At 34.8% G+C, this 144,179-nt stretch overlaps 1 protein-coding gene across 4 annotated transcripts; it reads left to right on the top strand.

The window, feature by feature from the left end:
* Nucleotides 1-26,975: 26,975 nt before the first annotated feature.
* On the top strand, nt 26,976-104,596 carry PTBP2 (polypyrimidine tract binding protein 2). Of its 4 annotated transcripts, none has more exons than XM_041747835.1 (14): nt 26,976-27,105; nt 28,885-28,915; nt 53,499-53,574; nt 65,669-65,841; nt 66,981-67,124; nt 72,104-72,268; nt 72,359-72,469; nt 78,200-78,395; nt 94,158-94,297; nt 95,767-95,800; nt 96,218-96,310; nt 102,278-102,494; nt 102,592-102,669; nt 102,838-104,596. In XM_041747835.1, exons 1-14 carry the CDS (start codon nt 27,098-27,100, stop codon nt 102,965-102,967), a joined length of 1,596 nt encoding a protein of 531 aa, XP_041603769.1. In that variant the 5' UTR covers nt 26,976-27,097; the 3' UTR covers nt 102,968-104,596. The 4 variants fall into 4 exon arrangements, with proteins under 4 accessions (XP_041603769.1, XP_041603768.1, XP_041603767.1 ...); XM_041747834.1 differs by having other exon boundaries at nt 102,835-104,596; XM_041747833.1 differs by having other exon boundaries at nt 94,143-94,297.
* Nucleotides 104,597-144,179: the final 39,583 nt, after the last annotated feature.

The following is a 144,179-nucleotide window of genomic DNA, read 5'->3' as shown; positions in this document are numbered from 1 at the left end:
AACTGGCCTAAGGAAAGAGTCAACACATAGAGGAAGACAAAGCTGTGAAAATTAGATGTCTAATCTTTAATCAATTTAGTCTATCTCTGGACTTTTTAGTTCATGAACCAGTATGTTCTATTTATTGTTGAAGCCAGTTGAATTTAGTTCTCTGCTATTTCAGTTTGAAAGCATTCTGTTAAAATGTCTTAATTAAACCACCAGTCAACTGACAAGAAATTTCACTGCAAAGTGCCTTATTTTGCTAAAATACCTCTTTTGAGGAGCCAAAAGTAACACATGTGAAAGCACCTACCAAAGATTGTGGCACATAGGAGTACAAGAAATGTTGATTGAATTGGTAAGTATTATTTTTAATAATAATAGCAATCAATTTAGTTATACCATGCAATGCTAAGGATTTGACATGCACTTCTTCGTTTAATCCTCACATCAAATTAGAATAATTGTAATGATAGGTTCAGGGATGGACATATGACCCAAGCCATCTAGAGTGATTCTCAAAACTTTCGTAGGAGCTATAGAAAAAGAGACTTACTTTTCCCCATTGGATATGAAGTTGGAAGAGTACAGGCCAGAATCATCTTCACACACCTGGTGAAGATCCTCTTTAAAAAAAAAAAAATACTGATTTATTTGAGAGAGAGTGTACAAGAGAGGGAAGGAGCAGAGAAAGAAGGAGAAGCAGACTCCCCTCTGAGCTGGGAGCCTGAGGAGGGAGCCTGAGACAGGGCTCCATCCCAGGACCCTAGTACCATGACCTGACCCAAATGCAGACACTTAACTGACTCAGACACCCAGGTACCCTAATGAATGTCCTCTCTAAGAATGGGACCGACAGAGAAGAAACAGACCTAAGAGTTAAAGAAAAAGCTGATCTTACTGTAATTGTTTAAAATTCTATGCTCAGTTTTCACATATTCTGTATCACTTATCTGGTGCTATGTAAAACAAAACAAACTCCAAAACTCAGAGACTTAAAACAATAAGTATGTATATTTGTTCATGAGTCTATGTGTCAGCTGAGTAGTTATGTTAATCTGGTCAGGCTGGTTCATTTTGATTAGGCTTACTTATATGTATGTGGTCATCTGGGAACTGACTGGTGTATGACGGCTTCATTTACATACCTGATGGTGAGTTGTCTATAGGCTGGGGCTAAATAGAACTACAACTGATCTTTCATCATCTGACAGGCTAGTCCATGTTGGCTCACATGGAAATGACAGTCTTTCAAGAGAGGGAGCAGAATATACAAGGACTGTTTACTCTTGTATAAGAACTATCATTTCTGCAAAATGTCACTGGCCAAAATAAGTCATAAAAGAAGCCCAGATTCAAGTGGGAGGGAATTGATGTCTTGATAGAAGTCCCATTAGAATGTGGATACAGGGAGGCATGAAGAGTTAGAGACAGTTTTTAAATCAATCTACCACATGAGCCTAAATTGAGTTCTCCTTTTAGATGTCTCAGTTATATGAAGCAATAAATTCATTTTTAAATCAAGCTTATTTAAGTGTAATTTCCTATCTCTTGTGTTTATCAGAGTTTTAACTGATAACAATGATTATTTTCCCTTTGTAGCCATATTTTTGGCTCCTATAGGGTGAGAGTCATATATGTTTATGTCCCTCAAAGTTACTCTTATTAGGTGCTTGAAAATTTTACTATTTTAGGCTACTGTAGTGGAGGATTATTATACCAGGACTGTCCAATAGTAGCCACTAGTTATATTTGGTTATTGAGCACTGAAATGTGGCTAATTTGTACAACAAACTGAATTTTTAAAAATATTTTTTTATTTATATTTAAATAGCTGCATGTGGCTAATGATTAGTCTAACAGCACAGGTGTAGACTGGTAATCTCACCTATGCCCCCAGGCCAGCTGAATGACTATGGATCAGTCGTATAAGCCTTCTAGTCTTAGTCCCTTACCTATTTGATGAAGTGATCCGACAAAATGTTTTCAAAAAAACTTTTAACTTTAATATTCTATGATCTTAAGTAACTCGTAATTTTTGCCAGAAGGATAAAAAATTCTGTAGGAAGTTTGATATTTTGTGAGGTAGTATGAAATGAAACGGTATGAAAGATTTTTCTTCTTTTTTAAAATAGTATTTATAGCACTTTTCCCTGCATGAAGAGTAGTGTGTAAGTGCTAGGCAAACTGGCCATAAAGGAAAGAGGAGGGCAGCCCAGGTGGCTCAGCGGTTTAGCACCATCTTCAGCCCAGGGTGTGATCCTGGAGACCCTGGGATCGAGTCCCACGTCGGGTTCCAGCATGGAACTTGCTTCTCTGCCTCTCTCTCTCTCTCTCTCTCTTTCTCTCTCTGTGCCTCTCATGAATAAATAAATAAAATCTTTAAAAAGAGGAAAATAAAAGTCGACCATAACTGGGATAATTTACTGTCCAAACAGAGACACTTTTGAGAGAGAAAAAGACACTAATGACAATTACAGTGGGACAAGTGGAACCCAGAACTGTCCCAGACAAACTAGGCTATATGGCCACTCTATGTATAATTCACAATATTATTTAATATAAACTAACATAACATGAGGCTAACAATGTGTCCAGGTATATATGTTTTCTGATGTCTGTCATACTACAGGAATAGATTTTATAGTATATAAAGAAAGAAATGGATGACAGGGACACCTGGGTGGCTCAGTGGTTGAGTGTCTGCCTTTGGCCCAGGGCATGATCCCGGGGTCCCAGGATCAAGTCCCTGCGTCGGGCTCTCTGCATGGAGCCTGCTTCTCCCTCTGCCTGTGTCTCTGCCTCTCTCTCTCTCTCTCTCTCTCTCTCTCTCTCTCGGTGTGTCTGTCATGGATAAATAGATAAAAATTAAAGAAAAAAAAAAGAAAGAACTGGATGACATGGCTTTCAGTCAATTCTTCAAAAATAATTATTTCCTCTGGCTAGAGCTTCAAAAAGTACTGAACAACAATGCATTAAAGATCAGGATTTTAGGAGAGAACCTCTATAAAATCTTGCAGACTAAAACCAGATCCATGTCTTTTAACAGCCAGTCAAACCCAGCGTAGAATTTGCCTCATCAAATACTTATAATTAATAGTTTCTTGAAGAATATACTTACTATTGCTTTAATTCTAGGAAAATAGAAAAAAAATAATTTCTCAACCTAACTGTATCTTTACATTTAAAATGTTTCTGTATCCCTTCAAATGAGTATTTATGTATTCTTTGGATAAATACCTAGTAGAGCAATTGCTGGATCATAGGGTCGTTCCATTTTTCTAAGATTTTACTTACGAGAGAGAGAGAGAGAGAGAGAGAGAGAGAGAGAATGAATGAATGAGGCTGAGTAGAGGAACAGACAGAGGGAGAAGCAAACTCCTTGCTGAGCAGGGAGCCCAACACAGGGCTCAATCCCAAGACCCATAAGATCATGACCTGAGCCAAAGGTAGACACTTAATCAACTGATCCACCCAGATGCCCTAGGGTAGTTCTATTTTTAACTTTTTGAGGAACCTCCATACTATTTTCTGAAGTATCTGCACCATTTTGCATTCCCACCACACTGCAAAGGGGTTTCCTTTCCTCCACACCCTTGCCAACATCTGTTGTTTCTTGAATTGGTGAATTTAGCCATTCTGATAGATGTGAGGTGATATCTTATTGTAGTTTTGATTTGTATTTCCCTGATGATGAGTGATGTTGAGCATCTTTTCATGTCTGCTGGCCATCTGTATGTCTTCTTTGGAAAAATGTCTATTCATGTCTTCGGCCCATTTTAAAAAATTGGATTACTTATTTTGGGGGATGTTGAGCTTTACAAGGTCTTTGTACAATTTGGATAGTATATCTTTATCAGATATGTCATTTATAAATGTCTTCTTCCTTTCCATACGTTGTCTTTTAGTTTTCTTGCCTTCTGGATTGAGTATTTTTATGACACCATTTCATCTTTTCTATTGACCTTTTGGTTAAAATTCTTTGTTATATCTGTATAGTAGTGGCTGTAGGTTTTAAAATATGCATCTTTGATCAACAATGTCCCTTTAAATATCATACCACTTCATGCATAATATAAAAAGCTCACATTATTCTTCCATTCCTCCCCTTCCATTCCATATGTTATTGTTGTGATACATTTACTTCTACATATGATATTTTTTCATTACAACATTGAAAACAATTTTACTTTGAAAATAAAATACATGAAAAGACCAAATTTAATCATTTTATACAATATTTCAACCAATATTAATAACTTTCTTTTCTTTTAACTCACAGTAAGTTGCTATTAATTTCTGCTTTAAGTGGTTAATTATCTTTAGAAGAAATTCTAAAAATAGAAAAATTTAAATATACCCATGTATTTACCTTTTCCAAAACGTTTTATTCCTTTATTGAAACTCAATTTCCATCTAGTACAATTTCCTTTTATTTGAGAAACATTTATTCTTGTTGTGCAGATTGGCTGATAAATTTTTTCAACCTTGCCTAAAAAAGAGTTTCGTTTTCTTTAATTTTTGAAAGATGTTTTCTCTGGATGTTGAATTCTAGTTTGACAGCAATTTTTTTTCAACCCTTTAAAGATGTCATCGCATTTCTGAATTGCAATTTTTTTTTTCCAGTGAGAAGTCTGCAGTCATTATTTCCCTGGCTGCTTTTAAGATTTTGTCTTTATCATTAATTTTTAGCAACTTGTTTATGATGTATCTTTATGTTGGTTTTTGTGTGTTTATCTTGCTTGTGTTTGTTGAGTTCTTAGACTTGTGTAGACTTGTGGTTTTACAGTTTCTATAAAATTTGGAAAAACTTTTAGTCATTAAGATTGCCATCTTCCTCTCCAAGTTGAAATTTCAATTACACATGATTCAAATAATTTATTATTGTACCATGAGTCCCTGAAGCTCTTCATTTTTTCAGTCTTTTCTTCCTTTTTGTGTATCAGTTTGGATAGTTTCTATTGATTTCTATGTCTTCAAGTTCATTGATCTTTTCTTCTGCAATCTCTAAAAACTTCATTAAGCCCATCTACCAGTTTTTTTTCATTTTATTTTTATTTTATTTTTTATTTTTCATTTTAAATATTGCCTTTTTCAGGGCTAAAAGTTCCATGTGATTTTTTTATTTCTTGGTTATATATGTTATATAATGATAATAATCTTATACATAATAATTTTTATACTTTTATTTCTGTCATTACATTTATATTTTTTCTTTAAACTCTTGACTTTATTTATAATAGTTATAAAATATGTGCTAAAACTCCTCATTGCTACAGTTTCTGGGCATATTCCTATTGATTGATATCTCTTTTGATAGAACTACCATTTTTCTGCTGGTTTAGCATGTTTTCTAAGTTTGTATTGAGTTCTAGACAGCAAATTTTATGTTGCTGTGTGTCTGTGTTCTGTTGTCTTTAAAGAGTGTTGAATTCAGTTTGGTAGGCATTTAAGTTATTTTTGGATCAATGTGAGAGACTCTTTCATGATTTTCTTTTTGTAACTTGGTCAGGGATGGTCAGGAGCATTCTTAACACCAGTGCTAGTTAGCCTTACTGTTAAGGTATTACCTTTCTAGGGTTTCTGTTGAATGTCCGAGGAGTTCAACAAGGGCCCTGTACTATGGCTTATTAGAACCCAAATGTCTCCCACTCCTGTGTATCTCCTGGCCCTGTGTGAATAAAGGACATTGCTCAGCTTATAGCATCTCAGTCTTCTTTTTTTAAGATTTTATTTATTCATGAGAGACACAGAGAAAAAGAGAGAGAGAGAGAGAGAGAGAGAGACAGGCAGAGGGAGAAGCAGGATCCATGCAAGGATCCCAAAGTGGGACTCCATCCTGGGACTCCAGGATCACACCCTGGGCCGAAAGCAGGCTCTAAACCACTGAGCCATCCAGGGATCCCTCCTCAATCATTTTTGACCAGCCTTATGGAATTTCACCCTATGCATATGTAGCTCAGTATTTACCAGTAGACTCATAAATGACTCTTGGAGATTTTTGGAGCTCTTTCTCTGTTTTTTTTTTTTTTTTTCTTTCCTTTCCAGTTCTCATCAGTTCAAATTTCAAGTGTTTAGCCTCTCTTAAGTCTCACATCTGTCACCTCAACTAATTGAGAGTGTCATATTCTACTTTGCTTACCTCTCTCCTTACCATATTCCAGGAAGTGTCTTCAGGCACAAAGCTGAAGAGATCATAAGGTTCACCTCATTTATTTTCTTTTTCCTCAGTTATGCACTGCCTGTTGTCCAATGATGACAACAGTTGTTTCTTTATTTTTTTTTCAAGTTTTGTTCTTTTTAATGGTAAGAGGGTAAATCAGGTCCCAGTTACTCTTTAATGGCTAAGGATGCAAATAGGCCTAGTCCATATTCTTATCTGTGGTTGACATGTCTTGACATGTCTTGTTTGGGAAGTTTCTGTTTTCCCCTGTATGCTGCCATATTAACTGAGAACCTTGATTTTAACATATAGAAGTATGTTTGATTTGATTTACTACTGAGAGCTGGAGTTTTAGAAAAAAAGGAAACGGAGTGGCCTACTCCCTGTGGCCATTATTTCTGCTGTTGCTTAAGGATCTTATCCCCAGTACAGCTAAGTCAGATGCCCAGACTGGTGAACTTTGTTGCTACCAAGGACTCACTCAAGATTTTGGCCATTATTTTTTAACCCAGATGGTATTAATTTCATTAACATTCTCTAAACTGTTTATGAACATTTGTATACAGTATGTATGAAATATTTCACAATACAAATTAAGTATTTTGCTTATAGTACAGCTAAAATTTTGGAATTATGAAGTTTATGTTTTGTATTTGAACCATTATGAGAGAAACATTCTTGTGGGCACAGTGCTACCATAAAACAAAAAGCAAGCAAAGAAACAAACCAAGAAATAATAACTTACTTGTCAATGGACCATGAACTCTAAAGGTATCCAGAGACAACTTTTAATTGTCATGATGAATTTGATTAAATATATTTCATACTGCACTATGGTAGAAAGAATTGGTGGGTCAAGGTGAAAAAATAGTTTCTACCCTTAAGAACCTACAAGGAATGGTGTGGTGGTGTGGTGGTAGAGCTGGGGAGCCCCAAGCATAAGGAAATAATTGGAAAATCATTGATAAGTATGGGTGATGGAGAACCACAGAATATTATTATAGCACAAAAGGTAAGAGTTCATGTTGAAGTGACAAATTAAATCATGCTGATAAAAGAAGCAGATATTAATTATGGAAAAGGCATATGTAAGGCATATGTGGTGTGATGTGGTGTGGTGTGGTATGGTAAGTTGGAAAGTTGGAAAGGTCATAAAGAGACATAAATAAGGGCACTGAGGCAAGAATGGCATGGTAGGTGCAGGATATTGGTATTCTATGTGTCTAGAGCATAAAGTGGAAGATTGACAATGCCTAGAAATGAGGCTCAACATTATGAAGAGTTTGTATACCATGTTAACAAGATTGGATTTCACCTACAGTGAAAAGAAGCCATTAGAAGATTTTAAGAAAGTTGGTTCCATATACAGATTTATTTTTGCATAGATGTCATGGAGTATAGCATTCATATGATAAGAACAGAGGTTAGAGAAGTCAAATGGTTTTTACAGTACTTGAGTTAAAAAACATCTGCCCCCCCAAAAAAAAATTAATGATAAAGAGGGGGAGTAATTGACAGATCAAGGACCCAGATGATATATCATCAAGGAGCTTCATCCTCAAAAGCAGAGGAAAGAAATACATGTGAGGGGACGCCTGGGTGGCTCAGCGGTTGAGCATCTGCCTTCGGCTCAGATCATGATCCCAGATCCTGGGATCGAGTCCCACTTCAGGCTCCCAGCATGGAGCCTGCTTCTCCCTCTGCCTGTGTCTCTGCCTCTCTCTCTGTGTCTCTTATGAATAAATAAATAAAATCTTAAAAAGATTTAAAAAAAAAGAGAAATACATGTGAGTGGTTTATGTAAATTATTTCATAGGTGAGAGATCAACAAATTCAGAGAGATTATGCATTATGACCTCAGTTTTGTCAATGAAAGTGGCCTGAAAGTGAGTGGAGAATGGATGAGATTTGTGCAGATTTGGCTTAGTAGTTGAGGGAAAGGAAGATAAATACAGCTCAAAGGATTAGTAGGAGAAGCTGAAGATCCAGCTGCAGTATGAAATTATGATTTTATGGAGGCAGGATCTATAAGACTGGGAGATTTTTCACCTAGTGACACTCAACTGCTCAGGTGTAGGAAAGAGAAGATGATAGATTAAAGCTCTGATTCAGTTTCTGTTGCATTGAGTTGAGGGGGTAGGGTTTCAAGTTTTTCCGAGTAGCAATTTAAAGCTTTCTTTAGATAATCAAAACCTATCTTTTAAAACTTCTCTCTCAGGGCGGCCCGACGGCTCAGTGGTTTAGCAGCACCTTCAGCCCAGGGCCTGATCCTGGAGACTCAGGATCGAGTCCCACATCGGGCTCCATGCATGGAGCCTGCTTCTTTCTCCGTCGGTGTCTCTGCCTCTCTCTCTGTAAGTTTCTCATTAATAAATAAATAAAATCTTTAAAAAAAATAAATAAAACTTCTCTCTCATCTCCTATGAGAAGGGAAGAAAACTATATTCATTAGGGTTTCTCTTGGGAAGAACAAAGTATAGTATTGTTTGGAAGAATTATTTCTCAGAGTTGTAAGTGAGACCCCCAATTGCATATTGAAGCAATAAATGATGCTCACTAAAATAATATGCATGAGGGGGCAGCCCGAGTGGCTCAGCGGTTTAGTGCCGCCTTCAGCCAGGGCGTTATCCTAGATTCCCGGGATCGAGTGCCACATCAGGCTCCCTACATGGAGCCTGCTTCTGTCTCTGCCTCTCTCTTTCTTTCTCTCTCTCATAAATAAATAAAATCTTTTAAAAAAGTAAAAATTAAAAAATAAAATGATATGCATGAGAGAGGGAGAAAATTTTGGTTTGCTACAACAGAGAGGAGAGAGAGTACAAAAATAAGAAGAAAGAAGGAAGGAAGAGAGAGAGGGGCTGCAGATATCTAACCCAGCACAATATAACTCCTATTGTCACCTCTAAATATTCAGGGACAATCTCACAAATAATTAGGAGAAACTAATTTATCATGCCAATTAGACAAGGGACTGAATTTCATGTACAGGTTAATACAAAATGTACAAATGCAGGAAACACAAATACAGGAACTAGAGGCAGAGTGGATCATAAGAATTCAAGCTCCCAAGAGTAGACATTGATGATCCATGACAAGTTTACCTTCTGTGTCAGGAAAGCCTCTACTACAGCTTCCGAAGGACAGGATTCAAACTGATCCCTCTGTATCTCCTGACTGCCTAGCATTGCCTTACACATAGGAAACATTCAATAGATAAACTCTATTCTGAGTCATCCTTCTCAAGGATGAATGCTACCTTTTACATGAGGAACAGAAGGAAAAAGAGTGACTGGATCTCTGACCTTTCACTGCCTTCAAATAAACAACTCAAAGCACAGCTCAGCACTGTCATTTTTAAATAACAAGGGCACGACATTTTCAAACATTGGAATACTGTGATAGCACATGTAAATCTTCTAAGAAAGACTGTATAACCAGAAATGTATGTGCATTCAGTAACTCTTATAAATTCCTGTGGTTAGGCTACAAGTAAAGCCACACTTGGAAAAACCCTGTACCAAAAAGGCTGTAGGCATCTGTTCTTGAAGGTAAGTGCTAACTCTCAGTTCTCTGGTCCAGGTCATTGTCTTGAAAAAATTTGTCAGGTTGGTCAGAACAGTGGCTAGTCCTGGATTAACCAATTATCAGGTTAAGTTTGTGCTTAGGCCAGCAAAGCTAGGGCACCATATATTTTTTTTCAATGAAAGGCTTCCATGTATAGTATAGGAACATTTATTGGGCAAGATTTAGTTTTTCTTTGTTTGTTTTTGCTTTTTAGGTTATACTGGGAGCTAGTGAGATGTATAGAGGAGGAAAAATTTTCCTCAACCTTCCTAGGATCCCTGGCTGGGTCTGAAAATTAAACTGGTAAAGCCAGATTTACAGAAGAAAAGCACACACATTTAATTGACTTTTTACATGGACATGGTAGCCTTCACAAGAGAATGAAAAACTGAAGAAATGACCAGAGTAAGAAACCGTTATTCCTTTAAGAAAAAGAAACAATACATTTGTGAAGAATTGACAAAACAGGGGGGTTTGAATAAGGGGTAGCAAGTGGTTAAGAAGTAACTGAGAAGGTAATGAGTTTAACAAAGTTTGTACAGATCTTTCAACCTCAAATGCCCCATCTCTGATGATAAGAATGTCATCCTTCTTTCTTGTACAGGGAGATATCTTTTCCATGGGAATGTCATGATCTGTTTCAGGGAAGAAGGGTGGGAAGATGGTGGGAGGCCAAAGTCATCTTCCTGCTTCTGCCCTTTACTCAAAATCCTCCAGCTTAAGATATCCAATATTTCAAGTTCCCAAATTTTGGGGTAGCACGTTTTGAAAGCCATAAGATGGAAACCATACTTTCGTTAGTTTTGTTAATAATTATGTCTTCAACAATTACACTGTAGGTGGATATTTTCAGCAGACATAATAGTGTTGCATCCTAAAAGAAGAGGTACCAAACAAGTTGGGATAGTCACCGAGGAAAAAGAAAATATCCAAGTTCATTTGACAAAGATAAAGGACAAATATGTGACAGAATTTTGCCTTACTCATTCAGCTATCAAGTCTTGAGCAACTCAAGCTTACAGCTAACAATATGTGGACTAATAAAAATCCTTGAGGGACTGATTTAATGAAGAGATAAGAATTATTCACATATTAATTATAATTAGCATATCAACTGTATGTAAATTAAGTACTTCTGAAGTATTTGAGGGTATTAAAGGTACTTAGAAACAGTTGATAGTCTGTTATCTTAAACATTCTGTTTACACTTTTATAATTAAATTTTACTGTTTGTAAGCAAGGAATTATTTTGACAAAGATGAACTTTATTCAAATTTAACTCAAGTTCAGAAGTTTTAAATTACACAAAATCTGAATATTGTGGAGTATTTTGAAAGGTTTTATTATAGCTTTTAAATTTTCTTCCCCGCCTCCCTTTTTAGTGATATCTGGAAGGAGTTCCAGAAGATGAGTATAAGAATTTCCAAAGCTATATTTTGTAAATTACTAAAACCTTATCTTAAAATATACCCTAATTGGTCACATTACATTCCACACCATGTATAACATCTGAGTGGCCAGATTGGTATCTTCTTTTTAACTATATCCTTGCCTGATGGGATACAGAGAAAAAAGAAAAAAAAAGATCTCTTCCTCTGCCTACCTGCAGTTCTCCAACTAGAACTCTGTAAATTAGACTGACAAAAGACAGATTAATAAGAGAAAAATAAAAGTTTACTATTATGTATATTTCACATACACATGAGAGAAACTCAGGGATTAGTAACTCAAAGGGGTGGCTAGACCTTGGGCTTTTATAGCATTATAACAAAGGAAGAATAATTTTTTCGAGAAGTAGCAGAACAAAGGAAAAGTACCTCAAGATTCTAGGGCTCAAATCGTGGGAAGGCAATTATCTGGGAAACTAATGGTAGATAAAGGCTTAATTAGTAAAGTTTGTTATATAGGGCCTAAAGTTGTCTCCAGTAATTCACTTTTGTTGTTTGGAGTGGAAGGGAGGAAGGACATCTTTACAAATTTATGTCTTACTTTTAGACAAATAGGAGGAGAGCTGACTACTTTTTATATATTTGCTTCTTCCCAATTGCCTTCAGCTCAAAATCATCCTTATGCCACAGTGGTATATCTTGAGTGGCAAATTCTTCTATGCTTCAGTGACAAGCTTTTGCTTATTTCTTTTTTTTAAAATAAGATTTTATTTATTTATTCATGAGAAACACAGAGAGAGAGAGGCAGAGAGATAGGCAGAGGAAGAAGCAGGCTCCTTCCAGGGAGCCAGATGCTGTACTCTATCCAAGGACCCCGGGATCATGACTTGAGCCAAAGGCAGACACTCAACCACTGAATCATCCAATGCCCTCAGATTTTGCTTAACTTAACAAACCTCTCTGTATTTGTAGAAAATGTAAGAAAGGAATAGCTTTTGATAAGATATAAATAACTGTTTTTCTCATTAATATCAAAAGAAAGTCCATTAGTCCATTGCATTCACCAAGGTGAAATCAAGGCAATATTACCATATTATTAGCAAAAATACCAGTGGGAAAATATCCTATTGGTGTATTATAGAAGCTTCAAATTAAAGATAGTTTCCAAGCTATATTCAGTGTTCTTGAAAAAGCAACTAACATAAATATCTTGTTTAAATATTCTTTATGTATTTCAATGTTGAGAAACTATAAATTCATTATATTGGCTTTTTTCCCTTCTGAGATATCAAAAGTATTAAATAGGTAACACTCTTTTTTTTTAGATTTATTTATTTATTTATTTTACAGAGAAAGAAAGAGAAAGAGAGAGAGAGTGCACAAGCAGGTAGAGTGGCAGGCAGAGGGAGAGGGAGAAGCAGGGAGCCCCAATTAGAACTCGATCCCAGGGATCCCTGGGTGGCGCAGCGGTTTGGCGCCTGCCTTTGGCCCAGGGCGCGATCCTGGAGACCCAGGATCGAATCCCACATCGGGCTCCCGCTGCATGGAGCCTGCCTCCCTCTGCCTGTGTCTCTGCCTCTCTCTCTCTCTCTCTCTGTGTGTGTGACTATCATAAAAAAAAAAAAAAAAAAAAAAGAACTCGATCCCAGGGTCCTGGGATCATGACTTGAACACAAAGGAAATGCTTAGCCAACTGAGCCACCCAGGCACCCGAATAGGTAATAACCTTATGAAATAGCCTTATGACTTTAAAAAAGTTAAAATTAAAAAAAAAAGTTAAAATTTTAATGTCTACCCTAAATCTCTACCCAAATATTTTATAAAGACCTCTCATGTCCTTTCCTGCTTAAAACCTTCCAACAACTTCCTATTCCATTGTTTTTAAGGTAAGATTCAAACTCATCAGCATGGTATACACAGACATTTCAGGATCGGGTTTCCTCTTCAATTCTCCATTCCTTACACCAAAATTTTCAACACCATTAATACTTCTCTGTGTACAGTTTCTGAGCATTTGATACTCTGCCCTGACTTCCTGATTTGCAAACATGGTTTTGTGTATCAGAGATGCCTTCCCTCCCTCATCTACTGGCAACCTGACAGTTAAAATTTCAAACATCCAAAACCCTAATCATGTATCCTCAAACTTCTTCAGCTTACATTCAAAAAATAATTGAGCAGGAGACCTCTTTTGTGCTTTTCCTGGTTGTGCTGGTGTGCTATACTGAATTTTTTTTTTTTGCACTGAATTTTAATAATTGATTTTCTCATCTCTTCTCTCTCTACCAGAAGTCAAATTACTTGAGATTGAGGACAGTTGGGGTTTTTTGTTTGTTTGTTTGTTGTTTTAAGTACCTTGCACAGACACTGAAATATGATAGTCTTTCAATAAATAAATATTAGATAACTTAATTTTCAAAAATTTTGAACAGCCACAGTCAATATATTTCTATATCTTTACAGCCTAGATTATCATACCTGCAGTCTCATTCTCTTCTCTTTATCTTCTTTCACGTCTCTGCTTAAATGTCACGTTATCGGGATGGCCTTTCCTAATCTCCCTATTGAAAACTATCACTCATTTCTCACCTATTACCCTCTTTCTACCTTGCCTTGCTATTTTTTGATATAGCAGTTATCATCTCCTGACATACACACATACATAAATTTTTTTTGTCTCTCCCACTGGAATGTAAGTTTCTTGAAAGCAGTCTTTGGATCACTATATCTTTAGTCCCTAAAATTGTGTCAGAAACATAGAAAGTATAAATTTCATTCATTTGACAAATATTTATTGAGTGCCAGGTACTATTTTAAGTGTTTGGGGTACATTGGTGAACAAAGTAAGTTCTTTCCCTCAAGAGTAGCCAGGGGAAGGAAGTGGTAAGGGAGGGGAAAAAAATTAAAAATTAACATAATAAATAAGGAAAATATTTACTATATTGGAAGATGTTATGGAAAATGAATGTAAGTGAAGAGGATCAGGTGTGCTAAGGGGACAATTTGCACTATTAAATAGGGTGGCCAAATAAATATTTATAAATAAATGTTTATTGAATTATGGATATTTGTTCAATGAATGAATGAATGAATGAATGAATACCTTCTATTCCATACAGTCAGATATTTTATATATACTTAAATTTGGATTAGTTAAATAATTTCATCTCACCAAAACCACAACATGAATGGAAACCTTTTGAATAGAAAATTATTTTGTTTGAATGGGATATTTCGCCTAATGTAAGAAAAAACGTTAAATGATTCATCCTACTCAGTTTCGGCATCTAGAGGTAGAGCAAACTCTCATAAATTGCGAGTCCATGGTTCTATTCATTATATCAGACTGGTTCAAATCCAAGCTTTTGTTTCTGAGTTGACCTACTAGCCTTAAAGAAATACAGCACATTTTATGTATATAGGTAAAGTCAACTTATTTTTCTGTATTTCAGTCTTCCAAGCTCTGAAACAAGATAAGGAAGAAAAGATTTGCCATCTGGTATGCAGGCATATCACTAGAAATATAATGTTCCTAAATGAACTTTCTTCTAACTTCCCACTCTAGCTCATTTGTCTTATATATCTATGTAATTACTTATTCATATATTCAAACATTTTTATTGAGTGCCAATTCTGATCCAGGGACTGTGCTAAGCACTTAGGATGTAGAGATGATTACCACTTTATTTAACAAAGTCTATTCATTAATTCATTCCATAATTATTTATTGACTATTTACTTTGTGTCAGGCATTGTTCTAGGTGTTCAGAGGACAGCAAAGAACAAAAAAAAAAAAAAATGCAAATTCACTGTTCTCATGTAGGTTGCATTTTGGCAGGCTGGAGACAAATAATAATCAACTAAACATATAGATACATAATGCAATGTTAGGCTGTTAATTCCTAAGAAGAGAAATAAAGTAAGGAAGGAAATAGAGTGATAGGATAGAGCTGCTATTTTAAATAGAACTCTCCAAGGAGGCCTATCTGAGAGGGTCACTTCAGAGCAAGACTTGAAGTAAAGGAGAAAACCCTATAAAGTACTGCCTGAGGCTGACTTTCTTTGACAGCGAATCCCAGACACAAGGTAGCTTCTATCAGTGGTGTGCTAGAGCTGGCCTCTACATGCCCTCAAGAGCCAACTATGCTCACTTCTTCCCAAATCCATGTTTATTCATATTTGTAGCTCAAAATCAACTATGGTGGAAGTACTTATGTCATGCAAATGAACAAACATAACAAATCAGAGTTTTTTCTCCCAGAGAGCCAGTTGGTAAACATTTGCTAGTGTGTCACGGACTCTGTTCCCATGTACTTAGGGAGGGGAGAGTGGTAGAGGTGAAATAATTTACTTAGGGGCTACATCTGACTTCTATGAAACTAGTGCTTTTGGTGAAGACCTAGCCAAAAAGTTCTGGTTGTTTTTTCATGTATCACTTCTTGGACCCTAACCTTTGAGACTGGGGAGTAAACTTAGTAGTTGCTGCTCCTAGTAATTGGTAAGTGGCATCAATGAAAAAGTCCTTCCTCCCCACCTCCCCATTTATATGCCACTCCCATTTTTAAAAAATGTTTATTCCATAACACCTGTTTTATCATGTTCTCAGTCCCACCACCAACTAAACCTGAAGAATAAAAAAGCTAAGCGGAGGACTAGAACAGAAAATACTACCACCCCTTGCTCCCAACAAAAGTGAGCAGGATATAATAACGGTGTTTTTATCCATTTTATATAAATGATAGATCTAGTTTATTAACCTAGATCCTATACAGATAAACAATAGTTAAAAGCAAAATAAAGTGTTATTGATTGTAACTCTTTGGTTGCAAGTAATAGAAACAATTTGGCAGACTTCTAGAAAAGAAAGAGCCAGTAAGTCAAAGAGTTAGCCTCTCAAGGGAGAATACCACTGGATCTTAGAAACTGGAAACTAGGAACTAGGAACTAGAAAGCCTGATAGGCAGTATAGTCTCTGTTACTTAGTGTTGCTTTCTCTTTGTATCATCAGCTTCAATCCTTTATTCCTTCTGCACACCTGTTATCTCCACTCCTTAGCTTACATGGTAGAATGTGGTCCATTCGGAGTTGAGATGTTACCTATATAATCACTTAAGAACACCGATTTAGAGTTTTACCTCCTGTAACTAAGTTTCTAGGTGGCACAGTTCCATTGACATACTTTGCTAAGCTGCCCATTCTTGGTCTAATCAGCTATGGCCAAAGGACCTGTGCTCTCACATTACAAATATGGCTGCTAAAAGCCCATCATGGAAAGAGAGTCAAGGAATTGAGAGAATTCAGAGAAAGAACATGCATTTACGGGCTAAGCAAATATAACTACAAGTGCCCACAGCAAAATACTTCATACCAAGTTGAAAAGTAGAAAGGGACTCAAAAAATCACCTATTTCAATCCACTGCCCTGTGCAGTGATCATTTCCATCCTGTCTTTGATGGATGCATTCAGCCTCTGCTCCAACATATAATAACAGAGAGCTGACTAAAGCATGAGGCCACTCATTCCAACAGGAGGCACTTTTATTGTTAGAAGTTTCATTCTTGCCTGAGCTGCAATTTGCCTCTCTATAACTTTAATCCATTCTACTTTGTGGAACAATAAACAACATGCTTAATTCCTCTTTTTACATGACCACCCTTTATTTATTTAAGGATGACTAATATGTTCTTCACTGGTTTCCCCAGGGTAAAAATCTCCAGCTCCTTCAAACACTCTTTCTCTGATATGAATCCCTCATTCCTCACTATTTTTTTTTTTTTTTTTTTAAATTTTTTATTTTTTTTTTTTTTATTTTTTTTTTTTTTAATTTTTTTTTTTATTTTTTTTTTTTTAACTTTTATTGGTGTTTAATTTACCAACATACAGAAAAACACCCAGTGCTCATCCCGTCAAGTGTCCACCTCAGTGCCCGTCACCCATTCCCCTCCAACACCCGCCCTCCTCCCCTTCCACCACCCCTAGTTCGGTTCCCCGAGTTAGGAGTCTTTATGTTCTGTCTCCCTTCCTGATATTTCCCAACATTTCTTTTCCCTTCCTTTATATTCCCTTTCACTATTATTCATATTCCCCAAATGAATGAGAACATACACTGTTTGTCCTTCTCCGATTGACTTATTTCACTCAGCATAATACCCTCCAGTTCCATCCACGTTGAAGCAAATGGTGGGTATTTGTCGTTTCTAATTGCTGAGTAATATTCCATTGTATACATAAACCACATCTTCTTTATCCATTCATCTTTCGATGGACACCGAGGCTCCTTCCACAGTTTGGCTATTGTGGCCATTGCTGATAGAAACATCGGGGTGCAGGTGTCCCGACGTTTCATTGCATCTGAATCTTTGGGGTAAATCCCCAACAGTGCAATTGCTGGGTCGTAGGGCAGGTCTATTTTTAACTCTTTGAGGAACCTCCACACAGTTTTCCAGAGTGGCTGCACCAGTTCACATTCCCACCAACAGTGTAAGAGGGTTCCCTTTTCTCCGCATCCTCTCCAACATTTGTTGTTTCCTGCCTTGTTAATTTTCCCCATTCTCACTGGTGTGAGGTGGTATCTCATTGTGGTTTTGATTTGTATTTCCCTGATGGCAAGTGATGCAGAGCATTTTCTCATGTGCATGTTGGCCATGTCCATGTCTTCCTCTGTGAGATTTCTCTTCATGTCTTTTGCCCATTTCATGATTGGATTGTTTGTTTCTTTGGTGTTGAGTTTAATAAGTTCTTTATAGATTTTAGAAACTAGCCCTTTATCTGATATGTCATTTGCAAATATCTTCTCCCATTCTGTAGGTTGTCTTTTAGTTTTGTTGACTGTATCCTTTGCTGTGCAAAAGCTTCTTATCTTGATGAAGTCCCAATAGTTCATTTTTGCTTTTGTTTCTTTTGCCTTCGTGGATGTATCTTGCAAGAAGTTACTGTGGCCAAGTTCAAAAAGGGTGTTGCCTGTGTTCTCCTCTAGGATTTTGATGGAATCTTGTCTCACATTTAGATCTCTCATCCATTTTGAGTTTATCTTTGTGTATGGTGAAAGAGAGTGGTCCAGTTTCATTCTTCTGCATGTGGATGTCCAATTTTCCCAGCACCATTTATTGAAGAGACTGTCTTTCTTCCAATGGATAGTCTTTCCTCCTTTATCGAATATTAGATGGCCGTACATTTCAGGGTCCACTTCTGGGTTCTCTATTCTGTTCCATTGATCTATGTGTCTGTTTTTGTGCCAGTACCACACTGTCTTGATGACCACAGCTTTGTAATACAACCTGAAATCTGGCATTGTGATGCCCCCAGCTAAGGTTTTCTTTTTTAAAATTCCCCTGGCTATTCGGGGTCTTTTCTGATTCCACACAAATCTTAAAATAATTTGTTCTAACTCTCTGAAGAAAGTCCATGGTATTTTGATAGGGATTGCATTAAACGTATAAATTGCCCTGGGTAACATTGACATTTTTACAATATTAATTCTGCCAATCCATGAGCATGGAATATTTTTCCATCTCTTTGTGTCTTCCTCAATTTCTTTCAGAAGTGTTCTATAGTTTTTAGGGTATAGATCTTTTACCTCTTTGGTTAGGTTTATTCCTAGGTATCTTATGCTTTTGGGTGCAATTGTAAATGGGATTGACTCCTTAATTTCTCTTTCTTCAGTCTCATTGTTAGTGTATAGAAATGCCATTGATTTCTGGGCATTGATTTTGTATCCTGCCACGCTACCAAATTGCTGTATGAGTTCTAGCAATCTGGGGGTGGAGGCTTTTGGGTTTTCTATGTAGAGTATCATGTCATCGGCGAAGAGGGAGAGTTTGACTTCTTCTTTGCCAATTTGAATGCCTTTAATGTCTTTTTGTTGTCTGATTGCTGAGGCGTCATTCCTCACTATTTTAATAGCTAATTTGCTTTCGGTTGTCTAGAAAAGATATTCCTACCCCAAATGTATAAAGTGGTAAAGCAATCTCCCTGGCTCACATCACCAACAAGTCTACTAGAGTCAGTCTTCAGAAAGTAGGTGATCCAGCAGCTCAGATACTCATTCATCCTTCAGCAAATGCTTGGGGAACATTTACTCTGTGCGAGGCATTTGTACTAGGTACTTGAGATACATCAAGGCCAAAGCAAACTGTTGATTCTAGAGCTTATATTGCAACAGAGGGAAACAGATGGTAAGCAACAAATGTAAGAAAAAAATAAACTAATTATATAGTACATTAGAATGTAGTGAGTGCCTTTAATAAAAAGAGTAGAGCAAGGAAAGGGAGACTTAGATGATAGGAGCAGGGTGGCAGGTGGCTGTATATAGTAGTGTTATCAAGGTGCATCTCATTCAGATTTGAATAAAGACTTAAAGACGAGAGAGGGTTGGTGGCGGGGGTGGGGGGTGTGCATGTGAAATAGGCAAAAGTATGTGCAGGAAGAGCAGAGCAGAAAAACAGCATAAGTGAAGGCCCTAAACTGAGACACGGGCATGTTCTAGGAACAGCAAAAAAGGCCAGTAGGTGGTAAAGAATGAGTGAAGGGGAGTCATCGGGATTGAAGACAGAAATAGGGACCAGATCAGGTAGGGTTATAAGCTTTTTACTCAACATGAAATCATGTTCCATTTCAGGGTTCTGAGTACAGGAGTGACATTTTAAATGAATCTCCCTGGCACCTATTCAAAATAGATTGTTGGGAGGTAAGAGTTTCTGTCTTTCTGTGGTCTTTACATTTAGGCAAGCTTCTCTTGTGATTATAGTGTGTGGTTGCCTGCAATGATCAGAGAGACATGCTTCCCCATTTGTGTCCATCAAGATGGAAATGATGATTATTACCATCATCAAATTTCATACTGATTGACCCACCCCTGAACCAATCCCTGGGTTCAAAGGAATGCCATATTCTGATTGGCCTTACTTCTGAATTACCTGAAACTATCACTATGGAAAGGGAATGATTACTTTGATTGGCTTATCTGTGAAGCTAGGAATGAAGGTTAAACTACTCCACAGTGGAAGATAGAATGAACATTGAGCTGCCAATATAACGCCCTCTATAGTTATCCGGGTCTAACATTTTCTTTCTTTCTTTTTTTTTTTTTTTTTTAAGATTTTATTTATTTATTCATGAGAGACACAGAGAAAGAGAGAGAGAGAGAGAGGCAGAGACATAGGCAGAGGGAAAATCAGGCTCCCTTCAGGGACCCCGACATGGGACTCCATCCCGGGACTCCAGGATCACACCCTGGGCCAAAGGCAGATGTTTTAACCACTGAGCCACCCAGGCATCCCAGATCTAACATTTTCCTAACACTTACTCTAATTAAACATAGTCTGTGGGCAAACTTTGAGTACAATACTTTCATTTTTAACAAATCCTAGGATTGTAATTGTTTTGGTTCAATACTTTATGATTTCTTTGTATGGTCTGTCATCAAACCATGTATCCCCTAATGTGTATTTTGCAGCTCTTTATTTTAACCTACATAGGAGACCTTACATCTATATTCCTGTTGCATTCCTTTCAATATCATCTTGAATGCTGATTCTATCTTCCTAATATAGGTTCTCTGTGATTTGCAAATTTGGTAAACATGCTTAATTGTAAAAATTAAATAAGGACAAAATCATATTCTTCTTTTCTTAAAAAGATAATTTGTTTCCCTGATAGAAAATGGATGTAGGGGGCCGGGGAATCATAGAAGGAAGTGACAATGCTCCAAAAGAGACATCTATTGCAAAATAATTATGAGACTTAACCAAATCTGAACTATCTTCAGCTGTCACTTCTCAGTTTTTCATTGCCAGTGTTAAGAAACAAATTATTCAAACTACTTCAAAAACTTCCAAAATCTTGAAAGATTTTGAAAAGGCTGATGGTTTCCATTTGTTATTTGGTTCCTTTCTTTGTGAAGTTATCAAAGAAGAATTCAGCTGGGAAGAGTTACTCATTCCAGGAATGAGCTTAAAACCTGTATTTTTATTTGTAGATCGCTTGTGAGTTATCATTTATGTGGCTATCTACATAAAGCGACATAAATTATAATGTGGATTTTATAATATATTTATAACATTTCATAATTTATAATATTTTAAAGCAAAATGATGTTGTTTCCTCTCCATGCAGGATTTTCTTTCATCTCTCACTTTTCTGTGTATTTTTCTTTACTTTTCTCATTCTCTCCCCTAGTTTAGTTCTTTATGCATGATCATTCCAAAAACTGCTGATCCACTCAAACTATTGTGTTCTCTTCCAAGAATAATCTCTATTATATGCACAGTATAGGAAGGACAGCCAGCTATGCTGAGCTTTTTTCAGTGAGCATGTAGATAAGCAGTCACTTTTGCTGAATACAAAAGAGGCAATGTTTATGCTAAGACAGTCCTTTGCTCGCCGCCATCTAATCCTTTCGTTTTTTAATGTAAAATGTATTTTTATCAAAGTAACACATGCACAAAGCTTAACAAGTAAATAGTTCTGGAAGATTTATCATGAAATAAACAAAGCCAAAACTATACTCTTCTGTCTCACCCTTTTCTTATCCCCAAGTACCATGCCCCAGAAGCAACCACTTTGAACTCTTTTCCCTGATTCTTCTGGTATTTACCTCTATGCTTCTGAATGATATGTTCACTTGCTATTTTCTCACCTATCAATTCTAGACATATTCTATTGACTTCCTACTTTGGAATATGAGAATTTATATTCCTGCCACACACACACATGCATATATCCATACTTTTCTTCTATCCTCCCATGAGATTGTTTGATAATCTTAATTTTATTAATATTCAGTGCTTACATTATGAAAATGTAACTATTTTTACAATTGATCCATACAGTGCATTGTGATTTATTTCTTTACAACTTTTTATTTATCTTAGAGTTAACTTTATTTTTTCTTAGCTTGCCAACAGCACTACAAAACTCTGCTCAATATAGTCAGACATTTTTGGTCTAGATAAGTTCCATGTTTTCTCTTGGAGACATCTCCTGGGGCCCTCTGGTCATATATTGTATTGGAACCCAAGGACTGCTGTACTGTTGTATAGCTGTTGGCCAAGGTCTTCTTTGATCAATATCTAATTTACTTCTACTCTCTTATATGTTGGATCTCTGGCTTCCTGGATACCATATGTTCTTTACTGATGCATACTTTCATTGGGCAATACATCTTCCAGAAGATTTCAAAGAAGAAGTGTATAGGGAACAAACTTTTTGACACACAAATGTAGTGTATTTATTTATTTATTTATTCATTCATTCAAATGTAGTGTATTTAGAAGTATGTTTTTTTTCTATTTTTATACAAATCAATAGTCTGGGAAGGAATCCTTGTTCTCAGTTCTTAGGAAGCTTTGTGTTATGTCTGCTGAGGAGGGAGACAGGTGAGCATTGATAGGTGAAAAAGTGAATTTTAGTAGAATTTTCTCTTGAATTGCTCATATTAGAAGTGAGGTTGAGCATTTTTGTTTTACTTTTTCTGTACTATTTATCCATATTCAATTTTTATGCTTTACTTATTTTTCTATTTGGTTGTTGACTTTTTTATTTGCAGGAACTCCTTATATATTAAAGAAATTAGCTTCTCTCTTTACAATAGGAATGTTAATGTTTTCTCACAAGGGCTCAAGGACCCAGAAGACAATTTGACAGCATTTTTAAAAATTAAAAATGCCTTCTACCTAGGAATTTAATTTGTGGTATTTTTCCAGCAGAAATATTCACACATGTGGAAAATGACTTAGACACAAGAATATTGATTGCAGAATGGTTTGTAAATAGTAAGATTGGAGGCAACCTAAATGTTCATCAACTAGATCCAGTGAAATAAATTATGATTTACTCATTTGGTGGAATATTATGCAGCTACATATAAAGAATGAGGCAGTTATAAATGTATTGATAAGGAAAGATCTCTATATTTTTTAAGTAAAACGTAAGTTGCAGAAAAGTGTATACTGTAGTTATTATTTTAAAATAAAAACTGAAACTATATGTTATCAATTTATGCATTAAAACGTTATGCAATAAACTGGTAAGATGGGTTGCTTCTGGAATATAGTAGCTGGGGAGCAGGAGTGGAAGGTATATGCTTTTTCTTTTTGTGCCTCCTTTATTGATATATAATGTACATACTGTGAAATTCACCAATATTAACTGTATAATTCAATGAATTTTAGTATATTTAGTACATTGTACAACTATCACTACAACCTAGTTTTAGAACATTTCCATCAGTCTAAAAAGAAGCCTGTGTCCATTTATAGTTAGTCCCCATTTTCACTCCCAGCCCTAAGCAACCACTGATCTATTTTCTGCCTCTCTATATTTGCCCTTTCTGGGCAATTTATATGTGCTTTTGTATCTTTTGAATTTACTTTTCCCATTTGAATTTATATTACCTATTCAAAAATACATACCCAAAAACCTGATCTAATTGATTCCTTCTTTTCATAAGATGAAACTGCTTTATGAGAAAGTTAAAAGAAGTCTTTGGTACTATAAGCAGATGAGAGGTGGAGATAGGAATAAAATCAGGACATTATGAACAAGATCCTATTTCCTACTTTTATTGCAGCCATATTAGACCTCATTTTGGCTTAGCATACACTGAATTTTAGATTTAATCATTGTTCACATAAGTGTAAATCTCTGTAAAAGGTCAAAACATTTACCACTCAGAAGGGAAAGAACAAATCATTACGCTGAAAAAAGATATGGGTATGAAAATAATACTGTACAGGCACTTCACTTTTTATTGCCTTATTTTGTTAGGAATCCATAAACACTAATATAATCTTGTCATATATTACAAAGGTTGGCCATCTGCTAATGTTGAGATTAATAATCTGCCCCATGGTTAACTCATAAAAATCATACAAATTTAGGTTTGGATGAGGTTTCAGAAATTTATCTATGACATTTTCCCAGATTTATTCCACTAGATAGCAGCCAATCTAATTACTTCAGTGACATGTTTAACCTTTGTGAAAATCTCTATATAGATTTATTTATACCAATATTGTTGGCCATTAACAATCCAAGAGCTAAATTTGTTGCCAGTTTTTTGTCAAGTGAATAATAAGTTAATAACAAAAATAATAAGTATGATGATAGCACCCTTTATTGAATATTTACTTGTAACCCACCACTGAACTAGAGAGGTGCTTTACATCCATCAAGCCATTTAGACCTCACAACCATCTAGGATGAAGGCCCTATGTTTCTTAAAGATTTTATTTACTCATGCATGAGAGACATAGAGAGAGAGGCAGAGACACATGCAGAGGGAGAAGCAGGCTCCATGCAGGGAGCCCAACATGGGACTTGATCCCTGGTCTCCAGGATCCCACCCCAGGCTGAAGGTGGCGCTAAACCGCTGAGCCACCGGGGCTGCCTGAAGGCCCTATTTTTAATCCCACTCTTTTCAGTAATGGAAACTTTTTTCCTAGAGAGGTTAATGAACATGCCTAATGTCACACAGCTGCTAAATGAAAGAGCTCAAATTTGAACCTAGTTTTTAATCAACATGCTTTTGTGATATACATTGTTGCATTGGCCTCATTCCTGACTCCATATTATATTTTTGTCTTTTGTCATACTTATTCTCTTGTTTTTGCTATTTTATCTAGTATTTTACGTGTCTTGACTTGTAAAGAATCTTAAATCTTTTCTAGATGGTGGTGGGTTTACATAAGCAAGCGTATTGACTATTGTTTGTTCAGTCTTTTTTTTTTTCTTTAAAGATGTTATTTATTTATTCATGAGAGACAGAGAGAGAGAGAGAGGCAGAGACACAGGCAGAGGGAGAAGCAGGCTCCAGCTGGGAGCCTGACGTGGACTCAATTCCGGGACTCTAGGATCACGCCCTAGGCCAAAGGCAGGCACTAAACCGCTGAGCCACCCAAGGGATCCCTCTTTTTTGTTTAATTTAAAGATTTTATTTATCTATTCATGAGAGACACACACAGAGAGAGGCAGAGACATAGGCAGAGGAAGCCTGCTGTGGGGCTCCATCCCAGGACCCTGGGATCATGCCCTGAGCTAATGGCAGACGCTCAACCGCTGAGCCAACTAGGTGCCCCTGTTCATAGTCTTCTAGTTTGTTGGGAAAAAAAGTAGAAAAAACCGTGTTTTTGTGAATATTGTAATTTCTTCTGGCACCTAAGGACAAGCTTCCCCTCATAAGATGGTTTGCCTTTGCCAATCAATCAATATTGATTGAGTCAATGTGGAGAATACAGAAAATCATGCTACGGTTCCTGCCCTTTGGGAACTTACATATTAATTATGGAGGGAAAATACATGTACAAGACCACAAACAAGTGAAAAGTGATTATTAATGACACTGACAATGGGTCCTTTCTGTATTGTAAGTCAATGGTGAAGACACGGGGAAGGCGTCGTGGGAAATAGATATTTTTAAGGACTGCCAACCCCTAAGGTAGGTCAAAAATTTCTAATAAATATTTGTGTGCTTTGAAGCGTTCTAGGGCAAAATATTTTGACAAGATGCTCTTTAAGATCTGCTCACCTTAAAAATAATGTTATGAATCATACATAAAGTCACCATTGAGTACAGCGAAATTCCATTTAGTAAAAGACGCGAGAGGATCGCAGGAAGGATGTAGAGGAAGACCACACTAGACACTTGAGAGTAACTGGAGGGAAAACGGGATATTCTTCGTTTCTCAGGACTGCGAGCACTTTTGTGTCTGTGTCGTGGTTGGGGGTGACAGATGGAGGAAAGGGTAAGTTGGTGGCAAAAGCAAACTCCACAGAATGGACGCTTGTCCAAATTTCGTTGAACCGCTGAAAAACGTATTATTTTTTTTTATTTATTTATGATAGTCACAGAGAGAGATAGAGAGAGAGGCAGAGACACAGGCTCCATGCACCGGGAGCCCGATGTGGGATTCGATCCCGGGTCTCCAGGATCGCGCCCTGGGCCAAAGGCAGGCGCCAAACCGCTGCGCCACCCAGGGATCCCTGAAAAACGTATTAAAGGCCCAACAGGGTATTGGAATTAAAACGGAGAGCCACGAGATACATAGGGAAGGGAGTCGGTGTGTGCAGCCCATTTCGTGGTCTCTAACCAGAACCAGCGGTAGGGACAGGACGCAGGTGTCCGTCCAATCCCCACTCTCCGCTTCCAGGCACCAAAGGGTGCACGATGCAAGCTGGTCTCGCCTTCCTCTCCCCCCGGGCCTTGTGGCCCTTCTCCCTACAGGGCCCCCAGTCATCGGCCGGGCGGGAGTCGCACCCTCCGCGGGCCGGGGCGCACGTGCCGCGGTGTCGGTCGGCTGCCCGCGACGGCTCCCGCGACGGCCCCGTGTCGCAGGGCAAGGGGGTTCTGGTTTCCCCAGCTGTTTCTTGTTTTCGAGGATGGAGAGGGTCTGCGAAGAAGAGATGGCGCAAGAGGAAAGCCATAAAATAGTTTTGGGTTTTGGGTGTGTGTTTTGTCTCTTCTCTCCTCCGCCCCCCCTTGGAGCAAATAGGTGCAGGGCGGCCGCAGCGGACGAGGTCCGCGGCCCAGAGCGGAGGCGGCCTGGGGGCAGCCCCGCGTCCAGGGCCTCCCCGCGGGGCTGCAGCGCGCCGGCCGCCGAGGCTGCGCGGAGGAGCCGCCCTCGCCGCCCCGGCCGCCCCGGGGGCTCCGCGGTGGCTCCGCGGGGGCGCGCGCAGGGGACGGCGGGCCGCGGCGCTCCACGGCCGCAGCGCGGGCCCCGAGGGCGGAGGGCCCCGGGGGCGGAGGCCCGGCGCGCGGCGGCGCGGAGGAAGCGACGGCGGCGGCGCCCACTCCCCCTCGGCCCCGCGCCCCGCCGCTCGCCTCCCGCCGCCGGGCGCCGGCGCGCTCGGCTCTTTCCGCCGCCGCCGCTGCCGCGCGCTGCCCCGTGCGCTCCGGCACCTTCGGCAATTTCCGTCGGGCCCCGGCCGCCATTTTCTCGCCGCTTGTGTGTCTCGCTGGCTGCGTGGCTCGGTTCCTGGGAGCGAAGCTTTGTCCGGTTCGGCAATGGACGGGTACGTAGTGCGGCCGGCGAGGAGGTGTGTGAGCGGGCGCCGGGCCGTCCTGCCGCCCGGGCCGGGGTCGGCGGGGACCCCGCGGGCGGCCCCTCCCAGGGCCGGGCTGCCGTTACCCAACCCCCGCCCCATCGCACACACCCCTCCCGTCGCTTCCCCCGGCCGCTCCGCTCGGGAAGGGGAGAAGAAAGCGGGCTCGGAGGCCGCGGCGGCGGGGGGCGGCGGGGGGCGGCGGGGGGCGACGGCGCGAGCGGCGGCCCCGGGGGGGATGGGGTGGGGGCCCCGCAGCGGCGGCCCGGCCCTGCCCCCTCTGGGAGCCATTTCCATCCGCGAGCCGGGCCCCGGGGCCCGGGCGGCCGCGCCGGCGGGAGCGAGGCCTTTGCGGGGGCGGCCGGGGGAGACGAGAGCAGAGGCCGCGGGTGACCCCCGGCCGCCCCCCGCCCCGGTCCCTCCGGCCTCCCCGGGCCTCGGCCTCCCCGGTCCGCCGGCCTCCCTCCCCCCCCCTCGGCCCCCCCGGCCCGCCCCGGTTCCCCGGCCTCCCGGCTCCCCCCCGGCCTCCGCGGCCTCCCTCCCCCCTCCGGCCGCCCCGGCCCGCCCTGGCTGGGGGAGATGCCGGTGGCGGGAGCGGGGGGTGGGGGGGGGGCGGGGAGGCCGAGCGGCGGCGGGAGGAAGGGGGAAGGCAGATGTCATACTCCTTTGTTTTCACTGGAGTCTGGTAGTGGGGGCGGGAGACCGAAAAAAAAAGAAAAAAAGCCTTTTTGTGGGGGCCTGAGAACGTGCAGGGCTTGGCAGAAGGGCCCAGAAACGAAATCCTCTGAAAACCCGAGTGTTTGTGGTCGACCTCAGTCACACGGGCAGAGGCCAGCAGCCATGGCAGGAACCAGAGCCCACGGTCCACCCACCCAGGGCCGTTTTTTTTTAAGTCACTTTGACCAGTTTCTGGACAAACAAAAAACAACTGCAAAAGACAAAAAAAAAAAAACAAAACAAAAACAATAAACAAAAAACCACCCCAGCCGGAACCGTGCGGCGTCTCCGAAAGGCCGAGGAGGTGCAGTGCCGCCGAGCGAGGTGAGGCGCCCGGCCCGGGGTCTCCGGCGCTCGGCGCCTGAGGGGCCCGCGGGGGCGGTGCTGGGCCACCGCGCCGCCGCCCGCAGCCCTGCCGGGGGCTTCAAGCCGGGTCGTTCCGAAAGCCCCTGGACTAGAATCCGTGACGACATACGAAGAGCCAAGTAAAATACGAGTTTATTTTAAATGTTTGGAGTTTAGTGTTTTTTAAAACACATCGAGGGAAGAACATACCAAAGTTAGCAGAGTAACAGACTTCACCCCAGAGGTTGTTTAGACCTTGTTTTCCAGTGAAACGTAGATCTAGAGAAGTTCACTATTTCTCCAGAGAAACCTGGAAATTGGTGACAAGACTTGGCAGTGGAGTTCATGTTCCCTGAGACTACCAAGATAGCTAAAGAGTTGGTTTAAGTCTTACATTACTAGTCTTAAGTGTAAAGCTTGGCAGAAATGGCACCATAGTGTTTGGAGTTTTTGTTCTTTTTGGTAGATAAGGGTCGTGGAAACAATACCAAAAGTTCAGCGACTTTCATCTCAGGTTTGGAAGCAATTTTCCACAAGACCGAAGTGTCGTTGACAATCTCTCTATTTGTTTTCCATATGCATGGTGACTGGAGGATTTATTAATGATGAACTACTCTGAAAAAGTTTTAGAGCCCGACAGTGATCGTTAGAACAACGAGGTTGAAACTTTTTTTTCTTTCTTTACAGAATTGTCACTGAGGTTGCAGTTGGCGTGAAGGTACGAAAAAATTGAAACTAGTGAAAACTGAATTGCTCAATCTACTGTTATCGTTAGTGGTAATTTTCAATTAACTTTTGTAAGTTACAATTAACAAAAGTGAAGTGTTTAATTTTAAGAGTTGGATTATGTAGTTGATAATCTAAATGGACAAAAACTAAGTTTTTTTAGAAAGGCAGTCTGTGAGAATAACATCTTAAAGTAGTTATGAGTGCTGTTCAGGGAATGAAAAATGCTTTCAGATATAGAGCTTTGAGAATATATAAATAATAGCCCAGTTTTTTGAGGAGAGATTACGATTTTAAATAGATAAGTGATTTGAACCAAAATCGTGTGATTTTATTAATCTAATTTTTTTGTACTTTTAATCGTGAAGACTAAAATACGTATTTCAATAATGAGCCACATTAACAATCCGTTATCTTGATTCTTAAAAAGAAATGTGTTTACGCAGTTAGCTTCAAATTAGAGTCAGAAGTTAAGAGCTGGTTTGTCTTTCCATTAAAGGAAAATAGGCCTTGTGGTACAGATCATTTGGAATCTTTCCTCACTTTTTGGCCAGGAAAACTACTACTTTAGATCGTCCTTCTAATGCTTTGACCTTGCACATTTTAACAGTGTACTATGTCAAAATTTTTGTTTGCAAACCTGTCTGCTGTGTTGGGCATGGTTCTTCGGTTTTTTAAAAATTTTCAGACCTGGCACATCTTCTAGGCCTAACACACTAATAACTTGTTGATGCAATGACGTTTCCCCCTTTCAAGTATGAATAGTCTTGAGAGGCTATGTTCTTAGCATAGTGGTAGCGACTGTTGACAATATTTTTTGGAATTCTTAAAATTTCATCTACAACAATGTGATATTCCTTGGAATATCAGGAGATATTCTACAGAGATATTTTGTATTTTCTTTTTTCTGCCTTACTAAATATTTGTTCATACTTGATATTTTGTCTTATTTGTTGAGTTCATATTACATAGATCAGGGGAGAGATAGCTTTTTCTGGGGAAGGCAATCTTACTTGGCAGTGATATTTTCTAAGTTGAAGTAGTTGCAGGGTTTGAAATTGGGAATAGTTCATGAGTGCAGGATATAGAATGTAAAATTACCATTGAAATAGATATCCTCTGTAATTTTGTATAAACGAATGGATGATGTAAGTATGGAGAGAACGAACTGACAAGAGCCACCAGGAGTAGGCTGACAGAAATGAGACAGAGATTCAGATGTCCAGTTATGGTTTATTGGTTTAACAGTTTTCTATATATTACTAGAGGAGAAAAAAAATGGAAAACAATGTAAAAATAATTGCCAGCCGTTTTTTTTTTAATCCATTTTTTAATATAAAAGTTGGAATAACTGAACTTTTGTTTTGTGAACTTTTCTAAGATGGTGCTTAATAATTTTTGCTTTGGAGTCATGGCTGTGTATAAGTAATTAAGTTTTCATATGTATATATATTTTTTTAATGTGCCTGGTTAAAATTCATAGTGGTAAGTATTTCTCACTGAGTCCCAGTCCTGTTTCTCAGGTGAGGTAATTACGTTAAATATTTTCTGGTGCATTTTTTTCCTTAAGTGTTATTATGTTTGTATATTATCAAATATTAGCATCCTTGCTTATTTACACAAATGGGTTTTCCACAAATACCATGTGTACTGGCTCACTACTTGCCTTTTTTAAAAAAGATAGCTTTGTTGAGAGAAAATTTGACATAAAATAAACTGCACTTATTATTGGACATATGAATATACCTATGAGATCATTACCATAATGAAGATCATGTCCATCACCCCCAGAAGTATCATTTTGCACCTTGGTAATCCCTTCCTTCTGTCTTTCTTTCCCCAAGCAACAATTGATCCTCTCTCTGTCACTATAGGGTCAGTTTGCATTTTTTTAGAATTTTAAGGGAGTCAGGATGTACCTCTTTGGTTTTATTTCACTTACTCTAATTATTTTGAGATTTACCCATGTTATCTATCAATAGTCTATTTTTTCTTGCTTAGTAATATTACATTTTATGGATATACAGCAATTTGTTTATCCATTCAACTCTTGGGTTGTTTACAGTTTTTGACTATTGTAAATAAAGCTGTGAACATCCTTGTAAAAGTCTTTGTGTGAACTTTTCATTTCTCTTGGGGAAAATACCTTTGATTGGAATGACTGGATCGTTTGGTATGCATATGCTGTTAACTTTTTTAAAGTTTTGAGAAACTCCAGACCATATTCCAAAATGGTTGTATTATTTTACATTGCTACCAAAAGGGTATGAGATGTCCAGTCCTTCCACATCCTCTCCAATCCTTGAGATTGTCTTTGGCTGTAGGCATTCTAGTAGGTGTGAAGTGGTAATCTCCTGTGGTTTTAATTTGCATTTCTTATGTCTGTGATGTTAATTATCTTTTCGTGTTCTTTTTGCCAGCTGTATATCATCTTTGATGAAGTGTGTCTATATCTCTTGCCCACTTTTTTTTTTTTTTTTTTAAATTTTTATTTATTTATGATAGTAACACACAGAGAGAGAGAGAGAGAGAGAGGCAGAGACATAGGCAGAAGGAGAAGCAGGCTCCATGCACCGGGAGCCCGATGTGGGATTCGATCCCGGGTCTCCAGGATCGCGCCCTGGGCCAAAGGCAGGCGCCAAACCGCTGCGCCACCCAGGGATCCCCTCTTGCCCACTTTTTAAATTGGATTACTGTTGGGTCTTAAGTCTTCATTCTGGTTATAAGTCTTTTATCAGATATATGGTTAATATTTTCTACCATTTGTATTTTCATTGTCTCGATTGTGTCTTTTGAAGAACAGCAGTTTTTAATTCTGAAGAACTGAAGTTTGCCAATTTTATGTTGTATGGCTTATTTCTAAGCCAAATTTGCCTAACAAAGATTTTTTTCCTCCTTTGGTTTTTCTAATAGAAGTTTTACAGTTTTTGGGTTTGCGTATAAGTTTTTTTTTAGTTCATTTTTTTTTTTTTAATACAGTGCAAACTATAAGTCAACATTTTTTGTTTTTGTATATGGATTTAAACTTCCAGGACCATTTGTTGAAAAGGCTATCCTTTGTCATTGAATTGGCTTTGCACCTTTGTCAAAAATCAACTATGTATATATGATTCTATTTCTGTACTGTATCCTTTTCCACTGACCCATTTTTATCCATCTAGATGCCAAAAACAAACTGTGTTAATTATGATGACTTTATATTAAGTCTTGAAATCAAGCAGTCATGGTCCTCTTTGTTCTTTTTCAAAGTTGTTTTGAAAAACAACTTAGTACTGTGTCTTTTTTTTTTTTTTTTTTAAATGAGAGTCCGTTTCTACAAAAAAGCTTGCTAGGATTTTATTGGAATTAACTTGAATATATAAAACAATTTGAGGCAAATTGACATCCTAACAATCTTGAGTTTCTCCACTCACAATTTTATCTTTCCATTTACCTAGATCTTTTAATTTCTTTTAGCAGTGTTTAATTTTCATTGTACAGTTTTTGTACATTTTTGTTAGATTTATCCCTTTTTTGTGTTTTTTGGTGCTATTGTAAATGATGTTTTAAAAATCTCAAGTTTCCAGGGGGCACCAGGAACTCCACTGAGTTCCAGGGTGACTCAGTGGTTGAATGTCTGCCCTTGGCTCAGGTCGTGATCCTGGGGTCCTGGGATCGAGTTCTGCAGCAGGCTCCCTATGGGGGGAGCCTGCTTCTCCCCCTGCCTGTGTCTCTGCCTCTCTTTGTGTCTCTCATGAATAAATAAATAAAATCTTAAAAAAAAATGAAGTAAAAAAAAATGTTTCCGGTTATTAGTATAAGGAACTACAACAGTTTTTTGCATGTTTTCTTGTGTTCTTCACTCTTGCCAAACTCACTTGTTAGATCTAGTAGCTTTTTGTAGATAGATACCATCAGATTTTCTACATAGACTGCTTATTTTATTTCTTCATTTTCTATCTTAATATCATTTTTTTCCCCTGCCTGTGGCATCTAGTATAGTGCTGAGTAGAAGTGATGAGAGCAGGTATCTTTGTCCCTTATATGAGGGTGAACCCCTAAATGATATTCTTTATTTCTTAAATGTTTGGGGCAATTCACCAGTGAAGTTGTGTGGGCCTGGTGTTTATTTTCTTTGTGAAGTTTTAAATGACACGTTTAATTTATTTAATAGATACAGGACTATTCAGGTTATTTTTTCTGTTTATTTATTTTTTATTTTTTTCATTTATTCATGAGAGACACACAGAGAGAGACAGGCAGAGACATAGGCAGAGGGAGAGGAGAAGCAGGCTCCGTGCAGGGGGCCCGATGGGGGACTGGATCCAGGGATTCCAGGATCTTGCCCTGAGCCAAAGGCAGATGCCCAACCACTGAACCACCTGGGCATCCCAGGTTATCTATTTCTTAAGTGAACTTTGATAATTTGTACCTTCCATAGAGTTAGTCCATTTCTTCCAAGTTACTGAGTTTATTTGCATAGAGTTGTTTGTGAGACTACCTTTTTATACTATTGATGTCTGTAGAATCTGTAGTGATGTCACTCCTCTCATTGCTGATACCTACGATTTGTCTTTTCTCTTTTTTCCTTGTCACTTTAGCTAGAGATTATTTTATTAATGTTCTCTAAATATCAGCTTTTGGTTTCTCTGAGTGTTCTGTTTCTATCATCTGTTTTATTTTCTGCTTGCATTTAGTTCTTTTTTCAATTTATGTTGAAGCTTGAGGTCATTGACATACCTTTTCTAACGTAGAGGCTTAATGCTAGGTGTTTCCCTTTTTTAAGTACAGCTTTCATAGCATTTCTTAAATTTTGACACGCACAAGTATGTTTTTTTGTGTATAGCATCAAGTTGGAATTCTTACATCCGACTTACACCCCCTTCTTTTTTTTTTTTTTTTTTTAATTTTATTTATTCCTCATAGTCACACAGAGAGAGAGGCAGAGACACAGGCAGAGGGAGAAGCAGGCTCCATGCACTGGGAGCCCGATGTGGGATTCGATCCCAGGTCTCCAGGATCGTGCCCTGGGCCAAAGACAGGCGCCAAACAGCTGCGCCACCCAGGGATCCCTACCCCCTTCTTTTGACTAATAGCATTTTAAAACGATTTTGCTGTTTTTCTATTTATGCCTTGTGTTCTTCCCTTTTTCTGCTTTCTTTTGGATAGGTACTTTTTTAATTCCATGATATGTCTTGTTAGTTGATTAGCTTGTGATTCTTTGTTATATTATTGGCTGTTTTTAGGAGTTGTAGCATAGATCTCTAACTTAACCATAGTCTTCCCTCAAGGAGTATTTATGCCACTTCACATAAATTATGTGAGTATTAGAATACTTTATTTCTCCTCTCATGGCATCTGTGCTATTGTTATACATCTTCCATAGATGTTATAAATTCTATTGTTTGTTTATTGAAACAGCCAATTACCTTTTTTTAAAAAATATCTTATTTATTCATTCATGAGAGACGCAGAGAGGCAGAGACATAGGCAGAGGGAGATGTGGGCTCCTCACTGGGGAGCCTGATGCAGTATTCGATTCCCGGACTAGGATCCATCTTCTGTATTACCTGTAATATAGTTATCTGTATACATTGAATATTCAGGGGGGATTCTTTTTTTTTTTTTTTTTTTTAAGATTTTATGTATTTATTAATGAGAGACAGAGAGAAAGAGAGGCAGAGACACAGGCAGAGGGAGAAGCAGCTCCGTGCAGGGAGCCCAACATGGGACTTGATCCCCGGACTCCAGGATCAGGCCCCAGGCCAAAGGCAGGCGCTAAACCCCTGAGCCACCCAGGGATCCCTGGGGGGGCGGGGGGGGGATTCTTTACAGATTCCCAGAGTTGTCTCTGTGCAACTCTCTTTGGTATTTTGCTGTAGAAACTACTTATTTTGGTCTCGTTGGACTCATGTCCTCTTACTTAGCAAGTTTTGAAGTTTGGCCGTTTTCTCCACCCAAGCTGTGCCGTGGCCAGAGCTGTGCCATGGCCGGGTCTTTCTATTAAGAGACAAAGCTGGAGGCAGTCATGGACTCATTCATTTGTTTTTTGAATTTCAGGGATCAATGTCCGTCATTGTCTGATATTCACTGGTTTTGAAAACCATCGTTATGTACATCAGGTGTGATTTTTTTTTAAGTTCTTTTAATAGGGTAAACTGGTGTGTTACATCACCTTGCCTGGAGGTAGAAGTCCATCTATTTTTTTCCTTTTTTAGAAAATTACATAAAATGGTCTGCAGTTTTACATCTGCTTCATTCTTTGTCATATGGACACACTGCAATATAGTAACTACTTTGGTGGCGTTATGGTTTGATTCCAGTTTGCAGTTACAGACTGGGAATATTTACAATGGAAGTTAAAAATGCGGTGTCAAGTGAAATTACAATTACAAAGTTTATGAAAACCACATTGGCAAAAGGATTCTTCACTAATTTGTTTTCCACAACTGGATATGGGAGTGCCTGTTTCTCTACATCTTTACCCGTTTCTGGGTTTTATAAAAATTTAGAATGTTAGCTAATTATAGGCTAGAAAGGTGCTTTATAGTTTATATTTTGAAATGGGTGAGATTTTAAGAATTTGAGAGTTTTAAATTTCTTGCCCTCTGAACTACCTCTCTATACCTGACCTATTTTTATGATCATCTCTGTTAGATTTCTGTGTAAAAAGTGATAGATTCATTGTAGGTACATTTTCTTACATTCTTTGAATTTGAGGTTTTTCACGTAGTTTTAGGTATATAGATTTATTTATATTAAGTATAATTTATTTTTTTAGTTTATTTGATCTTAAACATTTTTAGCTTCAGTTTTATCTTTTAAATGGGATTATAATAGTTTTGAAGATTAAACTTGATTATACAGAAAAAGTATAGTTTCACAACTAAGTCTTAAGTTAATGTTGATTTATACTACATACAGAACATCCAAATTTTAGAGCTTTAGGATGTATGTATTGAAATTTCATTTTTTTGTTATCTTTATAAATTTGCTGTAGTTACTCCATTGATTTTAGACTCCTTTCTTTTTGGTTAGCTTAGTGAGAGCATAAAAGGAAATTTGTGAATTTTTAATAAGAGGTTTGTTGCATCTCTTTAAAATGGTTTTTTACATTCTTTGTAATTTGTAATTAATTTCAGGGTTTCATTTCTATACCCTTAACCATTTTCCACTGCGAAATCTTTGCAAAATAATTGGCCTTAGGAAAACAAATGCATGAAGTGATTGCATAGTAATTCTAGATGATAACTCAGTATGTTGAAGTATTAACTCTGGATAGATGTTTTAAGTAGTGAAAATTGTAGTAGTTTTCTTGTAAACTAAATGAAGCCTTTAAAACTGGACAATTAATAAAGGACATAGTCGTTACAATAAGTTGTTAGCATTTTCCACCTTGGATTTCATTAGTATTTTGAAAGCACTGGTTGTAAATTGCTGAACTTTACTGTTTAAATTTTGCTATAGGTATTGAATTTACCAACATTGGCTTTTTAGATAGTTGTAATGAAATAATGCTCCTACTTTTTTTGTAACGATTGAACGTAACTGGTTGTTTATAATAGGTGTGTTATTAAAAACTGCTTTGCTCGGGTTTTTAGATTCTTCTATTTCTTAAAATGCTATATGTATATATATGTGTGTGTATATACATGTGTATAGCACGCACACACACATATATATGCGCATGCTTAGGTATTTGTATCAGAATTTCAAGTTGAAGGCATTTTTATTGTCTATTAAGTGACAACATTGTTAACTTGTAATTCAAAGACTGAGAATATATGCTCCTTGGGTGTAGAGGTAGGGACCTTATTTGTTTTAGTGCTCCTCCACCATGGATTATACCTTACTCAGTAAATAATTTAATGACTCCTCAAGAGTCTCTGGCTTCAGTATGCTTATAATCTCAGCCATTTATCAGTAAAAAGATAAACAGCAATTTTATTTCACAGCATTCTTCCTTTTTACTGGAGATACAAAAGAGCTGTATCTTTTAGAACTTCATATGAAGAGATAAGTACACAAGATTTAAGCATGTGCCATTTGCCCTCAATAGGAGAGATTAGTTTGGTTTGGTAAGGATCAGAGTAGACTTCACAAAAGTAGTGACTTGTGACATATGTATGGTAAACAGTTTGGGAGGAGTGAGTAGTATATGTTGAGGGAATGATATAGCCAAAGTTGTGTTGATGGGTGGCACAAAATCACAACCAATGAATAGCTTTTGTGTTGGTAGGTTTATATATGGGTTTGTATATGGATATGAGAGAAAGAGAAGATGGCACATAGGTTGTAGAAGGCCTTAAGTGCAGGTTATCAAATTTGTACTTCATCGTGTAGGCACTATTCTATATAACTGTAAGTCCCCATATATAAAAGTAGCCTACTGTTATGCTGTTTTTGGAATTTGGAGAATAAGTTCCAAAAGGATTGGCTGTGGTATTATATGGAGTGCTGTGAATTAGAATAATGAGTCTCTGTAAATGTTACATCTTAATCTCTTATTTGTTCTGTGTTGCTGTAGTATCATAGCTTTCTTAATTTAGTTTTAGACATATTGCATTAAGGGCTAATGTGGGTAAGTAATATTTTTACTTTAGAAGTAACAAAGTGTCACAAAAGCTTACAAAAGATAAATGTTTTTGAGGAATGATTCCTTTTATAACTGTTGTGAATTTTTTTTAACTGTTGTGAATTTTGAACGTAGAAGAAGACAATAGTTACCATGAATAAATATAAATACCATGAATAGTTACCATTTGGCACTTAATCCTAACAATCATCAGTATACCATTGCTAAAATTTGTGATATCCACTCTACTTTTCTCCTGTATTGTTTTGGGAAAAGTTGCAAATACTGTTTTTTTTTTTTAATTTTTAAGTTTTATTGTAATTAGAATTTACAATTCTAAATTGTACAATTCTAAATTGTATTGTGTGTGTGTGTGTGTGTATATATATATATATTTTTTTTTTTTTTTGAGAGTATACCATCAGGTAGGGAGAGGGAGAAGGAGAGAGAATCTTAAGCAGGCTCTACACTGAGTCGGGGAATCTCACAACCCTGAAGTCATAACCTGAGCTGAATCAAGAGCCATATGCTTAACTGACTGAGCCACCAGGCACCCCTGTATTATTATTTTATTTGTAAATGTTTTGGTGTGTCTCTAAAAGATAAGGGTTCTGTCTCTCTTTTTTTTTTCCCTAGAAAAATAAACATAATAATAGTAGGATGTTCAAAAAAATGAACAATTCCTTAATGTTACCAAATGCCAAATTTATGTTAAAATTTTTTTTTTATGTTAAAATTTTAATTGTCATAAAATCATAGAATTTTTGCAGTTTTTTTTTTTTTTTTTGTGGAAGGGGAGATCAGGATCAAATAAGATGAACACATTCAATAGAATGATATGCCTGTTTTAGTCTCTTTATATGTTAAGTTCTTCTTTCACTCCTGTGGGTTTCATTTTGTTTTACATTGTATTTTATTTTTGAAGAAAACCTGTTGGTTCCATAGAGTTGTCCCCCCCCCCCATCTATTCATTGTGTTCTGATGTTGTCATTTAAAATGTTCATGTGTCATTGATGTTGGATCTAGAGACTATCATATTCTTTTTTTGTTTGTTTTTGGTAATATTTTATAAGTGGTGGTATGTTTTTCCACTAGAAGACCTTGCTGTTTGATTTGTGTGTGTTGGTGTGTGTGTATGTGATGTTATTCTCAATGTTTCTTGTAATAACTTCTTTCACCTTGTTTGTGCTCAGCATAGTCTGCTCCGTAAACATCTGTTCTTCAGTGTTCTTAAAGGGTATATAAAAGAAGTGTATCTTAAAGTTCACTTAAAATTTGCATAATGGAAACAAAGTATTAAAATTTAATGTAACTTGAAATTTTTGATGGTGGACAAGAATGTTTTTCGATGAATGTCGTGTCAGATTAAGAACACGTGATTCAGAATTTGCTAGCAGGCTAGGGTTTGACCTCTATAACATTGAAGGTAATTTCTGAGCTTTAGTTTAACTCATTTTTATATTTTTAAAGATTTTATTTATTTATTTATTTGACAGAACAAGCAGGGGAAGCAGCAGAGGAAGAGGGAGAAGCTGGCTCCCTGCCGAGCAGGGAGCCCCATGCAGGGGGCTGGATCCCAGGACCTTGGGATCATGCCCTGAGCTGAAGGCAGATGCTTAACCAACTAGCCACTCAGCACCCTTAATTTAACAAATTTTAAAATGGACTTAATAGGATCTACTTCAAAAGTCATTTTAAAGATTACATAGAGTAACTCCTTATATTTTGTGTAGAATGACATATAAGTGCTCAAATGATGATCATGCATGGTGTTACTATAGCTCTTTATACACCTGATTTGGAAGGAACACCTCAGTGGATGCCAAATAATACAGTTTTTTATGTAGGTATTAGAGACCTTTTTTTTATTGTTTAAAAGTTAAATTTTTTTATTGAAGTGCATTTAACATACAGTATTACTAGTTTCAAGTGTACATAATTTAAAAAAAAGTTTTGTTTTTGTTTTTTTTAAGTGATCTCTGTGTCTAAGTGTGGGGCTTAAAGTCAGGACCCTGAAATCAAGAGTTGCATGTTTTTCTAGCTGAGCCAGCAGAGCCCCCTCAAGTGTATATTAGTTTTTAAGAGAGCCTGGAGTCCATGTTAAAAATAGCTAGTCAGATAACACTAAAGATAGAATTAGTGAACTGAAAGATAAAAATTACTCTGTTTAACAGAGCAACAAAGAGATGAAAATAGTAGAAGGGGTAAAAGATGGAGGAAAGGAAAAGGAATTATAACAAGTACCTAATTAGGGTGTCAGAAAGAGAAACTAAATATTGCAGAGAAGTAGAATATGAAAGTTTAAAAGAGTCATATTTTTCCAAAATTGATGAACCTCATGAATTCTTAGATTTAGGATGCACAGGAAAACTTAGGTATATGTACATCACAGTGAAAGAGCAGACGACCAGACACAGAGAAGTTCTATAAAGCAGACATAGAAAAATCGTATTTCCTAAGAAAGAATAAGAACTGGAGAGACAATATGCTTCTTCAGCATAGGAGTCCAGAAGATAGTGAAATAGTATCTTCAAAGTGTTGAATGAAAATAACTACCTATTATTATATAGTCAGCTAAATTGTCACTTAAAGAGAAAGACAAAATAGTGACATTTTCAGAAACCCTTCTTCCCTTTCCTCTCCCCAAAAAAAGACAGTTGAGGAAATTTATCAACAGACCCATCGAAGAATTTCTAGAGGTTGTACTTTAGAAAGAATACTGGTAACTCCAGGAAGGAGGTTTGAGGTAGGAAAAACAAGGTTAACCAAGAAATTGGTAGGTTTATGGGTAAGGTTAATTATTGATGTTATTAACTAAGAAAGTAATGGCAATGATTGTTTGATTTGGGGTTTAAAAAATAGAAATAAAAATATTAAATCATAATAACATGTAAGAGAGTAGTCGAGTAATTGATGTTTAAGGTCTGATGATTCTAGTATTCTTAAGCTGTGTTGTCCCTTATAGTATTGAGCACTTGACCTGTGACTAGTCTAAACTAATCTCCAATTGTAAAGTGCACATAAATTTCCAAGACTTATTAGTATGATAAAAAAAGAATATAATTTTTATACCTATTACATGTTGATAATATTTTGGATTAAATAAAATATTTTTATATCCTTTTCTTTTTAATTTCTAAAATATGGTTACTACAACATTTATAAGATTGTTTGTGTTGCTCATCTTACATTTCTTTTGGACAGTACCAATCTGGAGGATAGAAATTTCAGATCCAAAATGAATCAGATTAAGTTTACGTCTTAAATTGTAAGGTAAATTTTAAAATTGTACAGTAAGAATAGGGGTAGAGTGTATAACTTCTAAAATAATTGGAGGATGAGGGTGACTAAAATGAAAGGCACATAATCCAAAAGAAGTCAAGGAGGAAAGGTAAAAGAATAGGACACAAAGTGAATTCATTTTAATAGTGTTAGGAAAGGTTCTGTGGAGGATTCCTTTGAGTCTTTAAATATAGAATTTTGGAGGGTTGGACTTCATTTAACCCTAATTATCTCCCAAAGTCTCCATTTCCAAATACCATGACATTGGGAGTTACAACTTCAACATGTGAATTTCGTGGGTCATTAACATTCAGTTCATTCCATCCTCTGTATACTTTTCCTCCAGGCCCGCCTCAGGTAACCACTCTTGAATTTGGTGTTTGCCATTCCTGTGTATACTTTCACTGTGTTATTTATGTTTTTGTATGTTAAGCAATATATGGTTTTGTTTTACATGTTTAAACTATGTATATGTGCCATATGCTGTGTGTATTCTGTAACTTGTCCTTCCTGTTAAATATTATTTTTGTTATTTTAACTTTATATATGCCTCTAACTCATTCACTTTCATTGCCATACGGTATGTGACAATATAAGTGTACCATAACCCTATTGACAAATATTGAGGTGGTTTCCAGTTTTTTCCTGTTATAAATTGTGAGTATTCTTTTGCATATATCAATAAAAGTCACTTTTCAAGTGTCTCTGGAATTGGAATCACTGGATTTTAGTGTCTGTTTTCAAGTTGATTGGATATTGATGTTATATTTCTAAGTGGTTGTGCTAATTTATACTCTGCTAGTAGTGTGTGAGAATTCCTGTTTCTGCACATCTTCTCTGATAATTGGTATAGTTGGACTTTTTGTCAGTTTAAGGAACATGTGAATGGTATCTTGTTTTAGTTTGAATTCCCTGAGCATGAATGATACATTTTCTTAGTTCACTCATGTTTCTTCTCTGTTAAGTACCTGTTCATATAGTCTGTTCATTTTCTTTTTAATGTAGTTTTTAATCTTACTATGTCCTAGGGGTTTTTATATATTGTGGATACTAAAGCCATTTTACTTATAAGTACTATAGTTAACTCCTGTCTGTGGCTTGTTTTGTTTTGTTTTGTTTTTGCATTGATGAACAGAAGTTGGAAATTTAACATGATTTTTATGTTTTGGCTTAAGAAATTGGTCTTTAACTCAGGGTGTTATATACAGTAGATTTTATTTTGAAAGTTTTGATACAGTAGATTTTATTTGGAAAGTTTTGAAAGTTTGTTTTTCACATTTAAGGCCTCCTGGAATTTAAATTTTGTGTAGTATATGAAAAAGGTTTAATATTTTTCTCTTACAGATAACAAACTTTGTACCAACTTAATTGAATAGTTTGTGTTTTTTTCCCACTAATCTGCAGTGTCTGTTATCAGGTTGCCATCTATGCATGGAACTATTTCTGGGTTATCTGTTTTATTGTTTGTCTTTTCCACAGTGTCTTAATTTACTGTAGTGTCTTGGAGTCTTGTGGAATGATTTTTACAACTTTGTTCTTCAAAATTGTCTTGACATTTTCTTTACCATGTGTATTTTAAGATCAATTGGTCAAGTTCCATGAAGACACTTTGGGTTTTGATTAAATTGACTAAGTTTATAAGATAATTGGGGGGAGTATTTACATTATCAATAAAATAAGATGGCAGTACTTGAACTCAGAGGGAGAGAACTATAACGTTTTTTTTGAAAAATTTACCTCTCTTTTTCTGTGTAATATTTTCTCTAATTATAGAGGTCATGCTTAATGCTTTAGGCAAAAAGGAAAATAGATGACCGGAGACATTACCCAAGTTAATCAGCACTATACGTACTTCGCATCATTTCTGCTATATATATCATAAGAATTTTAAGCAGCACATATATGTAAAGGGTGAGAAAGAGGGATACTTTGAATAGTTCAATCTCCTTCAAAGTTACTGGTTTATATAGTGTTTTCCTTAAAATCATGTTTTTATTGGGCTTCAGATTTCTCAGAATTGTATAACATTTTTTAATTCTCCTCTTTGTATTGCTAATATTGAACATATTCTGTTTATTTCTCTTGTCAGCTTATTTTATTAGTCTGTACAAAGACCAGCTTTTCCATAATTCTTTAATCTCTGTTTTTATCATTTTTTTTTCTCACACTAGATTAATTTTGTCTTTTAGTACACTTCAGATCCTGAACTCATTGACTTTCTTGTTTAAAAAATGTGTTCAAGATTAAGGAAGATTAGGTGATGCTTTTGAGAATAAGTTTTTAGAGTTCTTCTTTTTCTGTTTTTTACGTTGAGCTATAATTTACCTATAACTCTTGTTTCACATGTACACATAATGATTTGATATATGTGTATGTTATGGAACAATTACCAAGATCAGTTTATTTAATCTCTATCACCATATAACATTAAAACTTTTTCGTTATGAGAATTTTTAAGATTTTTATTAGCACTTTGAAATGTACAATATAATATTGTTATTTACAGTAACTGCTATATGTTGCATCCTCAGGATTCATTTATCTTATAACTGCAAGTTTGTATGTTTTGACCACCTTCATTCACCCTTTTTGTCCATCCTCTACTTCTGGCAGCTTTCCATCTGTTTTTTGTATCTATAAATTTAGGTTTTGTTTAAAATTAGATTTTACATATAAGTGAGATCATATGTGTATTATTTGTCTTTCTGTATCAGATTCAGTATAATAACCCTCAAGGACCATCCACGTTGTCCTAAATAATAGGGTTTCCTTTTTTTTTTTTTTTTTTCTAATGGCTAAATAATATTCCACACCACATTGTCTTTATCTATTCATTCATTGATGGACATTTAGGTTAGTTTCCATGTCTTGGTTGTAAATTCTGCAGTGAACATGGGGATGCCGGTATCTTTGAGATAGTGATTTCCTTCAGATAAATTCCCAGAAGTGGGATTGCTGGATTATATAATTATACTTTTAAAAATTTGGGGGAGAACCTTTACTGTTTTCCATAGGGGCTGCACCAGTTTACATTCCTACCAGTAGTGAACAAGGGATCTCTTTTCCCCACATTCTTATCAAATGGTTTTTATTTATTGTTTTTTTTTGTAATAACCATTATAACAGGTGTGAGGTGATAGATACCCCATTGTGATTTTAATTTGCATTACTCTGATGATTCGTGATGTTGACCACTTTTTTACATGATGACCACTTTCTTACATATCAAGTGGCCATCAGCCTTTTTTCTTTGGAAAGATGTCTATTCAGATCATCTGCCCATTTTTAATTAGATTTTTTCCCCCTGAGTCATATGAATTCATTGTATATTTTGGATATGATCAAATACCATAGTATCCTCTTAGTCCCCCATGGGTACATTCCAACATCCGTAGTGGATGCTTAAAACTGAATAATATCTAATTCTATGTATACACTGTTTTTTACTTGTATGTATACCTGTGGTAAATTTTAATTTACAAATTAGGCATAGTAAGAGGTTAATAACAATAAAATAGTACTTTTTATATAGCTAGGTGAATGTGATCTCTTTCAGACTAATTGTATTGTACTCACCTTTCTTGTGATATGAGATGATAAAATGGCTACGCGATGACATAAAGTGAGGTGAATGATGTAGACATTGTGATGTAGGATTAGGATGCTTTCGACCTTCTGACAGTACTTCAGAAGAAGGATCATATGGTTGACCATGGGTAACTAAAATTATAACTAAGAGGAGACAATTGTATATGACTTGCAAATATTTTCTCCCATTCTGTAGGTCCTCAGGTTGCCTTTGCTTTTGGTGTCAAATCCAAAAAAATCATTGCCTAGACTAATGTTGAGGAGTTTATCTCTGTATTTTCTTCTAGGAGTTTTATGGTTTTAGGTTTTATATTCAATTATTTAACTTATTTTGAGTTGATTTTTGTGTGTGGTGTGAAGTAGTAGTCTAGTTTCATTCTTTTACATGTGGCTATTTTCCTAGCATCATTTACTAAAGAGATTGTTTTGTTTTACTGAAGAGATTGTTGTGTCTCCATTGTATGTTTTTAGCTGCTTTGTCATAAATTAATTGACCCTATATGTGTGGATATATTTCTCTTCCATTGATCTGTGTATCAAGTTTTTATGCCCGTGCCATCCTGTTTTGAGTACTGGTTTGAAATCAGGAAGTGTGAGGCCTCTAGCTTTGTAGCTTTGTTCTTTCTCAAGATTTCTTTGGCTATTTGGGATCCTTCACAGTTCCATACAAATAGGATTGTGTTCTATTTCTGTGAAAAATTGCCGTTGGAATTTTGATAGGGATTGCATTGAATCTGTAGATTGCTTTCTGTAGTATAAACACTTTAACAATATTGATTTTCCCAATCCCTGAGCACAAAATGTCTTCCTATATATTTGTGACAGTTTTTTCATTTTCATTTTTTAAACTTCATTATTAAACTTTCAAGATACTCAAAAATAGTATGAATGGTACAGTGATACACAAATCCTTTCTTTTGGGGAATATTAAAGTAAATCTCAGAGGTCATTTCATACCATCCCTAAATATCTTATTGTGTGTCTCATATAATCTCCTAAGGATTATATTGGTACCATTATTAAACCTAAATAAAATTTAAAATAATTTCTTAATATTATCTAATTCCCAGAGTAGTCAAAATTTCCCAGTTCCTTCAAAGATGTCTTTTTTCCCCTTTTCAAATCAGGAACTAAGGACAGTCAATATTTAACATCTAGTTAATGTTTAGTTAATTTAATGTTTAGTTAATGACTTTTAAGTCTCTTTATAAATCAATTTACCTTCTTCTCCCCCTTTATCATTTTTTCTTTTACTGCTTATTAGAGAAACTGTGTCATCTATTCTGTATGATTTTCCACTTTGTTGATTTTGATGATTATGCCTCTATGTCATTTTATACATTCCTCATATCCTCTTTCCTTTGATGAGGCTTGACCAGATTCAGGTTTAAATTTTAGCAGGGATATTTTGTGGATATTCTCTATGTAATTCCTATTGTATCACAACAGGAGGAATATATTTCTTTATTTATTTGTAGTGATAACATTTATCAATCAGTGGATTTGCGTTTTGTCAGCGTGATGTATCCAGTATAGAGTGCTCCATCATCCTTTCACCTTCTTCTTCTTCTTCTTTTTTTTTTTTTTTAAGATTTTATTTATTCAGAGAGAGAGAGAGAGAAACAGAGACATAGGCAGAGGGAGAAGCAGGCTCCATGCAGGAAGCCCGATGTGGAGCTCAATCCCAGGACTCTGGGATCATGCCCTGATGCTCAACTGCAGAGTCACCCAGGCATCCTCTACCTTCTAGTTTTTATAATGGTTTAAAATGATTTATTAATCATTTAAAATGATTAATAATGACTGCAGTTTCATTGAGCATTGCAAAAATGGTGATACTCTTTTTTACCCCTGCATATTTTAGTTAGATTTTTCTTTTTTTACATCGAATATTTGTCATGCTGGAATACCCCTTTTTGTAAAAAACAGGGTAGATTTTGCCTTTAAAAACGTTTCCTGATGAGTTGGTACTGTAGCAGCCTCCATTGTAGCCAGTGTGAAGTTTTTGTTGTTAAGAATCATTGTGATGGCAAGGACTTTTACATTAATTTTCCAGTCTTATCATGATGATCATTCTTTAAAAAGTCTTTGTTTCATCTAGAGCCAGTGAGAGCTCATAACACAGGTAGCTTTGATACTTACTTGCTTGAAGTAGGATTTCTTGTTCCAGACCTTTTGTTGGCCATTTCTTTTAAGAAAATTCTGGTTCCTTTGGGTGGGTAGTCCTTAGAGACCACAATGTGGGTGCCAAGGTGCTAATTGTTGTAAGGTTGTTACTACTTCAAAGCTCTTTTAGTAGATTGAGCTAGCAGTATTTTGAGGGCAGATACTTTGGGCTCATTTGTTATTTCCAGTTCATATTTAACTTTACATTTTTATTCTTCTGATTTTATATTTGTATCTCTTGTACGTTGCATAATTTCGCTTGTAATATTAACAATATTACATATGTATACTAGTTTTTTGAAAAGGAACATCAATATTATACTGATACTGTAATTACTGACAATAGGTAAGGGTTTCTTTGCGGTTATTTTTGTTCTTACAGTATAATTACAGTATTCCAAAGTTTATTGAGAGATTTCTGTTGTGGTTGTACTACCAAGTTGATATAGGTTTAATGGTTTCATTTTGGTTTGGATTTTTAGGGATTCCACCCAAGTGAAAAGTAAAACTCCATTTATAATGATCGTTAAATTCTTATCCACTCTAATTTGCTTTTTCTATCCCATTATAGCTATTTTCATTAATATTTGGTTTATCCTTCTTTATCGAATATAAACATGTGAAATGCTTCCTGCATTCTCCCACCTGGGCAGTGAAAGAGAAAGTGGCAGTGTATTCAGAGTATTAATGCTAAGTGTATCCTGGAAATCACACCATAGCTATACATGGACATTTTTTTTTTTTTTTTTGTATTGCTGTATAGAAAGTATATGAGTACCTCTGTTCCCAATAACCTGTCTAATAGAATATATTGTTCAGTGATTGGAGTTTTGCTTGTCTGATATATGAGATGGCACCTTTATTGTATTAATTTGAATTTGTTTTTATTGTGAGCAAGATAAAGCAGTTTTCAGTTTAATCTTCTGCCTATATATTTTTTTTTAACGGAGTAACTGGTCTTTCTAAATTTTCACAGTAGTCTGTATTTGAAATTTATATGTACTTTTTGATCAGAGTTATTTAGAAACTATTTGAAAATTTCATCTGATTAAACTAAAACAATTGAATTTTTTCTATTTTTTCCCCTCATCAAAATGTCTTACTGTGTTTGAGCAAATATGGTTTGTACAATTCTTCTTTATGGAGTTTATTGAGTTACTCATTACAGAGATTATGATCTGCTTTTGTGACTTTCCTAGATATTTAAATACAAGGATGAGTTGCACATAACTGAAACATATCAGTTGAAGAATTTAAAAAATCATAGTATATACCAATATATTAGAATGCTATGTGAAACTGTTGGTAAAATGAAGTACATTAGTAGTGTTGAGTTTTTTTCAGAATTTCTTAGCTGTTTTATTAAATGAAAGCAGTGTGAAGCAGCATGTATGGTATGATTATGTTTTGTATGAATATTAGAAACATAAATAATTTTTGGAAAAGAATTGTAAATTTAATGATAAATTTTGGACTGGGGATAATTTTACATTTTCTCTTTTTGGACTTGAATTTTCTAAATATTTGGAATTAATAATGTTATCAATTCTGTTGCATATGCTTATGTATTCTTTTTACTCTCCCTTCTACTCTGCCATGAGTAGTGACTGCCAAGAATTATTTTATCCTTTTCATATGTGATTTTGTCACGTATATGGCAAAAATGTATTGTTTTGTGTTTTCTTGAGTCTTACGAAAATGGTATGCCCATTTTATGTTTTCCATGACTTGTGTTTTAACAATGGTTTTAATTATTAGCCATGTTTTTCTGTATAGTTATGTAATACTCATTGTAGTATAATATTAATCTGTTAAAATACCCTGATGTGTCTCTTTTCCTGTTGGAATTCACCTTGGTCATTTACTATTTTTGACTTAAGAACAATGCTGCTCTGAACTTTTTTTTTTTTACTACTTGGTACATGTGTGCAAAAGTTATTGCGAGTATATAAGAATAAAAATTGCTAGGATGTAGAGTATGTTGAACTTTGCAGGGTGGTAAAGATTTTTTTCAATGTATAACAGTAGTATATAAGAGTTCTTCGTGTTTTAGATTCTCATCAAGAATTGGTCAAGTTTTAAATTCCTTAATATTTGCTATTTTGGTATGTAATATTTTCTTTGGTCTTTCTTTATATTAACTTAATTACTAATTTATTTTCCCCTAACATGTTTATGACCATTAGTGTTTCTTTTGTGAAATTTTATGAAATACCTATTTGTTTCTTTGCCTAATAAAAATTTGAATTTAACCAGCTATATAGTTTTTTTTATGTATCATTGTTGCTGATTCTCTATTGGTTATTGCTAATATTCTCTCATAGTTTGTAGCTTTACTTGGCACTTCTTAATGGCGTGTTTTGATGAACAGAACCTGCTAATTTTAATGTATAGGGTTTAATATGGCCACAAATTCCCTGCGCCATCATAATTAAAATTATTTGTGTTCTTTTTCTACCTGTTTGGATCTTTCCCTTGTTCTTATGGCAGTCTTAGCTGTTGATTGTTGGAAATCTTAAAGCAATCTCTAATAATGGTTTTTAAGTTTTCATCTATTGTTGGGATAGTTTTTTTAATAGAGATTTTGTGTCCACTCTGTAGAATTTATCAGTATTTTTCATGATTCATTTTCTTGTGTTCTAAACTTAAGAAGTCCTTGCATACTCAAATCATGAAGATTATTTCATACATTACAAAAATTTTTAAAGTCATGCATTTTATTTTTTTTCATTTTTTTTTATTTTTAAAGATTTTATTTATTTATTCATGATAGTCACACAGAGAGAGACAGAGAGGCAGAGACACAGGCAGAGGGAGAAGCAGGCTCCACGCAGGGAGCCCGACGTGGGATTTGATCCCGGGTCTCCAGGATCACGCCCCGGGCCAAAGGCAGGCGCCAAACCGCTGCGCCACCCAGGGATCCCTAAGTCATGCATTTTATATTTGTCTCTAATCCATCAGAAAATTATTTTTTGTTAATTGAAGTAGGTAGGGATCCAATTTTCTTTTTTTTTTTTCTCCCTATGTAGAGATAATTAAAATTGCAGTGCATTTCTTCACATTATAGGTAAATATGTGTAAGGGTGAAGGCTAAGTTACTGTATTTAAGTGCAGAACATTGTGGTATAAATAGACAAGTTTATTTTTCATAAGCCAAAGTCCTGTTGGTTTAAGAAAATGGTATCGGTCTGCTCCATCAGGTTATTCACTGGGCCAACTTTCTTTCATCTTGTTGCTTCATTATTTTTTAAGCTTTTTGTTTTGTGGTCTGATAATAGATAATTGTACTATCTTGTTTTTTTTCCTTTGATTATTCTCAGCCTGAGGTTTGTCTGTTCTGTTGTTTTGTTTAAAACTCAGCTTTTGTTTTTTTATTAATTCTCTTTAGTGTATCATTGCAACCCATATTCTGTATTTTTATTGGTTGTATGAGTTAGTGCTTCTATCTAGAATTGCAAATAACTTGATATTCTGCTGACTTAGTTATGAAGGCTGTTAAACGTACTCTTCTAGCAGCATGTGTGAAATCATTTGAGGAAGATAAGGCCACAAATAAAGCATTTTTTAAAAAATAGACAAGACTTTGCCATTCATGAACATAAATTGTAGGAAGGAGAGTGTCCTGCACACTTCACGTCAGAATAACAGGCTTCTTTTATACTTCAGTAGATCTAAGATATCTCCAGAATTACTTATGAATCCACTGGAGAAGGAGGATTTTTGACTCACACAAACATCTAAAATTAAACTGATAAGATGTATTTCAAAAGAAATCAAGTTTACTTTTGAAAAGTGTGGGAGTCTGTTTTTTGAGAACGATGACAATTGTTAATAAAACATTCATTCACTTATTTTGTAAACAATTGTTTGTGAACCCTGTGCTTCGTTGACACTTGGGGATGATATAGTGAACACTGCTGATGTGAGCCTGGCATGCTGTCTGATAATCACTGTTGGTTTATTATAACACTTAATCCCAAGGATTTTGATGTAAATGTTCTCTCCATATATGAATGAGGAATATTCTAAAGCTTAGAATAGTTAAGAAATTTACTAGGTACTTGGCTGGCAGGTGGAAGCTAAACTATGGAGCCCCCTTTTCTTAGTGCCGTATTGCATACTTGTCATAAAACACAATGAAAATTAGGTTGTTAATCTAATTGTAGTCACATAAACAGACTAAAAAAAGAAGTCACATGATAATAATAGCAGTAGGTGAAGAAAAAGCATATGGCAGAATCCAACATCAGTTTGTGATAAAAACTAGAAATAGTTTCCAGTTTTAGGAGAACCTCCTCAGCCTGGTGAAGAACGTCTACAAAGAAACTAAAACATACTTAATGGTGAGAAAATCAGCACTTTCTAAGATTAGGTACAAGGCAAGGATGTTGCCTCTTATCAGTTCCTTTCAACATTCTATTGCAAGTTTTTGCTAATGTGGTAGGGCAAAAAAAGGAAATAAAGGGATACAGATCAAAGAGGAGAACAAAATTATTGTTCACAGATAACTTGATAGCCTCTGTAGAAAATCTGAAAGAAGTGACAAAAAAATCTGGAATTGATAAGCCAGTATTGCACAGTTGCTTTTCTGTATATCAGGGGTGAAGAAATGCAGTTTGCAATTAAAATCACTATATTGTTGACAAAAACCCAGAAAATGAAATACCTAGGTATAAATCTAACAAACAAATATAGAAGATCTGGAGGAGGAAAACTACAAAATTCTGATGAATGAAACCAAAATAACCAACCCAAAACAAATGGAGAGATATTTCATGTTTGTGGATAGGAAGACTCAATATTGTCAAGATGTCAGTTCTTTCTAACTTGATCTATAGATTTAATGCAATCCCAGTCAAAATTAGAGCAAGTTGTTTTATGGTTATCAACAAACAGATTCTAAAGTTTCTGGGGAGGGGCAGAAGACCCAGAGGAGCTAAGACAGTATTTTTTTTTTTTTTTTTTTTTTTTAGCCAAGACAGTATTAAAGAAAAAGCTACAGTAATCAAGATAGTGTAGTTTTGGTGAAGAACAAATAGGTCAGTGGAACAGAATAGAGGGCCTAGTATAGAGCCCCCTGTAAATATCAACTTACCTTTGACAAAGGAGCAAATACAATACCGCGGATCAGGTACATTCTCATTAACAAATGCTGCTGGAACAGTTGGACATCCACTTACTTGCAAAAGGATGAATCAAGACACTGTTAACATCTTACAAAAAATTAACTCAAGATGTATTAGAAACCTAAATGTAAAATGCGAAACTGTAGAACTCTTAGAAGATAATAGAGGAGAAAACCTAGATGACCTTTTTAGTTATAGGTATATTATACCTTTTTAGTTATAACCAAAGACTCAATCCATGAAAAAACAATTGATGTGCTGGACTTAATTTAAATTAAAAGACTCTTGCTCTTATAAAGACATTATCAAGAGAAATAGAAGATGAGCCACAGACTGGAGAAAATATTTGCAGAAGATGTGTCTGATAAATGACAAAACAGATCAACAACTCTTAGAACTCAACAGTGAGAAAACCCAATTAAAAAATGGGTCTCAGGGGATCCCTGGGTGGCCCAGCGGTTTGGCGCCTGCCTTTGGCCCAGGGCGCAATCCTGGAGACCCAGGATCGGATCCCACATCGGGCTCCCGTTGCATGGAGCCTGCTTCACCCTCTGCCCCCCCCCCCTCTGTGTGACTATCATGAATAAATAAAAATTAAAAAAAAAATAAATTGTTAAAAAAATGGGTCTAAGACTTTAGTAGACACTTCACCAAAGAAGATGTACAGATGACAAATAAGCACTTGGAAAGATGTACCACATCATAGGTCATCAAGGAAACGCAAATTAAAACAAGATACTACCACACATGTATCAGAATAGCCAAAATGTAGAACGCTGAAAACCATAAATGCTGACAAGGATGTGAAGCAACAGGAATAGTCATATGTTGTTGATGGGAATGCAGAATGGTATAGTCCCTTTGGAAAATAGTTTGGCAGTTTTATAGAACTAGATATACTTTTACCAATAATTGTGCACCTTGGTATTTACCTAAAGAAGTTGAAAATTTAATATACCCACAAAATCCTGGGCATAATTACAGCAGCCATATTTATAGTTGTCAAAACTTGGGGAGCAAGCAAAAATCTTTCAGTAGATTGAATGAATAACTAAACTGTGGTATGTCTAGACAGTGGGATATTTTTCAAAAGTTTTTACTTTTGAAATGGGCTTTCAAACCATGAAAAGATTAAGGCACCTTAAGTCCATGTTACTAAGGGAAAGGAGCCATTCTGAGAAGGCTACATACTGTATGTATGGAACTATATGCCATCCTGGAAAAGGCAAAACTATAGAGACAGTACAAAGATCAGGTTGGGAGAAGGATGAATAAAGCAGAGAATATAGAGTTTTTCAGGACAGTGAAAATATTGTATACAACATTCTAATGCTAGAAATATGTCATTATACATTTGTTCAAACCCATTGAATGTACAACATCAAGAGTGAACCCTCAGGTAAACTGGATTTTCAGTGACTATGATGTGTCAACACAAGTTGATCCTTGGTAATAACTGTACGACTGTGCCAGGAGGTTTTGATAATGAGGGATGCAATGTATGAGTGAGGGCGGGGAGTACATAGAAATCTCTGTTGCCACCTTCTCATTTTTATTATAAACCTAAAACTGCTCTTAAAATATTAAAAAAAAATCTTTTATTGTTGCTGGTGAACTAGTGGTTAGGCTCACCTAACCTATTTCAGGGAAAGAAGGAAAAACTGTTGGCTTTGTGGAAAAGAGGAGAGATTGACAAAATGGAGTTAATTTTCTTTTTTAGGGTTAAAAATCTTAAACTATTCCTAATCATGTAACACCTGACATTTGTTTTTCAGTGAATATTTGAAAAACAGATAAGTGACCTATTTATATTTTTAAAATTAAAAATGTCTGATGGTAATATGTTTTGTTTTTTACAGAGAGGATCTGACGAACTACTCTCAGGCAGTGTTCTCAGTAGTCCAAACTCTAATATGAGCAGCATGGTGGTTACAGGTAAGTGTTTCTCTGTTAACAATGCTTAATTATTTGCCATTTTATGGGGCAAAATGTCAAAACTAAAATTTAGTCTTTTATAGAAATTTAGCCTTTTATAATTTATGTTAAGTGTTTTAAATGTTTCTGTTTAAACACTACAGAAATTTTACTAGAGTGTATATGGGTCAAGTCAAAAACCTGAACTTGGTGACTTCTGTGGGCAACCAACTGAGTCTGATTGCCATTTTTTTAATCACAAAAATATAACTCTTTCTTTCATATTCTAAGTCCCCTCATTCTTGTTCCTTTTGTACTTTTGTTTTTAGTTTTTGTGTTCATGTCTTAGTATATATTTTAACATAGTACTGCCTCCGAGTCTTGGAACATATCCAAGACTCGGAGTGGATGCCTGAAACTGCAGGTGGTACAAAAACCTAAATCTACTACACTTTTTCCTATATATACATACCTGTGATAAAGCTTGGTTTGTATATTAGGCACATGAAGAGATTAACCAACAACTAAAAATGAACGGTAATAACAATATACTGTAATTAAAGCATACTCACCCTTTGTCATCTTGTGATGTGGGATGATAAAATGTCTGTGATAAGATGAAATGAGGTGAATGATGTAGACATTGTGATACAGTGTTAAGCTACAGTATTTTCGAAGGAGGATCATCTGCTTCTGGTCTATGGTTGACAACTGGTAACTGAAACTATGGAAAGCAAAATTGCATATAAAGGGAATTACTATGTTTCTGTATTCTATATCCCACAAACCCTAAAGTCCAATTAAATAAAAATCAAAAGATTCAGCTGCACAGTTGTCTTTTTGTGTACTTTCAACCTTTTTTCTTTGCTGTAACAATATTTTAATTCTTTGAATTGAGTTCCATAATGTTATCTCCATATTATCTTCATACTTAGGGTATTTTTCTTAAATTGTGTATGTCTGAAATAAGACAATAAATTGTCGGTTGTTTGTAATGTCCATCTAAACAAATACAAAACAAATTTTTAGGTCCTAGTTTTATGGGCACAATTTTGAATCTGATGATGAGGAGGAGGAGGAGGAGGAGGAGGAGGACAACTGAATTAGTTTGGCTTATAATCTTGCATTTTACATTTTTTACCTAAACCTTTTTGCTTTTTTCTAAACCCTTTCCTGACTGACTTGCTTGAGGTAGTAAAAGGATTGTAAAAGACTAGAACCACTTTGATTTGCTTCAGATAGCTATTGCTTATGTATATATACACCTTGGTGCACACGTACACATGCCTGGCAGTTCAGTTAAATAAAAACTATACTGAAGTATTTACCAAATATAGTCATAGTGATATGAAATTAAATTTGCCTGCAGATAATTATTACTGATTTTTCATGATTTTGATAGCCAAAGTATGGTGTACAAATAATTAAAGTGGTCAGATGTCTGTAACGCTGCTTTGCTAGTTTCATTTTTAAAAACAATACATATAGTATGAATAGTTGAAACATTTAAAAATTAATACATAGGGCTATGACAGGATAACTGATAGCATCCTTTCCTTCCCCTGATATGTCCTCCAATATAAAAAAAAATATGAAACTGTATCAAATATATTGGATAGCTGTTGCCTGGAATTGATGAATAGGCAGTACTAGATAATGATCCCTGAGAAAGGGAAATACACGAAGTGAATCCCATGATCATTTTGGCTCTCTGCCTTCGAGTGCCCTATTAAAACACTGGGCAGTTTAAAAAGTAGAATCTTTTAAAAAATATTTTATTTATTCATGAGAGACACAGAGAGAGAGAGGCAGAGACCTAGGCAGAGGGAGAAGCAGGCTCCCAATGCGGGACTCGATCCCGGGACTCCAGGAACATGCCCTGGGCCAAAGGCAGACGCTCAACTGCTAAGCCACTCAGGCGTCCCGAAAAGTAGATATTAAACTAACATCAAAACACTAAACTAGTATGTAAATGTAAATTGGTAAAGAAAAGTGCTTTGTACTAATCACTAGCTATATGAGGTCATGAGCATTTGAAATGTGCTGTTCCTAACTGAGGTGTATGTATGTGTGGTACATGTGTGTTTCAAAGACAGTATCAAAATTAGTAAGAATGCAAGATATTTCATTTTTTTAAAATACTGATTGTTGATGCAGTAAAATTTTAGATACAGCAAACTGAAATATATTATTAAAATTTTAATCCTTTTTACTTTTTGATGTAGTTAATAGAATATTAAAATTATGTGACTTGCGAACATTTCTTTTGGATATTACTAATCTAAGAATTAAGAGGCAAAGGTTGTCAGACTGGATTAAAAAGCAAGGCCTAACTGCAGTACCTCTTGCTAGAGTCCAACTGAGGGAGAAGGATATAGACTGCAAACAAAAAGGACAAAGTAATGATCTATGCAGACGACAAGCACAAAAAAGTTAATCTGATTATTGTAGCTTCAGACAGAATTCAAGACAAGGATTGTTACTAATATTAAAACATTTCATAGTGTTAAAGGGTTAATCTATTGGAAAACATTTGTATAACAGTAATAACAGAGCCTCAGAGTTCATTAAATATGTAAAACTAAAGAGAGAAATAAATCTATAATCGTTATTGGATATTTTAACAGTAATTGATTTAACAGTAATTGATAGGACAGTTAGATCTTTAAATACACAGAGGATTTGAACAATGGTATTCTTCAGCTGGGCTTTAACTCCTATTCAGGAAGCTATACCTTGACTGCAGAATAACTTTTCAAGTGTACATAGCATCACGGTAGACTGACTTTATATTAGGACATAAAATAACTCCATAGATTTCAAATGGCTGAAAGCCCATATATCTGATTATAGTGGCATTTAAGTAGAAATCAAAAACAGTAAGAAATCTAGGAAATGACCAAATATTTAGAAATTGAACTGCATAATTCTGAACAATATGTAAATTAAGGAAGATATAAGGGAATATTTTTCTGATTGAATAAAAGTGAAAATATATCAAAATTTGATGGCTGTAATGCAAGAAAATACATTAGGGGAAAATGTGTCTTCCTATATCCGTGTATTAGAAGATGCTTATATTAGAAAAAAAGTTTACTCCTATCAAGAAAAGAAAACTACAATGCCAATATCAGGAATGAAAGTAGAGGAACCACTACAGATCGGAAAACTATAATGCCAGTATCAGGAAGCAGAGGTACCACTATAGATCCTACAGAATGTTAATGGGGAAAATGAGACAATGTTACAAACAGCAAGCAGTAATGCCAATAGTTTCACCAACTTAGGTGAAATAGACAAAATCCTTCATAAACCTAATTTACCAAAACTGACCTAAACTATTACTCCATAAAATACAGATTATGTCTGTGTTCATTATAAAAATCGGATTTATAATTTTTTCCACAAAGATTACTCCAGGTATAGGTGCTTTCACTCATAGGTGATTTTACTCAGGTATGAAGCTTCAGAGTATGAAATAATAGCCATATTCAATATACTTTTTTAGAAATTAGAGAAGCAAGGAATACTCCAAATTCACGTTATGATCCTGCTATAATTGATACCAAAACCTAACAAAGAAGATGTAAGAAATCAAGATTTCAAGCTAATATTTTTCATTAACATAAATGCAGATACTCTTAACATAATGTTAGCAGATCATCCAACAACATATGAATGATAATTCATGATTATTAATTGAAGCTTACCCGAGGATTATAAGGTATATTTAGAAATTGAACTGCATAATTCTGAACAACACATAGAGGAGATAAAAGGGTAACTTTCTGACTGAATGAAAGTGAAAATATATCCGTCTAATTTATTATAATAGAACGGAGAAAAAAAATCATTTTAATAGAAGGAGAAAAAGCATTTGATAAAATATAACATTCATACATGATAAAAATCTTCCAGAAACTAGCAAGAATAAAGGAACTTTCACAACGTGAATAAGGTGCACCTTATTAAAGAGCCTAAAACAATTCCATTCTTTCATGGTAAAATATTGAATATTTTCTCTTGAAAAACAGGAATGAAGTAAGGATATCTGTTTTCACAATTTTTCCAGCTTCTTGCTTGTATTAGGGCAAGCAGAATAAAATACAAAACTTAAAATGGAAGAAATAAAACTATCTTATTCACAACATGACTTTCATTTTTTTGGAAATTGAATTACTTTATGAATTACAAGAATAGATGTTTCTGGCAGTTCACAATATTTCATATGGTATTTGGTTGCTATACTTAAATATCTGACTTTGTGCAAACCTGCTTTTCAGCTCTTTATTTGCTATGTAATTTTTTAAAATTTAAATTCAGCTAATGTAAGTTAGTTAACTTAGGGCGTAGTATTAGATTCAGGAGAATTTAGTGATTGATTCATTACTTACATTTAACACCATCTCAGTAAGTGTCCTTTTTGACACCCATCACCCATTTGTCTCATCCCTCCACGCTCTTAACCCTCCCACAACCCTCAGTTTGTTCTCTGTTTGTTGCCTTCCTCTCTGTTTTTATCTTATTTTTTTTCCTTCCCTTTCCCTGTGTTCATCTACTTTGTTTCTTAAATTCCACATATGAATGACATCATAGGATATTTGTCTTTCTCTGACTTACTTCACTTAGTATAGTATACTCTAGTTCCCACCCATGTTATGTCAACATGATTTTTATTTTTATTTTTTTATTTTTATTTTTATTTATTTATTTATTTATTTATTTATTTATTTATTTTTAAAGATTTTATTTACTTATTTATTTATTCATGAGAGACAGAGAGAGAGGCAGAGAGACACAGGCAGAGGGTGAAGCAGGCTCCATGCAGGGAGCCCAATGTGGGACTCCATCCCAGGACTCCAGGTTCATGCCCTGAGCCAAAGGCAGATGCTTAACTGCTGAGCCACCCAGGCGTCCCAACATGATTTTTAAAATAAACCGACAGAGGGATCCCTGGGTGGCGCAGCGGTTTGGCGCCTGCCTTTGGCCCAGGGCGCGATCCTGGAGACCCGGGATCGAATCCCACGTCGGGCTCCCGGTGCATGGAGCCCGCTTCTCCCTCTGCCTGTGTCTCTGCCTCTCTCTCTGTGACTATCATAAATAAATAAAAAAAAAATTAAAAAAAAAAAATAAAATAAACCGACAGAAATCTATAAAATGTTTTGTAAAACTAATCATTGAATGGTTACATGATACAAATTCAATATATAAAAATTGCTTCCTGATATTAGCAAATTATTGAAAAATGAAATTTTAAAAAATCCATCTACAAAAATATGCAAGACAAAATATCAGAGAGTAAGTGTAACAAATGATGTGGGAGACATGTACACCAGTAACTATACAAGACACAAAGAAATATTAGATACCTAAATGAGAAAGAAACCATGTTCATGAATTAAAAGGCTATGTTAAAATGTCATTTTCCCCTAAATTGGATGGAATTAAATCTGTGTCAGTGAAACTCAACAGGCTTTTAAATTGAAATTGACAAGTTGGTTCTAAAATTTAGAATTAGATGTGGAAATTAAAAAGGACCTAGATATAAGCTAAAATCATTTTCCAAAAGAAAAAAAATCACAACTGATTTCAAGATTCACTGTAAACTTGTAGTAATCAAACAGTTTAACATTAGCAAGATTAGTTTTTATAGAATAGTGTACAGAAATAAACTACAGTTAAGGTCAGCCGATTACTTACAAAGGTGTCTTGGTCATTCATTTGGGGAAATGGTGCCAGAAAACAGTTGAAAACAGATATGAGAAAAACGAACTCAAACTACTTAATATTGTACAGAAATATTAGATGGATATATACCTAAACCTAAAAAATATATAACACTTTTTAAAAAATTACATTATATATTCACAAACTTGAGGTAAATTATTTTTTTAGAGAAGACACAAACTACCCATTAAGGAATAGTTTATAAACTAGACATTTCACCTAAATTTTAAAAATTCTCATCAAAAGACGTTAAGACAATGAAAGCTAAATCACAAATTGGGAAAAGATGCTAATACTCACATATTTATTAATACATATATCTGACAAAGGACTTGTATGCAGATTATATACAGAATTATTTGAAAAAATTCTTTCACATCTATAATTACAAACAGCATAATTTTTTTGAAATAGGTGAAAGAACATATGAATAGCTGATAATAAGCACATGAAAATATGTTTTAGTCATCAAGAAAACACAGGTTATAACTGCTGTGAGATATGTCACACCAACCAGAATCTAGGCTCACATTAAACAGATTGGCAACATAAGCGTTGATGAGGATGTAGAGCGACTGGAACAATTCACCATGGCTGGTAAAAATATAAAATAGTTTGAAAAACAACTTGGCATTATCTTATAAAGTTAAGCAGCCTATGACCCAGTACTTCTATATCAAGGTTTTCTACCTAGTGAAAAAGACTTGTGCAAATATGCATATAAAAAACTTTATTCATGATAATCCCAAACTTGAAATTATCCAAATGTCTGTCAGTAGAAAAATGGGTCAATGAATTCTAATCATACAGTAGATTAGTAATTAGTGACAAAAGAATGACTATTATACAAAAACATGAGTGAATATTAAGACAATATATGAAGCAAAAGAAGCCATACCCAAATGAACACTCACTGATTCCGTTTTTTACAAAGTTAAAGAACAGATAATTTTTAGTAAAGAAACCAAAATAATGGTGGCCTGTGGGTGTTGGGATTAACAGCAAGTACAAGGTAATTCTCTGGGGTATTGGACATACCCCATATCAATTAACAAAGTTATACAGTCTAAAAGTGGTTTGAAACTGGGAAAGGCTACCAACTTGGGAACCATGAACTACCCCAGTTTTATTTTGCTGGAATGTGAAGTAAGAGAGGAGGGAATGACTAAAGTTGAACCCTGATAGGTTGGGGTTTGGATATAGGATTTGATTTGCTGAGGAGCTTGGACTTTACCAGATTTACATATTAGAAAGGATTTTCTATTTTGTGGGGGTCACAGCTATATATAGGACAGTTAAACACTTTCCAATAATATGCTCCAGAGATATTAAGGTGTTCTGAATTTTAGGTTCATAGAATATGAAGGAAATGTTGTATCAAGAAAGTAGAACTTCTTTTTTTTTTTTTTTTTTTTTGAAAGTAGAACTTCTGAGTTACTTGGAAATAGATTAGTTTGGGCTTAGAATCATTGGGTTGATGGATGATAGTCCCATTAACAAAGGGAAAATAGTGGAAAAGGAGATTTATTTTCAGTGGAAAGAATTATCTTTTAAAAGTATGTTTAAGAATAATGTACTTTATGACTGAAGAATGAATTGAATCTTTTGGTAATGGAATAAAAATCCTTAAAGTGTTGTTATCACATAAGAAATTTACATTTAACTTATTTTATCTTTATTCACAGTGGATACTCACTGAGTTTTAAGATTTTTTTTCCCCCTTAACATAGAGAGGTGAGATTCTGTGTATGTTTCCACAGACCCCAATATTAATATTGTTGCTTATAAGAGCAGATAGCATAAAATACCTTTAAAAACCAGTGATTATACTTGCCTGGAAAAATATGCCACTGTCATCCAGGTGTCTCAAAAAGGTACTTTTCCAGACTGTATTACAAGGAAACTTTTATGGTTATCAGATACAGAACAAGATTTCATATATTCCAGCTATATCCAGAATGCTTCCTCAAATTCACTTTACTATAGAATTCGGTTTCTAAAAGCATCTATCTCAACAGCCTTTCCCTTATCTGTCCAGACAGACTTTCTTTTAAAATATATACCTGTTTTTTTGTGTCAAAGAAAAAAATAAATTTTAGTAGTGAGAAAAGTTAATACTGTTAGAACCTTAGTCTCATGTAAGTATCTACTAAGTCAGTGCATTAAGATTCTTTTGTAATGCATTAGTTCCTTCAGAAATAAAAGTGAAACATTTCAAAACAACTAGCTCCAACTGGTATTGGGATTGGATTATTTGAAAGGAGTTTTTAACTATTCGTCAGTGGGGAGGAACCTTGACAGCTGTAAAATTTTTGAGTCATTTCTTAATAGCTTTGGATATGGAATATTCCTCTAAGGTATATATGTTTCTGCCAGTGTTGCTAATTGTTATTCTGTCATAGACTTATTATTGCTAAAAGTAATATTTTTACATGAAAGAACTGAAATCATTCCAAGGATTCTGTTTGATATAGGTTAACCAGAACTCTTTGGGATTTTCATTTTAACTTTTATGTAAAGACATTTTTATATAATGTCATTTCATTTTGTTATAATGCTTTGAGAATTTTCCAGCACATGAGACTTCTAGTTTAGTCTAGGCTTCTGTTTTCTCTAGTTCATCTGTAAGGTACTTTTGGCAAGTAGGCTGTACAGCTGCTTAAAAATGTAGTTACAGGGATCCCTGGGTGGCGCAGCGGTTTGGCGCCTGCCTTTGGCCCAGGGCGCGATCCTGGAGACCCGGGATCGAGTCCCACGTCGGGCTCCCGGTGCATGGAGCCTGCTTCTCCCTCTGCCTGTGTCTCTGCCTCTCTCTCTCTCTCTCTGTGACTATCATAAATAAAAAAAAAAATTAAAAAAAAAATGTAGTTACAGCATCCAGTTTTTACAATAAGCCTAAGATTTATTTATTTTGTTTTTATTTTTATTTTTGTGGTAGCTGTTGGTCTTGACTAAACAACTGTCAGAATAACAGAAATATCTTTTTGTATATACCTGCATTTCTGGTTAACCCTTCTTTGGAATTTCTATTTTCCCAGATAGGAAAGTAAGGTGTACAAACATTAATTTTTAAACTCAGATTCTTTTTATGTTTTAGTTGTCTACAGCCAGCAGCTTCTTTAACATTATGCTTTGCCCTGAAATCTAACTTAAAACTGCTTGGAGTTGAAACCACTTTTCTACTCAGTTTCACATTTGATAAAGGAAGCTAGCATTACTTTCTATAAATGCTGGAATGTGAATGACTTAAGAGAATGACAGTGTACTAATATTTTTTTTAGTTTCCAGTATATAAATAAGTATAAAGTTCTGAAGTGTTGTACTTCAAGTTGATACACAGTTAGTTGGAAATAAAATTAGAGTATTGGTGAATGGCTGTGACTAAAATAATAGATTTATGAGTTAAATGAGAAGGTAGTTTTTGAGACCTAAGTGTTGGAGTTCATATGAGCAAGTAAAGATAGGACTTTGGGGCCAATTAGCTTGTGGACCTCCCAACTATTATTGGGAATGAGTACATAAGCAGACAGTTCAAAGGAGCTGTAAAATGAATAAGGGAAGTAAAACTAGAAATGAATTGTTAAGGGTATTGTGGGAACAGAGACATTTGGTAGGGATGAGAGGGCTCACAGTATTTTGACCATGGATGAATTTAACATTTTACCCAGCATCTTAGTGAAACTTAATGCGAGAACTGCAGGTAAACACTAGTAAAGAGCAAAGGTCAGTCAAGGAAAAAAAGTGACGAAAGGTGAAGATGTTCACTATAGAATTGAGGTAGAAAACTACTTTTGAGTTTGGAAGAGAAGTATTAAGTAGACGTAGGTTTTACATTTTTTTTTACATACTATTTTTTCGAATTTGAGAGGAACATCTTAAGCATGACTTTAAGAAGGCTAAATAATACATGGAAAATGATGTGATTACAGATTTCTGCAATTTATACAACCTGTATGCATAAATAAAAGCATTACGACGTTGTTGCCTTATTCTTAGAAATCATTTTAATTATGACTGGTTTTACATTCACAAACCAAAAGTTTCTGGGTTTACCTCAGGACTAGAAGGGAAAAAAGATTATATAGAAAGAAGTCCAAAATTATGGTACTTTGTGTTCTGAAGAATCACAGATCTAACCTAGAGAGACCCAATCTTTACTTCTCTGATAGGATAATAAATGGCCTATGTGTTTGATAAGCTAAAGGCTATACATTTTCTTGTGTCCTTTTTCAGGGCTGGAGTTTTGTTTTTTATGTATGAAAGTATGCTTAGTCATATGATTTAGTCCTCATTTCCCAATTTCATGTTCTCATATTCTCATCTAAAGAGAAAACTTTCACTCAGCCATTAGAAACGACAAATACCCACCATTTGCTTTGACATGGATGGAAGTGGAGGGTATTATGCTGAGTGAAAGAAGTCAGTCGGAGAAGGACAAACATTATACGGTCTCATTCATTTGGGGAATATAAAAAATAGTGAAAGGGAATAAAGGGGAAAGGAGAAAAAAATGAGTGGGAAATATCAGAAAGGGAGACAGAACATGAGAGACTCCTAACTCTGGGAAACGAACCAGGGGTGGTGGAAGGGGAGGTGGGCGGGGAGTGGGGGGGGGGCACTTGACAGGATGAGCACTGGGTGTTATTCTGTATGTTGGCAAATTGAACACCAATGAAAAATAAATTTATTTAAAAAATAAATTTCATATATTTAGCACTAAAATATGAATATTTAGTACTAAAATATGAATAATAGCCACCCCTTCTAAAACTATTAACTGACTGAGAGAGTATCAGTATGAGGAGTTTTGATGTTACATGGTCTTTGGGAGAAAAGGATACAGTTGTATATAGTGTGATATTTTTTGGAGGTATCTTCCTACAGTGTAGTGTACTAGTTAGTTGACCTTTCCCACTAGTCTGTATGCGAGCATTGGGGATCTTACCAATCATTTTCTTCACTCCTGTACCCCTAGAGCCTCAAATAGTGCCAAACACATTCTTGATACTCAGTGACAACAACAACAACAACAACATCATCATCATCATCATCATCATCATTATTATTATTGAGAGAAAGAATGTGAGCATGTGAGTAGTGGTGAGGGGCTGAAAGAGTGACGGGAAAGAGGATCTTAAGCAGGTTCCATGCCTAGTGTGGAGTTTAACACAGGCCTGGATCTCACAATTCTGAAATCATGACCTGATATGAAAGAAATCAGGAGTGGGACACTTAACTAAGTGAGCCACCCAGGTGCCCTGGTACTCGTAACTCTTACAGAATCAGTGTATGAATGAATTTTAAAGACACTTGGAGATCAAATTAATCTTAGAATTTTACAGATATTGTTGAATATATTCATATATATTCATTATATATATTAATTATATATATTCAATATATATACATATATATTCAACAATATCTGTAAAATTCTAAGATTAATTTGATATATATACACACACACACACACATATAATGTTAATGGGTAGTGTTGATTTGGAGAATACCATGAAGTATCTAAAGTTACATACTAGTAGCGTATACCTGTATATTTTTCAACTTATCAAGTATCCTTCATTTTAGTTAGTTTCAGAAATATCCTTTAGACTGTAAGTTCTTCAAACAGCTTTGCATAAAACATCACCTATTTTATTGTGTCTGTAGTAGGACCTTATTTTTGGTGAGGCTTTGAAATAAAGCCCGGTAACTACTTTGTTGATTAAAATATATCAGTTTACTTTAAAGGGCATAGTAACAGAATAAGTTAATCAAGTCCATGAGTATGAGTATTTTATAGTATATAGATGTTGAATGTTGATAGTGACAAAATATTTAGATAGATAATAAATGAGAAGAGTCTCATTGTAGGTAAGGCATAATAATGTGGATTTGATTGCATAATTATTTTTACAGCACTACCTTCTTTGCTCCCATTTTTGACTATGATACATTCCAAATTGTGAACCATTTATAATTTCCCAGGTAAAAATTACAATCTCCTAATTTTTGCTAAGTCAAAAGTAGAGCTTTTGTTTTTTTTGTATTTCTGTTAGTTCATAATAAAATAAAATGATTAAATTGTAAGATAATTGTGTTCTTTAGGCATGGGACAATTTATTAAATTGCCTTTTAATATTTTTGCTTATCATTTGTTACTCTTTATGTATACATTTCAGAAATATTTACCAAATAGTGATCTTAATTGATAATGTAATTTTATTTAATAATGGTGGATATGATTTTCTCTATTCTTTTGGCAGCCTGCTTTTTGAATTTTTAGGAATTATTCAGGTCTACTCAGCTGTGTATTTAAGTTCTTTTTTAAATTTTGTGGTTTTTATGCAAATGAGGAAAATTAATAAGGACTTTTTAAAATGTTTTTCAGCCAATGGTAATGATAGCAAGAAATTTAAAGGAGAAGATAAAATGGATGGTGCTCCTTCTCGTGTACTTCATATTCGAAAATTACCTGGTGAAGTGACAGAAACAGAAGTTATTGCTTTAGGCTTACCTTTTGGTAAGGTGACCAACATCCTTATGCTGAAAGGAAAAAATCAGGTATGCTTCCTTTCAGGACCTATAAAATGTTAAGCCTGAAACTACCCAGTATGTGTGAATTAGCTAATTCTTAATAAAAGGATAGAATATGGTATGTGTTAACTTTTCTAAAAAAACATAACAGAAGTCTTATTCTGATTTTTCCTGGTAATGCTGATTGAGAAACTAACGCTGTGGAGCCAGAATGAGTGATTCACTATAGTTTTCAAATTTTGTCTTTGAATTCATTTTTAGATGGTTATAATGAGATTGTGGAAAATACAAATGTATATAAATGCAGCTTTTTATTGTGTCTCTACTGTTTGTAATATCAGAAAACGGGATACTAGTAGCTTTTTTTAAAGATATATTTATTTGTTTGTTTGTTTATTTATTTATTTTACTTTACTTTACTTTACTTTACTTTAATTTGACAGAGCATAAGCCAGGGGGAGCAGCAGGGAGAGGGAGAAGAGGGATCCCTATTGAGCAGGGATCCCTCTGTGTGGGGCTCCATCCATCTCAGGACCTTGGGATCATGCCCTGAGCTGAAGGCAGATGTTTACCCATTTGACCCACCCACACGCCCCACACTAGTAGCATCTTAACCTTTAAGCTTATCTCATGGAAATACTTATCTGGTAGCATTAGAAGAAAATAGTTATTAATCCTAGATATTCTTCATTGAATAAATATCCCTGTGGCAAAAAAGCCCAGGCATATTAATAAGATTTTGTCTTAAAATTTCTAATACCATTTAGAAGAAGGTGGGAAATTTAACATCTATTAAATATAATTAATGTCACTAATAATTGGATTTTTAATTTTTTTCCTTGTCTCTGGACTTATACTGCTTTAAAAATGACTTTGAGATCTCTTATGTTCTCTAATAGGGGAATGGTAAAATTCTAGTATTAGAAAATGTTTAGATTTTACTTTGTCAAGAAAAAAAAAGATTTTTGTCTAGTTTTTGTTAGACTACATTTGTGGTGTGTGGAAATAAGGATAAGTAGGATAACTTATTTGAGTGTCTGAATGTACCTGGAAAGGTTATACTCTAGATAGTAATTTTTTTCATTAGCTGAATAGATTACACAGATACTGAAGTTTACTTAAAATATAATTCCTAGTATTAAAATTTTTGCTATTTAAATTTTCAGGCATTTTTGGAACTAGCAACAGAGGAAGCAGCTATTACTATGGTTAATTACTATTCTGCTGTGACACCTCATCTCCGTAACCAACCAATTTATATCCAGTACTCCAATCACAAAGAACTAAAAACAGATAATACGTTAAACCAAGTGAGTATGTGTTGGTACATAAATAAAATGGCCTAAGACATACTAAGAATCTCAGATGTATGAATGGAAAGTAACCATTTAACCGTTTAACCATTCAGAACATTAACTATGGCATTTTGTTATTTTCAACACATTTTCTTGTAGTACGTCCCTAAATGTTAAATATTATGTTAGTTTACAAAATGTGTAGTCTATTATTTTCATGTTTTAAATTGGTACTTGATGAATTAGTTAAGTAATAGTTTTTCAAAGCTTTAATGTTCTGGTCAAAATGTTCATTTCATGTTGTAAGTTCAGATTTTTGTATAGGAACTATGAGATTGAGCTTGCTATTCACATAAACTATGTAGAACTCTGTTGCCTGGACATTTAAAGTATGTTTATATTTGACTTTGTATAGGTCTTAGGTTTCATGGAAGTATTTTTATTGCAGATGTGTTCATGGTCTTCCTGGAGGAAGCAATATGTAAGAATTGAAAATATATGAATATTTTGATTTATTTTTTAAAATGATATAGAAAAAAAAAAAAAGAGAAAAAAAAAAAAGAAAAAAAAAAATAAATAAAATGATATAGAAGATACTAATTATTTAAAATTAATATATTAAAAAATGGTATAAGAGGGATCCCTGGGTGGCGCAGCGGTTTGGCGCCTGCCTTTGGCCCAGGGCGCGATCCTGGAGACCCGGGATTGAATCCCACATCAGGCTCCCGGTGCATGGAGCCTGCTTCTCCCTCTGCCAGTGTCTCTGCGCCTCTCTCTCTCTCTCTCTCTCTCTGTGACTATCATAAATAAATTAAAAAAAAAAATGGTATAAGAACGGTTTAAGCCTAAATACATAGAGCATTGCAAGAATGGTCTAAAATTGTAAGCTTTTTTAATACAGTTTTTAGCTAATTATATCTTTTCTGTTTCAGTAATATCTAAACTATATTTGGCTCTTTGTCTTGAAAATGTAGTGGAATGTAATTCCTCATAGATTTTAACCTTCATAAAAAGTGACTTTTCAAGATCATTTTGATAGGTTATAAATAATCATTTAAAACTTACTGTCTAAAGGCTAAATTTTCTTTTTTTTGTTGTTTAATTTGACAATAATTTTCATTACTTTTGAACCAGAAATTATGCTTCAAAAAATTTATCATTGGAAATATACCAAAAGAAAATATTCTATACTCATTTTACTTATAATTTAAAATGGTATTTAGTATTTCAATTTTATTTTATATGTTAGTATTTTAATAAGTTAATTCATGAATGCATTCTCATTTTAAAAGCTTCCAGTGCAAAGATCATGAAAAAATAAAGATAAGGCATAGACATACATAGACAAATGTAAGTAAGGAAAGGGTATTTATAATTTTAAATAGGATAAACCGTGAAATCTCCATGAAGAAGTGACATTTGAGTAACACTAATCACTTCAAAGTGATTAGGAAGTAAATGCACTTCTTCTGACCTGGTTATTCCAGAAATAGGGAGCAATGCAAAGTTGCTTCTGTTGAAGAAAACCTGGTTTTGTAGCCATAATTTTGGTTTTCAGAAGCCCTTTAATCTTTTCTGATCATCTTTTTTAATATTACAATTGGTCATGTTTTATGATTTTACAATTCTTTAAGGTACTAATTAACAATATTTTAAAAAATACTATATGTTAATTATCTTATTTTCTTCAGTGTTAGCTATTATGTTTATCTTCTATATCCATCTGTCTATCCCTTCTCCCCCCAGTAGTCTGTTCATATTTCAGAATGGACAGTTAAGTTTTACTGGTTGGACTGGTAGGCTTTCATTACAGTAAAGTAATGAGTTTGGATATTAAGCTGGGATTCTCCAAATACCAAAAAAGGTCCTTATTCTGGGTCAGTAAAACTCCCTTTAGAATTCCTGTTTCTTTTAAAGGGAGCATTTTGTTGTTTTTGTTTTTTAATGGTTAAAGGAGAGAGAGTGATGATGGGGGTGGGGTGGGGAGGCAGCAGTTTACCTGTTGCTCATTAGGTAGACTTTCCATTAACCCTTTTATTTTCCCCCTCTGCCCTTTGTGACTGCCAGATTCTAATGTCACTCATGTAACTGTCAGTGCAGACCCTGTTTGCTTTGTGTTCATTGTGTCTTATTTGTTTCCATTCATTTTCTGTATACCAGTATTTTGATAAAAGTATTCGCAGCTGATGACAACACCCTTTCTATTCAATATTTGGGTTTATTCCATTTTATATTCATTAATGGGTGTTTTTAATTAAGCTTTTTATTTTAATTCTAGTATAGTTAATATATGGTATTATACTAGTTTCAGGTGTATAGTGAGTCAACAATTTTATACAATTTTATACTTAGTGCTCATCATAAGTGTACTCTTTAATCCCCATCACCTCATTTATAGGCATTTTCATGGGCTTTCATAACAGAGGCAAATGAATATGAGTCAACCACGAATTCTTCCATGATCCTTTGTCAAGTTACCAAGTCTTACCAATTTATTCTTCTTAGTATCTGCCTAGTTTTCATCATCGTTCTTGCTACTCGCATAGCTCAGACACACACAATCACCTCTTGGCTATGTTACTATGATAGCTCTCATACTCATCTACTTCTTTACTTTCCTCTCTTGATTTCTTTCTCCCTAGTACCTCTCTCTTCACCCCACTGTCTCCCTTTTCCTTTTCTACCTCCCCCCATATGTCCTTGTAAAACAAATCTGACTTAGTTACTCCCCTGCAACAGATCCTTTTCATGCTCAAGATAAGGGCCCCCAGAAAAGATGGCTATTTCTATCTTATTGGCTATATATTTGCCTATGTGTCTGCCGAAAAGTAATTGTAACTCTTCTAACCTGACATTCTTTCTCTTACTTCTAGTATTTTGGGAACACTGTGTTTCTGTGATGTTAATTTTTCCTGGAATATTATGACCTGCCTGCCCTTGTGCCATTTTTCCAACCCACATTTCACACAGCCAGTTGCTAGACATCTTCAGGTCTCACATTTAGTTTCCTCCAGAAAGCTGTCTTTTGATCCACAAAGACTGGATTAGGTTTGCATTAAGAAATCTTAACACAAATTAAAATCACAGTGAGATACTACCATGTACTAACAGATTGGCTAAAATTAAGATGGATGATGCCAGGTGTTGGTAACAAGGAGAATCTGGAGCTTTCATATATATGTTTGGGTATGTAAATTCTTAGGATTGTGTTTAAAAACTTGAAACGTATAGTAAAGCTGAGCATATACATATTCTTTGACTTAGTGAATCTACTCCTAGTTACACATATGTGCATCAAAAGATATGTATGAAGAAGTTCATGGAATACTAATACATAATAGTCCAAAGCTGGAAATGATCCACATGTTCAGCAGCAGTAGGGTATGCTGTGGCATATTCATTCATTAGAATTTGTTAGAATACAAAAAAAAAAAAAAAAAATTGACCAAGCTGCTGGTACCTGCAAAACATGTATGTACACCATAACAATAATATTTATTGAAAGAAGCCAAACCAAAAAAAAGAAAAAAAATAAGCCAGACGAAAGTAAAACCTACTATATGACGCCATTTATTTAACTGAGAGAAAACATGAATGTGGCTTTTAGAGTTTTGATAATGTTCTCTTTTTATCTAGGTAGTCATTTCACAGATATGTCCAATTTGTGATGTTTAGGGGAAAGCAGACAGGGTGATAGGGTTGCAGAGGACACAACCATTTGTACCATTTGAATAGCATACCATGATCATGTGATTCCTGTTTCAGAAAGACAGTCATTCCATTATTTGAAAGAGGAGATGTTAGTATTTTCCTAACTTGTGATATTTCTTTGTAGTAACAGATAACTATATTCAAGGACATGCTCCACTAATGAAGTAATTAATATTGCTGTACACTATTTAAAATACTTTGAGTCATTTTAGCCAATATATAAATTTGTAGGCCTTATTATTTCTTTAGCATTTAAATAATGAGGTTTAACCAGATGGGCATGTGGTCTCTGAATTCCAAACTGTGTGATTCCCCTGGTTATGTGTCATTTCAGTGAACTGTTTCTTTTTTATTTCTAGCTTTATTGAGATAAAATGGATACATTGTGTAATTTAAGGGATATAATGTATTGATTTGATACACTTATATATTGCAAAATGATTACCACCATAGCAAATGTGTTGTCAAGGGAGCACTGTTTATTTTCATAAGTGTTGTCCTAATTCTATCATGGTGTTCAGTTGATATTCCTATTCATCTGCCAATACAGCTTTTTCAAACTATAAAGCAATGTAGCAGTATTTGTCATTGTTATTTAATAATTATTTGCCTTTATATAGGTTTTTTTGACTCCAAATAGGTAGAAAAATTATTTCCTTATCTATCTGTCACAGTAAGAATAGTCTATTCTGTATGTATATTTTTTCACATTTTAAAATCTCAGAAATTAAGATGTGTTTCAACAGTAATTGCTCTGTCCTGGTTTAATTAGCAGTATCTTAGAAGTTACGCTAATCTGAAAAAAGACTTAATATGTATCCTGAATATTCCTCTCTTAAGATTATATTAGAAATAATAAGCCTTATGGTAATGTTTTTTGGGGTTATCTTGCTGAGATTTACTATGTGCCTTTTTTATGGAGTAGTGAATAATGTAAGACTGAAGTTTTATTGTTCTCTTTAGAGAAACTTTTAAGTTTCTTTTTAAAACATTTTCTGATTATGTGAATTTGCCAAACTATATTTTGTTCTTTTGAAAATAAACTACACTGCCTATCTTTGCTTGTTCAGTAAAGGTTCCAAACCCTAGATAATTATTTTGAATTAAATATTAGTAGACTACTTGAATTATAAACAGATAATACCTGGTTCATGGCAGGTGCCCAAAGTATTTATTGACCATTAAATTTTGTTTAATCTGTATGTGTTCTAGAAAAGAAATGAGCTTAAAAGTATAAGTGAAAATTCAGTATGTTTCTGAAGTGTTTATCTTTCAATTTTCAGCGTGCTCAAGCAGTTCTTCAAGCTGTGACAGCTGTCCAGACAGCAAATACTCCTCTTAGTGGCACCACAGTTAGTGAGAGTGCAGTGACTCCAGCCCAGAGTCCAGTGCTTAGAATAATTATTGACAATATGTACTACCCTGTAACACTTGATGTTCTTCACCAAGTAAGTTTAACTAATTTTCATCTTTACCTATAAACTGGAGAAATAATGATACAGTAGATAAATAATACTTTGATTTTAATGTTTTAACAGATATTTTCTAAGTTTGGTGCTGTATTGAAGATAATCACATTTACAAAAAATAACCAGTTTCAAGCTCTTCTCCAGTATGGTGATCCAGTAAATGCTCAACAAGCAAAACTAGTAAGTCTGGAGCCCTATTTTTTTTTTTTTTTTTTTTTTTTGACTATAGCCACATTTTTCAAAGGCAGATAGATATACACGCTATATATCACGAATGTCATTAATACTAACATACCATGTAGCTTTATGGATGGCACAAATTGGTGTCATTTAGATATTATTAGGAAAGCTTAATATTTGTGATAGTGTTTCCTTTTTAAGGATAGTTACATGTGTAGTTTTCTGTAATACAGGTTTCTGTTATTTTGCATTTTTGTTTGATTTAGGTCTGAAGTTTTAAGCTCTTGAGGATATAGCAGGATTAAATTGTGCATGTACATTAGTAAAGATTTTAAGTGTTTTCCAGTAATTAATTTAGCTATCAAGACCGTTTGGCTAAAGTATATCATCACACATATGGCTCAGACGTTATGATAGGTTCTCAGTTTATTTAAGACTACAGTATATTTAATATTCTTTTTAAGGATTTTTTTTTAAAGACCACTGTTCTGAATGGTTCTTAGTCTACTTTTTATTTACAACATACATATTTTTTATTATGTATGGAGGGTGAGAAACTATTAAAAGAAGTAAACTTATGTTCCCACATCATGACACCTTTCAAAACTTTGTACCATATCTTTGCTTCTAAATGCCTTAATCTTCTGTTTGCGTATCATATTTAATTCTTCCTTTGCTCTAGCTGTTTAACTTCTTGTGTCATATTATTTCATTGTGATTATTCCATTGTTAAACCATTAAATATTCATTGTTAAACCATTACATCAACTGTCTTTACTTATCATCTTTTGCCTTTTATCTTACCTCTTTTTCTCCCTCTTACTCTTATTTTCAGACTAATTATGTTCTGTAATACTTCAGTGCTTCCTCTAGATTAAGATAGATTGTATGGAACCCAGACCATCTTTGATTGTTTCATTGTGTTTCCATCCTCAGAATCTCATTTGGGGAGCAAAAAATAGCACAAAGTCTGTACTGTTAATATTGACATAATTGAAATGGTTTAGCAAGTGCTGTTACGTCAATTTTTTCCTGATATTTTATGTTGTAAACAGAACAGGAATTTATCCTTTGTTACAAAGGGAGGCTAATATTTAAAGAGGTTAAATTACTAATCGTAATACACACTATGTGTAAGGGAGACATATTTTCAGCCTGTTGCTACTCACTGGTTCTTAAGTTACATGATCTAATCTTATTATATTTTCCTTTTCAGGCATACATTAACACTTGGAATTCTTTTTTCCAAAAATAATGATTTCTCTTTACATGCCCCAGTCCTCCAACTTTGGAGAATATTTTATGTATTTAAAGAGTAACCAAAATACATGCGCTATGAACTTTGATCAGTAGCAGACAGTCTAAAAGTCATGATCTTTATGGCATTTTTTGCAACTTCACAACATATTTAAAATACAGTGTATGTTTGTCTTAATGTGGAATATTTTTTGTCATCCTTTCTGATGCGGAGGGAAGAGTATTTGGTAAAGGATCAATGAAATGGAATTACACTGTGGGCTGTAATTCAGTGGGGAAAGTAGTTTATATGTGTGTTTTGTCTGAAGTAATCTACAGTAATCATGACAAAAGGTTGTACTTTAATGTTATCAGGTGTTTGAAGTTTTCATTTACTCAGTCTTCTGTGTACAGATAATAAACATCAGGTATTGTGAACGTTAATACACTCAGGGCTTTTCTGTAAAAATGTACCATTGTAATTCCAAGAGAATAGGTAATTATTTGATATTAATTATTAGCTATTCTGGTATCTGAACTCAACTTTATTTCACTTACTAGAGAAGGAAAAAAAGTTTATTTCCCGAACTTGCTTGCTCCATTATCTTGTAACCCTGACACTTTGTTGAAACAGACTTTTGATGACTGTAGTAATTTTTCTTCATGCCCATATATGGACTGTTGAGTATAACTAGAGAATGTCATATAATCTAGCAGTTGGTACCAGTTGAAATTCATCAGCATCAACCACAACTAGACTTGGCCCTCTACTGTACTTGAAAAATCTTACCACATTTCACCAGTCCTCATGCTGTCCCAATTTTCACAATGACTATATCAGAAAATTCTCATTCCACCAAATCTTCTCTTACTCCCCTTATGACCTTGTGTACTGCTTCTCAGGAAAAATATAAACTATCAGATGGAAACTCCCATTAGCTTTTCTCACAAAATCTACTTATATCACACCTATCTTTCTCTTCTAATAAAAGGCATAGATATTTCTAAGACCAGTAAATACCAGATCCTGTTCTCTTCTGTCCTCCAAAAGACTTTGCACTATCTATCATCCCTTCTTTCTCTTATATTTTTCTCTTTGTTGGCTATTTCTTACCAGTGTTTTAAGTATCCTTATATCTCCTTCACTGTAATTGAATTTACCCTGAGTTCCACATCTTTCTACATCTATCACCCTTTCTTCTCTCTTTTCATTTATAGCCAGATTTACTAAATAAGCTCTTTGTTTGCTGTTTATACTTCTTTTTATTTCTCTGCCTACTATAATTTGGTTTCAACCCCCTTTTCCCAGAGTCATCAGCGATCACTACAGTAGGAAAATCTAAAAAGCATTATTCAGTTTAATGAATTCAGTTCTTATCATCCCTAACCTCTAGGTAACTTTTGACACTGTAAGCCATTCTCTTTCTTAAAATTGTCTCTTCTCCAGGTCTTTAACACTTATCACCTGGATATATTCCACCTCTCTATGTCTTATCATATCCCTCCCTTCTGCCTGGGGGACTTCATCTATTCCCGCAGCTGAGTCACACCTTTGTGACTCTGACAGTGCCTTTGACATGATTCTCTAGTGTTCTGTCCTAAGAGACTCAGACTAGGAACTTAGTGAACCATTAGGCACCTTCAAACTCCTGTCAGTTACCCTCCCTGGCCTCCCCGCCCCACCCCCCAAAACAAATCCTGCCTCACCTGTGGTGTTCTCAGGGTACCAAATTCTATGTCAGTAACAAGCCAGAAAACATGACTTATTATTCCTCTTTCTTTCAGCCTATCACCAAATTTTACTGATTCTTATCATCAATTTCTTTTGAATCTATTCTTTCATCTCTCAGCTCTTGCCACCACTCTAGTCTAAGCCAGGTGTTCTTCAAAGTGCTAGTCTCTAATGTTACCAGGAGCTTTTGCCAAAATACAAGTCTGCATGCTTCTAGCTATGATGCGTGTAGTGTGATATTGATATATATGCTGACATAGACTCCTTATCTTCATGCAGATAGGTTTGGGCTGCTAGTTCATGAATCAGCTTGAGTAAAGCCCTAATATAGGCCATCATCTTTTAAATCCTTATTTCAATGGTCTTCTGACTTTGCTCACAACTTTTACTTCTTCGCCCACACCTGTTTTTTCCACAGAGTACTAAGAATGATCTCAACTTAAAGTTCTATAACTTCATTCTCAGTGCCCTTCAGTGACTTTTCCTTAGTATAAAGTCCTTACTCCTTAACAAGGCTTACAAAACTCTTCATCTGTCCTCAGCTTGTCTCACCTTTTACTATATTGGACTTTTTAAAATTGATTGCGTGTGCTGTTTTTTCTCTAATTTCTCAGACTTACAGGCTCATGTTCCATTTGCTTCTGCTTTCTCTTTGTTTTTTTATCTCCAACTCTTGTCTTTGAGGTTTACACATCTCAGAGAGGTCTTCGTAAACTTCTAACTACATCATAGCCCTTCCTTTCTTAGTTCTCATTACCACACATTAAATTTATTTATAATTACTTGTTAGATGCCTGTATTTTTTGTTTTACTCTAAGTTATGTAAGAGTGAGTACCTTGTCTGCTTTGTTCTCTGCTCTGCTGTATTCCTAGAACATAGTGCAGTGTATAGCACTTAGAACTTTGATCCCGTGTCACAACTCTTCCAGCATCTGCTCTGCTACAGATGTCTTCTCGTTTTGCAGTCATCCTTGTGGATCTCAGTATATAATGAAATGAGTTGGTTCTAAACTTTGTAGTTAAGTTGCTACATTTTTATGCTTGTTAAAATGGTGGAGGTTATATAAAATTATAGGCAAAGTATACAAGTTTAGAAAGAGAATCTCAAGCCTACCTCTACTTTTCTAGTGACAATTGTTCCAATGAATGGAAGATGAAAAATAAGCACTGGGAATTCAGTTAGCCGACAAAATGTACCTTTACATTTTGGTAAAGAGAATTTATAGTGTCCTTCAGAGTATGATCCAGAGCTCACCTAGGTTCTTGTCCTATAGATTGCATACACACACACACACACACACACACATATATATATATGCATATATACATATGCATCTAATGGGACTCTTAAGATATCCTGAGCTAAGAAATCATAATCTTTGGGGGTGGGAGCCCAGTACTCTGTTTTTGAAAGTGCTATGTAAAGGCAGCTTGAGGGATAGAACCAACCAAACTCTTATTATATATTACAGTTTTTGGCAATTAATTTTAGTTAATTGGAAGATATTTCCCCCTGGCATTTTGCTTTATAAGAGAATAACAACTCCGGAAAAGATTAACAATGGAAGTATTAGGGTTGGAGGGAAATATTCAACAATCTCTTGAATTTGTCCTAAGATTCGTATTCTGTATTTTAGTCCAATCTCTAAAAAGGTCTTGCAAAAGAATGTTGATCTACTATTAAAATAATATTGTTCTAGATTTATATACCTAATGGATTTTGGTCTGTGTAAACATCAAGCTTAATCTCTTGATATTTTATCAGAAGAACTGTTGCTTCATTTTCAAAGTGGTTTATAGAACTAAACATATTCTTCATTTCTGAATTGTCTTTTTTTTTTTGAATTGTCTTTACAGTAAATGTTTATTCTAACGAAAAATTAACAATATATTCCCTTGTTCTTTAGTTTGTTCTAGTCTTATATCCAGCCAGAGTAGAAATGGTGATTATATAGGAGCAGGAAAAAAAAACCATAATAATAACAGTAGCATATGTCTTATAACTCACATTGTACTTTCACGTCATCTTTTATTTAATCCTCAAGGTAACTCTGCGAGGATTACGGCAGCCATTATCACCTCTGTTTTCCAGATTAAGATAGATCCTGAGATTCAGAGAGGTTAAGTAACTTGTTCAAGATGACCTAATTGACTATAGGCTTTCAGCTCTAGAGTTTGCACTCTTCTATTCCTAAGCTTTTCTGGGATGATGTTACATTTTCTAATTCAACAAGTTTTGATTCACGTGGACATCTCAAGGAAATAATAGTTTCTGCCCCATTTCATGGGAATTGCTCTTATGCATTATAGTGATATATTTGGCTTGAAGCACTTCATAAAATGTGGCATCAAACAAAAGTTACCATATAAAATTATACCAATTCTTCTAAGTACTGCCATCCAGCAAAAAGTATGTATGTATAATAAAGTATTATGCAGACCATTATGGTACAACTCTTGTAGGACTGACTGTATTTGTTATCCTTGTTTATTAAATCAAATTATTTGCAGATTTTTTTAATTAAAAGCTTTAGTATATGTGCTTAACTGGTTGTATTTTAAAGTAGCATTTCTATTTAAAGAAGATAGTATTTTTGGAAAAGATACATGTACAGCTGGGATAACAATGATACATGCTATTTGATCCCTTTCCTGGTGTTTTTTATGTGCAGGTCTTCATTGTTGGGTTTTATTGTCAAAGTCCTGTTTCTTGATAATTTTCATTCCTTAAGACTGCTGATATACTTTATTCACTTTTACAGGCCCTAGATGGTCAGAATATTTATAATGCTTGCTGTACCCTAAGGATTGATTTTTCCAAACTTGTGAATTTGAATGTAAAATACAACAATGATAAAAGTAGGGATTATACTCGACCTGATCTTCCATCTGGGGATGGACAACCTGCATTGGACCCAGCTATCGCTGCAGCATTTGCCAAGGAGACCTCCCTCTTAGGTATGATTTTTATTGTCTATACCACTTTTCTCCCATTTTGCCAAATCGGAAAGTGCCTGTTAAACTCCAGTAAGTATAATGAATCCCCCACTTTGTAATTTAACAAATTGTTGGGTTTTATTTATTTTTTTAGATAGGAGGCATATGAATGCTGTTGGGAGAAAAACCTAAAATGTTATGAAAATTCTGTCAGCTGTATTCCTTTCACTGTCCTCATTTTTTCTCCCAAAATGAAAGAAGAAAAGTTCTAGAGAAGAAATACTGTTGAGTTTATTTCACGTTAAACTTGATGTCAGACTGTCTAGGTCTGAGCCTAGGTCTAGACTCTATGTGCATATTCTTTAAGGATAATCTGATTGTTTTAATTTAGCGGTGCATAGAAGCAATGAAAAGTGAATAGACAAAACGTAATAGGAGTAGTCATAGGGTTTTTTTCAACACATATTATAGCCTATCTCTTAAAAAGCAATTTAAACTAGGAAGAATTTTCTATAAAATTTATTTTGGTTTTCTCTTTTTTTGTCTTAACCATTTATATTTCACTTTGTTCTCCAGTGGATTTGACTCACCACACACACATAGACACACACACACGAAAAACAATGCAAAAATTTTTAAGTACTGGTTGATCGAGTCAAGATGAAGAAAGAATAAGAGAAAATGTTATTTTTTGCAAGTTATATGAGTAAAGTGATTTATAACAAGATGAAATTTTACAGTTTTATTTGCTGTGTTTGGGAAATTCTTGATTTCTGACATGTGTAAGATTATGTTTAAATCAGTTTCTGTCCATATGGAACCCAAGATTGATGAATTACAAACTAGTTCTTACAGTTCAGTTTATATTACCTCAGTCAGATAAAGAAAAAACATCTTATAATGAAGTAATTCTTGGAAGTAGATATATATTTACTGTAGATATGTAACAGTTCTGCTATCTGTTGTAAATATGTAGTAATGTAAGTGATACATCCATGAACAAAGACACCTTATGCACAAGAGAAGCAATTGATACTCAGAATTAATTCTGGTAACTTGAGAAAAAACTGGCTTTTTCTAATTTTCTAATATGTGTAGCACAAGCCATAATTGTTTATCATGATTTTAACAGATTCTTTAGCATTCTTTTCTGACAGAATTTCTATACTGTGTGGGCTTAGTTTAAGCCTTTATTCCCTCAACTTGGCTTGTTCAGTTGACTATTTCATAGTGTACCATTTTTAAAGGTAAAGTCAAGAGTGAGACAATGAGTGATAACAAGATCTTTGTAATTATTACTTGCTTGTAGATTCTTAAGTTATTTACAAATAGAAATTATTTTACAGAAGAGAAAAAAAAATCAACATTTATTGAATAACTCTTAGATCTAGGCATTCTACTAGGCACAGTAGTTCTGCTGGGGAGATAAATTATTTAATCATTAATGTAGACGACATCAAGATTTTATATCTAGTTTCTGAGAAGTTTAAAAATGCACATCGAACTCATTAAACAAGTATAAAATGTCAAATTCAGCTGGCATCAAGCACAGGATCATAATAATCACTTTTTGGACTCTACAGAGTTTTGTGCCCATTTTACGTATAGTTAGATAAGTCTGCGTGTGTTTGGATTTTGGGTAGAGTCCTGGTTAGAAGTCAGCTGGATTCTTCTAGGGAATTCATCACTGTTTTCCTTGCAACTTCATGGCCCTGGTGAGATTTTTTTTTTTTTTAAGAAATAATGAAATAAATGTCTTTTTCGTAAAAGATTATGAAGCCCTTGCATAATTAACTTGTATCTTCTCTATACTTTTATCATTCATTTTTCAGGTGTTCTGCATGTTTTGCACTAAAAGCATGAGTAAAGTTGTTTACTACTTAATAAATTTGTCTTCATCTTCTAGCTCTATTTTGAATATTTTAATATATCTTGTTTCTGCACTCTGATTAAAAAGAAAACGTTGTGTGGTGAAGATATGTGAATTCACCTTCCTTTACTAAATGACTTCATCATTTACCTGTTTTAATGGTTTTGCATCTTGTGATAACCAGGTTTTTATACTAAGTATCCCCAGATATCTTTTGAATGATAGGTGAGTTGTAAGTTTCAAAAATCAAATAATGGTATGGACTCTGGTAGTTTTGATAATTTAAAAGAGGTAACCATTTTTTCCTCTTATTTTCTATGCAAATACATATTTTTTATACAAATTAAAAATCACTCTGTAAGCGTAGTTCTGTGTTTTATTGTAATAGTTATTTTAGTAAGAATTTTTTTGAAAAATAATTTTAATAGCTATCTAGCATGCTGGTGGATCTGTAATACTTTTGAAAGTACCTTTACTTCCAGACGTTTTATTAATATACGTGGCATTGTGACAAATACCCTGTACATAACTTTTTTGTCTAGCTAAAGGAATGAGTTATTCCTTTAGCTAGAATTATTGGGTCAAAGAAAATGTTAAAGGCTCCTGATTCTTACTGTAAATTTCTTTCTGGAAAGATGATATTAAACTAGTATGGTATTTGAGGCTGGCCATTCTACTTTTTTGCCTACCAGCATTGAATATTATTTTTTTGATTTGCTTAAGATATTAATTTGATAGGAATAGGAATGTGTCAAGTTTTATTATTTAACTTTTATGAGCTAACTTATTAGACATTTTTAAATTTTTAAATTCTTATTAGACATTTACAAGTCTCTGAATTGGTTGGCTAGGTTTTCTGTTGGGGATATACAATATATGTAAAATGCGTATTAAGGATATACATATTTCGTATGAGCTGAGTCTTCAACTTGATTCACAGTATTTTAGATGCCAGCTTATAGATAAGTTATTTTTAAATAATTTATCTCAATCCAAAAATATCCATCTATAGGACTTGAAGTTAACTTTTTTCCCCCACACATTTGTGGATATTGTGATCGTTATTAGGAACCATATTTTGCCTTTTTTAAAAGTCGTTTTCAAACACCGTTTATAAACCTCCAATACTACTTTTAATAGCCTTCTGGAGTGGTAACTAAATTTTTTCTATGTTTATTTTCCTCCAATGATATTTAATAAGTCCAGTGACTTTGACATACAACCAACTAGTATCATTGGATCCATTTCCTGCTGAGTCTTCTTAAGAACACAAGTACTAGATGGTCCTCCTTTTCTGCAAATATTTAGGGGAATTTCCTTTACCTTGTATAATTTTTATATCTGAGAACTTGACTGAATTTGGAATCAATATAGTACATTTTAATTGATTTGTTTTACACAGTAATTTTATAAGACTAGCCTTTATACCTGGCTCCTCCTCTTTTTCTTTTATTACTAGGGATTACCGTGTTTCAGAAAATGTAACTTTTTCAAGAGGAAGACTGAGTGCTTTGTAATTAATTAGAAATCTGACATCTAAATACATAATCACAAACCTGGCCAACTATTAGTTATTCACGTATTCTACTTCTTAGAACAAAGTGATAAAAATCCTTGAGATTTATAAATTGAGACATCATTACTATGATCATTTTATCATGTTTAAGAAGTATAGTTTATTAAGGGGTGGATCGATTTTAGAGAAGTGCTAGAAGTAATTTTTCATGCTCATGTTGTCTACATTTTAAAAATTAAGGAAGACAATGTGTCAAAGAATACTTAATGTTAGAACTTTCTATGCATTTTGAGTTGAATAAAGTAAGAGCAAGCTATCTCATCATATGACCTTAACAGGAAGGCAGACCAAATTTTTCATGAGAAATCTGTTGATCTTAAATAATAATTGAGAACAGATATTACAAACATTTGTTCATTAAGGTAAATCTGTAATTCTATAGAAACAGTGTCTCAGGTTTTTCTATACATCACCAGTGTGAGAATCATGCGGAGTGAGTCCTAGCAGTCCATAGTTTCTTAAGATCTCAAGATGCTTTTACTGTGTAATGGGAGCTGATAATTACTGCTATAGAGAAAAGTTCGTAATTTTTAGATGGTAAATTTTAGCTTTTTAGCAAAGTTAGTGGTGTTCTCAAAAAAACACTCTTCAAAGCGATTAAATAGTATTTTAATACTGTTAATTCATGCCAAATATATCTTGGTATAATTGTTCTAATGGAATATTATTTAGCTGTTAAATTGATTTTTTTCTCTATGTGTTATAAGATTAACACGTAAACTTAAATATTTTTTAAAAATTATTTTTAAGTGGTTTCTGAAATCTTTGGTTTTCTTTGTTACTTTTGAATGGATTATTTGTGTAATAATTTTAAACTTTTTACTATGAAAGATTTCAGTCATATACTAATGTAGTGAATCCTACATTCATCTCAATTTAGTAGTTTCTACACTTGTTTTATCCTTTATCTGCTCATTTTTTCTCTTGTATTTTGAGGCAAACCCTCGACATCATGTCATGTCATCTCAAACATTATCATAATATCTTTAAAATAATGACATTTTCTTTTTTTTTAATAATGACATTTTCTTATCAAACCATAATATGATTATCACACTCATCAAATTTGACAGTGATTTCTTAATGTCACTGAATACCCAATCCATCTTCAAATTTCCCCAATTGTCTCAACATATTTTAAGACTTGATTTGTTCAGAATAGGATCTCAAGGGCCATAGATTCCTTGTGGTTGTTATTTTTCCTAAGACTCAAAATCTGTGGTAGTCATCTCCCTTCATCCCCACCCTCCATTCCATTGACTTAATGAAGAAACCTAGAAATTTGGGGAAAGTCCTACAAACTTGATTGGTGTGGCTGTTTCTTTGTAGTGTCATCTTAACTTGTTCCTCCATCCACTGCATCTTCTATGTAGACCAGAAGTTCGCTCCAAAAGCTTGATTAGATTTACGTCCTGTTACATTTTTTTCAAGCAGGAATACTTTATAGTAGGTGTTCTTGTGTTACATGTTGTATCTTAATTGGAAGCATAAAACATCTGGTTATCCCACATTGAGTGTTGCTTTAAGACAGATTGTGGTTCAGGTGGTGACATTCTGATCTTTCCATTATATTTTTCTACTAATGGTTTGAGTTTCCACCAGTGATTGGTGCCTTAATTATTTCATTTGGTGTTTGCAAATGTTGCCTTTCTCCCCTAATTGACATATTTCTCTACATTAATTAGTTGAAAATCTTTATAGAGTTTTCCTTCATCAACTAGGACTGTTTACCTTGTAATGCGATTTGTGCAGGACAGTTGAATTCTTGCAATTATTTGTTAGTTTTGGTGGAAGAAATTGACACCCAGCTTTTGTTTTTTTCATTTATTATTTAAACCTTTTCATGAATGGGTACAACCTAGATTCTTTCCAACTACAGTTTAAACTTCAGAAAGTAAGTAAGTAAGTAAGTTGCCTCTAGTGCTGGTAGCCTCAAATGTGTTTGAGATAGTGACCTTAGTCCAGAAGTGAGCTGTCTGGTTTATCAATGTAATAATCTTTTTTTATTTTAGTCTTAGCCAGTGGCCCAAAAGAGGGAAGGCGGGTGGTGAATAAGAGACTAAACAGAGTTAATTAAAACTCAGATATGTTTCTTTCAAAAAAGAATTCATCCCCCTAAAATAAAGAACCAGGAAGGCACCAGGAGGCGTTAGTATTTCCTTACTAAATACCAACAGAATATAAATCACTTTTCTCTTACAGCTATTTGTGAGGAAAAAAATGATCTACAAATAATGAGTAGGAGTTGTTTTCTCAAAGGATTAAAGTCCCTTAGGTGATGTTTCCCTTTAATCCTTGTGTATATGCAATCTGTCTGTTTATACTTTTTAACTGTGATTCTATAGGATATGCAGTAAAAACATCTTTTGTGAAACATTGCTATCTTACATGTCTTATTTCAGAGTGATGATGGGGAAAACTACAAAGCTAAACTAATTGGAAATTAATTAGTATGTTAGCAGTGAGCTAATCGAGCAGTACTCATATTATTTCCTTATATTTAAGTGATGCCTGTGTTTTCCCATGTGTGTATTTTTAGGAAATAAGATGCTCATTGTTGTGTTTTAGGTATTATTTAGTAAATTTAGGCTGTTTCAGTAGCCTCCAAGGTGAATGCAATTTGGAAATTCTTGTTTTTCTACTGAACCATTCAATAGCTTAGGAAGAACAAAATTATCAGTTGGTAATTTCATGAATTTATAGGGCTACTTTCAGTTAATTATTACGATGTAGGCCATTAAGGAGACTTTTCTAAAAAGAAATGCTTGCTGAAATGAGTCTTAAGGATACTTACACGAGGGGTCTTTTTATGTGATTGGTATTGATAGAAGATATTAGCTGTTTTTTCCTACCACTATTTGCTTTCCCTATAGGAATTGGGCTCCACTATAAAAATGCCTAGATATTTTGGGGGTAGTTCCTGTGATAGGAATAAATATTTACAAAGTTATTAGTTTAAAAGTAATTACTTAAGATTCCACCTTAATTGCTACAGTTCTCCATATATTTTGTAGCAAAAACACATGAAATACTGTGGCTTAAAATGATATTGTCTCAATGCCGGAAGCCCAAAAGGTTGTCTGATGCATATGGATACTAATCACTGACCATTTCGTGAATATGTATGAAGTGCCAGGCATCATTCTTAGCCTTTGTGAGTTAATCCTCACATTATCCCTAAATGTAGTTATTCTTATTGTCCCTCACTTCATAGGTTTAGAAACTGGGACACACAAAGATTAAGCATTTTGCTCCGATTCCCATAATTAGTGAGTGGTTGAGATAGGCATTCTGGCAGTCCGGCTTCAAAATTCATGCTCCTAACAAACAAATTTGAATTTGAATAAAATATACTATAGATTAGGGCTGTTAGCCTGCCTTCTTTTTCCCTATGGAGTTAATAATAGAATAATGTCATATGTGTAGTAAATACATACGTCCTATAATTTTAATTTCCCTTTTTTAATTCCCCCTCCCCATATACTTAAATGTTTTCTGTTACCAAGATGTTACCAAGTCCATTTAGTGTTTAACCTGGTTATTATATGATTACAAAGCCAGAAGTATTGTTTATATGTCCATTTAAAATTGAATAGAAAATAGAGAAATACATATATAATATGCAAACCAAAATATAGTAAACTGAATTTATATTTTTATGTTTTCAGAAAGTGTACGCTAAAACTTAAATGCCAGAATCTTAATTTTAGCAAAGCTCTAATCTATAAGACTACATTATAGAAAAGAAAATTTGGTTGTAAAATCAAACTTAGTTAATCTACTGCAGACACATTTGCAAATCATCCTCCAACAAAAACTAAAATCATTACAAATATACAAACATTCTAGAAATACTTTTAAAAATATTAAACTCCATGCATTTTTAGAGTGTATCACTGAATGCCATAACATTTGCAATTTTTTAAAAAGCCATAAATTAGAAAAGCAGTATTTTGTCATGTTCAATAAAATCAAATTTTTGGTCATAAGTCACATGAAAATCTTGTACTAACTCACTGTCCCATAACTTTGGCTTTCTCATTTCATTTCTGTTTTAATGTGTAAGAAGTAGGAAACTATAGAAGTTAGGTTGAAACTTCTCTACATGTGTATTCTTAGAAAATAATACTGAATTAATTTGGATTATTAAACTAACCAATTTTGCTGTGGCTGAGTTTTTAAAATATTAATTTCTCAGTCTTTAAAATACTTCTTTCAGAAAAGTAATCTGAGATAGAATTGTTCATTTGAAAATAACTGTCAGTAGATAGAGGTTTTTAACCTCTAAATCATGAATTAACTTGAAGCAATAATCTTTAGAGAGTTAACTCTTTGAGCCCTTTTAAAATAATATTTGAATGAATATATGTTAAATCTGGAACGTGTTTTCTTAGCAAAGGAAATCTGTTAGTGGTAGTTGCCTACTTTGGAAATATAATAGGTCACAGATGTGATATGAATGTTAGAGAAATAATGTTACCATGTCAATGCACATTTACTTATTTGCCAGCATTTTCAAATAGGATAAGTTTATTCCTGTAGGGCTATAAGATGTTGTTCATAGACTGCCATTTAACTGTCCAAGGTAATATTTTCATATAAAGTTCTTAATGGATAATCACATAACCTTTGCTTGAACTATGTTAGGTTCACTCATCATATTGTTCTCAGCTGTAGTTTTAAGAAATTCTATTTACCTTCATTTCCAAGACAGTCTGTCAGATAGTTGAATTTATTTATTCTAGTGTTACTGTTCATATTTCTCGGGCTACACAGCCTTAATTCAGTAGTAATCAGTGCTAGCCTTTGAATATAAAAGGTAAGTTTAAATTAAATCAGACTGTAAATTTTACTTTCAAAAAGTGTTGGTTTTTAAGAGTTGACAGTTATGTATATTGAAAACAAAAGCTTTTCTAAAGTGTATTACTGCTGCTTTTATAATTGATAGAAGAAAAACTGACTGCAGTATAAAATGTGCCTCTATCTAAAGTAAGTAAAAATTAGGCAGAAAATTTTCACTAGTTGCTCTAAAGATAGAGCAAGAAAACAATAGATGCATATAGGAAATCTCATTTTAATTCTTCTCTTGAGAAGAATTCTGAGTACCTTTCATATATATATATATATATCCCGCTTTCTAGATATTCCCATAATTTTGTTAAGTATTTGGCATGAGCATTTCATAGCCCTGAATGGATTCTGCCTCATGTCAGTAACATCCTGGTTATTTCATTCATTGACTTATTCAGCAGTCATTTTAGCACTGTGCTAGGCACTGCAGAGATTCAGAATTACAAGGTTCTATAACTTGATTTACAATCTGGTGGAAGCAGCAAACATCTGAGTAGCTCTGATTTGAGGCAAAGTGAAATCTGTAACAGAGTTGGTGTGGTATTAGAGCATAATGAAATACACAGTGAGATTCATCTGAAGGAGATATTGGGAATGTTTTATGGCCATTTGATTTGGATACAAATAAAAAGAATAAAAAGGGATGCCTGGGTGGCTCAGTGATTGTCTGCCTTTAGCTCAGGTCATCAAGTTCTGCATCAAGCTGCCCCACAGGGAACTAACTTCACCCTCTGCCTATGTCTTTGCCTCTCTCTGTGCCTCTTATGAATGAATAAATATAATCTTTAAAAGAATAAAAATTAGTGTGAGCAGATGTGAGAAAGTATATATCACGTTTAGGGAGTGACAACATTGAGTTATGATTAAGCCATAGGGTAATTGGTAAACTATGAAAGGCAGTGATACCAGAGAGAACTTGAGACAAAATCTTAGAACTGTTGTTAGCCAAGGGAGTATAGTGGAGACTATTAGTCTAAATAAAATACAGTTGGGAATCTAAACTGGGGACATGAAATGAGAATGAAAAGAGACAAATACGGGGGAAAAAAAAAAACATAAAGGTAATAGTACTTGACATCTTATTGATACAAGTACTTAGAAAGAATTAAACTGGGGATCCCTGGGTGGCTCAGCGGTTTAGCGCCTGCCTTTGGCCCAGGGCGCGATCCTGGAGTCCCGGGATCGAGTCCCACGTCAGGCTCCCGGCATGAAGCCTGCTTCTCCCTCCTCCTGTCTCTGCCCCTCTCCCTCTCCCTATGTCTATCATAAATAAATAAATCTTAAAAAAAAAAAAAAGAAAGAAAGAAAGAATTAAACTTGTGGAGAAGTCCACTAGGTAGTAGGAAATTCTGTGAACTTGTGAATTGGAAAAACAGGTGTGATATTTTAAAAGCTTGGCTTAAGATTCTTCAGGTGTAAGAGGGCAAGAGGATTAATGGCTTGAAATTACAATTGAAACTTAAGCAGTGCACATTTATATTGTGGGAAAAATTAAACTTAAGGATGAGATAAATGGGATTAAAATTAAAAGTTCCTACTCAGTTCAGTAGTTCCCATAAGGTTATTCATGAAGGTGGGTATAAATCAAATTATGATGGATTAAAGGGTATAAATATGGTAAGAAGGCATTTATTACTCTTTGAAGAAGTGTGCTATAAAAAAAGGAAAGAGAAATGGAATGTAGTTGAGAAATGGTTGTATTGAGGGACTGTGTATAATTGTATGGGCTCCAGATCCAGGTGTCATGAGTTCAGAATTCATCTTAGCTTCACTGTCTTAGCCTCCCCATTTGTAGTGGTTATAATGACAGTGTTACAAGGGTATTATGAGGATTAAATGTGTTAATAAGTATAGTTTGTATAGTGCTTGGCATATAATGAATGCTCATTTCATATTAACTAGTATTTGTTTTTTGTGGGGTTTTGGGGGAGACTTAGAGCACAAGTGGGAAGGGGAGAGGGAGAGAGAATCTTAAGCAAACTGCTCACTGAGCATGGAGCCCAACACAGGGCTCAGTCTCACAACCTTGAGTTCATCTCCTGATCCAAAACCAAGAATTGGATGGTTAACCAGCTGTGCCACCCAGTCACCCCTAGTATTTGTTTTTAAGGCTAGCTTCAGTCCTAGAATTGATTGTATAGTGAAAATGCCAAGGCCTAAAACATAGAAAGGTACTTGTTGAGGATCATAGTGAAGAACTGGAAAGGATTAGCAAGCTCTCATAGAAATGTAGGGGAAGGAAAATGTAGGGGCAGAGCTGGAGCCAGAACTGAAGTCATCAGTTATATAGCCCATATTCTTTTCTTCTCACCATTCTGTGTTTTTATGAAGAAAGGAAAAGGGGGGAACAGATGAAAGAAAGGACTTTTGAAGTTGGTTGAAAATTTTGAGGGAATTCTGATGCCATTCTCAGACTTTATGAGTATAACAAGATTGAGAGTAGGATGTGGGACATAAATCTTGTAAATTTGTAGGGAACCCTTGGAAGTAGACTCCCAAATCGGCTAATGTTAGATTTAAATAGCAAAATGTTTATGGAATCAGTTTTGGGGTGTGTATGTGTTTTCACTCTAGTGCTCACTTCAGCACGTGTACTAAAATTGGAATATTTTTACTTTAATACTTAACCTAGATGAAAGCTTAGCCAAAATACAAGATTGGATTTATCCAAGTCTGGCACTGAAGAACATCAAAAAACACTTAGGCTACATTGTAAATAAAGTCAAGCGAAGAACAAACAGAATTAGCATAAAGCCCCAAAGTGGGTTCAGTAATTGCATGGAATAGGAGAATTAAGAAAGATGGGAAAATGTTGGGAAAGCAGAAATGAATGGCAAAACACAAAAAGAGAAAGAAAACTCAAAGATGTAGCAAGAGAAGTTGCTAAAATGGATTGATGTAAAAATTGTCAAAGTAGAAGTTTTAAAGAAATTGTGAGCCAAGAGTGTTTGACATATCATAGGTTGATGACAGGGTCTGGGAGAGAAGGAAGAAATAAAGCCAGGTGCTCAAGTCTTTCTGTAATGAGAGAAATGTCCCAGTAATCCAATGGTTCTTTTGATGATGAGAAATGATTGGATTCAGAATCTGTCGTAATTGATGGTGGTGGAACTGCAGTCTGAAAGTAACATTGGGTGGTAGGGTAGAATGATGAATAATATATCCTTTTTCTTTCCTTTGGGGAAGGGTTTATGAAGATAAAAAATGACTATTTGAAAGGGTTATAAGAAAAGTTTCATTAGGATAAAGCAAGCCTTTAATTAAAAAGTTTCTCTAAGGAACAGATTGAATAAAAATGCTATTTGTTAATGATAGAAAAGAGAATGGATTCCAGCAGGCAAAATAAAGAAAGGAAAGTGGTACAAGAGGAGGAATGGATTGTTTCAGGAAAGAATAATAGTGTTTATCATTATTGTCAAAAGTGAAACTTAGTTTCAAGTCAGGAAATAAAATGTAAAAACCGTTCTCCCCACCCAAGCCCCTATACTTTTATGAATTAGAAAGAGCCTCAAAGTCCCACCACCTATCCTCTAATCAGAAGTATGTGAGACAACTACCACATGTCTTGAGCAGGGTAAAGAAGTAAAACCAAAAGAAATGCAATCAACTTTGGATACAAGTTTTAGAATGCGAAATGAAGTTACAAAACCAATTCTGCATCTTTAAAAATCATGGATAAAAAGGTCCTAGTCAGGAGGAGCCTAAAGAGACATGACTAAATGCACTATGGGATCCTGGAACAAAAAAAGGACAGATAAACGCCAAAGAAATCTGACAAAGTGTGGACTTTAGTTAATAATTATATGTCAGTATTGGCTGATTAATTGTAACAGTAACACCATACTAATACAATGTTAATAATAGAGGGAAAAGGAAGGGACCCAGGTTATATAGGAACTCTGTAGAATCTTCATTTTTTCTGTAAATCTAAAATATAAACTTTATTAAAAATCATATAGGGACACCTATCAGCAGTTGAGTGCCTGCCTTCAGCCCAGAGCATGATCCTGGAGTCCTGGGATCGATCGAATCCCACGTCGGGCTCTCTGCACGGAGCAGGCTTCTCTCTCTGCCTGTGTCTCTGCCTTCTCTCTCTCTCTCTCATATGAATAAATTTTTAAAAAATCATAGATAAATTTGTAAAACGTCTTTCAGATCTATCACACCAAAAAGACTCCAGACTTTTCATTTTCAGTTACCATTTTAAATTAATTTCATTTCTCTTTTAATTCTCAGTGACCGTTTTTCCATGATGTCTTGATGTTTTGAATAATATTGTGCCAAGTTACCTCCGTTTTAAACTCAGATTTCAAGAAGAAAAGTATTTCAAAAACCATTGCCTTTAATATTTAAAGTTTCTTTGAACAAATTTTCTATCACCTTTGGATACGGTGAAGTTTTTCATGAGGTGGTTGAATTATATATTGACATTGTAGAGATGTATTTCAGAAGATGCTTTCCTGCAAAAATGAAGTATTAAACTTAGACTGTCGTTTAATCTATCAAATTTAGGTAAATTGGTATTTTATATTTCATGAATTAATAATTTTCCTTGAAATGTCAACAGGGAAAGATGAGTAACAGAGGACTTACAACTTAATTCTGAAAGTGTCAGTAGTGTGTAATCTTGATAATGTCTCACGTTAAAAAAAATATATACCCATTTATATTACAGCATTTTCTTTGAGATGAATAAATGTATTTTTTTAATTCCTTAGTATTTCTTGAGAAACATACATACATCATACTGAATATACATGGCAGTGGTTCACAAAGTATCTGGAGATCTCTCCGGCTCTAACAAAGTCAAAACTGTATTCATGACAATATTAAAATGTTATTTGTCTTTCGACTTTTACTTTCACTACCATATGTTAGTCTGAAGGCTAATAATAGACACTGTGATCATATGTTCTTGTTTTTTTTTTTAAAAAAAAGTTCTTGATTTTTTGTTTCTGGTGTGTTAAATATCAGTTGATATAACCCAAATAAACAAAAGCTCTTTGTGGTCCTCAGTAATTTTCTAAGAGTGTAAAGGGGTGAGACCAAAAAGATTAAAAGCTTTTTTAGTATGGGGATACGAAGTTCAGGATTTTCGAGTATTTTAATAAACAGAAGATGGTGATAAGAGTTGAGATGTACAGAGAAAATGCTAGGGATTAGGAAATTTTTTAGATGAATTTTGGTAGCTAATAACAATTAATTGTTCAGTTAATTTTTGGGGGGTTAGTCTGCCCTGAAAATCGTTTGGTAAGTTGAAAATGAAACCAGAAATTAAACTGATTTGATTTTTTATTGTGGAAAAGAGATGCTCAGATGTCTTCTTTGATTTTTAAAAAAAAAATCTTTTATTCTTAAAAGAGAATTTGAGGATTGATACTGAACTTTTTTCTTCTGCATGCCCTATATTGTCATTGGTGTTTGGGGCCATGGACTAGATCCCATTAAGACCAAGCAACTTAACATAATTTTTAAGTTATTTTTTCTGTTGAAGAGTAGTGAAATAAGGGAATGATTTAACAGTGTAATGCCTAATCTGGAGTTTCTGCCACGGTTGAATAATTGTGTTTATTCACAATAACAGCACAATAACAGCTTTAGTTGATTGCTATGTACATTGAGCCACAACTATCTGAAAATACTGAAGGAATGATATTTAAAGAAAGCACGAGGAGGGGTCATTTTCTGAGTATGAAGAAACAATACTGTGAGTGCATGTCTAAGAACGGGAAATACGTCTGTATACTTGTCATTGGCAGCAAATTAAGATATCTTTTAAATGTTAAATGGAAGTAACCTGTAAAGTATAATGAGAGCTATGGTATTTACTGGAAGTTTTTAATGCTGTAGAATAATTGGTTAAAAAGATCCACACTGGTGGATCCAAAAAGGCCTCAAAGACTACTAAAAACATGAGAGTTTTCCTTCAATATTAGATCCTTGTTTCTTGGATTTACTTTTAAAATAAAATTGTTGAAAAAATAAATAATAATTAAAATGAATGAATGAATGGAACAAAATTGGCCACCACTACCATGAGTTAATAATTGTTAAACCAGCGTGATGGTTTGTTATTCTAGTGTCTCTTTTTTTATGTTGACTATTATCCGTAACAAAGAGTAAAATCTAAAAAAGAAAATGGAGAAAGAAGAAAAAAAGGAATCTCAAAAAGTGGGTAGAAAGTACTAAAGTAAGCTCATCCACAGAAAGATTGAAACAAATATAATTCCACTGTTGCACTGCTCATAGAGAAGAGATAAGAAATTGGAGGGGAAAAATTTATGTTAGAAACTGAAGAGATTAAGATTTGTGAATCTTAACCCTTCAGACTATCAGTGAAAGATCATCATAGTTTCTATAAAGTAAAAAGATTTAAAAAAAAAAACTTAGCTAAAATATTAAGATACCTGAAACCAAAGGCAACAAGCACATCCTTATGACATACACAAGAAGGCTGGTGGAGAGAGAAAAGAAGAAATAAAACGTGAACTTACGGGACAACAGTCCTAAGGGCCATTTCTATACAGGTATGTCATGAATTAACTTCATGTAGGTTGGTTGTTTCCTTTTAATGGGAAGGAGAAAAATACAATTCATTTCATTAGTGAACTAATATTTATTGAAATATAAGCTGGTATGTAAGAATTGAAGGGATGGAAGGATTTTTAGTTTATTCTTAATTAGAATGTGAATAAAAGATGGTGAGAAAAAAGAATTCTCTCTAGAGAGTAAATGATTGGCATATTTTAAACAACAGACTGGAAGAAAACAATAGAAATAAATGTTAAAACTGGTAGGGGAAAGGAAAAGACTGAAAGAGAAAGCATGCATGCATGATACAGTGACATTTTCTCAATCTTCCTACTGGGGAAATTTGAGAAATTTGTTGTGTGTGTTACAACTACATGAGTGTGAAATTAAGGCAAACAAACTTTGGTAAGGTTTCTTCAGGTCATTTGAATGAATTAAATAATGATGTTCAGGGTGATGTGTCTCCAAGAGCTGAAGAACTTACGATATGTGTTTCAGAAGCTGTAATTGTCTGATTTCAAGTGAGTTTATGAAGAAGATAGCACTTGTATAAAAAAGTGTTGAGTTACTGTTGAAGATGATACTTATTTTGGATGTGGTTTCTTGCTATAAACCATGGAAGTGGATTTTTCAAGTTTCTGACTTAGGAATATCATTCTTTATGCTTTGCTTTTCCATAGGAAATGGAATATTGTATATTTAATTTTTTAACATACTACAGGTATGTACCTTAGCCCTAATATTTAATGATTTCATTGATACCAGTTAATTTTCTCTAATTGCTATATTATCAGCAAACCGTTTTTCTAAACGTTATAAAAATTAACTTTCAGGAACCATTTGGAATGGTCAGCCCTAAGCCATGCAGCCATCGTGCTTAAATTGGTTTTTGTAAACGACTTGTGTGTGTTTCGTAAAATATGCTTTATTTTAAAATTAGGGCTTCCTGTTGCAGCTGTTCCAGGAGCTCTGAGTCCTTTGGCTATTCCAAATGCTGCTGCAGCAGCTGCTGCAGCTGCTGCTGGCCGAGTGGGTATGCCTGGAGTCTCAGCTGGTGGCAACACAGTCCTGTTGGTTAGCAATTTAAATGAAGAGGTTAGTAAAATAATTTTCTAATGTTTATTCTTTAACTCCATTTCATTTGTGAAAGTTTCTCATGTTTATTTCATTTTGCACTTGCCTTTCTTTTTATGTACATTCATTAGTCAAAGTATTTTCTGTATGTTTCTACTTCTGAATAAAATCTATGTACTTGTTTAGGTAATATTTCCTTAGTCATATCTCTTTATATATATAATTATTATAATTATAATTATTATTATTATTATTTTAATGTAACTACCTATTTTTCCTAAGAAAAATATGGTGAAGTACTATAGTATGGCTTTTTCTTTTTGTTGTTCTCAAAGGCAAATGTGATCTAATTTGCAGATTTTAACTGTAAAACAATTTTGTTCTTTGCCTTTTCTAATTATTTGCTTGTTCATTTCATGCTTATGTGTCATTGCATTTTTTTAAATCTTATTTTATGTGAACTACTCTAATACATTTTTCTTTGAAGGTTCTTCCAAAGATCTTGACGAGGCACTCTTCCAGTCTTTCTTAGTAATTTTTTCTTTGCAGTTATTAGTCATTGTCTTCTAAAAATATTTTTCAACTTTACCCCCTCCCCCCTTGTTAAATAAAATTTATTGCTGAGTTATTTTCTTTAGTTGTACATTTTATGTCTGGTATATTTTATTTTGATTGCTATGAAAGCTGGTATGAAATGTGGGAAGCTCAATGTATCAGTTTACAATGTCTAATTTGAATATTTGTTTCATTTTTAATTGGCCTCTGTTAATACGAACATTAAGCTTATTTTATCATTTAATACTATTGTCATTCACAGTTCTGCATGCTAAAATGTTTGAATCAGAGTGCCTTTGTTTTTTCTTTTAAGAATTTTGCCTGCATTTCATAACCAGCCATGCTTATGCAGTTAAAGTTCAAAGTTTAAAATTCCTGTGCATGCTTTTCCTTCCCTATGTTGAGATGAAATGCTGTAATTTACTCTTTGATATAGATGTACTTTACCCATATTTGTCTTGGATGACTACATTTTACTCAGTTTTTCTTGTACAGTACATAAACCAACCATTTTCTGACCAAATTCCTGCATTTCCTATGTACTGACCTATATTTTATTTTTTTTTTGTTCCCCAATTCCTTATTTTTTTCTTCTGCATTGCTGTTTCCCTTCCCCATTTCATCCTTTTCCCCTGTGTGTTCACCTTCCCTTTCCTTGTCTTTTCCCAAATGCCCATTCCCTTCCCTGTCTTATCCTTTATTTTCCTTGTCCTTGTCTTCATTCCCTGTCTCCATTCCCTATGTTCATGCTTCTGTGCTTGAACAAATGTTCCTCGGACCAACTTGCCCCAATTAACCGCCTTGAACCATGATCCATGACCACCTCACCATTCTGCGGGAACCACCCTTCGTTATGGATGATCTGTTCATCTCCGCTCTTCCTCGACTCTTCTCTCTTCTTGTCTTACGCTGCTTGCTCTTCTCTCCTTCTAAAGATGGTTACGCCCCAAAGTCTGTTTACCCTCTTCGGTATGTTATTGTTAGCACTATACTTTTATTATTGATTTGATTTTTGTTTCACCTTAATTCTTATTTGTAGCTAGCACTTTGGCTTAAAGTTGAATAGTAAATCTTTTGCTATTTTTCTTTGCTATTTAAAACTCTCCATAGACACAAAATTTGTTTTAATGCATGCTGATTTATTTTGCATGGTCTTTAATTTAATATCATTCACATAGCTTTGAGGGTTTATCAAAAGTTATTCTTTTCAAAATTCACTGTTCAAAATCTTGATCTTCTTTATTCATTTGTGAGAATGATGAGTTTGAATGCGTGATCATGTTGATGTCTGAATGTTTCATTAATATGTCAGAAAGATAATCTTGAGCTGACTTGCATGTAAAATTAATTCCATTTTTGGATTACCTCTCTGTGGCTCCAAAAAAGGTGTTTATGGAGATGTGCAGCGTGTGAAGATTTTGTACAATAAGAAAGACAGTGCTCTGATACAGATGGCTGATGGAAACCAATCACAACTTGGTAAGATTAAACTATGTGTTATCTATTACATCTTTAAATCTGTTGATAAAAAAACCCTATTATGGCAGTAAGTGATTTTTTTTTTTTTTGATAGCCGGGTTCAAAATGTCATGTTAATTTTCATATTTTAACATATTTATACACGATGACCATGTTTGTATTTTCTCCTGTCCTCTTAACAATCCTCAAGTACAATCTAATGGAAAAAGGTTTGGCCTCCAAAATTGTAGTAATCGTTTCACATAAGAAGGGTAGCATTTATATTAAAGATCCTTAGTATCTTTCTTTCCTGCTTACTCCTTGTAATAGAAGTTAACTGTTCATATAGTCCATGGAATCCTGATTAATGTGAAATTTTAAATCTAAATATTTATCTAAACCTAGTATTGGAAAATGGAAAATGAGTCACATGGAAAATGTATTTTAGAGATACCAGATTTTTTACAAAATGAAGAACTTGTGCTAGACAGGCTGTTGTGTTAATCCCTTTTGGAATCTTAAAATGTACTTAAGTCCATTATACTTCCATTAAATATTTACGTTAATAAGAATGTATCATTTGATTCTATACACAAAGTCAGATCACATAAATATGGTATACAGCTATGTATTCACAATGTGATACGACTGTAAATATTATGTTCTTAGCTTATAATTCTGTTCATTGAGATTTGGGCATGATGATGGCTCAAATTGGTTGCTTTCACTTTTTTTTTTTGAAATTTGTCACTTTTGATGTAAGGACTGTATTTTTGCTATTACACCCAATGAAATTCACAGACTTGAACGGTATGATATATTTGGTCTTTGGTTAAGTTTGAATTTTCTTGTTTCTTACCAGCTGTCATGGTAGCTCAGACAACACATAAACCTATACATCTGGCTCTCCACTTTTTAAAATGGAGATACCCATCTTTAATGAAGATACATAAATAAAGAGTGCTAATCAGGTCCTAGATGCCTAGTAAATCTTTTCTTCTTTTGCTGTGTGTGCTCTGGTAGAGGTAGTCATGGCCGTTGTTTTTATATATGTTGTAAGAAACATTTAACAAAGCTTTCTCAACTGTTTCATTTTTTTCCTCATCACTATGTGAGCTGTTGGGGGTATTACCCTCATATAAAGGATATATAGTGGTTATGGTTGGGAAGTACCTGAGGTAGAATTTAACCAAGCTTTTCTGGATATTTTTTATGTAAGGACTATTTAAATATTTTAAATAAATAAAAATATTTTAATTTTTACTATACTTGTATTAGTTTGGTTGGGCTGCTAAAACAAAATACCACAGATTGAGTGGCTCAAACAACAGAAATTTATTTCCTCAGGTGCCAGCAGATTCAGTTTCTGACAAGGGCTTTTTCCTGGTTTGCAGATGGCTGGCTACCTTCTCCATGTGTCTTCACATGGCCTTTCCTCTGAGTTCTCTGGGTTTCTCTTCCTCTTCTTATAAGGACACTAGTCTAATTAGATGAGGGCCTCATCCTTATGACCTCATTTAACTTTCATTATCTCCTTTAAAGTCCCTGTCTTCAGATGGTCATTTTGCAGGATTAGAGCTTCAGTATAGGACTTTTGGGAGAACACAGTTCAATGCATAATAGTACTTATAAAAAGCAGGGGTAAAAGATTTGCAAACTTAAGATCTTTTTAATAAAGCTTTGACATGATTTACAGTGTTTAAACTATTTTACAGTAAATTATTTCTCACGGCTAGATTTTGCTTTTTTGAAATCCTTACGATTCTAAAAATACATACTCATACCATTGATGCCTTTAATATTGAAAAAATTAGTGAGACGTTTGAAAATGTAATATGCTTTATTTTTGGGCCCTATTTTCCTTTTGGTTTTCATAGGACTCTATTTGGAAATAACTCATTTCACAATATAGGCAGGTTTTGTTTTTTGTTTTTTGTTTTTTTTTTTAATGCCTAGGACATAGTATGGAGGAAATAGTATGGAGGAAATAAGGAGAATTAAAAGATACTATGTGTTTAAATGTGAATGAGATTATTGCAAACCTTGGAGGCCATGTTAAATTGGATGTTTTAAGAATAATTTGTGTATTATTTTAAAATGACCTTTAACAGAATTCTGATAAAATCCCAAGGAGTAGTACTTTCTTCATGTTAAACTGGTTTTTATTTAATGTATAGCTGCCTTCTCAAAAGTAAAGTTACTTAGTTCTTCATAATAGTCCTTGATCTACTAAATTATATCTCTCACAAAAAGATTTCAAGAGATCTTCCTTCCCAAGAGGAATTAGCAAGGAGGGAAATAGCAAATGGTATGGAATATAATGGGGAAACTATTTATTTATTTATTTATGATTTTATTTATTCATGAGACACAGAGAGAGAGAGGCAGAGACACAGGCAAAGGGAGAAGCAGTCTCCACTCAGGGAGCCTGATGCAGGACTTGATCCCGGGACTCCAGGATCACCTAGGGATCCCCAGGAAATAATAAATTTAAAAATTATGATAGAATCTAAGTCCTTATGCACCAGTAATAATGGCAACAACAATGTAAAGGAGTAAGTGCATCAGTCAAAAGATAGGTTGTCAGATCTGATTTTTTTTTTTTTTAATTTGTTGCGAGAAACTTAAAAAGCACAAGGATGTGGAAAGGTTGAAAGAAAAGGGATATATATATAAAAGATTAATTTAGATCACCAGGAAGATAAAAAGAGCTTTTGGTGTGTGTGTGTTTGGGGGGATGCCCCTAATGAAATAGCCTCAAAATATATCAATCATAAATGAATAGATAGAACTAGAGGGACTCTTGAGGAAATCTTCTCTTATAGGGAGAGATCCCAACACACCTTTCTGAATTAAGTCAGGCAGACATAATACAACAAAGATACAAAAGGGTATGACATAGTTACCTTAAAATTATACATGTATAGAACTACAAACTTAACACTGTTTTTTAAGTACATAGGGGAACATTTACTAAAGCAGGCTTCAGTAAAGCAGAGAGTAAGTAACATATATTCTATTCTCTGTTGCACAATTTAGAGTTAATAACAAAAAGATACATTTAGAATTTCCTAATATCTCATGGATCAAGGAAGTTACTTTAATGAGAATTTAGAATACTTAAAACTAAAATGATAATGAAAGTACTTACAAATTAGATATGTGTAGTACAGTAAAAGTGGTGTTTTGACAGGAGGTTAACTTTAAGAATGATGGTATAAACCCAAGGAAAGGATAATAATAAAGATAAGACTAGCAATCACTGGTATAGAAGACAGTTAAGAGAAAAAAACAGAGCTAGAAGGTGGGTCTTTGAATAAATTAATAAAATAGACAAGTGAGTATTGAACTTGATTTTTTAAAAAGTGAGAGACAACACAAATAATACTCTGAATTATAAACTTCTCCTGTATCTATAAACTTTTTGACCATCTTTTGACTTATTGTTACTCATTCATATCTTTTTTTGGTAAGCATTTGTTCTATTTTCTTTAAGATTTTATTTATTTATCTGAAAGAGAGCATAAGCAGGGGGAGCAGCAGAAGGAGGGGGTGAAGCAGGAATCCCTGACATGGGGCTCTACCCCAGGACCCTCAACCCACTGAGCCCCACCTAGATGCCCCCATTAATATCTTCTTCAGAGATAAAGGGAAAAGTAAACAATACATTCAAACAAAAGTGCCATTTCCATTGTGCAACATTGGCCTTTTCCTCTTTTATCATTGATGGCTTTGTCCATTTACACCGTATTTCTTGTAACCAATTTCAGGATATCAGAGTCCTGTTATTTAAACTTGGTTCATCTTAAATTAGTAGTTCAAATAATCTCCTGTTTCTTGTTTAATCATTATGTCTGCTTCAGTTTTTGACAAGCTTTTTTTTTAAAAAAGTGTTTAGAAATTGTCACACTCAGCCCCTCTTCTTCAGCCCTCATCCATTTGAGATTCCAATTGTTTTGTCAAGTCAGATGACTAGAATACTTCTCATTACCTATTTCCAGAGGTAGCCCTCTGGTTATTTTGCTTTATTTTAATCCCATTTCTCTATCATCCATCTCCTCTTGGTACAGGTACTATCCCTAGGACTTTTTATTGTTATTTTCACCCTTCAAGTGTATCACAGCTCAGCTGATTGTGCAATCTTTTCATAACTTTACAAAGCTGAACTAAGCATTCTTTATAACAGTGTGCTTCTTTATACCACTTTATTCCCTAAATGCATTCCTTATAATGCATTTGTATGAGCTAAGAGTACTTTATCGTAAGTAATAGAATGATAGAACTTTAAAAATGTTTTGTAATTCAAGTAAGTTTTATAATAGCTTATATACCATGTCTATGAGTAATTGAATTGAATTTTGTAAGTGAAAATTTAGAAGTATGTGTGAAACGCAGTAGAACTAGTGAGAAAGAATTCAGGCCTGAGAGATGACTTTTTTCTGTTTGCCTCAGTTGAATAAAACCTAAGAAAAAAGCATTACAAATATATAACACTACAGTAAAAACAGTCGGGAAGAGTAAGCTTGTTTTTACAAATTAGAGAAGCTACAAGTGAAAAAAGAAAATACTGTTGGTTCTTTTCTGAATCGTACTTTATACTTTCATAGCATTTTCCTTTTCAGACCTGTTTTATATTTAACTGATTTATGTTCTATACAGGTAAGTATGATAAGATGCATGGGTTTAATAAATTCTGTGTATCTCTGGTATCAGACTATGTACTGCAGTATACTAATCAAAAACATTTTGAGAGTAGGGGTTTTATTCTCATTTCCCTGCTCTTCCATATTGCCTTTATCTCTCTCTACTGTTAATACTCTAATACTTTGAGTAGTCAAATCAGACCTCCAGTTTAAAGTATATGACTTAAGAAATGGTCTTCAGTTGTTCTGACTAGTGAGTAAAATGTGAAACGTAGAGAACTGATCTGTAATCTCAGGCCAGTTCATTTAGCTTAAAAATAACCCAACTGTTACTTCAAGAATTAGGTATGTAATGTTCTGTGTTTAGGCACTGTGCTGTGTGCTGGGATAGAGACCATGGTTCCTGCCTTCATATACTTTGCAGTGGGAAGGAGGATTTAGATAATTAAAATAAATTGTGATAAATTTTAAAAAGAAGTAAAGGGTGAAGGGAAGGCCTTTCCAGAGAATGATGAGAAAGGCTAGGAGGGATAATGAACAAGATGGGAAACTGGTATAGATCAGCATGCACACAGGGCTAAAGGTGAGAAAAACTAGCACTTTAAGGAGATAGGTTTTATGTAGCTCTAACTTAAAGTGCAAAGAAGTATAGTACTAAAATCTATAAGTTCCATGAGGGGGTGGGATGGTTCTTACTACTTGATCATCAGCATTACTAACAAAGTAGTTGGTATTGTTGTACATCATCAAGAAGTATGTTCAAAGAGGCTGGGGAGATTTTATTCTTTAACATGGTTTGTGCCTTTCCTAGTCTGATATGACCTTAACGATTTTAAGCAGGTAATGACATCAGATTTGCAGTTTATAGGGCTCATCCAGCTGCTATGTGTAATAGAATGGATTGGAGAAAAGTAGAGGAAAGTCCAACAGTTTTGCAGGTCAAAACATTGTGACAGTGTAAAGCAGAGAATGGAGAGCTGTATTGAGGGATAATTAGGAGTAAGAAGAGTATCATAGGACTTGGGAATTAGGTTATGGGGCAGAGGGGAGAAAAAGTTTTATAGATAAGTACTAAGTTTATTCAGCAACTAAGTTTATGATTTATCAGGATTGGCACGGAAGAGAGAGATTCATAATCAGGATTTACATTTTATGAAAGAAACGAACTTTTTTGTCAAAATACTTGTTTAGTGCAAATAAATTTAAATCATCTTGTCAGTGGCTGTTATAAACTTACCATTTATTTAAAAATCATAGAATTCAGTTATTTCAACTATTCTAAAAGAATTATTTTGCTTTGAACCGTGTTAATATTTTTTTAATAGGCATTTTTTTCTTTTTACAGCCATGAACCATCTTAATGGACAGAAAATGTATGGTAAAATTATTCGTGTTACTCTGTCTAAACATCAGACTGTACAACTACCTCGAGAGGGACTTGATGATCAAGGGCTAACAAAGGATTTTGGTAATTCCCCATTGCATCGTTTTAAGAAACCTGGATCCAAAAATTTTCAGAACATTTTTCCTCCTTCTGCAACCCTTCACCTATCCAATATCCCGTAAGTACAAAGCTAGAGTTTTTTAAGGGTATACATTATAGAAATAAAACATAAAATTTATTATTAATCTTCTTTTTTTTCCATCCAATTTTCCTAGTCCTTCAGTAGCAGAAGAGGATCTACGAACACTGTTTGCTAACACTGGGGGCACTGTGAAAGCATTTAAGTTTTTTCAGTAAGCAAGCTTTCTTGTCTCTAAATTAGTGACTTTGACAAAAAGTTTTCTTCAAGTAGTTTTTATCCTTTTTGTTTATGAAATTAATTCTGGAATGGGTAAAATTCAAGTATTTAAGCACTTCCTAATTTTTATGAAGTATCTAATTTCATAATTTTGTTTCAGAAGAGATCACAAAATGGCTCTTCTTCAGATGGCAACAGTGGAAGAAGCTATCCAGGCCTTGATTGATCTTCATAATTACAACCTTGGTGAAAACCATCATCTGAGAGTGTCTTTCTCCAAGTCAACAATTTAAAAAGGGGGAGGTGAAGATTGAGGGTGTATCACATTGTTTGGTGTCATCACCTATTGACTGTTCAGAAAAGTGGGGACCAGAGTTTGATTTTTTTTTGTTGTTGTTGTTTCCTTTTTTTTTTCCATGCTGTTATCATTCCTTGGTTATAAAATGAAATGGCATACATAAAGGCAGAGTTGTTAACTGCTGTATTTCATCTGTTCTATAGGTAGGCCATTTTTATTGTCTGTTTATAATTTTAGTTTAATTATACTTTCCTTTTTCAACTTAGTTGACATACGTGCCTTAAAAAGGAAAACTAGTGTTGCTATTGTGCATTTACTAGGTAAAAGGAATTGGTTGTCTAGGGCACATTGTTATATGGGAATTACAATATGTTTAGGCAGGGGTGTGTAAAAAGGTTAAGTTTTTGTTTCTCCTGCTTGGAACTTATTTTGAATTATTGGCTTGTCACATTTCTTTCTATTTAATCAAATAAGATACATGATACTGAAAGAATTAAAGCAGCATTTTTTAGTTTTTACTACCTTAGGCTTTATTGCTTTAAAAAAACATTGGCCTTTTGTATCTCACAATTCTGGTCTAGATTCAGTTATGAATGTAGGCATTAGTTAAAATTAACAAGATGCAGAGTATTAATTTCTTAAGACAACAAAGTGATTTCTGTAAGTTTGAGCCCTACGTGGAAAGCATTGTGGAATCTTAACCTTTTTGTACACACTCTTGTGGGACGTATCATATAAATGTCAGCACTAAGTAATGTCTTGTTTGTGGCTGAATATTTTTCGTAGATGTTTTTGAAGTTGACATGACTTACGTGCATTTAAATATATATTGCCATCCTTAGTTTGTAATTAAGATTTGGAATATGGTTGTGGATTTCTGAGCATGTGCAGACTGGTCTAGCTAGTTCAGGAACTGGTGCATGTATTTTTCAAAGATAAAGAAAGTGTACTGCGAAAATTTGCAGGAAGATTAATTTTGTGGCAGTTTTCTAAAACTGACAACCAGGTGGGACCAAAGTTTATGTGCCTTTAGTCTTAATTTACCTTGCATTGTAATATTCAGTTTTAATAAATCTTCAAAATATTTTGTATTTAGGAATAGATCTGACTTTAATAAAAACATGGCTCAGAATCTACAGGTCAAATTAATTTGAACAGTTCTTGTCAATCTGAATTGTTGATTCTGTTTAAATGACCAATACTTTTTGAAATTGATGTACTTAGTTTCAAGATTCATAGATTCTGTTATCTATGTAGACAGAATGGTCATGTATATTTTCTATTAGTTGAGTTTTTACATCTTTAGAAATGTAAAATTCAGTATAGTTTGAAAGCGGCACAATTAAAAATTAATTTTCTAACAAAGTTGGGAGGTTTGATGGTTGTTTAATTTCCTTTTGTGTGTACTCTGCTTACCTCTGTAGCATGCTCAATAAACACTTCTGTAGCTCTGTATTCACCTTTTCTGTCTTTCTCTGCTGCCTTTTCTCTTTCCTCTTCTTTGTTTTTCACTCCACTGTGCTTCTGAATTCATGTTTATTCTCTGCCAGGGTGGGAAAGGAGTAATAATATTATAATTCTATGGCTTTATACCATAAATAAATCTAGATGCTGTGAAAATATACCAGCTGGTTTTTTTTTTAATTTAAAAGATAGTAACTGCTTTTCAGGAGGACACATATTAAACATTTCCCACCCTGTTATAATCTACTGCTTTAAAGACATAACTTTTATTGTATCTTGTTAATTCTATCTCTTTTGTTGTTGTTGTTTTTTTTCCAGTAGATTTATGCACTAATAGATCTTTTGGATTTGCCATGCTCTCTTGCTGCAGTTTCATCTTTCATCTTTTGTGTCTGCTAAAGATTTCTTACTAATCTTAGATTACCTTGCGATTTTTAACAAAGGGTATTAGGTGTTATTGGGAAGAAACTTTGTCTTGGGTGGGCAGAAGATACATTCAGGTAATTTGTGATGTTATAACTTCCACTTTTTTTTTTTTTAAAGGAGTTCAGTTAGGGGGCTATTTGTGTTATTCATATTTTTGGTCACTTTTGAAAAATAGATATATTGGTGTCAGGTAACTTCAGACTTTAATACATGTTCCATTGGTTTGGTTTGTTATGAAATAACTGAGAATTATGCAAAACTCGTACATGGCGAATAAACAAATGAAGGAATAGGAAATAACTTTAAATGTGCCATATTAATACAACAATTCAGTTATCTCAAAAAAAAAGAATATAGTAAGCGAAACAATTGTTTACATTTGAGTCAAGAACATTGGGGTTATTTGGAAGCTAGACGATCTTATATTTTTTCTTCTTAAAGTAGGATTGTACTACAGAAGCACTCAAAGCAACAGCAGATGTGCCTCTAAAGTATGTAAAATCCAATACCATGGCTAATGAATAGTAATTGAGCAAAGTTTCTCCTGAGTGAACCTTTTTTCTCAGTATTGGGTGGTGGTTGAAATACCTGAAATATAGGTGTTTAGCCACCTTTCACGTATTCTTTGTGGTTGGCTTTGGGTTGGAAGAAGTCCTGAAATGTGTGTAGGAACTGGGTTGCTCCAGTTGCTGAGCTGGGGAGAGTTCACAGTACCTCTGATGGGGGATGACCAGACACCAAAGTTCTTCCTGCCCGGGAGGTAGAGAGTCTCTTAGAGTGCACTGTGATAACAGCCTTCCTTCCAAAGCACTAAGTCAGTGAAGTGGTAATTTTGACATTGTAGAATATTTAAAACTTGGTACATTAAATTAACCCAGTCCTTGTCCTGTGTATAAATTGCTGAAGTGCTAGGTGAAAATAATGTCAGCATCATCATTATTACCATTATATTGCCTCAGTCTTTTACAGTGAACTAGCTAACAGTGAAGTGTTCTTAAGACTTAGTTGCTTCGTAATAGAGGCCTTACCTTGAATATGTAGAAAGGTAGTTTTTTTTTTTTTTTTTCTGTGACTGAGCTAGAAAAACTTGTGTTTTTTTTGTTTGTTTGTTTGTTTGTTTTTTTGACATTAGGATTTGGAAATGGGTTTCAAAGCACCTACTTAAAGAATGGGTTCATATATATTTAATTTTATATTTAACGCTAGAAATGTAAAGTAACATTTGAAAGCCACTAAGAATATCTTGGCTTAACCAGGAAGGGTAACATATCATTCTCTTTATTATTTTAGGAATATACTAACTCACACTTTTGAGGCATTTTAAGATAAGGTTAGTCTAATCAAATTACAATAAATTTACTTTGTTCCTTAGTTATGTTTGGATTACCATATAGTTTCTAGGCAAAGGACAAGTCACTTTCTAAGCCTCAATATCTTTCATCTATAAAATGGATGCAATAAATTCTGCTCTACCCACCTCACAGAATTTTTGTGAAGCTCAAACAGGATAAACACAAAATCTGTGTAAATGGTAATCTGCTATGTAGGAGGAAGTGTAACAACGCCAGAGTTTTAGGACTGCCAGATTAGCATGTAGTATGCTTACCCACAGTAAATCATATCCTATTCCCTTTTTTTGCTATACGGAAGTATTTTTTAATGGTCTAATTTTATTTTAAGTGTCAGTCCGGTTAAAGAAAAAAGATGGAGAATGCAAGTATATATTGCATCCCAAAGCCAAATGAAAGGAGAAGGGTTTATTAGTCTTATATTTTCAATTTGAACTATTTGATAGCCCAGTAATTGAACATAGATACATATTTAATTAAAGGTTCCACTTAAAAATGAGATTTTTTTAAATGTATACAACTTTAAAGATTGCTGTGAACGTTGGCAGAAATTCTAACACTTAAAAGACTTTGAAGGCTATGAAAGGATCTTCTCTTGACTAGAACAAGAATTCAGTTTCCTCACTGACTTCATATTATAAAATGGAACATAAATCTGAAAACATTTGTTTATTCAGGAAAAGGGTACAACACTCTTTAGTGAAACTGAGCATACATAGGTTTATTGTGGCTATAGGTTTCTAGAAAATACTAATTTTAAGCCACAGTATTAGAATTTATTATCAAAAATCTTAATGTTATAGTTGTTTACTCTTCTAAATATACTCCCTTTAAGGTTCTTTTTTTATTTTAGATTTTGCAAGTGTACATGTGATTATTCAAATTAAGAACATAAGCGTTCAGATATGCAGAATACCGAGAAAACCTAATGAACACCTATGAATTTAGCACTTGATTCTTTCACACGTAATACTATCCATACTTTATAATTTTAATATATGAAATAAAACACTACAGATTGAACTGACATCCCTGTGTATTTGATCTAGTCCCTACATCATCCCTTCCCCAGAGGTAATCATTACTTTGGTGTTTGTTTTTATTCAGCAGTTACTTTTCAAAGGGAATTTGTTCTATAATTGTGTGTATTCTGTAGCCCAAACTTTGTTTTTCTATCTAAATACTGCGCATGTACTCTAATATTCATGATGTTTGGATGGTATATTTTGTCATCCAACACACAAATTACAGTTTTTAAAGATTGAGATATTTGGACATCCATATTCTCCTTATGAAATGTCATGACATAACCAATTTTAGGAAGGTTTTTAAGTCCGTTCCTTTTTTTTTTTTAAATAAATATTGAAAAGTTGTTGGATCTTAAGTTTCTCCTAATGTAAAGAAGGATGTGAAAAGTAAACAAGGAACTATTGCTATTATCTTAAAAGCTGAGATTAGGTGTAATATACTTAAATACAAATACATCCTTTCTAGCTTCCTATTATAACCCTTCTTGCAACTTTAAGAGTACTTGGCATCTTTGTTTTCATCCCCTTAATTGGTGTTAATGTTGTATAGGATTTTTTAGAGAAGGAATGTTACTTTTTATTATGAAACATTTCAAATATACAAACAATAGAAGACTTTAACCCTCATCATTCAGCTTCATTTACCAACACTTTGTTCCTCTACCCACTTCTCACTTCCTATATTAAACAAATCCCAAATATATTTCATCATCAGACTTCCTACTTTCCTTGCATTGTATTAGTCACTATTCTCTAATAACGTCTAAGCTAGTCTCACTTGTCAGCAATACAATTTCTTAAGATCTTAGAACCTTGGTACTAAAAATGCAAGTCCCAGACCAGCAGCAATTAGTATCACCTGGGAGCTTATTAGAAACTCAATCTCTGGCCCTGTCTCTGACCTGCTGAATACATTTTGATAAGATTGGCAGGTGAGATCCATTTGGACATTGAAGTTTGAGAAGCACTCTAACAGAATACACTTTTTTCAGTTTCATGAAAGTCAGCTTAAAATGTGTTTTTTTCCTGAGTGTAAAAATTTTATTAGTAATTTTAAGTTACTCAGACACAAAAACTGTTAATAACATTAAGGGATAACTGTAGAACTGAAAAGGTCCCTATATGGTAGTTTCTAACCTCATTTTAAGTATAAACTTCTAGAAAAGTCGAAGAGTTGAGCAACATTTTTCTTTAACTCACCTGTAATTAGAATACAGGTCCCAATCCAGTCCTCCAGTGTGTTCTACCAAGTAAAGAAAATATAGGCCCGCTGCTATTCTTAAATTAAATCTAATTTATTGTACAAGTTAATAGATAAATAGCTAATAATAGAAATCAATATTTTTAATTTAGTACTCAATGTCAAATTTAGCTTGACAGGGAAAGAAATTCCATGTGAATTGATTTTAAGTGATTAGAAATTAACATTTTTTAAAGAGCTGACTCTAGTATAATAAAACGATGCCCTTGGGTCATGTTAGTAAATAGGCAGCTTTTCTATTCACTGAAATGCTTCTTAAATCCATTTCCCTGACTCCCAATTGGATAGTAGATTCATAGTTGAAATACCTAAGCTTCACCGAGTGATACTTGCTGAAACTCTCATAGTTAAAGCTGTGGTATAAATACAGATTGAGCTTTGCCATAGCATGCCTTCAGGGACCCTTACATACCTTTAGTGTAGTTTGTAATGTTCTGGGGCCTAGCAGTTTCCTCCAGTGTCCTGTCTTGCTGAGTATTTCCTGCTTACCACTACTATTGCTGTCCCTAAATCTTGTTGCTGCTTTAGCTGTCATTTACACTTTATTTCATTTCTCACCCATCCTCTTTTCTTCTTTGCAATTAAGTTTCTTGCTCCTGTGACCTTTCGTTTTTATAACCATAACCAACCGATCACACTATTCCATTTTACTGCTGGTTAATGAATGGACGAATGATAGTGCATTGTATGTAATATTCAGATGTTTTCCTATTTTTTGTCTGGTTCAGCTTAAAATCCTTCTGCCTTTATTTTGCTTTTTAAATTTTGGGATTCTAACAATTCCAGATGGTTAAAAACATGAGAAGTCTTCCAGCAACCTGAAGCTTTCACGTATTTATCACTATGTGGAGGACAAATTGTCAAATAATTGTGGTTAAAGAGCTCGTTTAAGGAGGGGCTCCTGGGTGGTTCAGTCCGTTAAGCTTCTGCCTTTGATTCAGTTTATGATCCTGGAGTCCCAGGATCAATCCACATGTTGGGCTCCCTGCTCAGTGGGGAGTCTGCTTCTCTCTCTCCCTCTGCCCCTCCTCCCACTTGTGTTCTGGCTCTCAAATACATAAAACCTTTTTAAAAAGAGCTCCTTTAATAAAGGAGACTTAGAAACTTCTAAAAGGTGATTACAGTTCATTTAATCATGATTCCAAGAAAGTAAAGCCTATATGTTCAAAGGAATAATTAATATTTTCTAAAGATGTAAGTTTCTGAAAGAGCTCCAGGGGAAAAAAAAAACATTACAATAGGTCGCTCTTTCATAAGTTTGTAATTTTGTGAGAAATTAAGTAAGTTATATTTTTTAATTCTGGAAAAACATAGGCATTGATGTTACACTAAACTATATTCAAGCCTTATTCTGCTACCTAGTAGCTGTGAGTCCTTTATAAAAGCCCTAACTTTCCCATCTGTAAAATGGAGGTAATATCTACCCTAAATGTGCACTGTGGGGGATTTATGTGAAATTCAGTTCCATCCCATTTATAGTTTTTCTTTTCCCTTGGGGAAGATTTTTGGCATTCCATTTATGGAAGTTGGTTTTTTTCCCCATAAATATTAGACCTCTTTCATTCAAAATGCATTTATTGTTGGACACTTGCTACATGCATTATAGGGAATGCAAGGATAAATAGAACCACAATACAGTTCATAGTACTTGGAAAAGGCAAACTTGTTCCAATATGTTTGATAAATATTAGAGAATAAGCATTACATGAGTTTCACATTTATGTGCAATTCATCATGGGAAACCTGATAAAAGCAAAAACCGGCACCCAGCTAAACCAGCTGTGTAGAAATGTATCCAAGATGTGCTTGAGAATACTCCTCAGACATCTGTTGGCTACTGCAGTTCTCTACATGTTTAGGTGCCACGCTTAATCCACATTTGGTGTTCACTTTTGGTCCAGTTTTAGTTAACCAACTCTTTACAATAATAACTTGCAAACTCCAACACCACTTCCCATACCCACTTCCACATAAGCAGCTTAAGATCTTTTTTTAAGAAGTCCTATTTGTAGCACTATTTATATATTCTTAACCACTTAATATATGTAAAACTGTGCTGCCATTTTTTTACTGTTCTTACTTTTATGTTCCTGATAGTTTTTGAGTGTTGTGCCCCAACCCCGCTATTTCCCCACTAAGCCCTGTGGTCTTAATTCTGTGATTTTTGCATAATATAGAAGCTTATGGAAATGTTTGTGCTATGTTCTAATAGAACTATTTTCAAGGAGCTTCTGATTTAATTCACATTATGACAAGACAGTATATGGCAAAATATTGGACATCAAAAAACAAGATTTGATGTTGGGCATCACCATTTACTGATCATAGTAGCTTGAGCAAGGCCAGTTATTTGAGCCCCTTTTCTCATCTATATCCTTCATGTCTTATTTTAGTTTTAACTAAGATTATTAATGCAAGCACTATATAAAATATTAACACTGTAGAAGTGTAGCTTTGGTAATGTCTGTAGTGGTACAAAAATTACCTTTGGCCAATTTTAAGGTGAGGTGATTGTAAAAATTGTTCTGAAATGATAGAGATTTTTTAACCTCAAAACCTATGCTCTTTTTACACCAGTGAATGACAACAATGTACATAAGTAAGTTATGGTTGATTTATTCCCTTACGACTTTTGGGTTTTAAATAGTTGAATTATTTTTCTTCAAAACTAACTACAGGAGAGCACCTTGAACAAGTAGGTTCCAGTTTGAAAGATTGTCAGTATTAAACATCCAATTATCATGGCTTTCAAATGAAATACTGGCCCCCTGATTTCTACCAACTAGAAATATAAATCAATTTTAAGAGTATTTTCTACTTCGTCTGTTGCATCTTTTAACCTCTTGAGAATTCATTCATTCATTGAACAAATACTACATGCTAACCATGTGCCACCTTAGATGCTGTGAAACAAAACATAAAACACAGTTCCTTCTTATCATGGGGCTTTCAGTCTGGTGTGAGATAAGTAAACAAGCACTTAAATAGTTGGGTAAGTTTTATATAGAAGCTTTTGGGTGCTATTATATCGTATTCAACCTTTATCCGGTAAGGATTCTTGGAGACAGTTAAGAGCTGGGTTGAAAGAAGGGAAGTGTTGAAGACAAAAATAGTGTGTTTAAAAGAAAACCTGAATCAAGATTATGGCACACTAGAGAAACTAAAAGTTTAACATGGCTAGGTTGTTGGATTATGTGACAGAAGCAGTAGAGAAAATGTGTTTTGATAGAAAGAGGTCATGGGCCTTGCTAAAGAATTTGGACTCTTAAGATCAGGGTTTTTAAACAATTACTGGTAAAATGTATTTAAGAGAACAAACAGGGATGATATGACAATACTGGTAAATTTACTCTGCTTATTAAAAACTATCCCTTTTAAATTTGAAGTTTTTTTTCTAATTCTAAAAATCACATAAAATTTAAATTTATTAAACCTATCCATCCAAAAATCTCAAAATTTGATATTAAAGAATACAAAATTAAGACCTCCAAAAATATATTTTGTCAAATGCCATTAAAAGGAAGACACTTACTCTAATGTAATTATCCTGATAATCTAAACTGCATAACCATGCTTCTCTATGTAAGGATTAGATAAGACAATGGAATGCTGCATGTTTTTGAGTTGTCTTTTTTTTTTTTAAATGATCATTAAAACTATTTTCCCATTCAAACATATATTCATTGGAAGAATGCAAAATATAAAACCTGTAAGTTACAACATAAGGTTTAAAATGAAATTTCAAAGCCAAAAAGAACCATTTTAGGTTGTGCATCACGATAACCCGGGAATATTGGTTCACTCTCCTGTGCTGTTGAAGCTGCTGTTTGGCTTGAGAATTCTGAGAATCCCTACTCTTAATAAGTAAAAGTGAAGTTTTAAATCTGAAGTGCCAATTTTATTGAGTAAAAAGAGTTGGTGTAGATGAACAAATATCCCTTTATGAAAACAACCATAAAGAAGGATGTCTCACAGCAAGTTTAAATATTATTTGTTAATAAGAGAAAAGATACCGGTATATTAACCATAATTTATCTTTTAGCTAGTTAAAGTAGAATTATACTTGCAATATATTCTTGGGTTTATAATCACACTCAAAACGAGTTTAATGATTGAAAATTCAACACACTTTTCTTTACCACCTGTGTCTCTAAATTTGCCATCTACTTTGATTTATCATTTTGTATACAAAAGCCATATGTAATTGAGTTTAGTGAAAATTACTTGAAATCAAGAAAAATTTTAAAAAATGCAAGATATCTATGGGAATATTGAACTTCATAACAGATAAATAGAATGTCCAAAAATACTTGTGTTAGCATTTGCTTTCTTTCTGGTCACTGAATCACCATACTTAATTAACCTAGAACTCTATCGGGGTTCTTTACCAATATATTCTCTCTCCTTCAAGTATATTCTCGGTGTTTCAAATGTTTTTATTAACCGCTCTTAACTGAGATGGCGTATAGAGTTGATATGCAGGCCAAATTCTAGTTAAAAACTTCAAAAGACAGTCACATTTTTGACATATATTTTAAATGAGTTCTTGAACAGTTGTAATTTAATTATAAATAGTTTAATAGTTTTCCACCTAAGAACTCTCATTCATTGTTAATATATTTACTGCATACATTTCAGACCATCTTGGTCTAATGTGGCCTAGTAAATGCAAAATAACTGGCAAAATTCATCCAACTTTTGTTTTCATTTACTATCTCACTTTTTGTTAATTTTTTTTTCTTTTAAAGATTTTATTTATTCATGAGAGACACACAGAGAGAGGCAGAGACACAGGCAGAGGGAGAAGCAGGCTGCATGCAGGGAGCCCTGATGTGAGACTTGATCCTGGGACTCCAGGATCACACCCTGAGCCAAAGGCAGATGCTTAACCACTGAGCCACCCAGGTGTCCCTCACTTTTTGTTAAATTCTAAATCTGAGCATGATATATACAAGACTATAGCCTACAAGAATTTTTAGGTTTTTTCCCAAGAGTAGTTAGAATGTGGTCTTCTGCTGAAGTATATATTTCCTTATAGATTTGTTGAAGTAAATGATAGGAAATCATTTAGCTTACAAAGACACAAGCAGCAAAGTCTTATAATTTGTAACAATTTCTGAAAGCACACAAACATGGTTAAGTGTGTCCTTTTCCTTTATATCTATACTCTACAATCAACACTTCATGCATGGAGATCTGAAATCAGGGTGAACCCTTTTTTTGCCTTTTTTTCCTCAGGGAGAAGGGGGAAGTATTATATATTCCTTAAGATCCTAATTTGCTGTGATAAAGACATGATCAGAGTCAACCATGGACCTAATTTACCCTTGTTAGATCACAGTGCCAAAAGAAGACAAATTCCTTTAATTTGTCTATACAACCATAACTAAAAGCAAATTATCCGAATGGTAGCTCTTCAGTCAAGGAGAGATGAAAAGATCTTTATTGAATCTATCCATCTTGGTCACTTATCTGTATAACTCATTCCTGATACAGTTTTACATAACATTTTTCTCTTTGAATATAAATCTTGTACATTTTTATAGTAAGATCTAAATGGATTTTTTGCACTAGAGAGCCAGAACTTTCTCTCAGCTGTCCTCCATCTTCTCTCTCACAGGATGAGAACATCTGCTTTTCCTTTTTAGATAATGGGGAATTTTAGGAAATAACACACGTTGGAGCAGTGGTGACAGCATAAATCTAACGTCCAGTAGATCTGATTTTAGTTCTGGTTCTGTAGTAAATAATAGCTATAATTAAAAAAATATTTTCTAGTAACATTTATGCTGTACTTTAAATGCATTTGTACATCTGGTTCCTGTGGTAACAGTGTGAAGCAGTTATTATTTGTATATTAGAGAAAATGAGGATCAGCAGATGTTACTACCAAAGTTACATAGTAAATGGCAAAGCCAGAGCCTATGTTTTAAACACGAATCCACTATCATATCAGCCCATAGACAATTAGTGATCACACTTTATCATATGCCTTCATAAATATAAACAGCTTTTTTCAACACATTTACTTTTAAGCCTGTCTTATTACCCTGCCTACCTTAGGCTCTAAGGTTCAGATCCATGTGATGGGGCAAATAAACATGAAACTGGGCTCACTTTTCAGTGAGAATATTTTAATCAGGGTCCAGGTGATGGTATTCTTTGCCATTGAGTCTTTAGCTTGACTATTTCTATTTTTATTGGTATCAATGTCCTGAGGCCTCAAATCCTGAGTTTCTCAAGACACTGGCCTACATTTCCACCAGGGACCTAATCTAGTAATGGCTTCAATGTCTATTGATCAGAGATCAGACCTTTGTTTTCTAGGGCCTCAAATTATGGAATTTTATGACAGGCCTGTGACTGGCTTCTTTAGCTTCCAACAACTTCCTTGGGCCTCAGCACATTAATAATACCTAATAATTAAGAATTGCCTTGTGCAAACTCTACACAAAGCATTTTATATAATTTCCAAAGTCATGGAGTCTATATATAAGTGATAAAGCTGAAACCTAACTTAGGAAGTCTGTCTCTAGAACCTGGATTCAACTTGTACCTATTTGAAACATTTTTGAAAATTTGAGTCAGCTAGGTCCATCCCTTGAACACTGCCCAAAGTGTAAGGTCTGCTGTATATTCATCCTCATACTTTAATGTGCTTTCTCTTTTCACTTGGCAGTGGAAACCTCACTCCTCATTCCATGGTCAACAAAGCCCTTAGAGAGTTCATATAATACCGTTTCCACTTCCTTAATTAAAAACTGATTCTCATTTTATATGTATCCCTGGGTCAGAAGGTAGGGCATGCTCTTTTCTCTCAACTACTGCTTCTATCTTCTACTATCTCACTTTTTTGTTAAACATTACCACTCCAATGAAACTTTTGCATCTAGTTTGCCTTCTGCCTTTTCCATCTCTATGATGTAGCAACCTCCTGTTCACTCCCTCACATTCATTGAAGATTATTTTTGCATCTGGCTTTTTTTTTTTTCCTATCACCCAAGTGCTGACAATGTCCAGATTGATTTCCTGTCCATTGTTTATAACTTATGGAATATAGTCTCAGAGTTTCTTGCTCTCCTATTCTAGAGACCCAGGCCACAACACTTCAGCCGTCTCTTCCCATGGGACATCTTTCTGATCTTTGAATCTTCCAGAGCTACTTTACCTCTGAAAATTTGAACTTTGATAAATATCTTGGGGACTTTTGTCTTTTTAAAAATATGCTGTATTGCATGCTTAAAACAGTATTTGGTACACAGTAAGTGCTTAATAAATACCTATTGGATCCACAAATTACCACTTTTATTTATCATTTAAAATATTTTATTTATTTGAGAGAGAACATGAATCGAGGGAGGGACAGAGGGAGAGAGAGAGACTCTCAAGCAGACACTGTGTTGAGTGCAGAGCCCAATGTGGGGCTCAAAACCATGGCCCTGAGATCATGACCTGAGCGGAAATAAAGAATCAGATGCTTAACCAACTGAGTCACCAAGGTGCCCCCCAAATTACAACTTTTAATGTCTTAATCCCCATATATGTGATTTTTGAAAACAGCCTATGTCCTTTAATTCTTCCCAGTTTTTCTACCTCATCTGGAATCAAGAACTGTCATCTGAACCACTCTCACTAGAATCTTCATTTCCTTTATATTTATCTACTTTCTTTGCCTAAACTTGTCTTTATTTATTTATTTTAAATAATCTCTGCCTTACATAGGGCTCAAACAATCCTGAGATCAAGAATCACATAGTCTCTGACTGAGCTAGCTGGGTGCCTCGACTTGTGTTTATTCGTTTTTGTTTTTTTTTTTTTAAGATTTTATTTATTTATTCATGAAAGACACAGAGAGAGAGAGAGGCAGAGACACAGGCAGAAGGAGAAACAGGCTCCATGCAAGGAGCCTGATGTGGGATTCAATCCCGGGACTCCAGGATCACAGCCTGGGCCAAAGGCAGTCGCTAAACCACTGAGCCACCCAGGGATTCCCGACTTGTATTTATTCTTAAAACTGAATTGTGTTACTGGGAATTCATACCTGATTTCTCAATCTAGACTTGGTAATTTGTCTCTCCAAACCATGTGTTTGTATCATGGCACATGCCAAATTTATTCTAATAAAGCAAAAATTACAAAAATGACACACAGTCTAATAAAGAAAAAACTCACACTGCCATGATTAAATAGAGATGTATATATATATATTTGTGCTATAAGGACACATGGGAAGGATAATGCCACAAAGGATGTGACATTTGACTAGAGAACTGAAGGGTAAGTATTTGCCAGGAGAAATGGCTAAAGAAGGTATTCTAGGTATGGTGAAGGATTTAGGCAGAGGCACAGAGTAATAGAAAGATTATTTTTAGCTCATATGAATAGTACAGTATTGATGAAATATACTATGGGAGATAGGGAGTGGTGAGAGATAAGTCTAGAAAAGTTGCTAAGTGCCCTCTTTTAAGCTGAGGATTTTAGTCTTCCTTAGAGATAGGATATGAATATTTAAATTAGGACTCTGTGACCTCGGGAACCCCTGTCTTAGACCTGCTTCAGCTTCAGCTATCCTGATAAGGCCTCCTCTGTATAGAGATGTACAGGAGTACCCAGCTCACACCCAAGTCAGCTTCAACTATCCTGCCAGTACATCTCCTGCATGGAGAATGCAGGGACAATCTCAACCTGTGCCCACTTCAGCTCCAGCCATTCCACCAGGGAGACACCAGCACAGAGTGCCCTAGGATCTCCAGCCTACACAGCTACATCTCCAGCTAGCCAGCCAAAGTCACCAAGCACACACGGTCTACTCAAGGGATGGCCACATGTAAATCATTCCTTCAAGTTTAGGAGAGGTAGCTATTCCACCTAATCCATAGAAACAAATACAAAGTCAAGCAAAATGGGGAGACAGAGAAATATGCTCCAAATGGAAGAAAGATAAGAACTCAAAAAAAGGACCAGATAAAACTATGATAAGCAATCTCTCTGATAAAGAGTTCAAAGTAATGGTCATAAAGATGCTCATCAGATTGGAGAGCAAAATGGATAAACTCAGAATTTAAACAAAGAGATAGAAAATCAAAAACAAAACCAAAAACTATCAAAGTTGAAGAATACAATAACCAGAATGAAAAAATGAAAAATACACTAGTGGGAATTTATAGTAGTTTGGGGAGTGTGGAACAATGGATCAATGATCTGAAAAAACATGTTAATGGAAAGCACCCAATATGAACAGCAAAAGGAAAGTCGAATTTTTAAAATGAAGACAAGATAAGGAATCTCTTCGACAACATCAAGCAAACATTTGTGTTATAGGAATCCCAGAAGGAGAAAAGAGAAAGGGGCAAAAAACTTAATGGAAGAAGTAACTGAAAACTTCCTAATTTGTGGAAGGAAACATATATCCAGGTTCAGGAATCACAGAGAGCTCTAAAGATGAACCTAAGACGGTTCATATGCCACATAATCATTAAAATGTCATAATCATTAAAATGCCACATAATAATTAAAATGATTAAAGAGTTTTTAAAGCAGCAAGAGAGAAGCAACTGGGTTACATACAAGGGAAATCCCATTAGGCTATTGGCTGATCTTTCAGCAAAAACTGCAACCTAGCATCCCCAAAATGCTGCAAGAAAAAAAAAAAAAAACACCCAAGAATATTCTGTTTGGGAAAGTTACTCAGAATTAAAGGTGAGTTAAAGAGTTTCCCAAAAACAAAACAAAACAAACAAACAAACAAAAAGGAGTTTATCATCACTAAACCAGCATTGCAGGAAATTTTAAAGAGACTTCTTAAAGTGGAAAAGAAAATGCCATAATTACTAGTAAGAAAATTAGGAAAGGAAAAAAAATGTCATGTGTAAAAGCAAACACACAGGAAAGGTAGTGTAGCAATCACTTATAAAGCTAGTATGAATCTTAAAAAAAAGTAGTAAAATCAATTGTATCTAAAAAATTAGTTAAGAGGACTCACAAAATAAAAAGATGTAAAATAACACATTCCTAAAATGTAGAGGGGAAAATAGAAATGAAATTGTTTTAGTATGTGTTTGAAATTCTGACTAATAATATAGATGGCTCCATACTTAGGATGTTATATATGAACCTAATGGTAACCACAACTCAAATACCTGTAATACATACACAATAAAGAGAAAGGAATCCAAGAATAATACTTTAAAAAGCCATTAAATGACAAGAGAAGAGCATGAGAGAAGAAAGGATTAGAGAGAGATAAAAACAAGCAGAAAACAATGACAAAAATGATAATAAGTACATACCTATCTAATTACTTAAATGTAAATGGTCTAAATGTTCCAATAAAAATACAGAGGGTAGGGGATCCTAGGGTGGCTCAGCGGTTGGGTGCCTGCCTTCACCCCAGGGCATGATCCTGGAGTCCTGGGATTGAATCCCACATCAGGCTCCCTGCATGGAGCCTGCTTCTCTCTCTGCCTATGTCGGTCTCTCTCTCTCTCTCTCTCTCTCTCTCTCTCTCTCTTCTCTCCTCTCTCTCTGCCTTTCATGAATAAATAAATACAATCTTTAAAAAAATACAGAGGGTGACAGACTGGATAAAAATAAGACTCATTTATATGCTTCCTATAAGAGACTCACTTCAGACCTAAAGACACATACAGGCTGAAATTGAAGGCAGGGAAAAGAAATTTTGTGTAAATGGAAGAAAAAAAAAGGCCAGAGCTGCAATACTTATATCAGACAAAATTGACTTTAAGACAAAGACTGTGGGGCATCTGGTTGAGTGTCTGCCTTTGGCTCAGGTCATGATCCCGGGGTCCTGGGACCAAGTCCCACATCAAGCTCCCTGCAGCGAGACTGCTTCTCCTTCTGCCTATGTCTCTGCCTCTCTCTGTCTCTCATGAATAAATAAATAAAATATTTTTCAATAATCATTAAAAAATAACAAAGACTGTGTAACAAGAGACAAAGAATGGCATTACAAAATAATCAAGGGTTCACTTCAACAAATAAAGTAATTGTTATATGTATAACATTCAACATTGGAGCACCTAAATACATAAAGCAAATTTAACAGATGTAAGTGGAGAAATGGAGAGTAATGGTAGAAGATTTTAACACCCCACTTACATCAATGGATAATCATCTGAGCAAAAAATAAGGAAACCGTGCCTTTGAATGATGCACTGGACAAGTGGATCTAACAGATATATACAGAACATTCCATCTAAAAACAACAGAATATATGTTATTATCAAGTGCAAATGGAACATTCTCCAGGATAGATCACATGTTAGGTGACAATGACAGCGTCAATAAATTTAAGAAGATAAAAAACATTTCAAATATCTTTCTGACCACAATGGTATAAACCTAGAAATCAATTATAAGGAAAAAAAAAAAAACTGGAAAAGACACAAGTAACATGCTAAACAACATGCTTCAAAACAACCGATGGATCAACCAATAAATCCGAGAGAAAATTTTTAAAAATTATATGGAGACAAATGGAAATGAAAGCACAATAGTACAAAATCTTGGGACAAAGCAAAATCAGTTCTAAGGTGGAAATTTATAGCAATACAATCCTACCTTAAGAAATACGAAAAATCTAAAGCAACTAGAAAGCAAACTAGAAAAGGCAACTAAAGCAACTAGAAAAAGAAAAATAAAACTCAAAGTTAATAAATGGAAGGAAATAGTGAATATCAGAGCAGAAATAAATGACATAGAGAATAAAAAAATAGGAAAGATGAATGAAACCAAGACCTGGTTCTCTGAAAAAAAGATTGATAAAACTTGAGCCAGACATATCAAGTAAAAAAGAAAAAAAGAATCTAAATAAATAAAATCAGAAAGGAAAGAGAAGTAAAAACAACACAAACACAAAGGATAAAAGACACTACTGTGAAAAATTCTATGCCAAATAATTGGACAACCTAGAAGAAATGGATAAATTTCTAGGAACATACAATTCTCTAAAACTGAATTAGGAAGAAATAGAAAATCTGAGTAGAACAATTACTAGTAACAAAATTGAATAGGTAATAAAATAATCCCCAACAAATCAGATTCTAGAACCAGATGGCTTCACAAGTGATTTCTACCAAACATTTAAAGAAGAGTTAATACTTATTTTCATCAAACTATTCAAAAAAATTAAGAGGAGGGAAAATTTTCATGTATATTCTTTAAGGACAGAATTACCCTGATAGCAAATCCAGACAAAGATAGTCCAAAAAAGAAAATCACAGGCCAATAATCCTGATAAACATAGATGCAGGGATCTGCAAATATAAGCAAACCATGTAGAACAATACATTAAAAGGATCATTCACTACAATCAAGTGGGATTTATTCTGAGGATGCAAGCATAGTTCAATAACTGCAGATCAATAAGCTTTTAGGACTATATATATATATAGGTTAAACAAAATGAAGGATAAAAGTGATATGATCATCTCAATAGATGCAGAAAAAGCATGTCACAAAATTCAACATTCATTCATAAAAAAAATCTCAACCAGGTGCGTTTAAGAGGAAATGTACCTCAACCTAATAAAGTCCACATACGATGAACCCACAGTTTATATCATCTTCAAAGGAGAAAAGCAGAGTTTTTCTTCTAAGGTCAGGAAAAAGACAAGGATGTCCACTCTCACCACTTTTGTTCTGCATAGCGCTTGAAGTCCTAGTCACCGCAGTCAGACAAGAAAAACAAATAAGTATTGTCAGTTTGACAAGGAAAAAATAAAAATGTCACATTGCAGATGAAGTAATAACATACACAGAAAGCCCTAAGGACTCCACCAAAAAACCTGATAGAAGTAATAAATAAATTCACTACAGTTGCCAGATACAAAATTAACATTCAGAAATATGTTGTTTTTCTATACACTAATAACAAGGTAGCATAAAGAAAAATCCAGAAGACAATTCCATTTACAACTGCACCAAAAGAATAAAATATCTAGGAATAAATTAACCAAGAGGGTGAAAGACCTGTACTCTGAAAACTATAAAACATTGATGAAAGAAATAAAAAACAACACTAACAAATGGAAAGATGTACTATGCTCTTGGATTGGAAGTATTCACATTTTTAAAATGTACACATCACCCAAAACAATCTACAGATTCAATGCAATCCCTTTCAAAATACCAATAGCATTTTTTTTTTTTTTAAGAGAGAGAGAATCCCAAGCAAAGCAGGCTCCACACCGACTGCAGAGCCCAATGCAGGACTTGATCCTATAGCCTTGAGATCATGAGTTGGCCATCCAACTGACTAGGCCATCCAGGCACCCCCAATAGCATTTTTCATGAAACCAGAAAAAGTAACCCTGAAATTTGTATGGAACTGCAAAAGACCTCAAAAAGCCAAAGCAATCTTGAACAAAGCTGAGGTCACAATCTCAGAATACAAGATATACTACAAAGCTATAAGTAATCAAAACAGTATGAAACTGACACAAAAACAGACACATAGATCAAAAGAACAGAATAGCCCAAAAACTGATACATATATTGTCAATTGCAACAAATGAGGCAAGAATATACAATGGGGAGGAACACCTGGATGGCTCACTGGTTGAGAGTCGGCCTTCGGCTCAGAGCGTGATCCCCGGGTTCTGGGATGGAGTTCTGCACTGGGATCCCTGCAGGGAGCCTGTTTCCCCCTCTGCCCATGTCTCTGCCTCTCTTTGTATTTCTAATGAATAAATAAATATAATCTTAAAAATAAGAATATACAATGGGGAAAAGATAGTCTTTTGAACAAATGGTGCTGGGAAAACTGGACAGCAACATGTAAAAGAATGAAACTAGACCACTTACACCATACACAAAATTAAACTCAAAATGGATTAAAGACTAAATCCATTTGAAATGTGAAATCTGAAACCATAAACTCCTAAGGAAAAACATAGGTAGTGATCTCTCTGACATCAGCCTTAGCAACATTTTTCTAGATATGTCTCCTTAAGCAAGGGAAATAAAAGCAAAAATAAGCTTTTAGGACTATATATATATATATAGGTTATATATATATATATATATATATATATATAGGTTATATATATATATATATATAGGTTATATATATATATATATATAGGTTATATATATATATATATATATAGGTTATATATATATATATAGGAGCCCAATGTGGGACCTGATCCCAGACCTTGGGATCACGCCCTGAGCTGAAGGCACACCTGAACTGCTGAGCCACACAGGCATCCGCACTGCTGGATATTTAATCAAAGGAAATGCAAACACTATTATGAAAAGATATGTGCATATCCTGTGTGCACAGGATCATTTCTTGGATCCTGGCTTTTTAGGTTTGAGTGTGGGTTTGGCCTTTTTCACAGGACTCTGGTCTTTAAGCCTGGGTCTCACTGCCTCCTCTTCTTTTTCCATCCTTTTTTTCTTGGCAACACTTGTCTGCTTCTGGGACGCCAGCCTCTTGACTTGTTTAACAGGGGTCTCCTCTAGGGACACATCTACATCATCGTCATCATCGTCGTCATCATCAACCTCATCACTGTTCCTCCTCCTCTTCCTCCTATATCTATATATATATATAACCTCCTCTTCCTCCTATATCTATATATATATATAACCTTTTGCTATATATATATATAACCTTTTGCTTAGCAAAGGAAACTATTAGCAAAACAAAAAGGCCACCTGCTGAATGCAGAAGATATTTGCAGATGATATATGTGAAAATGGATTAATATCCAAAATATATGAAGGACTCATACAACTCAACCCAAAAAACACCAAATAATTCAATTCAAGAAAGGGCAGAGACCTGAGTAGATATTTTTCTTCAGAAGACATACAGCTGGCCAATAGACACATAAAAAAGATGTCAACATCACTAATAATCAGGGAAATTAAAACAAAATCATAATGAGATATAGCTGTCAGAATGGCTAGTATAAAGAAAAGAATCCTCATGCATTACTGGTGGGAATGCAAACTGGTGCAGGCATTGTGGAAAACAGTATACACGTGTCCCCCCAAAATAAACATAGAAATATATGATCCAGTAATTCTACTACTGGATATTTGTTTGTTTGTTTATAGGTTTTATTTATTTATTCATGAGAGACACAAAGAAAGAGAGGCAAAGACATAGGCAGAGGGGGAAGCAGACTCCCTGCAAGGAGCCCAATGTGGGACCTGATCCCAGACCTTGGGATCACGCCCTGAGCTGAAGGCACACCTGAACTGCTGAGCCACACAGGCATCCGCACTGCTGGATATTTAATCAAAGGAAATGCAAACACTATTATGAAAAGATATGTGCACCCCTGTGTTTATTGCAGCATTATTTATAATACCCAAGATATGGAAGCAACACAAGTATCCACAGACAGAAGAATGAATAAAGAACACACACACACACACACACACACACACACACACACACTGAAATATTTCTCAGACACAAAAAAATGAATGAGATCTTGCCATTTGTGCCCACAGGGATGGACTGAAAGAGTATTATGCAAAGTGAAATAAACCATACTAAGAAAGACAAAAATACCATATGATTTTACTTTTGTGTGGAATCTAAAAAACAAAAACAAAACAAAGAAATAAACAAAAAATGCAGAAACAGACACATATATACAGAAACTGATAGTGCCAGAGGAGAAGGGATTGGGCAAATTAGGTGACAGGAATGAAAAATACTAGGTTCCAGTTATGGAATGAGTAAGCCATGGGGATATAAGATACAGCATAGGGACTATAGTCGATGGTATTATAATAGTGTTGTATGGTAACAAATGGTACCTACACTTGTAGTGAGAATATGATAACATATAGAGCTGTACAACTGAAACTAATATAACATTATGTGTCTGCTGTAATTCAATAAATTATTTTTTTAATTAAAAATAATTTTTTAAAAGATTTTTAATTATTTATCAATGAGAGACAGAGAGAGAGGCAGAGACACAGGGAGAGGGAGAAGCAGGCTCCATGAAGGGAGCCCGACGTGGGACTTGATCCCGGGACTCCAGGATCTCACCCCAGGCCAAAGGCAGGCACCAAACCACTGAGCCACCCAGGGATCCCTCAAAAATAATGTTTAAAGGGGCTCTATAGGATTAGATTTGTATCAGATAATGGTAGGCATGATGAGGACAGATTGTAGTGAAGAGAGTCTGGAATAATTGAGATCACTTGGGAAAACTCTTGGAACAGTGTAAGCCAAAGATCATGCTGTGAACTCAGCGGAAGTGGAAAGAATTTGAAGTTATTTTCAGAGATGGATTGGGAAACCAATTAAATGAAAGGATGTGAAGGAAAAGGAAGAACTGACACAGTGTTATGCTATTATTTGTATTAACAAAATAGGAAAAGAATTCGCTCTTGTAGTATGGTTTTACACCATCAGTTGAAAGAACTGTTGAAATACTTAGGTTGTAAAAGGATATATAAAGCAGAGACGAGGTGGGAGTAGAGATATCCTGGAACTCTTTGGCCATACACTCTACTTAACAGTTGAGGCAGTAGGAATGGGTAAGATCATCTATAAAGAGTTGGGAGAGACCTTTATTTTTTCTGTTCTATTGGTCCTCTCTGCCCAAGTAAATCATGTGCCCATTGAGGGCTGGGATTGAGTCAAATTTCACATGCTTCTAAGAGCTGAGCAGAAAAAAATAGCATGAGTATTCACTCAAGAACTTTTCCCCTCTCTTTGCTCCCTTACTTTTGAAGCACTTGTCTTTCTTTGCTTATGCACTCTCTGTTCAATTCAACACAGAGAATAATTTGGAAAGTAATTTCTGGCAAGGTGTATAATATAATGAAATTCCACCACAGGGAAAAGTTTGAATGCTCCGTGGAACTTACTATATAATGCCAGACACAGTTTCACCTTCGAGGCTTTTCAAGAACATAGAAAAGTTACTATTTTTTTTGAAAGAAATGTTAATGATGTATTGTTACTTCTATTATCCTGCTTTGAGACTTAACTATACCCAAATAAGAGAGGCTACAAAATACAAACAGGCCTATGTAATATGTGGTTTGTACTGAGTGTATGAAAAAGGGCTTAGACTATCAGTGGTTACTCTGTAATGATAACAGTTACTTATAGATATACTATCATAGAGAAAATACACAGTTCTACATTTACACCTACATTCTAGGTAGATAGGCCTAATCTATATTTGCTGATACTTAAAATTTAATTTCTTTAGATTTGGCATTTTTTTCTTAATATTTTCTTCTTATCTGGTTTAGTGGGGTTTTTTTCCTTCTCTAATTCCCCCCCCCCCCATACTCTCTTTGTTCCATTAGAATCTCAAGTTAAATAAGCAATTTTCTAAGATGTCCTTGTCAGGAGACATTATGGAAATTATTTGAATATCATTGCTAAGCCAGGTGAGCCATTTAAAAATGTAAATAATTTGCAATACCATGAATCTAGCTGATGAAGAGCAACCTTAATGCTGATTGATTTATTAGAATCTTTTCCTGATTAGTAATTGCTTCAAAATGTCTTTTCTATGGTTCAGTTTATCATTTTTGTGCCAGTTCTTAATACCTATCTGTATAACTGTCAAGTTTGTAATAAGCATTTCACATCATTAGTTACTCCATACTTTTTAAACCTATAAAGAGAGCCAGTAACTGTGCATTTCTTATAGTTGTTGACATTTACAGCACTTAGTTGATATTATTAGTGATCTGATTTATAAAATGTTTGGAAACTTTGCAGTTATCCTATTCAGCATTCTGTTTTTCCTAGGGTATTGTATTTTAAAATATATATTATGGCATCAAAACAACATTCAGATTACAGACTTTCAGGTTTTCATCCAATCTTTAAAACTACTTTAGAGGAAAAGATATAATCATAACCTTGAGGCATTTTCAACAAGAGCTTTGTTTGAAATTCACAAACATGATTTTAATTTCAAGAAGCACTGTCTTAAAGTTGTCTTATTGCTATAATGAAGCTGCTAGAAAGTTCATTTATTCTCAAGTTAAATCTCAGGAAACCTATTTTATCATAGGAAATCACTCAGTGCTAAAATCCTGTTTTAACTCTGGGGTTCAAATTTATTCATATAACTCTTGGGGAATGCCTATCAGTCAATCACAGAGGTTTTATTGCCTATTATATTTATTTTTTAATATAAATTTCAATTTAACATTCTCTGAGGGTAGATACTCTGTGTATTGCTACTTTTATCATATGTGTATCTTCATTTATTTAATTGTCGATACATCAGGAAGTTTACCATATCACACATTTTAGTTGTGTAGTGATAATGAAAATATTTGAATACAATACATATTAACTCAAAATCTGTGATTATGGATGACTTTCAGCCTTAACAGTATTAAGAGATAATATTATGTGCAGTATAAAAATGTTTTCTGGTTTGGAATTAACTTGACTATGAAGTTATTTTGGCAGTTGTGATTATTATAAGCATGATTTGTGGATGCCAAGTCTAATACTTGATATATCCATGAAAATATTAGGACAAATCGCTTACTAAAATAAGAACAAATGCATATATCTTTTAAAACTGTTCACTGGTAGTTCAAAATCTTCTCAAATGGAAACTATTTTAAAAAGAAGAACACGATTAAATAATTTGTGTGCTGATATCTATTAAAGTACGTTTCTTAAATAGAGGAATCTAATATGTTTCAAAAATCAGAAGGTATACACCAAAATATTGAAAATAAAATAGGATTTCTATTTGTTCATCTAAATGTTGTATTTATACCTAGAGTTATGTGCAAGATCTTTTGTCAATTTCTAAACTGACAATTACTAAACTATACTTCCTTATGAAGTATAGTTTAGTTCCATTACATTTATATTTGATGTAGCAAAAATTTGTGAGGCCTAAAAAGACTACTTGCTTGAAATAACAGAATTTAAAACTAACATATAATTTCTAAGATCAATGGGGGAAAAAAGGACAAACTGGGAGGATTTTACCTAGAGTAAAAATGCAAGGCATTTTCCCCTTGTAGATAATTGTAGTAAACTAAAGTCTCTTTTTTCTCTCAATTGATTAAATAAGATATAGTTCAAAAATGATTAATTGAACTTAAAAGAGAAATAAATGAATACTTCCTAACTAAAAATTTATTTATTTAGCCTTTTAATTTTATACTGAAGTCTGTTTATACAAAATGAAGACTTTGTGGCCTCTGATTTACTATACTTATTTGGTTCAATTATATTTTTTCCATCTAGAGAATATTTATTTTATCATGAAAAATTCTTAGTTTTAAAAAGATTTTATTTATTTGAGAGTGAGAGAGAGGGGCAGAAGGAGAGGGAGAAGCAGACTCCCCACTGATCAGGGAGCCCCATGTGGGGCTCAGTCTCAGGAACTCCAGATCATTACCTGAGCTGAAGTCAGATGCTTAACTACTGAGCCACCTGGGTGCCCCAAAATACTCTTTGATTTAAAACCTAATGTATAAAAACACGCATTTAAAAATCTTAGAGAATGAGCCAGTATTACCACTGATTTAAGTCTGACCTTAAATAAATCATTTCACCATTTACGAGATAAAATTTCTTATGAATAGAATTACTATAATTGATTAATGCAATTGCCACGAAACTAAAATATCATTCTATCTCGGAAACACAGGAAATGCTGCATAGTTTTAAAAACATTCTGACAAGAAATAATGCTTGTAATTATTTGGAGATTTGATCTCTAGGAAGAAAAACACTAAAAAAAATTCAGTAAGTAGAAGAAAACAAGTACAGTACCATGGGAGAAACACTGATCTAGATTGGAAAAATTGAGTTCCTAAAATAGGCTTTACCCTTAACTAGCTTAAGGACTGATACTTTTATCTTGAAGATCATGATCAACCTGAAAAATCTCTACAGGACTTTTAAGATTTAGCATCTATGACTAAATATCATCAGAAGTATAGAATATGTTACATACAAAATGGAGATGGTGAGCTCCTTAAAAGACTGCTACAGTTGCTTTAGAGAGATGGAATTCTTTAAAGCGTACTTTAGACAGAATCCAAATGGCAAGTCTCTCTAAAACTTATTGTAAATACCAGTTGTTTAATACTATGTATTTCCCTACACTGTTAATGAAGTCTTATAATCAGATTTCTTTATTCACATGGCTGGGCCTAGCATCTAAAGATGAAGACAGGCTCACAACTATTAAATTGAGGCCTTCATAAATTTGGGCTTTCTAGACTAACTTGGTCCTCAATGCTTCCTATCAGTCATTTTAATTGATCTTGATGAACTCCGACTCCTCTTGTCCTCAACACGTTACTCAAGTCCCCTACTTAATAAACGTATGTATACACAGCCCTAATACATACATACATGTGCTAATTCACTAGATAAGTGATCCTATGATATCCTAACCATTTTGTACCCCAATTTTATAATCAAAATAGAAATCATGTACTGAAAAATCTCAATTCCTCCTTATATAATCATCACATATGTATGTCCTTCTTTACAGCCTGAAAGAAGTCCATGCTATTCAAAGATAATTCCTCTCCATGCTCTTTTTCCTGCCCTTTTAGAAACTTCTCTGTGAAGTATCTTTTCTTTTCTATTTCTTAATTTTCCATTTTAGGAGGCCAGCATTACCTGATACCAAACACTATAAGAAAAAAAAATTATAGGTCAATATCCCTGATGAATATACATGCAAAAATCTTCAAAAAATACTAACAAATTATATTCAACAATACATTAAAAGAATCATATACCATGATCAAATGGGATTTATTCCATGGATAGAAGAATGGTTTAACATTTACAAATCAATCAATATGACACAGCACATTAACAAAATGAAGGATAAAAATTATATCATTTCGGGATCCCTGGGTGGCGCAGTGGTTTAGCGCCTGCCTTTGGCCCAGGGCGCGATCCTGGAGACCCGGGATCGAGTCCCACGTCGGGCTCCCGGTGCATGGAGCCTGCTTCTCCCTCTGCCTACGTCTCTGCCTCTCTCTTACTCTGTGTGACTATCATAAATAAATAAAAATTTTAAAAAATTATATCATTTCAATAGATGCAAGAAAATCATTTGACGAAATTAAATATCTAAACATAATATATACTCTCAACAAATTGGGTACAGAGAGAACATACTTCCATATAAAAAGGCCATATATGACAAACACACAGCTAATACTCAATGGTGAAAAGCTGAAAGCTTTTCTTCTAAGATTAGGAACCAGACAAGGATGCCAACTCTTACCAGTTTTATTCAACTTTATATTGGAAGTTCTAGCCAAAGCAATTAGGCAAGAAAAAGAAACAGAAGGCAATCAGATTGAAAAGGAAGAAGTAAAACTTCCTCAATTTGCAGATGGCATGATATTATATATAGAAAACCCAAAGACTCCCCACCAGTTTTAACAGTTCTAAAACTGTTAGAAATAATAAATTCAGTAAAAGATAGAAAGTCAATATACAAAAATTAGTTATATTTCTATACAGTAACAATGAACTATGAGAAAGAGAAATTAGATAATCCCATTTACAATTGCATCAAAAAGAATGAAGTATATGGGATACCTGGCTGGCTCAGTTGGTAGAGCCTGAGACTCTTGATCCTGGGGTTGTAAGTTCAATCCCCACATTGAGTTAGAGATTATTTAAAAATAAAACCTTTAAAAAGAAAAGAAAATAAAGTACCTAGGAATAAATTTAGCCAAAGAGTTAAAAAATTTGTACACTGAAAACTATAAGACATCAATGAAAGAAATTGAAAATAACACAAATGGAAAGAGCTATCATGCTCGTGGATTTAAAAAATTAGTATTGGGATTCCTGGGTGGCTCAGCAGTTTGGCGCCTGCCTTTAGCCTAGGGTGTGATCCTGGAGTCCTGGGATCAAGTCCTGCATCAGGCTTCCTGCATGAAGCCTGCTTCTTCCTCTGCCTGTGCCTCTGCCTCTCTCTCTCTCTCTCTCTCTCTCTCTCTCTCTCTCTCATGCATGTCTCTCATGAATAAATAAATAAAATCTTTTAAAAAATTTATATAATTAAAATATTCATACTATCCAAGGCAATCTATAGATCCAATACAATCCCTATCAAAATTCCTCTGGCATTTTGTTTTTTAAAGAAACAGAAAAAACAATTATGAAATTTGTGTGGTACCACAAAGGAACCTGAATAGCCAAAGCAATCTTGAGAAAGAATAAAGCTGGAATAATCACATGTCCTAATTTCACACTATATTACAAAGCTATAGTATTCAAAACAGTATGGTATTGGCATAAAAATTAGACACATACATCAATGGATCAGAATAAAAAGCCTAGAAATAAACTCATATATATAATTAATTGATGACAAAGGATCCAAGAATATACCATGGGGAAAGATAGTTTCTTCAGTAAATGGTGCTGGGAAAACTCAACAATCACAGGCCAAAGAATTAAACTAGCTCCCCATATTATACCATACACAAAATCAATTAAAGACTTAAATTTAAGATCTGAAAACAATTTACTGAATTTTATTCCAGCAAAGACAATAAAAGCAAAAATCAACAAGTACAACTACATCAAAATTAAAAGTTTATGCACAGCAAAGGAAATCAACAACAAAATGAAAAGGCAACCTACTAAAGGGGAGAAAATATTTGCCAATCATATTTCTGGTAAAGGGTTAATATCCAAAATGTACAAATAACTATAATTTAATAGCAAAACCCCCCAAACAATCCAATTAAAAACTGGGCAGAACTGAATAGGTATTTTTCTAAAGAAGGAATACCAATGACCAACAGGTATGTGAAAATGTGCTAAACATCACTAATCATCAGGGAAATACAAATCAAAACTGTACTGAAAAACCACCTCAGCTTTTTGAGCTACCATCAAAAAGATAAGAGATAATAAGTGTTGATGAGAATGTGCAGAAAAGGGAAAACTAGTGCACAGTGGATAGAAATGTATATTGGTGCAACCACTATGGAAAATAGTACGGTGGTTCCTCAAATTATTAAAAATAGAAATTCCATTTGATCTAGCAATCTTACTTCTGGGTATATACCCAAAGAAAAGAAAAATAGGATATTTAAGAGAGATCTGCATGCACCCTCATGTTCAACATTATTCACAATAGACAAGATACAAAAATAGTCGAAGTATCTGTCATTCTACTTAGACATACATATATGTGTAAGTACAGTAAAATGATACAAAATTTCAGCTGTAAGATGAATAAGGTCTGAGGATCTAATGTAAAATATGGTTAGTTGATAACATTGTATGGTATAATTAAAATTTGCAAAGGGAATAGAACTTTAATGTTCTCACAAGAAGGAGGAGGAGGAATAGGAGGAAGTAAAAAGAAAAAGAAATGTGAGGTGATGGATGTATTAACTAGAAGGGGACAATCTTGACATAATGTGTAAATATATCAAATCACCATAAGGTACACTTTAAATATCTTACAATGTTTTCAATTATACTCCAATAAAGCTTAAAGAATAATTTTTAATAAAAATGCTTATTGAATTAGAGGGAAAAATATTATCCTGTGATAACCCACCTCCTTCACAACACAATTTTATAATCAAAATACAAGTTGTCAAGTGAAAACACTCAACCTCTCGCTGACAACATAACAATCCATATTCCCTTCTCTTCTGTCTCAGAATGAATCCATCCTACTCAAGAATAATTCTTTTCAATGTCCTTCTTCCTACCCTTTTAGAAACTCCTCTATGAATTACTCTTTTCTCTATCTCTAAATTGTGCCTCTGGATTCTGTCTCAGCCTATATAAACACATGCAAATTGTATAAAATAATCACTAATACACACATATACACTTGCATCATCCTATGTAACCAAAATCTTTATAAAAATTAAAATATCAACTGTATTCATTTTCTATTGTACACAAAATTTCCACAAGCAAGGAGGAAATAATATGGCAGAGAGGAGAATACTGAGCTCACCTTGTCCTACAGACACAGAAATAACAGCGATATCTATACAACTAACTGTGAAAATAACCTGAAGACTGGCAGAACAGATCTTTCACAGTTAATCATAGAGAGAAGCCCACAAAAAAAAAGAAGTATGAAGGCAGAGATCTGGCTGGGAGCTAAACCCTTGGCAGGAATAACCACAAAAGGGAGGGACACTTCAAGTGTGAGGAATGAGAGCATCAGACCCCAAATCAGATACCCCAGCACTGAGGACCTACACAGATATGATAGAGCCAGCATAATAATTCAGCCCAATAATTCAGCCCACAGCCACAGAAGCAACAATTTGAAAAGCACCTGAGGTATAAGTAAAGATTTATTGACTAATCTTAGAATCTGTGCTGGAGAGGTAGAAATCTTTAGTATATTTCTCTAGAAACAAAAGTGATGGTGGACGCCATTATCTCTTCCACTCCCTCAGCCTAGATAGCCAGATGCTTGGGGGAACCAGCACTAACACTCTTATCTAGCTTGCTACTATCATGTGTCCCACCTCAGAGTCTCCCTAAGGACCATACAGCCTGCCTGCCGCAGAAGGTGTTCCTCCAAAGCAACTCCTGCCCTGTTACACCCCACAGGCAGCTTCTGAAGAGACTAGCACCACTCCAAGGGACCAGTACCACTCCAAGGTCTCTAGGGTAGGTGGGAATGTAACCAGACACCACTGAACTGCAGTTCCAGCGGCCCCACATTTTAGCTGGCTATGCAGGGAGCAATACTTGCCTTTTGGTGTGCCTAAAGTTGTGTCAGAGAGGCTAATTTCAGATACCAGAGCTGACTACTGACCATGTCCACAAACAAACCCACTGTGGGCCTCAGACAGGCCTCTCAACAGCATGAGGACAAAACCATATCCACTACACCCATGGCAGGTAAAGCAGGTCCTTGCAGCCAGCTGGGCTGATGGCAACATGGTTCAGCCACATAGTAGGGTACTTCAGCAAACACAGGAGATTCCCCCTGGAGATTGTGATCCTACAGGCCAGAGAGGATTGTGCTACAGGACATCACAGGACCTCTTCTACACAAAACCACTATTTATAAAACCAGGAGACATGGTGGACCTACCTGATATATAGATACAAACCCAGACAGCTAGACAAAATAAAGATACAGAGAAATGTGTCCCAAATAAAATAATAGCACAAAATCACAGTAAAAGAGTTAAATGAAATGAAGATAAAGTACTTGATGAAGAATTCAAAGTAATAGTCATAAAAATACTCATTGGACTTGAGAGAAGAGTGGATGATCTCAGTGAGATCTCTAACAAAGAGAGAAAAAATATTAAAGAGTACTAGTCACAGCTGAATAATTCAGTAACAAATGAAAAATAGACTATAGTAATCAACAGCAGATTAGAGAATACAGAATAATGGATCAGCGATCTGGATTACAGGCAATGAAAAGTAACCAAGCTGAAAGGAAAAAATAAAAGAATAAAAGATTAGAATATGTTATGGAATTTCTGTGATATTCTCAAGTGTAATATATTCACATTATATGGGTCCCAGAAGAAGAGAGAGAGAGAAGAGGGCAGAAAATTTATTTGAAGAAATAATAGCCAAAAAATTCCCATACTAGGGAAGGAAACTGACATCTCAACAGGAAGCACAGAGAGTCCCTAATAAGATGATTGAAAGGAGGTCCACACCAGGACACATAATAATTAATGTGACAAAAATAACGAGAGAATTTTTAAAGCAGCAGGAGAAAAGAACACAGCTACATACAAGGGAAATCTCATAAGGCTATCAAATAATTTTTCAGCATAAACGTTGCAGGTCAGAAGGGAGTGCCATGATATATTCAAAGTTCTGAAAGAAAAAAACCATAGCACCAAGAATACTCTTCCCAGAAAGACTGCCATTGAGAATAGAAGGAGAGATAAAATTTCTCAAACAAAAGTTAAAGGATTTCATTACCACTAAACCATCCTGCAGGAAAAATAAAGGAAATTATTTAAATGAAAAGAGAAGACCATAGGTAGAAGTAAGAAAATTATGAAAAAAATCAGTTAATAGAAGATATATAGTAAAAGTAGTAGATTAATCATTTGGAAGCCAGTATGGGGAGAATATAACCTATAAATATTAGTCAAAGAACACACAAAATAAAAAGGTATAAAATATGATATCATATGCATAAAATGTGTAAGAGGGAGTAAAAATTTACTGCCTTTAGAATGTCTTTGAATGTAACTGACCATCAACTTAATATAGACTGCTATACACATAAGATGTTATATATGAACCCCATGGTAGCCCTATATCAAAAACCTTTAATAGATATATAAAAACTAAAGAGAAAAGAATAAAAGCAACAACACTAAAAACAGTCATCAAATGACAAGAAAACGAGAGAAGAATAGAGAAGTACTACAAAAACAAGCAGAAAACAACTAGCAAAGTGGCAATAAGTACATACCTATCAATAATTACTTTAAATGCAAATGAACTAAATGCTCCAATTAAAAGAATATGGTGATTGAATGGATAAAAAAGCAAGACTCATCTATATGCCACTTGCAAGAGACTTTAGACCTAAAGATACATATAGACTTAAAGCGAAGGGATGGAAAAACATACACCATGCAAATGGAAGCAAGCAAGCAGGCAAGAAAAAGTCAGGGTAGCAATATATATATTGGACAAAATAGACTTTAAAACAAAGATTATGACGATAGACAAGGAAGGGCATTACACAATGATAAGGGGATCAACCCAGTAAGAGGTTATAACAATTGTAAATACCTATACCCCCAACATAAGACTATCTGAATATATAAAATATATATTACCAGTCATAAAGAAGAAAATTGACAATAATGTAATAACAGTAGGGGACTTTAACACCCCATTTAAATCTATGGCTACATCATCCAGACAGAAAATCAACAAAGAAACAGTGGCTTTGAATGACATACTAGACCAGATCCATCTAATAGATATATACAGAACATTCCATCCAAAAAAAGCAGAATACATGTTCAAGTGTACATGGAATATTCTCCTGGATAGATCACATGCTGGACACAAAACAAGTGTTAATACATTTAAGAAGACTGAAATTATCTTAAGCTTTTTTTTTTTCTCACTGCAATAGTGTAAAGTTAGAAATTAATTACAAGGAAAAAGCTGGAAAGAACACAAGCACATGCAGATTAAACAGCATGCTACTAGACTACCAAGGGGTCAATCAAGAAATCAAGAGGAAGAAAAGAAAAGAAAAAAAAAACACATGGAGACAAATGAAAATAAAAACACAATGGTCCAAATCTCTAGGATGCAGCAAAAGCAGTTGTAAGAGGGACGTTTCTGGAAATAGTCTTATCTCAAAAAACAAGAAAAATCTTAAATAAACAACCTAACCTAAAACATATAGGTGCTAAAAACAAAATAAAACAAAAGAAACAAGAAACAAACAATGCCCAAAGCTAGAAGAAAATAAATAACAAAAATTAGATCATAAATAAATAAAATGGGACACAATAGAAAAGATCAATGAAAACATGAGCTACTTATTTTAAAAGATAAACAAAATTGATATGCCTTTAGTCAGACTCATCAAGAAAATAAGGACTCAACTAAAATCAGAAATGGCAAAGGAGAATAATAACTGACACCACAGAAATATAAAGGATTATAAGAGAATATTTTGAAAAATCATATGCCAACAAACTGGACAGCAGAGAAGTAGATAAATTCCTAGAAATATAAAATCTCCCAAAACTGAATCAGGAGTAAACAGAATATTGGAACAGACCTATTACTAATAATGAAACTGAATCATAATTTTTAAAAAAACAAACAAACCTTTCAGCGGCATCTGTGTGGCTCAGTTGGTTAAGAATCTGACTCTTGATTTCAATTCAGGTCATGATCTCAGGGTCCTGGGATTGAGCCCTGTATTGAACTCTGTGCTCAGCACAAAATATGCTTGCCCCTCTCCCTCTGCTCCTCTTCCTCCTGCTCTCTTTCTCTCTCAAATAAGTAAAATCTTTTAAAAAAATTTTTTTAGAAGTTAAAAAAAGAAGCTTCCAACAAACAAAAGTCCAGGACTAGATGGCTTCACAGGTACATCCTAACAAATATTTAGAGTTAATACCTATTCTCTGAAAAGTATTACAAAAAATAGAATGGAAGGAAAACTTCCAAATACCTTCTATGAGCATTACTCTAAGACCAAAACCACAAGAATACATCATAATAAAGGAAAACTACAGGTCAATATCTCTAATGAACATGGATATAAAAATCCTCAGCAAAATATTAGCAAACCAATACATTTAAAAAATAATTCACTGAGGACTTCCAGGGAAGAGAGCAAACTAGGAGGGTCCTAGACTTACCTCATCCTTTGAATACACCTAGATAACATCCATATCAGTGTAAATAACCCAGAAAATGACCCAAAGATTGGCAGAACAGACTCACACTTAAATATAGGAAAGAGGCCATATCCAAGAGGATGGAAAGAACAGAGATGAGGTTGGGAACCATGGGACTGTCCACAGGAGGAAAGGATGCCACAGGTATAGAGAAAGGAGAGAAAAGAACTCAAACTAAGCACCCAGGCATGGGGAACTCACATGGGGAAGACAAATACCCAATAACATGTGGGTTTGAAAACCAGAGGGGCCTAATCTGAGGAGTTCTTAAAATCAGTGGGGCTTAACACCTGGAACTTTAAAAATCAGCAGTTCTCAGCTCTGGGAGAGCTGGAGAGTGAGAGGAAACTGAGTCCCTATCCTTAAAGAAACACCACAATAAATGGTGCCACAGAGATACAGAATAGAAACAGCAGTTTGAAAAATGCCTGGGGTATGGCAGAAGGAGATTTATTTATTAATATCAGAGCATGTGCTAGATGGGTAGAAGTCCTTTGGAGATTTCTTCAGCAAGAATGGAGCCAGCAGTCACCACTTCCCTCCCTTGCTTCCTGGTCTACACACACTGACACTGCAAAAACCATCCCAGTGCCAAACTCTCCACCTAACTTGCTAACAGTGTACCCTGCCCTCACATCCTTTTGTGAACATGCCCCATCCAGTCAGGCCTTAGCTCCAGGTGTCTTCCCACAGCACACCCCTGCAAACTTTGCTAACATGTACCCTCACCCTCACACTCTTCTGTGGATCCACTCTCTCTAGCCTTGCTGCAGTTTTCTAAAGAAGCTCCAGGTCTCTTCCCACACCAGATCTGCAAAACCTTGCTAACACACATGCCCCATCTCAACATTCTTTTGCAGACATCCCTCTCCAATATGCCCTGGCCAGAACCCAAGTGGAGCCACAAGTCTGTCAGTGTGCAAGCAGCCCTGAGAGGGCCTATACCACTTCTGGGTGGAGGGGTAGATAATAATGCATACCAGTCCAACCATGGCCCTAGCAGTGGGCTGGGAGCAGACATCTGGTCTGACTGCAAGTCTTGTCTGCCAAAGAAAGCTACTCAGGAGACAACACAGGGAAAGTAGTTCAGTGTTATGCTATCTCTGACAAACATTTGGTCTGACTTAACTCACACCAAGGTGGCTTCAGATTGGCCCCCTGACCACACAGGCAAAATCCTGCCTACAATAAGCAAAGAGAGCCATTGCAGATGACTGGACTAAAAGCAAACACAGCTCAGCTACAATAGTATGGTGAACACAATACACAGAAAAGACATCCCTGAAACGCATAGAAAAAGAAAGTTACACAAAATGAGGAGACAGAGGAACATGTCCCAAAGAAAAGATTAGGACAAAATTACGGCAAGAGAGCTAAACAAAACAGAAGTAAGTAATATGACTGATAGAATATTTAAAGTAATGGTTATAAAGATACTCACTGGACTTGAGACAAGAGTGTAGGACATCTGTGAGTACCTCAACAAAGAGAAAACATAAAAAATAACCAACCAGGGATTAAGAGCTCAATAAATAAATTAAAGATACATGAGAGGGAATAAATGGGAGACTAGAGGAAGCAGAAGGATCAACAATCTGGAGAACAGAATAATGGAAAACAATCAAGCTGACCAGGAGAGGGGAAAAAATAAGGAAGAAAAATGAAAATAGACTTAGGGTGAATTCAGCACCATCAAGTGTAATGACATTTGCATTATAGGGAATCCTTGAAGAAGAAGACAGAGAAAAGGGGTAGAAAATGTATTTAAAGAAATAATAGCTGAAAACTTCCTGAATCTGGGAAAGGAAACAGAAATCCAGATCCAGGAGACACAGCGCTCCCCAAGAAAATCAACTCAAGAAGGTCCACACCAAGATACATAATAATTAAAAGGGCAAAGAGTAGTGATAAAGGGAGAATTTTAAAAACAATAAAAAAGGAAGCAGCTACAAGGGTAGTACTATAAGGGTATCAGCTGACTTTTCAGCAGAAACATTGTAGCCCAAAGGGGGATGGTATGATATTTGGAAAGTGCTAAAAGAAAAAACCTGTGACCAAGCATACTCTATCAAGCAAGATTATTGTGGAGAATAGGAGAGATAAAGAGTTTCCCAGGCAAAAAAAAGCTAAAGGAATTAATGACCACTAAACCAGCCTTACAAGAAATGTTAACAGGGACTTTTTAAAGTAGGTTCTATGCCCAGTGTGGAGCCCAGTGTGTGGATTGAACTGATGACCCTGAGATCAAGCTCTGAGCCAAGATCAAGAGTCAGACACTTAACCGACTCAGCCACTCAAGTGCTCCTAAAGGAAATTTTTTGAGTGGAAATGAAAGAAGTAGGGAGAAAAGTATGAAACATAGAAGCAGTAAAATTATGTATATCTAGAAACATTAGTTAAGATATTCACAAAATAAAATGATGTAAAGTCTGATACCTTACACCTAAAACATTAGGGGAGGGGAGTAAAGAATGGGTTCAAATTTAAGTGACAATCAACTTCTTATAGACTTCTCTATGTATTAGATGATGTATATAAACCTAGTGGTAACCACAAATAAAAAACTAGTAGCAAACATGCAAAAAATAAAGAGAAAGAAATCCAAGTATACCTCTAAAGCAAGCCAGCAAACCATGAGAAAAGAGAGCAAGAGAAGAAAAAAATAGAGAACTACAAAAGCAAGTGTAAAACAAGTAACAAAATGGCAATAAATACATACCTATCAATAAATACTTTGAAATAACTGCTCCAATTGAAAGACATATGGTGACAGAATAGATTAAAAAGCAAGCCCACCTATAAGCTACTTACAAGAGACTCCCTACAGACCTAAGGACACATGCAGATTGAAAGTGAAGGGATGGAAAAGCATTTTTCATGCAAATGGAAGTGAAAAGAAAGCCAGGGTAGCAATTCTTATATTGGACAAAATAAACTTTATAACAAAGCCTATAACAAGAGACAAGGAAGGATACTTTGCATAAATATATACCCAACAAGAGAACACCTAAGTATACAAAGCAGTTAATAACACATGTAAGAAAAGTAATCAATAAAAGAAGTTATCAATAGTAATACAACAAAGGTAGGGGACTTTAGCATCCCACTTACATCAATGGATAGATCATCCAAACAAAAAATCAACAAGGAAACGGTGGCTTTGAATGACACATTGGACCAGTTGAATCTAAAAGATACATTCAGAACCTCCATCCAAAAAAAGTAGACTACACATTCATTTCAAGTGCACATGAAACATTCCTCAGAATAGATCACATTCGGGGCCACAAAAAAGTGTCTACAAATTCAAACCACAAGAACAAATATATGGAAGTAAAATAACATGCTTGGAGACAAAAATGAAGCACAAGGTCCAAAATCTTCAGGAGGCAGGAAACACTGTTCTAAAACGGAAGTTACGGTGATAAAGGCCTATCTCAAGAAGCAGAAAAAATCTCAGACAAGCTAACCACCCTACAATTAAAGCCTGAAGGAGGTTAAAAAAAGGAGGCAGGGGGGGAACAAACCAAACCCCAAACCAGTGGAAGGAGGGAGATAATAAAGATCAGAAGATTAGAGAAAAAATAAAAGAAACAGAAACTAAAACAAATACCATAGAACAGATTAATGAAACCAGGAGCTGGTTCTTTGAAAAGATGAACAAACTGTATAAACTTTTAGCCAGATGAATCGAGATAGAGAGAGGATTCAAATAAAATCAGAAATGAAAAAGAAGAAATAACAATTGACACCACAGAAATACAAAGGAGTATGAGAATATTATAAAAATGTATATGCCAGGGGGCTTGGGTGGCTCAGTTGGTTAAATGTCTGACTCTTGGTTTTTGACTCAGGTTATGATCTCAGGGTCATGGGACCAAGCCCTGAGTTGGGCTGTACACTCAGTGTGGAGTCTGCTTGAGATTCTCTCCCTCTACCACTCCCTTTGCTTCTCCCCCGCTTGCTTGCTTTCTCTCTCTTTCTAAAATAAATAAATAAAATATTTTAAAAAGCCCAGATGAAGACACTACAAAAAAAGTGAACTATAGTCCAATATCCCTGATGAACATAAATGCAAAAATTCTCAAGAAAATACAAATGAACTGAATCCAACAATACATTTAAGAAATAATTCACCATGATCAAGTGAAATTTATTCCCATGATGCAAGAATATTTCAATATTCTCAAATCAGTCAACATGATACATTACATCAAAAAGAGAAATAATAAAAATCATATGATAATTGTAATAGGTGCAGAAAAATCATTTGATAAAATACATCTGTTCATGATGATCACTAAATAATGTATAGAATTGTTGAATCACTATATTGCATACCTGAAACTAATGTAACACTATGTTAACTATACTGAAATTAAAATTTTAAAAAATCATTCACCACAGTCGAGTGGGATTTACTCCAAGGATGTTTGGATTCTTCAATAATTGCAAACTAATTAGTAGACAAAATATAACATCATCCATTTATGATAATGGTTCTCAACAAAGTGGATTCAGAAGGAACATACCTCAACATAAGACCATATATGGAAAACCCACAGCTAACATCATGTTAAATGGTGAACAACTAAGAGCTTTACTTCTAAGATCAGGAGCAAGACAGGATTTCCACTCTTGACACTTTTATTCAATATAGTATGGGAAATCCTAGCTCTAGCAATCAGACAAGAAAAAAAAAAAGGCAACTAAATTGGTAAGGAAAAGTAAGACTGTCATTGTTTGCATATGACCTGATACTGTATATAGAAAACCCTAAAAACTATCAAAAAACTGGTATAAATGATAAAGGAATTCAGCAAAGTTGGAGGCTACAAAATTAACACGCAAAAATCTGTTGCATTCTATACATTAATAACAAAGTAGCAGAAAGAGAAATTAAGAAAACAAATCCATTTACAATTGCACCAAAAAGATAATATGAGTAAGAATAAACTTAAACAAGGAGATGAATGATCTATACTCTGTTATGATCAAAGTTGCTTTTGATCTCATCATCCTTCTGAAATCCATCTCCTTTATCATGTCTTTTGAAAGTTTCCTTTTACACATCTCTCTTTTCACAGTGTCCCCCACTTTCAAAGTAGGTTTTGTCATTTCATTTGGGAAAATATTACCCACTTTAATATTTTTCTTTTTTTAAAAATCTCAGATCATGACCCATTCGTGTGTCTCTCTCCTATTATGAAATACTTTTATGCAATGGGCATAGATGAGGAAAGCACCCTGGAAATCATCAGACACTATAGAAACGCAAGGCAGGCTATTTACCCCCAAACAGGGAACTCAGTCATTTTTAGAGGAGAAACTACTTATGACCATTTCCAAAACCACTCTCTGTGATATGTAACATAAAGCTCATGTGGTATCTTCAGCCACATGTACATTACATCTTTGACCATACCTATTTGAGAACCGTGGAAAGACTCCATTTGCTATAGTCAGTTCAATTCATAATCCTTTTTTTTCTTCAGGCTAAACCACCCTCTGCTGATTTTGCTGAACTGTTAATTTGTCACAATCCAGTTGCCAATCACTAGAAAATGAGTCGAGAGTTTGGATGAGATCATTTTTGAGCTCTTACCTGCCTCCTTTCTCTGATTCCATCCCCCAGAAAGAGTCAAATTTCTCTTCTGGTCTAAAGCTCACGCCTAAATGCTTTCTTTAGTTTGAATGGCAGGAAACCTTTTTGTTGGCCCAACCAGGCTGAGGTAGTGAGAGAAAGGCCTGCCACATCATGGCTCACTTTCATCCCGTGGGAAGCAGAGTCCCTAGTGGACATCCAGTGCTGTCGCATCACATCCCCCCGGCTATCCCATTGATGGACTGCCTCAGTTCTCTTTCCGTTTCCTTCTACTCTTCTCCCCATGAATCATGTTATGATAAAATGCCCATGATATTTTGAAACATTAGCTGATATTTCCTCCTAGGATATCCTATTATTATGTTTTTACACTCTTCCAGTTGGAGAAATATCACCTCTTTTCCTCAAGAAGAATAGATAAGAGAGTCAAATACTTGACATTTCTTAAAGCTGAGGCACAAAGATAAAATAATGGATTTGGAAGAAAAAGTCAGTAATCAAAGCCAGTTTTTTCTTTTTTAAAGATTTTATTTATGTATTGGACAGGGAGAGTGCACAAGCAGGGGGAATGGCAGCCAGAGGGAGAGGGAGAAGCAGACTCTCTGTGGAGCAGTGAGCCTGATACAGGGCTCAATCTAAGGGCCCTGGGATCATGACCTGAGCTGAAGGCAGATGTTTAACTGACTGAGCCACCCAGGTGCCCCTAAGCCAGCTTTTTCTTGTCCCCAAGACTTGGGACAAATAAATGTTTAAAGGAAAAATCGAGTTTAGAGTGTTAGAAGGGCTCAGTAGGAGTTATATATTCTGCCCCTAAAAGTGGATTGAGATTTAGGGACAGGACATCAAATCTCTAGAGAAGGTCTGTATTTTACTCCCTAGGAAAGCAAAAGGCAGACTCCTTAGACTGACTGTCTTATAAGCCAGCTGCTTGTTTTTATAAGTATATGCTCATTTATATATTATCTATTTTTGCTTTTATGTTAAAATGGCAGAGTTGAATAGTTGCAATGGAGATCTTATAGCTTACATATAGCTTGCAGAACCTAAAGGAATTACTGCCTAGCCCTTCACAGAAAACCTTTGCCAACCCTTGGCCTAGGGCATTGGCAGTTTCATTTTCCAAATAGTGTGTAAAGTAGTTCATGGGAATAGAATAAATGGTTATCGCACTTAGGTAAAGGGGCTTAAGTCAGCCAGCATGGTACATAACAGTCAAAAGATTTACCACTCACTCAAAGTGGTAAAAAGATAGAAAAAAGGCCAAGACAATCCCAGTGAATATTTTGCAGCTTGTGTGTAGCATGGAAGTGCAGAATGATGACTGTATAGAAATAACCAGGAATTTCATTAGGGTTTTAAGGAGCCAGCATAGACAAGAACAAAAGAATGAGCCTTCAGGATCCAATGGCTAAGGACCCAAAGGGATGACTAATGTCATAACAGATGACAGTCTGGACTAAGAAGTTGTACCATAGCCCAGGTGCCACTGCATAAAACTCCCTTCAATGAATTGCAGGGACTAGAGGGTGGAGACCTTTATTCATTCCTTTGTTCACTCATTCAACAAATTCTTACAGAGCTCCTACTATCTTCCTATAAACACAGAATTAAACAAAACAAAATTGATTTCCCCCCAAAATATCACCAATCTGTTAATAAAGCAGAGGTAAATTTATTAG

This window comes from Vulpes lagopus, chromosome 3, assembly GCF_018345385.1.
Source record: "Vulpes lagopus strain Blue_001 chromosome 3, ASM1834538v1, whole genome shotgun sequence".
Taxonomy (NCBI): Eukaryota; Metazoa; Chordata; class Mammalia; order Carnivora; family Canidae; genus Vulpes; species Vulpes lagopus.
This window is presented reverse-complemented; position numbering and strand designations above follow the sequence as displayed.

Coding starts and splice junctions, on each gene's coding strand:
- PTBP2 (XM_041747832.1), top strand. Junction 72,269..72,358: donor CACTTGATGTTCTTCACCAA/GTAAGTTTAACT, acceptor ATGTTTTAACAG/ATATTTTCTAAGTTTGGTGC. Junction 95,801..96,217: donor AAGTCTGTTTACCCTCTTCG/GTATGTTATTGT, acceptor GCTCCAAAAAAG/GTGTTTATGGAGATGTGCAG.